We start from the raw sequence: 144,179 nt of genomic DNA, 5'->3' as shown, positions 1-144,179 counted from the left end.
CACATAACCCCCATATATTCTTTGAATTCCCAGTCAGACAATGGCACTGTATACCAGTATTAAAAATTGTGGGTGCACATAACCCCCATATATTCTTTGAATTCCCAGTGAGACAATGGCACTGTATACCAGTAGCAAAAATTGTGGGTGCACGTCACCCCAATATATTCTTTGAATTCCCAGTCAGACAATGGCACTATATACCAGTAGCAAAAATTGTGGGTGTATATAGCCCCAATTCTATTGCTAGGGGACTTGCAGGGTATTTCTGAGGTGAAGGTGGGGGGGCACACCGTTGGAACGGGGATTTGGGGTGTATATATGGGGTATACGGGAATACACTGTCAGTGTGTTCCATTCAGGATCCTGGGAAAGCTGGGTTGCGGCGATTGAGCCCGTCAGTGCCACGTTACACTGACAAGCTTCTCCCTGGAATTGAAGTTATATGTAAGCCCAATATATTCTTTGAATTCCCAGTGAGACAATGGCACTATATGGCAGTAGCAAAAATAGTGGGTGTATATAGCCCCAATCCTATTGCTAGGGGACTTGCAGGGTATTTCTGGGGTGAAGGTGGGGGGGCACACCGTTGGAACGGCTATCGGGGGTATATATCGGGTATACAGGAATCCACTGACAGTGTATTCCATTCAGGATCCTGGGAAAGCTGGGTTGCGGCGATTGAGCCCGTTAGTGCCACGTTACACTGACAAGCTTCTCCCTGGAATTTAGCTCTTATAAGAGCTGTTGGTTGTCTTCTCCTTCCTATCCTAGCCTGTCCCTGCCTACCCAGAATCTAAGCCCTAGCTAACTGGACGGAAACCTCCGTCCCCGGTGAATTGCAAGCTCAGAATGACGCGAAGCTGGGCGGCGCTGTTCTTTTAAATTAGAGGTCACATGTTTTCGGCAGCCAATGGGTTTTGCCTACTTTTTTCAACGTCACCGGTGTCGTAGTTCCTGTCCCACCTACCCTGCGCTGTTATTGGAGCAAAAAAGGCGCGAGGGAAGGTGGGAGGGGAATCGAGTAATGGCGCACTTTACCACGCGGTGTTCGATTCGATTCGAACATGCTGAACAGCCTAATATCCGATCGAACATGAGTTCGATAGAACACTGTTCGCTCATCTCTATTTTTTAACATTTCCAGCTTCAAAGCAGATTTTTGTTCCTTCCAGTTCTAGCGATTTTCTGAAGACACGTGCATGCAGGTTCAGGCCATAGTGATATTTATGAACTCTGCACATGTTGAACTTTTATTTTTAGGAGGTTTGGTGCATTTAATTTTTTGTTTGGTTTCCGCTTTTAACAACTAATTATACGTTTATTTGCATTTTTTCATAAAACATTCACTTTAAATCAAAATTGCATGAAGGTGCCTGTTCGTATACAGTATCAAGTGGCATTATGACAATGCTACAGGTGTCTACTTTAAGAAAATATATAGGTATGGGGGGGGTTGGATGCTTTTTTAATGTTGCAATTTTGTTTGATTTGTCCATCTCAAAACTGTGAAAATTGCTCTGGCTACTGGAGGTGCCAAATTTCCAGAGACACTTGGCAGCGAAAAGGTTAAAAAAGGTATCATCTACTGAAGACTCTCAAGTTTTTTGTTTTTTATATTTTTAGAACTGTCTACTTTCTCTAGTTACCTGTTTTTAGCTGAGTAAAATTGCTTTTCAGATGGCCAGTCTATGATACCTTTGAGGAAGGAGAAAATATGTTCAACAGTATAAATTTGATATTATTGTTTACAGTGTTGGCCAAAAGTATTGGCACTCCTGCAATTCTGTCAGATAATACTCAGTTTCTTCCAGAAAATGATTGCAAGCACAAACTCTTTGGTAATATCTTCATTTATTTTGCTTGCAATGAAAAAACACAACAGAGAATGGAAAAAAAAAAAAGTCAAATCATTGATCATTTTACACAAAACTCCAAAAATGGGCCGGACAAAAGTATTGGCACCCTCAGCCTAATACTTGGTAGCACAACCTTTAGACAAAATAACTGCGAACAACCGCTTCCGGTGACCATCAATGAGTTTCTTACAATGCTCTGCTGGAATTTTAGACCATTCTTCTTTGGCAAACTGCTCCAGGTCCCTGAGATGTGAAGGGGGCCTTCTCCAAACTGCCATCAAGAGATCTCTCCCCCACAGGTGTTCTATGGGATTCAGGTCTGGACTCATTGCTGGCCACTTTAGAAGTCTCCAGGGCTTTCTCTCAAACCATTTTCTAGTGCTTTTTGAAGTGTGTTTTGGGTCATTGTCCTGCTGGAAGACCCATGACCTCTGAGGGAGACCCAGCTTTCTCACACTGGGCCCTACATTATGCTGCAAAATTTGTTGGTAGTGCTCAGACTTCATAATGCCATGCACACGGTCAAGCAGTCCAGTGCCAGAGGCAGCAAAGCAACCCCAAAACATCAGGGAACCTCCGACATGTTTGACTGTAGGGACCGTGTTCTTTTCTTTGAAGGCCTCTTTTTTTCCTGTAAATTCTATGTTGATGCAAACTCCAGCCTGGCTTTCTTTTGTCTCTGGGTAAGAAGTGGGGTCTTCCTGGGTCTCCTACCATACAGTCCCTTTTTATTCAGACGCCAACAGATAGTACAGGTTGACACTGTTGTACCCTCGGACTGCAGGGCAGCTTGAACTTGTTTGGATGTTAGTCAAGGTTCTTTATCCACCATCTGCACAATCTTGCGTTGAAATCTCTCATCTATTTTTCTTTTCTTGTCCACATCTAGGGAGGTTAGCCACAGTGCCATGGGCTTTAAACTTCTTGATGACACTGCGCACGGTAGAAACAGGAACATTTAGGTCTTTGGAGATGGACTTGTAGCCTTGAGATTGCTTATACTTCCTCACAATTTTGCTTCTCAAGACCTCAGACAGTTCTTTGGTCTTCTTTCTTTTCTCCATGCTCAATGTGGTACACACAAGGACACAGGACAGAGGTTGAGTCAACTTTAATCCATTTCAACTGGCTGCAAGTGTGATTTAGTTATTGCCACCACCTGTTAGGTGCCTAGGTTACTAACAGGTGCTGTTAATTACACAAATTAGAGAAGCATCACATGATTTTTCAAACAGTGCCAATACTTTTGTCCACCCCCTTATTTATGTTTGGTGTGGAATTTTATCCAATTTGGCTTTTTGACAATTCTTTTTGTGGTTTTCCATTGAAGACAAATTAAATGAAGATAATAATACCAAAGAATTTGTGATTGCAATCAATTTCTGGAAGAAAACAAGCATTATCTGACAGAATTGCAGGGGTGCCAATACTTATGCCTCTATGCTCCCCCTAGTGGTGGCGGCAGGCAGCTTGAATTTATAGTTTTATTTTGTGGCATTTCAGGGGATTTGGACCTCTGTGGGAGATAAACTGTCTGACTGCTATAAAGCTATAATGAGAAATGAAAGGGGTAACACCCCTAGGATAGTATATCAGTGTTTCATTACAGGGGGCGACACCAAGACGTACACCCCCTATTATTACATGGGGAAAGTTGCAGTGTTTGAGACTTTATCACATCTCTGAGTTTGCTTTTGGGTTTACAGATCTTGCTACGGATTACAGTTATGGATCGCAGATTAATGGAAGTCAGTGTCTTCATTATAACCTGATCCCTTGTCCTATTGTCCTCTGCTCCATCCCTGATAAGTGACACTTATTGTATTCTCCTCTCCTTAGCACGTCTACCACCACCAGGAGCGCGTGTATGGACTTACACCGTTCTTAAGTGAGTATCTTTAGCCTACATAATCTTATTTATGAAATTTAATGATTTGTTTATATGTTTTTGATGCCCATTCTATAATTCAGCATATCTGATAATTCAGCACCTAGCAGGCTGCATTGTTGGTGGATAAATGAATTTTACTGTATTTTTTTGGATATAATGATTACTGTATATTTTGTGACTGATCCCATTATTTATTTATTTTCTTTTCAGATTATCCCTGCACCATGGAAGAAAGAAATATACAAGTCCTCATATATTCCGTGAAGTTCCTGCCGTCACCCCTCTTCAAGATGGAGGTTAGTGATCATTCTGCCCAGGGGCGCACCTTTAATGATGCGACATGAGGAAGCCGCCTTAGTCGGTGTTACTCATGGAAACTTGGGTGGCAGCATTTTGGAACTCTATTTTGTTAACCTAAACCAGCCCAGGACAGGCTGCTTTCAAAACACGCTGAGTGGGACCAGTCCTGGGGTGGTGTAGTAGTGCAGACCCCAGGGGAGGAGACTGACATGAAGGGAGCTCAGCAGTGTGTAGACAGGTATTAGCACAGCGCTGCACACTCGCTCACCAGCAGCATCGGCAGCTACTGCTCCATTAGGGCTACTCCGCCTCCTAGATGATGACTCATCCCTGCTCTCCTGGCTGTGGCCACTCTGTGCATCACTCTGTTGCTGCCGTCAGCCACGTCAACCAAGTTAATTGAGCAGTGGAGTGACCTGACAGAGCCCAAGTTTGGGTATGTTCACATGGCGGAAACCAAATTCCGCCGTGTGAACTCCATGCGGCTAGCCGCAACGGGATGCCAATGCAGAGCACTGGCATTCAGTTGCGGCAATCTGCTTCTGATTAGACTCGAACTAGCATCCTCCCTGAGCCTCTTATATTTAGCCAATTGCTGTTGTGGATGATCAGCCTGCTCTCGCGTCTCGGCTCTGCTACATCGCTGCATATGCGCAGCATACTCAGTTGTATGTACATCTCTGAATATGGAGAGCGTATTCAGCTGTGCTACAGTGCTGCCTAAGCTCTGCTACATCTGGCCATTTGGATTAGAGTAGTGTTCTTATGTCAGTGTCTGAGCAGCTTCTGTGTTGGAAATGGCTGAACGGATGTTGCAGAAATTTACCACAGTTCGATCAGCCTGCTCCCGAGTCTTGGCTCTGCTACATCGCTGCATATGCATAGGATACTCAGCTGTATGTACATGTTTGCACATGGAGAGCCTATAGAGGTGTGCTACAGCACTGCCTAAACTCTGCTACATGGGGCAATTGTGATTACAGAGGTTTGGTTATTTGACTGTCTGAGCAGCTTCTGTGTTACAAAGGGCTGAACGGATGTTGCTGAAATGTGCCAAAGTTCTCCCCCTCCCCCATCAGAGGCAGAACAACACATTGGTATATCCACAAGGAGAAATTGATTCCAGCCAGGTTTCGTGGAAAATTGAAAAAAAATCTTCTTTATTGTTAAAAAGACATCAAATTTACGACAGCACACATCTCAACAGGAGTATAGGCATCAGACTAGTCTGACACCTATACTCCTGTTGAGATGTGTGCTGTCGTAAATTTGATGTCTTTTTAACAATAAAGAAGAATTTTTTTCAATTTTCCACGAAACCTGGCTGGAATCAATTTTTCCTTGTGGATATACCAATTGTTAGCTCTGGGCCGAGGGAGTGTACTTCCAAGCCGAGCTTCAGAATTCGGGTGGAAAACTACACATTGGAGACTGATTTGACACTGCAAGTTGGCTGAGTATATGTTCCTTTTCCCCTTTCCTTCTATGCATAGAACAACACATTCCCTGTAGTACTCACTGAAACTCTACACCTGATATAGTCCTCTTGCCCACACACAGCCTGCATATTCTGTAGGCTCCTGATCTTCTATGAGACTCAGTGGCGTAACTACCACCATAGCAGCAGTAGCAGCTGCCACAGGGCCCGGGACATTAGGGGCCCGGTGACAGCTGCTACCGCTGCTATCATTATGCTCGGAGGTCTTTTCGGACCCCCGAGTATAATGATCGGGGCCCCCTGTTGGTGGAATACTTTCCACCAACAGGGGGCCCCGAAGCTGCAGCAACGGCTGAGACACAGGAGCTGCAGCTCTGGCTCCTGTCAGCTCTTCAGGACGTTCCCCCTCTCTCCCCCCTCCCTTTCTCTGCTGTCCTCTGCCCACCAATGAGAGGAGGAGGCGGGGATTATCCCTGCCGAGCTCCTGCCGTCCTGCACTGGAGGAAGAAGGAAAATGAAACTAAAGCTACACAGGTACGTACTGGGGTTACTTATTAATATCAGGCATATGGGGCGATTACTTGTGTTTTAGTAACTCCATGTGCCTCATATTAATAGCAGTTAACCCCATCATCTCCCTGACATTAACCCCTGTGTGCCTCACCATAAGAGTTACTGATGTGTGAGACATATGGGGGTAATAATAATGAAGATACTTTATTATTAGACCCATGTCTCTCACATATCAGTAACCCTTATGGTGAGGCACACAGGGGTTAATGTCAGGGAGATGATGGGGTTAACTGCTATTAATATGAGGCACACGGAGTTACTAAATTGTAATGCACATGACCAGATTTTATATCCACAATTTGTCCTTGTATAGCGGTCAGCGGGTGACGTGACAGTATTTAGTCCTGTAGGGGCCACTATGGGACATAATACTGTGTGCAGGGGCCACTATTGGGTATAATACTGTGTGCAGGGGCCACTATTGGGTATAATACTGTGTGCAGGGGCCACTATTGGGTATAATACTGTGTGCAGGGGCCACTATGGAACATAACAGAGCGCGCAGGAATGCGTAAGAGGGACTCGGTTGAGATCTTCGGTGTCGGGGGGGCCCCATGTCAAAAGTTCGCCACGGGGCCCCGCCATTCCTAGTTACGCCACTGATGAGACTCCATATTCTTCAGCTTTCACACTGTCCAGCTTCATCTTCCATAGCTCCGCCCACAAAGTAGTGTGTAGCTCTGCCCACTGCCTAGCATGATCCTATCTGAGAATGGCTCAAGGACCTGTGATGACATCATCACAGGTCCTTTAGTGTTGTGTGAACCTAAATTCCTTCACTGCAATTGTGTAGTTACATAATTTACCGGGATAAAAAGTAGCCTATGTTTTAATCTGGGTTCCTATCTATGTATGTGGCAAATTTCATACAAATCCGTTCAGCCATTTTTCTGTGATTGAGGAACAAATATCTAAACTCACAAACATCCAAACACACAAACTTTCATTAAGTAGGATAGGATTAGTAGGAAGTAGGATAGGATAGGATTAGTAGGATAGGATGAATGGGCCTAATAAGGAGGGAGTCTCGCGCCACTGAATCTGCGGGAAGAAGGGACATCTAGCTTCTTATTCCCTGCTAGCAGGAAAAAAAAGCGAGTGGCTCCTATTCAAATGTATTGAATGGCGAATTTGGAGGTGGTTTCCGCATCAAAATCTGCCTGCAAAAAACTCTGTGTGAACATACCCTTACAGAGAGCAAAACTCCTTCTGTCTGCCCAGCACCAGTTTGGCTCCTGCAGTCTCTCTCCTCTCACCCCAACTATATCTGGTCTAGTCCTACTGCCTGCCTGGAGCCCTGCCTGTGCCCCCTGGTTCACCAGCTTACACAACACGTAAGCATTAATACTATGTAAATATAGGTACTAGTAATACTATGAAGTGTATTTATCCTATATACATGGTGGTCTGACTGCTGAGACCCTCACTGATCCTGAGGACAGGGGTCTTTTTCCCTCTGCTGTGAATTCAGCCTGACTACAGCCAGCCTGAAAATAGGAGTGTCACTTGGTGGATATACAAATCCATGCTTCTATTCTCTTCAATGGGAGCGCCACAGAGGGCTGAGTACTGTAGTTTGGCTATCTTTGGCACTGCTATCCGCAAAATTACGGGCGCAAAATAACGCGGCGTATATGTTCATAACTCCCATTGAAATCAATTTTTTTTTGGGGCGCTCAAACTCTGACACGCCGTATACGTGCCAGATCACGCTCCATTTTACATTGTGTGAACGCACCCTAACAGGGAGTCTGAAACAGATTCCCTGATAGTAAGTGATCCGGGCAACAGCACACGTGCCAACAGAGAGGGCTCTGCGTGCCCTCTCTGCCATGAGTGCCATAGGTTCGCCATCACAGGGCTAGGTTCACCCCTGATTCTGTCTACTATGTTATCATTAGATTCACACATGTCCTTACAATAGATGTAAAAGTTGTATAAGAAAGTCTCAATAGACAACTGACTAATTCCTTATTTTTTAGTGCCTCATGCCAACCAACCGTGAAGTCCAGAAGAAATACTTGCCCTCTGCACTGGATGATGAAGAACCTGGGCTGTGCCAAGAGAAAGAGGAAGAGACAAAGAAGACACAAGAAAAGGCTCAAAAGTATCAAGTGAAGAGGAAGCGAGTAGAGGAAGAAGAAAAGAAGACCCCTGAGAAGAAGTCCAGTGAAGAGGAAGAAGAGGTGAAGAGGAAGAAGAAAAGGGAAGATGAAGAAACAAAGAATGAGGGAGGAACCAGCCAGAAACCTCAAGACCAGAGTCAGAAAAGAAGACCAGCGACTCGCCTATATTCCCTGATATCCTGTCCAATAATCTCCTCCATCCCTGGGCAGATAAAGTATGGGAACTCCGAGCTGCAATAACATCAGAAGCAACTATAATAGTATTAATAATAATTATATTAATAGTCATAGAATAGAAATAATAGTAATAGTATTATAATAATAATCTTAGAAAAAAATAGTATAAAATAATATTAATATTAAGGTTACTTAGCTGTAACTATAATAGGAATCAGCAGGCTTGATCCAAGGTCCTTGGACTGATCACCTTTTCCCGGGGTCAAGAAGGAATTTAACCCCCTGTGACACGAATTGGCCGAATGTGTCACCTTCTTTTGGATCAACAGCCTTAGAGATAGGACTTACTGATATTATTGCTATATTACTCTAATTAAGTTTGTGAGTTTGGATGTTTGTGTGTTTGGATGGATGTTCGGATGTTTGTTCCTCAATCACGCAAAACCCGCTCCACCGATTTGGCTGAAATTTTCCACAAACATAGTTACTACACTGGATTGCGCAATAGGCTATTTTTCGTCACAATAGCGCACATACGTTTTTCCCAGGACCCCCACAAACCCCAAACTCACATCACTATCTCTGCAATCTCACACACTTTGGACCATAGCAAGCCACAAAATTCATATTGCCCTCTACAGCCTAGCCCCTAACCCCACACAATCTCATATACATATACTTTACCACTTTGCCCCTCACCTTAACGATACTCCAGGAGGCTCTCTTTAACGCTCCGGAGCAGCCATGTTTGCCGACTCGCACCGCTCTGACAATCCGCGACACCGCCCACCCATGTCAATACCCCTAGGCGGTCTAATAAATGCAAAATAAAAGTTTAAAAAAAGTAAAAAAAAAATAAAAAAATAAAAACGATTAAAAATTCAAATCTCCCCCCCTTTCCCTAGAACACATATAAAAGTAGTTAAAAACTGTGAAACACATACATGTTAGGTATCCCCACGTCTGAAATCGCCCGCTCTACAAAGCTAGACAAATATTTTTCCTGTTCGGTGAACGCCGTAGCGGGAAAAATGGTCAAAAGTTCCAAACCGCCGTTTTTTCACTGTTTTGATTCTGATAAAAAAATTTGAATAAAAAGTGATCAAAGCAATAACATTTCCCGAAAATGGTAGAACTAAAAAGTACACCCGACTCCGCAAAAAAACGATGCCCTATGCATCCCTGTACACTGACGTATAAAAAAGTTACGGCTGTCGGAATATGGCGACTTTTCAAAGAAAAATTTTTTAACACAGTTTTGGATTTTTTTTTAAGGGGTCAAAATGTAAATAAAACCATATAAATTTGGTATCCCCGGAATCGTAACAAAAAACAGAATACAGGGGACAGGTCATTGTGGCTGCACAGTGAACGCCGTAAAACCAAAGCCCGTAAGAAAGTCGCAGAAATGCATTTTTTTCTTCAAATCCACCCCTTTCTGATTTTTTTCCCTGCTTCCCAGTACATTATATAGAATAATTAATGGTGGCATCATGAAGAAAAATTTGTCCCGCAAAAATTAAGACCTCATATGGCTCTGGGAGCGGAGCAATAAAAAAGTTATGGGGTTTAGAAGGAGGGGAGTCAAAAACGAAAAACGAAAATCAAAAAATGCCATCGGCGGGAAGGGGTTAACTTCAAATCCCTCTGTCCCAAAGACACTATGTACAGTTTATAACAACACCGTATAGCGGCTGAAATACAAATTACCTTCAACACAAAAGTCTCACGTATTCTCAGAATTACAGCAACAAGATACAAAGTTACATTTCATATCCCATACCTTATACACAGTACGAAAACCTTACCCGCGCCTGTATTTACCCACTTCTACAATCACCGCAGACGAAGTCGCGGGTACCAGCTAGTAGTAAATATAATTTTAACCACTTCAGTACCGGGCCAATTTGTGGTCCAGGACCAGACACATTTTCGGTTTATTTTGTATGTGCAGTTTTGAGGGCTGTAACATTTTTCTCGTATGTCTCATTCAACTAATTTTTGCGTCTTTTTTCGGGGACACATAGGGCTTTATTTTTATGTTGTTTTTATTTTCGAATGTGTTTTTAATTTTTTTTATATCCGGGAAAATATAAACATAATAGGAGGGAAATTGTGTCTGGTTTTCACTTTATTATTTTTATTTAATAACACAAAGTGCTACTGAAAAACTTTATAAAATAGTTTTTACGGTAATTTTTATTTTGTATGGTTTTGTCGGGGGTGGGGCTGCAACTAGAGATGAGCGAGTAGTATTCGAAACGGCAGTTTCGAATAGCACGCACCCATAGGAATGAATGGACGCAGCTGGCACCCAGGGGGTTAAGCGGCAGGATGCCGGCCCCGTCTGCGTGCCGGCCGGCTTCATTCATTCCTATGGGTGCGTGCTATTCGAAACTGCCGTTTCGAATACTACTCGCTCATCTCTAGCTATAACCTTTAATGATGGCATTTTATTAGCGTATTATTTTATTTTATTTTTTTAATTATTTTATTTTCATTTTTTAAACTTTTTTATTATTTTTTATTGTTTTATTTTTTTTCAGATTGTGTCCCCATAAAGGCTGTAATTCTGAGAATACATGTGACTTTTGTGTTGAAGGTAATTTGTATTTCAGCCGCTATACGGTGTTGTTATAAACTGTACATAGTGTCTTTGGGACAGAGGGATTTGAAGTTAACCCCTTCCCGCCGATGGCATTTTTTGATTTTCGTTTTTTTGTTTTTGATTCCCCTTCTTCTAAACCCCATAAGTTTTTTATTTCTCCACTCCCAGAGCCATATGAGGTCTTAATTTTTGCGGGACAAATTTTTCTTCATGATGCCACCATTAATTATTCTATATAATGTACTGGGAAGCAGGGAAAAAATTCAGAAAGGGGTGGATTTGAAGAAAAAATGCATTTTTGCGACTTTCTTATGGGCTTTGGTTTTACGGCGTTCACTGTGCAACCAAAATGACCTGTCCCCTGTATTCTGTGTTTCGTTATGATTCCGGGGATACCAAATTTATATGGTTTTATTTACATTTTGACCCCTTAAAAAAAATTTTTCTTTGAAAAGTCGCCATATTCCGACAGCCGTAACTTTTTTATATGTCCGTGTACAGGAATGCATAGGACGTCGTTTTTTGCGGAGTCGGGTGTACTTTTTAGTTGTACCATTTTCGGGAAATGTTATTGCTTTGATCACTTTTTATTCAAATTTTTTTATCAGAATCAAAACAGTGAAAAAACGGCGGTTTGGCACTTTTGACCATTTTTCCCACTACGGCGTTCACCAAGCAGGAAAAATATTTGTCTAGCTTTGTAGAGCGGGCGATTTCGGACGCGGGGATACCTAACATGTATGTGTTTCACAGTTTTTAACTACTTTTATATGTGTTCTAGGGAAAGGGGGGAGATTTGAATTTTTAATCGTTTTTTTTTTTTATATATTTTTTTTTACTTTTTTAAACTTTTTTTTTTGCATTTATTAGACCGCCTAGGGGTATTGACATGGGTGAGCGGTGTCACGGATTGTCAGAGCGGTGCGGGTCGGCTGCTCCGGAGCGTTAAAGAGAGCCTCCTGGAGTATCGTTAAGGTGAGGGGCAAAGTGGTAAAGTATATGTATATGAGATTGTGTGGGGTTAGGGGCTAGGCTGCAGAGGGCAATATGAATTTTGTGGCTTGCTATGGTCCAAAGTGTGTGAGATTGCAGAGATAGTGATGTGAGTTTGGGGTTTGTGGGGGTCCTGGCACAAACGTATGTGCGCTATTGTGACGAAAAGTAGCCTATTGCGCAATCCAGTGTAGTAACTATGTTTGTGAAAAATTTCAGCCAAATCGGTGGAGCGGGTTTTGCGTGATTGAGGAACAAACATCCAAACACACAAACATCCAAACTCACTATACATACCAGGAGTGACTTTGGAGGCGTAATCTATTTATTGTGGGGTGGTTAGAGATGAGCACATTATCCATATCCTCATCCAAATGTACCCCTGAAAATTTAAAAAGTGTGCTGTTTTGCCCCGCAAAAATTCGCTTGCATGTGAAAATCTCATGAGGCTTTTTTCAACATGTAAATACATTTGTGATCTCTGTTTGAGCGCCATTTTTTTACATTATTTCTAGGATCATATTGAATATTTAGGAATGATGTAAATGAAGATTTTGGATATTTTAATCACTGGAAGCATCATCATATACAATATATAAGATGCTTATTGTAGAATAACCTCTTTAAATTCAGTACTGGTAAAGTAACCAGCAGGTGGCAGCAGAGATCCATGGATTATCCTGTTATCTTTGTTAATGTAACCTACTCCAAAGACCAGGAATGTGATAAGCACATCATTATGGTGGAGTACAGGTAAGGCGAGTTGTCTTAAAGAGATTAACCCAGTCCATAGTAGTGATTATAAAGTAAGGCTCTGTTCATACCTATCTTCTAACATAAGACCCAGTCACTTTTGACACCAAGAACAGCGTAGCATGAAGCAATGACCTGATGGAAATCCTGATGACAGTAAAATACATGTATCTCTATGCACTGAGCTGATCTTAACAGATGGTGGATGGTATTCCCACTAAAGAGCTAGGTTCTTTAGAGCAGCAGTTTTACTCACTACCCATAAAGGGGAAGCGCTCGGCTGAAAATGCAACCAACCGGATCACACTTGGAATAAAGATAGATCCAAAGTAAGAAACTGCGCTGAACCTGTATGTATAATTCCAAAGCTTTATTATAGACACTATATTATTACACACAACGCTAATTGTCAGTGTTTCGGGGTTACCACCCCCTTTTTCAAGTGAAATCCTGATGAAACCTCGACAGACCCAGTAATAAGGCTTTGTTCACATCTTGATTTCATACAAGCCCGAACACTTATACCAGGGGCACACACCAAAGGAATCTATTACAGATGAGCAAAACTTCCAAGATTTATTTCATTCCAGGTTTCGGTGACTCAGGTCCCTGATTTGTTTCGGGTCAAACAAATTCAGATAGAGCTGGAAGTAAAATGATTATACTCTGAGGTCTCTTCGGATCCTAGAAAATAATAAGTGTAATCCTCCTACAGTCACCCGTACATTATATGTCTCCACATTGTAATGTCCCCCTTCTAACTGCCCCACAGTATTAAGTCCCGCTCCTGGTGCCCCAGGTTAAACATGAAACTGGATCAGCTGGAGGGGGACATTAGCAATGGGGGTAGTTGGGGGGGGGCAATAAATAAATGGCAGATGAAGTGGGACATTAAACGGTGGGCAACTAGAAGCAGACATTAAACCGTAGGGGTAGCTGGAGGGTGACATTAAAGGGGTTGTCCCGTCACAAGGATCCTATCTATAATGCTTGTAAATGTGAATGTAAGACTTTTCCTAAATACAACGCTTCAGCAAAACTGCTTTGTTTGGCCACTATCTCACTTTATTCATTTTTTTGTGGCCACAGCCCTGACCTGAGTCAAGTGATGTGTCTGCCTGCTCTCAGGGGGGAGGGGCTAAGTACACGGGAGCGAGCCTGGGGGGGGGGGGTAGTTTACCCTTTGGGGGACAGGTGAAGCCAGCAACATCGCTATGTGCCTGCCCTGCATGAAGACAGCAGCGGCAGAAGCGATGCTGCTATTCCGGGGCGGGGGGGGGCGGAGGCGTATATCTAACCTGATGAGTACCTGGATTACAATTTTTGCTGAAGTCTGGACCACTAACTACCTACCTCTCTATTAGAGAGCCGTGATCACATTTTTTGTAAGGGACGATCATATGAATAGATCCATTATTTGAGCACCCTTCAGGTACAAGATGCAGCAGATCTGCTGCCAGTGGCGTAACTAGGAATGGCGGGGCCCCGTGGCGAACTTTTGACATGGCCCCCCCCCCGACCGACACCGACGCCGAAGACCTCAACCACCCCCCTCCTACGTATTCCTGCGTGTTCTATTATGCCCCATAGTGGCCCCTTCACACAGTATTATCCCCCATAGTGGCCCCTGCACACAGTATTATCCCCCATAGTGGCCCCTGCACACAGTATGATCCCCCATAGTGGCCCCTGCACACAGTATGATCCCCCATAGTGGCCCCTGCACACAGTATGATCCCCCATAGTGGCCCCTGCACATAGTATTATCCCCCATAGTGGCCCCTGCACACAGTATTATGTCCTTTAGTGGCCCCTGCATACAGTATTATGTCCCTTAGTGGCCCCTGCACATAGTATTATCCCCCATAGTGGCCCCTGCACACAGTATTATCCCCCATAGTGGCCCCTGCACTCAGTATTATGTCCCACTGTGGACACCCATAAACAATTATTATACTCTGGGGTCTTTTCAAACCCCAGAGTATAATAATCGGAGACCCGGGGGAATAAAAACTACTGTTTCTTACCTGTCCCCCGGCTTCTACGCTGTCGGGCTCCGCTGCCGTCCTTATTCAATGACGTCGGACGTCACATGACCTGCGATGCAGGCCGGGTTCATGTGACGTCAGAGACGTCAGAAAGGACGTAAGGATGGAGGCCTGGCAGGATCGTGTAGAGGTAAGTAACAGTGTTTTTTATGTTTTTTACCTCTCCCGAGCCGCCAATCATTATACTCGGGGGTCCGAAAAGACCCCTGAGTATAATGATAGCAGCGGTAGCGGCTGTCACCGGGCCCCTAATGTCCTGGGCCCTGTGGCAGCTGCCTCCGCTGCTATGGCGGTAGTTACGCCACTGTCTGCTGCTATAGCTTCCAATATGAACAAAAGCCATAGTGCAGATGTGAACAGCACCTAAATAATACCTGAGGCCAACAACACTGAGGATGTTGAATGAAAATGTTTTCTGTTCCTGCTGTTAGTATTGATACATTGTAATATGTCTAAAACAAGCTTATAATACTCTGCTTTACACAGCAAAACATGTATATTATCAGATAATTAGACACATTACAACACAGCCTGCAATCCTTGGATTTGTACCACTAGGTGGCGCTTAGTGACCATTAAATAGAACATCATAATGGGGGGGGGGGAATTTATCAAGACGTTTATTAGGCTGGTCTTCATCCACTGAGCACAAGAGTGGATATAATAACTATTAGGCGTTTGTGCTGTAAAAACTGACATCCCTCCCAGCTATGAGCAGGCGTACACCTCAGCTACAACTTTCGCCACTTTTTATTATAGTAAATCTACCTCACACAGGTACCATGTCCCTTTCCCAACACACCCATGCCTTGATGTATGAGGCACAAAAAATTAACAACTTTTCACTCAAAATCAGTTGTGTACCAAAAACTGTGACTCTTTAACTCAGATTTTTGGCATGAAGGCTATAATAAGTTCCCACCAACGGTGATCAGGCTGAAGGATGATACCAAAGACACACTTCATCTACAAGGAGTTTGCATGTTCTCCCCATGTTGTATGGGTTTCCTTCGGGTACTCTGGTTTCCTCCCACTCTCCAAAGACTGATAAGGAATGTATATAGTGAGCCCTATATGGGACAGGGACTAACAATATCTGTAAAAGTGCTGCGGAATATGATGGCACTATATAAGGAAGCAAAAGAAATAAAGAAAATAAATTGTAACTGCAGTGGAATTTATGAAAAAAATTATATGAAAAGGCCAATAAAGAACAAGTAGTAAAGCCATATAAATGTCATGGGTAGATGTTGGCAGAAATAAATTGGCAATCTCGTTATGTATAGGCTCTGATTGGAATAGATATGGGTAAAAAATATGCAAATCTATTCTCCAGGATATAATTAGGAGAACAGTGCACTCTGTATGCCGCCCTCTAGAGGGCAGCCTCCTTAACATCATGCATGACTCAGTTAATAAGCCTACTGACATGATGCAGATTTAATTGCCAAATTAGTATTTCTATTCCAAAAGGAACGGATTCCCAGCTATGGACAGTGCTGTTTCGGTCCTTTGGACCTCCTCAGCATAGCGCAGGGATACTGATTTGGCAGAGTGAGAGACTATAGACCAGGGTCAGGGGATAATTGTACACATTAGGGAGAGTGTATGTAGGCACACACTCTCCCTAATGTGTAGGATAGATATGGCAGTGGGCTTGGCCTTGCAGCTCTACAGACATAAATAGAATATGACCCATAATCTGAGAATCCGTTACAACAGACCGTCAAAATATTGATCATGTGAATCGCCCCCATTCACATACAATGAAAGTAATGCAGCCGTGTGACAGCCAATAAACAAAACTATTAGTTTTGACTTAAACAACTGCATTTAAAAACCTGAATGTATGAACACACCCTTAGGCTATTTCTGTAAGCATGAGACCGACTGTGCATCCTGTTAAAACTGATTAAAAAAAACCCCAAGAAAAATCATAACACCAAAGTCTTGGTGAGAAGGAATCTTGTAATATAATCTGATTAGGGAAGATTTGTCTTTATGACGTGTGGCTCTTTTGCGCGGCGAATGATTTTATGACACTGGTCAGATGCATTTCTCATGTGTAAAAAGGACTTTAATGGCGAAGAGCTACTCCGATAGATGACACAATGGCTGGTTTACACCAGCTCCTAAATATCTTGTAAGACTAGCTCTTTTAGTGGTAAGAAAATGACCCCTGGCTCCTCTAAAAAGCATTTTTAGTAAGTATTTAGTTCACTGACTCCATGTTATATACAGTCCTATGAAAAAGTTTGGGCACCCCTATTAATCTTAATCATTTTTAGTTCTAAATATTTTGGTGTTTGCAGCAGCCATTTCAGTTTGATATATCTAATAACTGATGGACACAGTAATATTTCAGGATTGAAATGAGGTTTATTGTACTAACAGAAAATGTGCAATATGCATTAAACCAAAATTTGACCGGTGCAAAAGTATGGGCACCTCAACAGAAAAGTGACATTAATATTTAGTACATCCTCCTTTTGCAAAGATAACAGCCTCTAGTCACTTCCTGTAGCTTTTAATCAGTTCCTGGATCCTGGATGAAGGGATTTTGGACCATTCCTCTTTACAAAACAATTCAAGTTCAGTTAAGTTTGATGGTCGCCGAGCATGGACAGCCCGCTCTCAAATGATCTGAAAACAAAGATTGTTCAACATAGTTGTTCAGGGGAAGGATACAAAAAGTTGTCTCAGAGATTTAACTTGTCAGTTTCCACTGTGAGGAACATAGTAAGGAAATGGAAAACCACAGGGACAGTTCTTGTTAAGCCCAGAAGTGGCAGGCCAAGAAAAATATCAGAAAGGCAGAGAAGAAGAATGGTGAGAACAGTCAAGGACAATCCACAGACCACCTCCAAAGAGCTGCAGCATCATCTTGCTGCAGATGGTGTCACTGTGCATCGGTCAACAATACAGCGCACTTTGCACAAATAGAAACTGTATGGGAGAGTGATGAGAAAGAAGCCGTTTCTACAAGCACGCCACAAACAGAGTCACCTGAGGTATGCAAAAGCACATTTGGACAAGCCAGCTTCATTTTGGAAGAAGATCCTGTGGACTGATGAAACAAAGATTGAGTTGTTTGGTCATACAAAAAGGCGTTATGCATGGTGTCCAAAAAAACCAGCATTCCAAGAAAAACACTTGCTACCCACTGTAAAATTTGGTGGAGGTTCCATCATGCTTTGGGGCTGTGTGGCCAATGCCGGCACCAGGAATCTTGATACAGTTGAGGGTCGCATGGATTCCACTCAGTATCAGCAGATTCTTGAGAATAATGTTCAAGAATCAGTGACGAAGTTGAAGTTACGCCGGGGATGGATATTTCAGCAAGACAATGATCCAAAACACTGCTCCAAATCAACTCAGGCATTCATGCAGAGGAACAACTACAATGTTCTGGAATGGCCATCCCAGTCCCCAGACCTGAATATCATTGAACATCTGTGGGATGATTTGAAGCGGGCTGTCCATGCTCGGCGACCATCAAACTTAACTGAACTTGAATTGTTTTGTAAAGAGGAATGGTCCAAAATACCTTCATCCAGGATCCAGGAACTGATTAAAAGCTCCAGGAAGCGACTAGAGGCTGTTATCTATGCAAAAGGAGGATCTACTAAATATTAATGTCACTTTTCTGTTGAGGTGCCCATACTTTTGCACCGCTCAAATTTAGGTTTAATGCATATTGCACATTTTCTGTTAGTACAATAAACCTCATTTCAATCCTGAAATATTACTGTGTCCATCAGTTATTAGATATATTAAATTGAAATGGCTGCTGCAAACACCAAAATATTTAGAACTAAAAATTATTAAGATTAATAGGGGTGCCCAAACTTTTTCATAGGACTGTAGTTGGGATAATTTTGGATCTTTGATGTGTTCGCCTCTTTCCTTTCAGTAGACATGGTTCAATAAGCTATTGCAAACTTTAAAGAGTTCTTCAGGGACCTGCAGATAGGTCATGAATTGTAAAGACAGGTCATCACTCCTGGGAACAGGTCATCAATGCTAGGGATATGTCATCAGCCTTAGGGATAGGTCATCAATCCTGGGAATAGGTCATCAGTCCTGGCGATAGGTCATCAGTCCTCGGGTCATCAGTCCTCGGGATTTAAGGATCCGCAGGGGTCCAACACCCAAGCCGCTGGTACTGCAGCCTCTTCAGTACTCACCAAGCACAGCACCGTACATTTATTCAGCGGCAGTTCTTGGTATGACAGTTCAGCTCCATTCACTCGAATGGGACTGAGCTGTAATTAGGCCATGTGACCCATGAATATGACAACACATGGCCTGTTTGAAATAGCTGATCCTGGGTATCGAATCTACAAGGGTCTTCAAATGACGTCTTATCCTAATGATAGGCCACTAATTAAAAAGTCCCAGGAAACCCCTTTAGTGGGGTATGGAGTAGCCAATTGTTTTTCGGTACCAAAGGAGCTCTTAGGGACTTTTATGGCTTTGTGACCTCTAAAACAGCCCCTATTCATAAGAGGTCAGCGGCTATGAAACTACAACTCCCAGCATGCTCCATTCACTCCAGTGGGAGTTCCAAGTACAACAGAGCAAGTATGCATGCTGGGAGTTGTAGTTTCACAAGAGCTATAGTGCCTACCCCTGCATTACATGTATGACAGCTGGTGGATACTGTTGACCATCTTTCAACTGCTGAGTCCTTTTGCATACCTCCCAACTTTTGAAGAACAGAAAGTGGGACCAAATGTGCGGCGCGCGTAGCGCGCGTAAAGGGGCTCTATCACTGGGAAAAGTCATTTTTAACTAATTACATCCTTGCATAGGCTTTAGAAATGCTGCTTCACACCTACCTTTAGTATGTAGATTGCCTCAGTGGTTTCCGAATAAGTCCGTTTTTATTCATATGCTAATGAGCCTCCAGCCAGTACAGGAAGTTCCCAGCAGCCTCCTCTCTTCTATTATCTCCTATGTGTGTGAGGCAAACAGGAAGCTGAGTCATCAGCAGCAGCAGCAGCAGCAGTCTCCCATAGAAAACAATAGCAGAGGTGTGCACGATGTATCGTGCACCAGTCTAATTAGCATATGAATAAAAACGCACTTATTCAGAAACCACTGAGGCAATCTACATACTATAGGTAGGTGTGAAATAGACTTTCTAAAGGCTATGCAAGGATGTGATTAGTTAAAAATGAATTTTTCTAGTGATAGAGCCCCTTTAAGTCCCTCTCCTGGTGCCCTAATTTAAACTGGTGGAAACTAGAGGGGACATGAAACTGGATCAGCTGGAGGGGGACATTAAACAGTGGAGGTAGTTGGAGGGGGACAATAAATTAATGGCAGCTGGAGCAGGGCATGAAACTGGGGGCAACTACAGGGGGACATTAAACCGTAGGGATAGCTGGAGGGTGACATTAAACTGGGGGCAACTAGAGGCAGACAGGTCCCCCTACAACTACCTCCACGGTTTAATGCCCCCTCCAGTTGTCCCCAGCTTAATCTCCCCCCAGTTTAAGTGCCCCCCTTCATGTTTGTCCCCCCCTCCATTTCTCCCCCAGTTTCATATCCTCCTTCATCTGCCCCATTTCATGTCCACTACTCCATCTGCCCCCAGTTTCATGTCCCCCCTCCATCTTCCCCCAGTTTCATATTCCCCCCCTCCATCTGTCCCCAGTTTCATGTCCCCCCCCCCATCTGCCCCCAGTTTCATGTTTCCCCCTTCCATCTCTGCCCCTAGGTTACTGAGAGACACACACACACTGTTGGACTGGGGTGTTTAGGGCCCACCAGTGGAATTGTTTCTAGGGGCCCACCATCAGGACCACTGCAGACCAGCGATACCGATACTGAGCGGCTAAAGGTAATAACATGTCGGGAGCCATGCTGCTCACCCACCATACGATGTGCAACAACGCACTACCTAAACCTACTGCTACACACTGTATGGAAAATGAACAGCGCGGCTCCTAGAAATGTTACCATTACCATTAGCTGCTCTGTCCTGAAAGAGCTGATCTGAACATGAAAGCCGATAGTGTTCTGAATTCAGCTTTCTAGCTGTGTATTAAACCGCATGTGTCCCAAGAAGTGAAAGGTTCTCTTTAACATCTTTAACATCTCAATATACTGTACATCAAACTATAAGGATAAGGCCTAACACAGCGTCCCGCAGCAAAAAAGCGCTGCGGGAAACCCCCGGCGCCAACACATCTGTTTTTCCTGCTATGCTTTTTTGCAGACACTCCACAGAGGTTTCCTGTGAGGACTTTCTGCTTCCATTATACCTATAGGGACACTGTAAGTGATTCTGTAGGTATAAGTGACGCTGGGTTCACACCAGCATCTGATCTACGTTTTCAGGTTTACGTCTTCTGTCGGCAGAAGACGGAAACCTGGCAGACCGTGTCCGGCCGTGAGCGCCGGTGAGCGTTTTGTGCTCTCTGCGGCGAAACAGTTTTTTTTTTTAACCAGACACAAAGCCCTGCATGTCCGATTTTAAAAAAAAAATGCTTCGCCGCAGAGAGTACAAAACGCTCACCGGCGCTCACGGCCGGACACTATTCAAACTCATTCAATTTAATGGGTTTGAAAAATGCCTGCAGCTTTCCGTCTCCTGTCCAGTTTCGGCCAGGAAACAGAAACCTGCAAAACGGAGACCAGGGAGCAGATGTGAACGAGCTCTTACATGCTGCGATTTCCAAAAATTGCAATAGTTACATACACACTCATACATATACATTCATATATATATATATATATATATATATATATATATATATATATATATATATATATCACTGCTGGGAGGGGGAGGGGGAGGAAGTCCGAGCTGCACAGAGAGCTCTTCATAAGATGCGATAGCTTCTGCCCCTGATGTCCTCAGTCCTCCTGATGTATACTTTCCTTATATTAATAGGGAAAGTATGCCACTGATAGGCAGCCCCTGTGTGTCAGGGCCCTGGGAAACTGCCGGCAGCCGGCCATCTTTAACCATTATAATCAGGGCCGCCGATAGGCCAGTATTACTGCTACTGGCGTCAGGGGCCGGGCCAAATTGAAAAATGGGGGGGGCCCGGTTTTGGCTGGCGCCCGCAGCAGCAATTGTGCCCTGGGCCGGCGTCACTGTAGTATAGTCGGGCAAGTGTCGGGGCCCACAGAGCCTCTTGGGACGCCGATGGGCTGAATACACAGGCGATTAAAGCAGGAGCTCAGCTCAGCTCCTGCTTTAATGCTGCGCCCGACTTCGGTGTGTGTAGGCTTACACCTGTCAGTGGAGTGAGAAGAGCGTCAGAGAGAGGAGCGGCGAGGGAGCGATGGAAGGAAGGGTGAGTGTAAATAAGTGTTTGTTTTGTGTTTAACATAATGAAGGGGGCCCATGAAACTGGGGGGGAAATGAAGGGGAGAGGGGGAACGGCATGACACTGTGGAAGATGAAGGGGGTGGGGAGAGAATGGCATGACACTGGGGCAGATGAAGGGGAGAGAATGACATTACACTGGGACAGATGAGGGGGGGAGAATGGCATTACACTGGGGCAGATGAAGGGGGGAGAATGGCATTACACTGGGGCAGATGAGGGGGGGAGAATGGCATTACACTGGGGCAGATGAGGGGGGGAGGATGGCATTACACTGGGGCAGATGAAGTGGGAGAATGGCATGACACTGGGGCAGATGAAGGGGGGGAGAATGGCATTACACTGGGGCAAATGAAGTGGGAGAATGGCATGACACTGGGGCAGATGAAGGGGGTGGGGAGAGAATGGCATGGACACTGGGGCAGATGAAGGGGGGGAATGGCATGACACTGGGGCAGATGAGGGGGGAACGGCATGACACTGGGGCAGAGATGGGGGGACATGAAACTGTGGGCAGTTGAAAGGGGAAGAACAGCATGAAACTGGGGACAGACATGGAGGGGGGGACATGAAACTGGAGGCAGATGAAGGGTGTGTATGAAACTGGGGGAGAGATGGAGGGGAGGCATATAATTTACAGGTGACTGTAGCAGGATTATACTGTGTGGGAGCACATGAAAATGAATGAGAATGGGTGGAGTCAACAGAAAAGTGGGCAGAGCTAAATTTGTTGCGAGGTAATACATAATTGGTATGTCACAAAATAAAGTAGTGTTAAAATGGGGGGGGCAGTCACTTAGGGTGTATGGGGCCCCAAAATTCCTGGTGGCAGCCCTGATTATAATGCTGCCGGCAGCCTGGGGGTTACCGATCCCGCCCTGCACCACTATAAGTGCTCAGTTTGTCAATGCAAATGCATTGGACAGGGGCCCGAACCAGCCCCTGACATCCCGATTGGGCTCCTGGCCAATGTATCTGCATCCGCGGCTCATAGGTCACTGTTCAGTCTCCTCTCCTCTATCAGCGGGAGGTCGTGCGAGTGAGAGGTGGGGGGAGGAGATGCAGCAGAGAGCCGGAAGATCGAGGCAAAGTGACTTTTTAAAGAGAAAACACTCATAAGCGGGACAATCTCTAAGCTGTTCAGGACGGCGGGACAGGACTGCTTTCAGTTTTTTGGTCAGGAATTTGGTCAGAAAACTGACTCAAATTCCTCCTCCAAAAACACCTCACCATACAGTCCTATGGTGAAGCGTTTTTAGGAGGAGGAATTTGAGTCAGTTTCCTGACCAAATTCCTGACCAAAAAACTCTGTGTCAATGCAGCCAAGGGTATGTTCACAGAGTTTTTTGCAGATGGAAAAAGTCCTCCCATTCATTTCAATGGAAAGTTCCTCGCGCTTTTTTTCCCCCAATAGTGATTTTTTTTTTAAGCTAATGGGAAAAAGAGGCCACATGCCCTATCTTCTAGCGGATTCCGCAGCTCGAGACCTAATCAGGAGTGGGATGCCACGATGGGATGCCGATGCACGGCATAGACATTCCGTAGCGGCTAGCCATGTGGGAAAGTCACATGGCGGAAAAGGTTTCTGCCATGTGAACATACCCCAACAGTGCAGGTCACTTTGTGCTGTAGGTTTATTTTCAGACTGCTGCTATTGTACATTGCAGTGGGTTAATCACTTTCAAATTTGCAGCAGATACCCCACGGCAGAGAGTTGACATGAGTTATGCCACAAATCTACACCAGTTCCTGCGGCCAGGCTCTAGAATTACTAAGAAGCCGGAACCTCTTAGTAATTCTAGAGAGTCATGTGCTTGGCATAAGGAGCGCTAGTCTTAATAAATTCCTCCCATAGTCTAAGGCCTTATGTACATGGCCATGCTGGTGTTCTCGTAGGACACTTAATCCCATGATAGTGAATATTCTCATAGCGCTGTTACAGCCATTCAAGACAGACATAGTGCGTTGTATATTTTTTGATGGATCATCAAAAAAAATGGCCATGTGAATAGACACATTGAATTCACTGTGTTTCAGAACAGATGTATGATGGACATGGAGGAAACATCCATCACACTGACATATTTCATGGTTGTGTGAATAAGTCCTAAGAGTACGTCCACACTGGGTTGGAATGCTGCAGATTTTCAGTGCTGGATTTCAACATGGAAAATTCGTAGTACTTTTTCAGCAGCAGCAACGTGAAAAAGACACAAAAATCTCATCCACAAGCTATAGAAAAAATGGAACTTCTGCAGAAACTAACCTGTGTCACTTATGTGCTGCAGATAAAGCCAGGAGCGGATTTAGCAGGAGGGAGAAGTATAAAAGTTTCTTATATGTTTCCCAACCCTATTGTGACTTGGCACAAAAAAATCCAAGGAAATCTGTAACAAAAAAAAAATCTGCCTATGGAGTCTTAAGGCTGCATTCACATGGAGTTTTTGGTCAGGAATTTGGTCAGGAAAAATCTATTCAGGCTGTTTTTTTTAAGCATTTTCCACCTGGAAAAAAATCAAAGCAAGTCAATGGGAGGCGGAAAATCCGCCTGGAGTTTTTTGAGGCGTTTTTTGTCAAAAATGCCTCAAAAAAACACCTCACGAAACGCCTCAGAAAAAACGGTAGCGTTTTTTCTGCCTCCCATTGACTTGCATTGAATTTTTCAGGCGCCTGAAGAATGGACATGTTGCTTATTTTTTTCCGCTAGCGGAAAATCTGCTAGCGGAAAAAGAAAAGCAGGTTACATAGGACTGTATGGTGGCGCGTTTTTTGGAGGAGGATTTTGAGGCGGATTCCTGACCAAATTCCTGACCAAAAAACTCCATGTGAACGCAGATTTCCAACCCGCAGAATCTCAATTAATGATGTGGGATAACCCATAAGCCAGAGATTAGTAGTGATTCCTGCAGGGATGCGATTCTGGTGACTTTTGCGGCTGCCGTGGCTTTCTGAATTCTCCTTTTTGAGTCATGAGCAGTCTTTGTGTCCTCATACAACTTGTCTTCCGCAGCATATCTGCGTGAGCATGGCAAATGTTACAGATCCTTTATCACTAATCCACTTAGCTCTGTGATGTCTGATTTATTCAGACTTGACCTGTGAGCAGAAAACAAGCATGGTGTGCACATGTATTGTAGTCCGCCTGATGCTACCATGTGCCATGGCCATATGCTATTTACAGTCTGCACACCCACTGCCTTAATTATTTGTGGGCATCTTAAAGACTCTTGTTTATGAATCTTATCCTGATCCATCTCCTGTTAAAGAGATTGTTCCAGTAGGACAAGCCCCTATTGTTTGGTAGCCCTGTATCATCTAAGCTGAGCACTGGGGTCTGAGTATTGGAACCAGTTATGTAACCAGCGACTATCTGTATCCCCTTTACTGATACTACATTCAATGAACACCCATGTAATATACAATATGGCCATGCCAAGTCCTCCAGACCATGAGTTATTCATTGCAGTGACTAATAGAGGTTAGCCTCAAATCTGAATAGGACATGCCTTGGAGGCTAAGACCACCCATACAAAACTGCAACAATGGAAAAAAAACACAGGAAAAAACACTTACGTTTCAAACGCTTTGTTGTTGTGCTTTGTCCCCCTATATAAGTCTTTTCCACTGTGTTTTTTTTTCTGCTGTGTTTTCATGTTGCCTAAGGATTGTCTGCTGTAAAAGATGAACAAGAACTCCACGTTTTGCTTTTGCGAGACAGTGCCACTATTGTCCACAGGTGATGTTTAGTATTGCAACTCAGCCCACTAAATGGGAAAGATAGTAAGTCCTTTCACTTCAGATTTAATTAAAATTATGTTTGTTAAAATAGAGATTGTGCAATAGAATTGCATTAAAGGGGTTCTCCCATCTCAGTCTTTCTCCAGGCTACATGCAGTGTCTGCTTCTCACTTCCTGTATTTCTCCTCCCTCTCGCTAAACAGGCTGGAGAAGTCTCATAGCACTTATATAGATCAGATAATATGCAGATGCTTGTACAGAACAACTCTGTGTTATCTGTGTGTTTACATAATCAGGAGTGGGATGCCGCGGCACAATGCCGATGCTGCATAGGAAAGGGTTTCTGCTACCTTTTCATCCATTTGAACATACCCTTTTTGTGCAGCGCATCCAGGTGATCAGCCCAGTCCAGCTTATTTATTGAGGAGCACACCCAGGTACTTATAGGTCTTGACTATCTTAGTGCCTGTCCCTTGGATGTCCACTGCATTCGGAGCACTCCTCTGCTTACTAAAGTCCACCAACATCTCCTTGGTCTTCCCAGCATTAATCCTGAGGTGGTTCCACTGGCACCAGTCTACAAAATCCCGGTTTAATTCTCTGTACTCCCTGTCGTCTCCGTCTGTGATGAGGCCTTCTATTGCAGAGTCATCGGAGTACTTCTGTAAGTAACAGCTAGATGAGCTGTGCCTAAAGCCAGCAGTGTACAGTGTGAAGAGAAATGGGGCAAGAACTGTACCTTGTGAAGACCCATACTACAGATCACAGTGTCTGACACAGCTCTGGGCTCTCACATACTGAGGTCGGTTTGTGAGGTAGTCTAGGATCCAGTTGGATAGGTGATGGTCCACTCCAACAAGGTCCAGCTTGTCTCTCAGTAGTCCTGGCTGAATGGTGTTAAAAGCACTGGAGAAATCAAAGAACATTAATTCTCACAGTGTTCCCTGGTTGTACATGATAATATGACATACTCTGTTCCCTGGTTGTACATGTGTATAACAAGCTCTAATTGTACATGATGGTAGATGTGTGTATGACATATCTGGTTGTACTTGATAGAAGATGTGTTTATGACATATCTGGTTGTACATGATGGTAGATGTATGTGACATATCTGCTTGTACATGATGGTAGATGTGTATGACAGCTCTGGTTGTACATGATGGTAGATGTGTGTGACATATCTGGTTGTACATGATGGTAGATGTGTGTGACATATCTGGTTGTACATGATGGTAGATGTGTGTGACATATCTGGTTGTACATGATGGTAGATGTATGTGACATATCTGCTTGTACATGATGGTAGATGTGTATGACAGCTCTGGTTGTACATGATGGTAGATGTGTGTGACATATCTGGTTGTACATGATGGTAGATGTGTGTGACATATCTGGTTGTACATGATGGTAGATGTGTGTGACATATCTGGTTGTACATGATGGTAGATGTGTGTGACATATCTGGTTGTACATGATGGTAGATGTGTGTGACATATCTGCTTGTACATGATGGTAGATGTGTGTGACATATCTGCTTGTACATGATGGTAGATGTGTGTGACATATCTGCTTGTACATGATGGTAGATGTGTGTGACATATCTGCTTGTACATGATGGTAGATGTGTGTGACATATCTGCTTGTACATGATGGTAGATGTGTGTGACATATCTGGTTGTACATGATGGTAGATGTGTATGACAGCTCTGGTTGTACATGATGGTAGATGTGTGTGACATATCTGGTTGTACATGATGGTAGATGTGTGTGACATATCTGCTTGTACATGATGGTAGATGTGTGTGACATATCTGGTTGTACATGATGGTAGATGTATGTGACATATCTGCTTGTACATGATGGTAGATGTGTGTGACATATCTGGTTGTACACGATGGTAGATGTGTGTGACATACCTGGTTGTACATGATGGTAGATGTGTATGACATATCTGGTTGTACATGATGGTAGATGTGTATGACGTATCTGGTTGTACATGATGTTAGATGTGTATGACGTATCTGGTTGTACATGATGTTAGATGTGTGTGACGTATCGTATCTGCTTGTACATGATGGTAGATGTGTGTGACATATCTGGTTGTACATGATGGTAGATGTGTATGACATATCTGGTTGTATATGATGGTACATGTGTATGACATATCTGGATGTACATGATGGTAGATGTGTGTGACATATCTGGTTGTATATGATGGTACATGTGTATGACGTATCTGGTTGTACATGATGGTAGATGTGTGTGACGTATCTGGTTGTACACAATGGTAGATGTGTGTGACATATCTGGTTGTACATGATGGCAGATGTGTATGACATATCTGGTTGTACATTATGGTAGATGTGTCTGACATGCCCTTGGCTGGGATTCTTAGAGGTGTTCCTCTACGCTCCTCCTTTCCAGCTGAAGAGGCTGGGAGACAGTGAAAGAGAATCAGTTCCCTATCAGAGCTGAGGGAGGCAGCGCAGGGAATCTGTCCAAAGCTTCGCCCCGCCACCAGCCATCTGCTCTCACTGCCTAGTACATGACTAGTCCTGTCTATCAGCAGTGTGGACACTAAGCAGCTGCAGCCATGTGGGGATATATACAGTGTACGCTCCTCTCTCTCCTCTTCTCCACTGTAGTCACAGCAAACAACAAGGTAGGAGGATTCACACTCAAAATATTCTCTGTGAACTTTCGCCAACAATGGGGGGAAAGTTTTGCAGGAAAACTTATATGATGATAGCTGTCACCTCCTGTGTCTGCGGCTTTATCTGCGATTCCATGATGTATCCTGTTTGCTTCTGTTAGAGTCGTCTATGCTGGACAATAAGCAGACATCTCCAGTAGCTTCTCTGGTGTCTTTGAAGTTGTCAGAAAATCCTGTGACTATTTACATGTAGATATGACATTGCCTTGCACATGCCTGATGGTTCATCTGCTCCATTGGCTTTATATGACATATCGGCTTGTGAATGGGTGAAACCAGATGAATTAGACCTAAATATCTGACTTTATCATTGCTGATATGGACTGAGCTTCCTAATTCTCACCGCTATTTTACTGGATGAGCATTGCTTGTGGCTGACTACTTGGAGACTTAGGCAGGTGCACAGTCATGTAAGGGAATGCATGGGGGGTACCGACTTTCTTCTTTAAGTGGGGTGCTCTGACAAGTCATTGAAAAAGGTGGGATGTGTATTTACTGCAAGGAATCCTTATCATGTAATGTAATATTATGACATATTTTGTATACAAAAAAATCAAGGACCGATAGATTTGTTTGCAACTAAAAGTTGCCATTGCAGCACCCTCAGGGTCACAATGCCACTCCATTCACTTACATTAGTGAAGAAGTCGCAGCTCGTGCAATGGCCGAAGTTGCCCTAAATGTCAAAGATCTGACTTGAAAGTCTTGGATTCCCCATCTTGATGCTTAGTTTCCTTTGTTTCTGCATCTTGTTCTGTTGCGTTGAGATAAGGCTCTGTTCACACTTCGTTGTTGCACTATGAAAGCTCCCACCTTGTATACTGTATCCATTCACTTGGTGTATACCTAAAGAGTGTCCCTGGCTCAGAAGGTGTCAGAAAACCTTTCTGTATAGAGTAGCAAAGCATGCAGAAATATACAGAGAAAAACAACTATATGCATTGTTTTTCCTATGGGGTCTTACAGATGACTTATACCATATTGTGACCTATATCAGAACCTTCTGTTCCAGATGTCTACTGGGAAATCCTCCCAATGTGCTCCTAAGTAAAGCAATGACCAAGTGTGAACAAAGCCTGATGTAGTAGATTTGACTATACTATACATTGAAATATTAAGTCACATCAGTGAATAAAACGTTCAAAATTGAGTAAAATTTTGATAAAAGTACACGGTGACTGTGCTTATAGCGGTAGATGTGATATAGCAGTTACAGACAAATGACACACATGCAATGTTACTTCAAACTGTGTGTTGTGCCAAGTGACAAACTCAGCTTCGCTGCGCCATCCTAAACATCCATATGACGTCATTACAGAAGTGATAAATTATGTCAGATAAACTTTCCTGCTTTCTGACATTGTGGTTTCCTATAGTTAGACCCCGTAATCCAGACAAAGGGTTATGTCACATGAGCGATCCCCCACCAGGATCTCGCTCTTGTCTTCTGTTTGACATTGTAGTCAATGAGGCAGAAAATCCAAGCAGTGTTTTTGGTAAGGGGGCCAGTAAGCGAGTGACTACAGTAAGATCTACCGATAATCAGCTCGCTTCTAGGTTATTGTATAAGGGTCCATTTACACGGTCAGGTTTTCTGATGCAGTTTTTTTAAATAAAAAAAAGAGTAAGAAGAGTAAAAGTGCGATCTTTACTTTATACTTTCTATACCTGGTCTGCACGCAAAAACCTTGTGAGGATGAGGCCACACATTTCAGAAATGCAACGTTTTTCCAATGACGTTTCATTGTTTTTGTTGTCTTCAGTGATAAGATATCCCGCTGCAGCAGTTTAACCGATTGCAGAAGTTGCAACATCTGTATACGGGGAGGAGGGGGGAGGCAACAATGAAGACCACAGCAGAAAAGCAATCACAAACCCCAAATGTTTCTGCTATGTCTTCTTTCCACTGCTTTTGTGATGCAGTTTTTTTTTTTTTTTTTTTAAGGTGTATTGCACGGCCTTAGCTCTGGCATATTGCAACAGAAAAACACCCTAGGAAAAATGCATGAAAAACACTGGTGTCTTTTTTGTCTCATTTTCGTAGAGGTAGAATTATTTTTCTCATTCACTTTGCTGGGAGTGTAAAACGCAGAATTTTTCTCCGTTACATTTGTACAAAGCCAATAATTCAGAGTTTCCGCAACATTTCCGCCATTTCCCTGCCGTAGTAGAGCCTGACTACATCATGTTCAGAGATTTTCACCTATGGTCTTAGCGATTTGCTCCTTGAGACTAGAGATACTAGAATCATTCCACTTGTAGCAACATCATGTATCAGGGATATACATAAAATATACTAATTTAAGGGGACGTTCACAATGGCCGTAGAATCTGATGTGCAGGATGTTATAGAGCAGGAGGAGCTGAGCACACTCATGTATAGAAATGTAGGGAAAGACTTAGTTCCATTTGTTGATTTACATCCCTACTCATTCTATGCTTAGGAGTTCAGTGTGTAGTCCTACTTGGTGATGGACAAATAATCCCTATATATATTCTTATGGTAAAGGCTGTCAATGTGATTACTTATTTATTGTGCTTCTATAACCCTAACATATGTTGTAGTGCTTTTCAGACATTGTCATTACTCACTTTCTCCATGGCGCACAGGGGGCGCTCTTTGTGTCTTTTCATACTGCCTAATATGTAGAAATAGAGTATCCCCATTACTGAGCATTGCAGGATGGGCAGAACATTAAAGTGCTGAAAAGTAAAGCAATCTTATGAAGGTTTTTTTGAAGTCTAGATATTGATGGCTTCTCCTTAGGATTGGTGTCGATCAAGAAGGGGAGGGGGGGGGGGGGGGCGGGCATGTCAAAAGATCGCCACGGGGCCCCGCCATTCCTAGTTACGCCACTGGATAACAGTAATGTTTGTAGTCAGAATAACCCTCCATGGTGGAAGGTTCTGCACGTTTCTAATACATTTTGAGACAGATTTAAGAAGATGTCAAAAAACTTTCATGGGTTATGTATCTGTCAATTCATAGACACATTATGAAGACACCCCTGTCCCAGCCCGGCCCGCCCTGCTCTGCCCACATTTGCACAATGTGGCAAGCACGACACAGAATGTTAATGGTGTACCCTATACAACAAGCCAAAATGCATCCAACACTCCCACCTGCAGAGGGGTCTTTGGGCCAAGGTGTGACTTCTCCCTCTCCACCCCATATAACTACACTTTTGGATTTCTCCCACCCTCTAGTCTTCCCCTATAGCTCTGGTGCTGGAGATATGTCATCACATCAGCTCCTTGGCCATGACTTGTTCCTATTCTTTTCATCCAAGGGACCAGGGAAGAATTGATCCATCTTGCTGGATTTTCCGTCTCCTGTTTATAGCACAAACAGCTGTTTTGTTGGCTGAACACACTAAAGCCGGCCATACACTTTAGATCTATATCGGCACATTCGCAGATTTCCATAGGTCCAGCTGATCGTTTGATGTGTATGACGATTTTATGATTCTGTTTGCCAGATTTGCCCAACACTTCTGTTTTTGGGGAGATAAGATGACAGTGGCTTTCTCCCCTTTCCCAGTTCCAGACACATGCGCTGTTCACCCCAGCAGATTGTGCATGTGTTTGGGGAATTAGGTACGTTCCAGGTGGTGAAAATTTCTTGGCTGCAGGTTTTCGTCTAATGTCTTGTCTCCTCTTTAATCTTCCCAATTCGACCCTCTGATGATTTTTCTTAACCCTTTAATTATAAGATTATCCCCCGCTGAGCTGTGTCTAGAAGCTAAGGTACTCTTCCGTCACCACATTCCTGGCTTCTGTATAATCTGGAATCCATCCACTGATGGCGGCACTAGAAATCCATTCGATCTGGACAGCTGCATCACACAATTCTTGTGTCCCCCGGACACTTAACTCATTCAGCCCTGGACAGATTATATTGTTATATTATCATGCTGACAACAGAGATATACAAAGAACAAAGTTTTAGTTTCATCTTTTTGTCAATATTTTTGGGAAACAAGGTACAAAATACAATACCAGCATGCAATGTATCAACTAGCGGATAGAAGAGAAATGATCTCCTGATTCAGACCTCCCAGCTTATTCTATGGTCAAAAAAGGGAACACTTCTGGCTAAGGGCTCGTTCACATCTGCGCCCGGCACAAACTGTTCCGTTTCCTGCATAAAACAGAGCAGGAGACGGAAACCTGCAGGATTCTTTCTCACCCATTCATTTGAATGGGTGAGAAAGATGTCCGGCCGTGAGCGTTTTATGCTCTCTGCCGCGAAACCGGGTTTTTTAATCCGGACACAGAGTCGGACATGCAGTACTCTGTGTCCGGATTTAAAAAAACGGTTTCGCGGCGGAGAGCATAAAACGCTCACCGCCGCTCACGGCCGGACCCAGTCTTTGGTTTCCGCCTTCTTGAATGCAGAAGACGGAAACCACAGAACGGACTGCTAAACGCAGGTGTGAACCTAGCGTCAGGGGTTTATTCACATAACCATGTTCCATCCATATAATGTGTTTTGCCACATTTTCCAGACTGTTCACGTATGTTGGATTAGCGTTTGCAGAGGTGGTGGCATATGACAGTGTGATATATGTAGCTTTAAGGGGTTGTCAGGATTGCAGTCCAGGAGGGGAGGGATATAAAATAAATAAAATTAATACTTCCCTGCACCTTAGGGTTGGTTCACACTAGCGCTTGTATTCCATCCACATGGAGACCCTACCGGACGGAATGCAATCGCAATTGCAAGCAATGTACTTGCAAAGCAAATGGAGCCCATAGACTATAATGGGCTCCGTGTGCTAGCTGCGCACTGCCCGCACGAATGAACTGTGCGGGCAGTGCGCGGCAAGCACACGGAGCCCATTATAGTCTATGGGCTCCATGTGCTTTGCAAGTACATTGCTTGCAATTGCGATTGCATTCCGTCCGGTGGGGTCTCCATGCGGACTCCTTGCGGACGAAATACAAGCGCTAGTGTGAACCAACCCTAATACTCCGTTCATGTGTTGGAGTGTTGGTATACACTGTGGCTGTCTTGTGTATAGCTGCAGTGGTCCCATTGATGTGATGTCACCACTGCAGGCACTTTCTATACAAAGAGCCCAGGGACAGAGGAGATCATATAGGGAAGTATAAATGTATATGAAACTGGGGGCAGAGATGGATGAGGGACATGAAACTGGGGACAACTGGAGGGGGCATTAAACTGTGGAGGTAGCTGGAGGGGGACCTGTCTCCCTCTAGTTGCCCCCAGTTTATTGTCACCCTCCAGCTACACCTATGGTTTAATGTCTGCTTCTAGCTGCCCAAGTTTAATGTCATCCCCTAGTTGCCCCCAGTTTCATGTCCCACTTCAGTTGCCATTAATTTTAATGCCCCCCTCCAACTACCCCCACTGTTAAATGTCCCCCTCCAGCTGCTCCAGTTTAATGTCCTCCTCTAGTTTCCCCCAGTTTAAACTGGGGCACGCACCAGGAAAGGGACCTAATACTGTGGGGTAGTTGGAAGGGAACATATAATGTATGGGCGTAGGAGGATTATACTGTGTGGGAGCACACGAAAAATGACTGAGAATGGACGGAGTCAACATAATGGTGGGTGGAGCTAAATATGCAGCAGCGCGCACATTTTGGCCCTCTTTCTGTTCTTCAAAGGTTGGGAGGTAATGCATATATAATGTAGCTGTAGCCATATATCAGCTGTACATGGTATTGCATTCAGGCACAGCACTGTATATCTAATAGTGGCTGTACCTGGTACTGCAGCTCTGTCCAATTCAAGGCACTGTCATATATCATGCAGCAGCTGTACATGGTATTGCATTCAGACACAGTGTTGTATATCTGTCAGTGACATTGTCTGGTACTACTACTCAGTCCCACTCTAGTGAATGGGACTGATTTGCAAAGACATTAAAGGGGTATTCCCACGTCGCATACTCACCAGTCTTCATTGCTGTAAAATCTTCTGTCTTCCTGCTTTGTTGCGTCATTGGTGGGCGGGGTTACATATGCAAAGCCAGCGGCGAGATGCCGCTGGCCCTACGTGCATGCTCATAGATGGTGAGACCAGTCTAGCCTTCACAATGCGAATACAGACCCGGCATCCGCCTCTCTCTATTACAGCGCTGGCTTTGCATATGTGAATACAGACCTGGCATCTGCTATAATAGAAAGGCGGATGCCGGGGACGGTTAGACGCCGGCACAGATGCCTGCGACATCGCTATGCTCCTGCCCTGCATGAAGCCAGCAGCGGCGATGCTATTTGTTATTCCGCTCCTCCCTGGCTTCATGCAGGGCAGGAGCATAGCGATGTTGCAGGCATCTGTGCCGGCGTCTAACCGTCCCCGGCATCCGCCTCTATTACAGCGGATGCCGGGTCTGTATTGGCGGTCCCTTCCCCCCAAAGGGTAAACTACCCCCCCTCCAGGCTCGCCCCCGTGCACTTAGCCCCTCCTCCCTCCCCCCTCAGAGCAGCAGATACTTATGACCAGATAAGTCAAGGGATGTGTAAAAAAAAAAATGAATAAAGTAAGATAGAGGACAAACAAAGCAGTTTTGCTGAAGCAATGTATTTAAGAAAAGTCTTACATTCACATTAACAAGCAGTATAGATAGGATCCTTGTGATGGGACAACCCCTTTAAAGTCTGTATTAGTTAATTGTAGTTTCTAATAAATCTGTCTTGCAGGGCTTGTGCATATGCTCAGCAGCCAATCTGAACAGTCAGAGCTACAGTTCAGTTATTTTCCCAAACAGCTTATCCATAAACTGTGTCAATTTATTTCAGTGTAGCTGAGCTGTAATACCAGACTCAGCCTATAAGCCAGAGTGGCGCTGTTGTTGAAAAAAAAAATTTAGATTTTTTTTTTTTTTAAAATGATCCCAGACAACCCCTTCAATTTTAGAAGACAAGCTGGATCATTCACTTCAGTTTGTAATTCCTGGTTCACACTTGCTTATGTGTTCCGTTCTCAAGGAGTCTGAATGAGGACCCCCCGGCCGGAATACAAGCGCATCTGCAAGCGCTGTGCTGTTAAAGCGCACGGACCCCATAGACTATAAAAGGACCTGTTATAGTCTATGGAGTCCGTGCGCTTTAACAGCACAGCGCTTGCAGTTGCGCTTGTATTCCATCTGGGGGGCCCTCATGCGGACTCCTTGCGGACGGAACACATAAACTAGTGTGAACCGACCCTTACCTGGAAAGGTCATGTTTGTTATTAGCTTTCCGATATCCGGTAAGGACCAGTTTTATGGATAATCTACACTACAAAAACTTACTATACTTGACGATACTTGACTATAAATTTATCCAGTATCATTTACAGAATTGTCCAAGGGGCTTCTTGACATTTTCACATGCCTCGATTTTATTTATATCAAGTCTATTAAAATTCCCGTCATATTCTGGGGTGGAAGGATCATTAGTGTGGAGGCCACAAACAAAGGCTGCAGATGTCACACTTCGCAGCGTAGACAGGAAATTCTTATCATAGACTATAAACACGTTAGTCCTCCATTAATCCCGATGAAACGAAATCTGCTTCAAAAGCCTCGACTTGCTGAAACTACTCGTGCCAAGTGCTGTTACAGCATATTAGAAGACAGATCATGTTAATGGTCCTTTCCCTGAGGTTATACTAAATCACAAGAAAATTATTACTACTTACTATGTAATCACATGATGGCGAACACGGTAATTTGTGTTACTTAGGACATAGTGAAACCGCCCTTAAATCAAGGAAGTGCTCCTCCTTGCATTTGGGAGTAAGTTAATATATTTGAGCAAATTGCTCTTTAGTAAAGGTTAATATAGGTTATTCGGGACTGTGTTATTGTTTGATGTGGCTTCTTCACTACTTACCAAGAACAGCGCCATACATTGTACAGTGGCTGTGCCTGGTATCACAGATCAGTCCCATTAATTTTTTAAATGGACAGACCCTGCAGAATGTCAATATGACCAATGGACCAACAAGTCCTAAGCTGGTCATTGATCTTCCCGGCAAATTTATTTGTTTGCTAGGGGTACTGGGAGTAGGGCCTAGGCTACCGGATGGCTGCATTTTGAAAGGTGACCCCTTTAAAGGGGTCTAGAAATTTTTATTTGCTATGTAAGGGTTAATGTTCTCCTTTCTGACAGTGAAAGGCTGTGTATCATTATCTTCTCACTCCAGCTCACCAGAGGGTGGGATTCATAAATTCATAACCATTGCAGTGCCAGTCATCTGAGGAAATCAAAAAGGAGATCAAAGAACAAGATCAAAGTCCAAGCACAGCTGCAAACATTGTCGCCCCTATAGTTACGTCAATGGCGATATGCTTTAAAGGGGTCACCCCCTCTCCAGCAATTGGGCCCCCAGTAATTAGGACAATGAGGGACTAAAAGTCCCCCTAAAGTCTCCCTGTGAACGGAGCACTAGTGCGCTTGTATGACCCACGCTCCATTCACTACTATGTGGATGCTAGTACTGTAATCTTTGGTACACATACTTGAAGGGTCCCCACTTGTCAAAATAAATAATAAAACGTAACTTTTACTCAATATACTAATAAAACTCGTCCCTACTCAGTCCTTCTTACTATAAAATCATTACCCTCTTTTTGATACTAGGTAGGGTATCGTATAGATTTTCAGTTACTGAAAATCTATACGATACCCTACCTAGTATCAAAAAGAGGGTAATGTCAGTCCTTCTTACTATAAAATCATTACCCTCTTTTTGATACTAGGTAGGGTATCGTATAGATTTTCAGTTACTGAAAATCTATACGATACCCTACCTAGTATCAAAAAGAGGGTAATGATTTTATAGTAAGAAGGACTGAGTAGGGACGAGTTTTATTAGTATATTGAGTAAAATTTACGTTTTATTATTTATTTTGACAAGTGGGGACCCTTCAAGTATGTGTACCAGTTAAGTTTCTCTACACCCTTGTATACTTACTGTAATCTTTGACAACACCCGCAGCCCCATAGAAGTGAATAGAGCTCCGATCATGCAAGCGCACTGGTACTTCATTCACAAGGAAGCTTTAGGAGGACTTTAAAGGGGTATTCCCAACTCACATACTCATCAGTCTTTACTGCTGTAAAATCTTCTTTCTTCCTGGTTTCTTGCATCATTTGGTGGGCGGGGTTTCACATGCAATCTGCCGTTTAGCCCCGCCCCAAATTCGTGTGTAGCTCCGCCCACCCATATTGGATTATGAAGTACAGGCAGCAGCAACTCCATTCTGTGTTACATACAGACACTGCCTGTCTCTGCCATAATGAACACAATTGAATTAGCTAGTCTGATAACTGGGAAAACAGAAGAAATGAAAGCAGCTCCTCTCCTCTATCTGAAAGCAGGATGCTAGGTCACGTGGTGTAGACACAGGAATAGCTAGATACACAGGCTCGCTCCCGTGCACTTAGCCCCTCCTCTCCCCTCCCTCAGAGCAGGCAGATACATCACTTGACTCATGAGCAGCTAAGTCAGGGCTGTGGCCACAAAGAATTGAATAAAGTAAGATATGGACAAACAAAGCAGTTTTGCTGAAGCAATGTATTTAGGAAAAGTCTTACATCCACATTAACAAGCAGTATAGATAGGATCCTTGTGATGGGACAACCCCTTTAAGTTCCCATCCTAGTGTTTGCTTCAGGACACAGTGGGTTGGAGTCCCAGGGATTGAACACTTATCCCCTGTCCTGTGGACAAACCCTTTAAGCCAATAGGAGCTGAGATTCAGTATTGACTTCCAGCCACTATACAGGGCATGGAGCCAAATGCTTCCGACTCTAAACAGTATATAGCACGTGTCATAAGTGGCAGTGAGCAATTGACCAGGCATGGTCTGCCTATCAGGATCTGTCGGCCCCCCACTGATCCGATAATTATTGCTTATCCTAATTTATAGTACCACTTGCGCGAGTCTTTTTGTGTAGAATTGTGGCTTTTTGGGGTTTTTTATGCCCTTCATGACAGTATCCTGAAAAATGGGCATGTAAGAAGTAAGAGGGTACAGGGGGTGGCGCCTCCTGTGGCCTGGCAATTTTTTTTAGTGTTTTAAAAATTGGTTTCAAAATTATAGCTGAAATCTAACACCTTCTTGTTTCATGGATTTGAGTTTATGGGACATAAAGATTAGAAGACGTGCCTAATTTATTGACGGGCAGGTACCTCTTAATACACTAAAGTGTGCACGTCTTCCATCTGGCACAGAAGAGCTCAAGAGTAGGAAACAGCAGATTTGGTAAATCCCTCACTGTGTGTATAACTCCCTAATCTATGATTCACAGGGCAAAGTTAGTGAATATTTCCTATAGTGTTCAATGATATTCCTTAAAGAATAGTTACAGTATATATGCCAGAACCCCAGAACATGCATAAGTCACTGCTTTCGAAGTGTATTGTCTAAGATGGATTTAAGGACATCATTTTGTTTTATTAGGTCAACCTTTGATAAGAGGTTAAAAAAGGAACCTGTCACATTGAACATGCAGTCTGGTCTGCAGGCAGTATATAGAGCAGGAGGAGGTGAGGAGAGTGATATATACAATAGATGTGCAGGAGAGAATTCTGTATATATTATATTTTATTCATTTCCATCTATACACTTACATATACATGCTTGACTCAGTGGGCGTAAGTTTTCTTAATAATGAGAGGGGAACAAGCTGCTGTCAGGCACTTCTAGTAGTGGGTTATTATTAGTATCTGCCATCTTAAAACCTAACAGCCCGATCCTTCTTTCACCTGACGTCTGCCATCTTGGGGAAGTCAGGACACCCTATATATTAGATAGTCATCAGGTCCTAATATAATCTGTGGGTTTGGCTGCTGTTAGTCCACCGTGTACAGTCAGCTATAGTAGTGAACGTCTTACATGTTTTCTATGTAATGCACAGAGTAGTTATCACAAGTGAAAGGGTCCGGCGCTTGTACACGACATGTAGTGCAGCGATTCTACTTGTGTCAGCTGTTCCTGGTATATTATTGTAATAGGAAAGATGGCCTCACTCCTTTCTCCCACCCACTACAGAGGTGGGACGGTGATTAAATGTTCCAGACCAATTCTCCGGGGTGTAGGTGTTTCTCTGCTGCCTACGTAAGGGGGATTTCATTATTAGACATGCTTGCAGGGGTCAGATGACATTAACATTTCTTGTACTGGGGCATTTCCAGTTTTGCTGCAAGTAAAAACAAAAACAGTCTGTCAACGTAAGTGTAGTGGAATGAGAAGACATATTTACTACTAGACTGTATACCGGTGTGTTATATAACAAACAAATTGAGACTCCCAAAATATAATAAAATATAAATAATTTTGTTAATGAATCTATATAATCCAAATCAAAACAACACATAAGATAGGGAAGACAAACAAGGGGAACAAGACCCTCCACAAAGTGGCAGTATAATACCTTACCCTCCTACAAATGAAGACTGAGAGAAGCCCCCAAATAGCTATAGAATATCATATAGGGAAAAGATGCCTGAAGTGGTAATACAATATGGTCAGAAACATAATGCCATAATAGCTAAAATATATCAGTCTGACCAAAGAATATACATGCAGTCATAATAATAATAATAAATTTGATTTCTATAGAGCCAACATATTCCGCAGCGCTGTACAATTTGTAGGGTTCAAATACAGACAGAAAGATACATTACAAAGAAAGTCGTTTCACACAATGGGACTGAGGGCCCTGCTCACAAGAGCTTACAATCTATGATAATACTATCACCACATAATAAAGAGTGTCCCTACAGGGAATACACGTACATACCCATAGGTGCAGACATGATTCCAAATCAAATAGTAGAAAAGCAAGGGAAACTCTCAGTACATCGTCGGTGGGACAATCAGAAATGCCTGACGCACGTTTCGCCGATACCCAGCTTTGTCAGGAGGCAAAAAACTGGTGTGTTATACCTGTATTCATACTACTGAACTACTCTGTGCGGTATATGACATTGTTCAGGGGGGCACAGTTACTTTTAGTGAAGGCCCAATGACTGGGGTCTGACATCAGGTGCAGGTCTGAACTGAACAGTGACTGAACAAGACCAGTATTTATATATCTTAAGACAAAGCTGTAACCCCACAAAGGCCTGCTCAAGCCAATCCCAGCCAGTCCCTTTTTGTCCCCATGTAGTCACCCAGGCAAGTACACACTTCATTATTACCCACCGCTCTTTGCTTCACTGATAGGATAATGTGTCGGAGCAGAGAGAAGAAAGTTCTGGGAGTAAAGAATGGTGAGTAATGATGAAATCTGTACTTATTGCTAGCTTTCTGGGGTCCAGTGAACATTATGAGGGGAAAAGGGGCATAAGGAGTCTTTATTTTGCGTGGGGGCAAAAAGAGCCCATTTTACTGAGTGAGGGCAAAAGGGAGACTTTACACTGCATGGGGGTAAAAGAATCCTATTATACTGTGTGCGGCATACAGGGCCTGTTATACTGTGTAGACTAGAGCATACGGGTCCTGTTATACTGTGTGCGGCATACAGGGCCTGTTATACTGTGTAGACTAGAGCATACGGGTCCTGTTATACTGTGTGCGGCATACAGGGCCTGTTATACTGTGTGCGGCATACAGGGCCTGTTATACTGTGTGCGGCATACAGGGCCTGTTATACTGTGTGCGGCATACAGGGCCTGTTATACTGTGTAGACTAGAGCATACGGGTCCTGTTATACTGAGTGCGGCATACAGGGCCTGTTATACTGTGTAGACTAGAGCATACGGGTTCTGTTATACTGTGTGCGGCATACAGGGCCTGTTATACTGTGTAGACTAGAGCATACGGGTTCTGTTATACTGTGTGCGGCATACAGGGCCTGTTATACTGTGTGCCGCATACAGGGCCCGTTATACTGTGTGCGGCATACAGGGTCTGTTATACTGTGTGCCGCATACAGGGCCCGTTATACTGTGTGCACACACCTCCCAACCGTCCCGATTTCCGCGGGACATTCACAAATTCGTTGTATCCTGTCCCGCAGTCCCGGTCGGCGGGAGGAATGTCCTGATTTCAACTCATCGGCGTCCTAGTTGAACACATAAGCGAGTAAAGCAGGAGCTGTCACAGTTCAGCTCCTGCCTTACCGCTGTGCTTTGGCTTCTGCATGTGTAGGCGCGATGTGATAACCTGTTACACTATGTAGAGCATACAGGGCCTGTTATACTATGTAGAGCAAACGGAGCAGCAATACTGTGTGAGGGCATAAAGGGCTTATTATAGTGTATGGGAGTAATAGGCCCATTGTAGTGCATAAGGGCCACAATGAAGACACTCTACTATGTGAGGGCCACAAGGGCGGCCTACTGAGGCTCCAGGGATTGGGAGTGGTTACTACTAGAGATGAGCGAGTAGTACTCGATCGAGTAGGTGTTCGATCGAATACTACGGTATTCGAAATACTCGTACTCAATCGAGTACTACTAGTTGTTCGAAGTTAAGATTTGATGCAGAACCAGTGTTGATTGGCCGAATGTTATACATTGCCAATCAACGCTGGTTCTTCTCCTACCTTTAGAAGTGTTCTCTCTGCGCAGCGTCCCCCATCCTCTTCCGGCTCTGAATTCGCTCTGCCAGGCATCGGGCCTGGGCAGAGCCAACTGCGCATGTCAGCTTGTAGTGGTTCTGCCCAGTCGGTTCTGCCCAGGCCTGATGCCTAGAAGAGTGAATTCATGGCCGGAAGAAGACGCGGGGATGCTGCGCAGGGAGAAGAATCCAGCCCGACCGTCACTCATGGACTTGGTAAGTAGAATTTGATCGAATGTTGCCTACCCCTGAAACGAGCATTTCCCCTCATAGACTATAATGGGGTTCGAAACCCGTTCTAACAGTCAAACAGTGAGGGGCTGTTCGAATCGGATTTCAAACCCCGAACATTTTAGTGTTCGCTCATCTCTAGTTACTACCTCTGCAGCCCCTATATGCATGCCCCCAATCACAGTAATAGCTGGGACTGGTAGCTGATCCAGCTGCCTACACAGCAAGCTAGCCATAACCCCTTCACTCCAGTGTAGGCTACGGAGATGTAGTTCTGATCCTTCTTGCCACTGCTGTGATACAGTGCAAATAGGAGATCAGTCTTTTTCCGATCACTGTCATTATGAAGGATCGATGAAACAGAGCCATTGTCCACTGTGTGGATTCGGGTCTCCGTCTACTAATTGTGTATCTCTGACATAGTTCAACACTTTTCATAAATAGGAAACGTGAAAACTTCAGTGAGGTTTTGTTCACACAGCCTTTTTTGCACATTTTGATTTCCACATGAGAATCTGCCTCAGTTCACATTGACACATTGTCAATGCCTCCATTCTGCCTCCCATTGCTTTCAGTAGGTCGTCCATAGAGAACTAGAATTTCCAGTTCTCTGATATGAAATTAGGGCTGTATAAGAGGATTTTATGAGATAAATTCTATTTATACACATTTAAAAAATTCTTTTCATTTTTGCGCTATCTAGCTTATGGTAGTTTTTTACGTTTTTACTTTTTTTTGCACAATAATAGTACATCAGTTTTTTTTTTTTAATGATGTAGCCGTGTGTGGGATTCATATTTGTGGGGCTAAATGTAGATTTCATTGGTACCATTGTGGGACTCTTGGGACTTCTTAAATTAACATTTATTATTTTAAGGGGGTGGAAAGGGAAATAAGCAATCCTGTTATTTTTTTCCTATGATGTTCACAGGGTGGCTCACATGTTGACTTTATTATAGGCGTGTATGTTTTTCTAATACTTTTATGAAATAAAACAATTTTATTTTACAGTGTACTTTAAAAAAAAGAAAGAAAGCTTTATTAACATGTATTAATTATTTTTGTAGTCTGTTTAGGGGATATCACAGCAGCTACTGGAAAATTTCAAAAATTAAAATGGTCGGAGTTTTTGGGTGCAGTAGACGGTGTGTGCTGGGAAAGGGGAGGGGGTGTTTTGGTTGTCTGTCTGCCCCTTCCCTGAGCTTGAGGACTGGGTTTTTTTTCCCCCACATCGAATTCAGCCTGGCTGAATATAGGGTATCTGCAGTGCTCCTATTAACCCCTTCCCGACGGAACAGGATCAGTGCAGATACCCTATATTCAGTAGACCAGGCACTTTCAGACACAGGGATACCTAATGTGTATGTGTTTCACAGTCATTTTCTACTTTTATATGTATTCTGGGGAAAGGAGGGATTTAGAACTTTCATTTATTTTATTCTTTTATTATATATTTTTAAAGCTTCTATTTTTTCCTCCATTGTAGGGGAGATTCTATACATTACTATTGCGACTGGTCATAGCCCCCCCCCCCCCAAAAAAAAAAAAAAAAAAAAAAGTTTAATTTTTTTTTTTTTGCTTGACTCGAGTATAAGCCGAGGGGGGCTTTTGAAAAACTCCGCTTATACTCCAATATATATGGTAACAACATTGTAGAAAAATAAGGAGCTGTATCATAGATTCACATGTTATATGATCATCTATCACTGCTTCGAAAAAGAATATGAGGTTCTTAGTACAGGGTTTGATCCAGATGTATATGTCCACTAACTTGTTCATGGTGGCCTATCTTCAGTGGGTCACATCTCATCTCTGCAGCACTACACCCCTAGGCAACAGTACCTGTGGCTCTGGGCAACACCATTACCTTTAATGGGTTCTTGACCCACCTTCCATTTGTCGAAGACCTGGTTCTACAGTTGACCACTCTTTAAGAGGACTGCGTTGCCAATTTTTTTTTTATTGAACCTTCTGTCCTCCAAAAGGAAAATAAAGAGTAAAATTAAAACCTCTTGGTTCCTCCATGTCCAGTGGTATAATTAAAGTTTTGTGTGGGCCCCGGTGCAGTCTTTTGTCCGGGGCCCTCTACCTCAATCCTACAGAGAAATCTTGATAGTGTTGGAACCAGGTAATAGGGGTTTAATCAACTTTAGTGTGGTTAGGGTATTCTGTGGGTCTCCTTGGTTTATGGGTCAGATGGAAGCTGCAATATCAATAGGATGGCAGTGCTTATGGGCCCCCTAAGGCTCATGGGCCCCAGTGCGACTGCAACCCCTTAAGTTACGTCCCAATCCATGTCCCTCTATGTCTCCCTGGATGAGTGTGTATGGACCATGACCATCAGAATGGGGTACAATCTTGGTTTTTGCCCCCATTTCTGTTTATTCACCTCTGATGGTTATTTTTGATATTGTATCCATTACGATTTTCACGATGATCAAACTTCATATTTTACAAGCGTCTTTGCCTGTAGACAGTTTTGGTACCAGAGTTTAGTAGTCCTTTTGGCTTAAGGACATTTTGCTTTGCTTACAGTAGGTTAGTAAGTTTACCATTAATTATGATGGTGATGTAAACCATCTTATGAGGACTATACATAATAACGCCCATAAATACATTACACAGAAGCTTTAGTGTAAGTACATAGTAAGTACATAATAATTGACGGATGCAGAGTTTCCTGTCTTTCACACATTAACCAACATTTGGCATTTGAAGACTTCATAGGAAAATCTTAGACTCTAAGCAAATGTCTATTCTAAACGGGTTTTCCTTTTCCACCCACTTGTGAAATATCAGATGGACAGACAGGACTCTCAAGTCATAGTGGGAGTCTCCTGGGCCCACAGATCTAATGTCCCTGTGACAACAGTCATTCTACTCTATCTGGCAGATCAGGACAATTACAAGTCACTATCCCATCAATGTACAAAGACTCAGAGGACAGAACATATTAAAGGAGTCTGTCACCAGAGCCCAGTGTAACAACCCAGTCGTACAGAAAGATAGGTTAGGGTCAGTGTTTTCCCCTTGTGAATCGTTGCCTCCATTACTAAGCTATAGTTGTTTTTGTCAATATGCAAGTGAGCTGTTTGGGAGCAATGAAGGTATTGCCACCTACTTTTTTGGAGCAATGGTAATGCCCTAATTGCTCCAAAGAGCTCATTTGGATATTGACAAAAACAGTGATAGAGGCAGCAATTCGCAAAGGGAAAACACTGTTAGGTTAGAGTCACTGATGCTGGTTCTGGTGACAGACTCCCCTTAATAACGTGCAATGGAATTCACACAATGATTTTTTGAAACTAACGGCACCGATACCTTTGGCAATGGGGCACATACTGTCAAAACTAAAAGTGCACTGAATTCAATGCTTTGCAACGGTATATAACACTCCCGATTTTAGAGGACACAAAAGGTTTTCTTTAAAAACTAAGTATTATCAGGGCACATTAGCCCAACCAATAATATTCTGGAGCACTATTCTTGCTGTTGGTTACTGTGATCGTATATTTTGCACTATTGACATTATGAACAATTTTTGATCTGTCACATGTTACTTGCGAGTCCTCTAGGGATTGTTTCACACAGGGCAGTAACTAACATATGTTTTGCATTATGTCACTAGGCTCAGCCCCATCCCCAGAGAGCAGCCTATGTGTTTTAGAGGTCATGGTGAAATAACATGTATGGATAACATCTGCCCACAATGTAAATCACCTCTTATTACACTGCTGTGGTTGTCGGCCAACATTCCGTAATAGAGATGAGCGAACAGTGAAATATTTGAGATTCGATATTCGTTTCAAATAGTCCCTCAATATTCGACTGTTCGAATGCATATCGGACCGCATTATAGTCTATGGGGAAAAATGCTTCATTTCAGAGGTAGCCACATTTCGACTCTGGAGAGTCACCAAGTCCACTATGACACCCCAGGAAATGACGCCAACACCCTGGAATGCAACTGGGACAGCAGGGGAAGCATGCCTGGGGGCATCTAATATGCCCAAGTACCTGTATTACGCCACTATCTTGTTGGGATTTTTGTCAGCTTGTGGAGCTGACTTTTTCCCATAGGAATGCTTTGACCAGCGTTGATTGGCCGAATGCCATACAGAGTACAGCATTCGGCCAATCAACGCTGGTTCTGCCGGAGGAGGCGGAGTCTAAGATCAGTCCACAGCAGTCTCCATTGTGGTCCGATCTCAAATGTAGCAGTGTTGAGCGCACAGGTGTAGCAGAGCTGGCCGTGCGCTGAGCCCTGCCACACCAGAGATGTAGCAGAGCTGAGTGTGTGCACTGAGCTCTGCTACACCAGAGATGTAGCAGAGCTGAGTGTGTGCACTGAGCTCTGCTACACCAGAGATGAGCAGAGCTGAGTGCCGGAGGAGGCAGAGTCTAAGATCAGTCCACAGTCCGATCACAAACGTAGCAGTGTTGAGCACACAGCTCTGCTACACCTGAGACGTAGCAGAGCTGAGTGTGTGCTGAGCTCTGCTACACCAAAGATTCTGCGGTAGTGGCTGTCACCGGGCCCCTAATGTCCCGGGCCCTGTAGCAGCTGCTACCCTGGTAGTTACACCACTGGTGGAGGCCCAGGGGAAGTGCGGAAAAATAACAAACAGATATACTCACCTTCCGTCAACTCATCTGTACATCCTTGTTGCGATCAGCGCTGTCTCTAGGTTTGTCTTCTGGCCTTTTGGGTGAGGTCCTGTATCGGGATCATAGCTGAGGCTTGTGATTGGTCCTTAGCTGTCACATGGGGCTCAATGAACTCCCGAAGTTTTGGGTTTGGTTGAATCTGAAACTTTTGGAAAAGTTGGGTTGAGTTGGGTTTAATCTGCACAAGTTCACTCATCTCCAGTGATAACATGCTGTGGTGGGGGTCCATCAGCAAGAATGGGGACTTCTCCTGTGTGGATAGAGCAGCAAATCACATGTTGCAGCTCCATTCATTCCATGTGGGACTGCCAAAGATTGTCAAGCGTGGAACTCCTGTGGATAGGTCATATCTTGATTTGATGACACAACACCTTTAATAGCATAGATTCTTTAGGTTTTCAAGAAGTAGGGAAAAGATTAAAGCGAGTATTCTTGCAGGAAAGAACTGCAAGTATTCCTGCAAGGTAGTAAGGAGAGAACTCCAGCTGAGTTCTCTCCTCACTACCCTGACACGGCAGTATGTGTACTTCATAGAAAGCTGGAAGGATTCATTTACCCTTAGTGTACGGCACTATTTTTGTTATGGCGACAAGTCAGTGAATACAGTTACCAGGCAGGTCTTAACATCTTCGACTATCATTACAGTTAGGTGATTTTTCACTTATACACTTTGCAATGAGGTAAATAATCTTATCTCACACCTTGGTGTAAAGTTTCTAAGGAATCTAACAACACCCCCTTTATAGGTGCATTCAGAGGACCCAGCATGTGTAAGAGAATCTGTCCTGCATGCGGCCTGCATACTGATCATTCTACACCTGCCTGGTATTTATTCTATGGCCTAGAAGGACAAGGTTAACTCCAAATCCCTGACGTGTCTGCGGACTGGAGATGGACGAGGATTCCCATTCAAAAGCATTGGTTGTGGGAGGTTCTGGATGCACTGTAATGACAATGGCTGCTTATTTAGAAGTGACATCATCAGTTAAAAACTAACAAACAAATATATATATATATATATATATATATATATATATATATATATATATATATATATATAGCACTAGGCTCTAGTTTGCTCATGCTGTACATTGGGAATTGACGAAAGGGATTGCCTGCAGCAGGACCAAGAGAGGAATTATTGTATTGTACCAAATCCAGTTAGTACCAGAACAAGAAGTGGTACAATGACTCAGCAATACCAATTAAAGTGACAGATGCATACAAAATATAGTTTAGGAGTCAGCAGCATATACATTAGTTACCCTTGCAATACACAATGAATGCTATTATACAATGGAAAGATTCCAAAGAATATGAAGAAATGCACCTAACACACACAGGCCCATCATTCTTTACATGTCAAAAATAACTGTAAAATAGCAAACAAGTAGCTGAGAAAAGCCCAACAGAGCACATAGGAGATCCACGGATACTGGACTGAAAATCCAGGTTATGACGCAGCTAAAAATATCTCTGACGTGCGTATCACATTGAAAGCAATAGGTAAAAAAGCCTCCCATTGATTTCAATGGGGAGCGTGAGTATGCCGGAACCCATTCAAGTCAATGGCATCTGTTTTTTACGCCGCTCACTATGAACTAGTTTTACGTTCAGAATGAGCGAGCGTAAACTCCGTGTGCATGCTCCCCTATAATGCCTGACGCTTAGTTCACATCTGCACACTTTAAAAAAGTAGAGAGAAAAGTCCTGCAACCAGCAATTTTGTCTCTGCATTTTCTCACATTTTTCAGTCGGAAACCTGGCGGACCCCATTATAGTCTATGGGGTCCGCGGGTTTCCGCAGGTAAATGCTTTTAAAGTTAATTGGGTTTCCATTTTTCGGGTCCCAATAATAATAATAATAATAATAATAAATGAATAATTATTAAAAAGTAATTTATGTGTTACTTCCATAAAAATCTAATGTTTTCCAAAAATTTAGCTACGATTTAAAAATGTGTTTAGCATAAAAATCTGTTTTAAAAAATAAGATATTCCTTTCAAGCCCTATTAAGTAACTGAATCCCAGTAAGGGTGAGGACACAAAATGCAGCCAGCACTGTGTCGTGTTCAAAGCTCTGCCCACTAGTGGTGGCCATTGGTGGGTGAAGCCTCAGCTGGCTGTATGGTGCATCCTCACCCTAATTCTTATATTCTGAGTCTTCTACCTCACTTGACCTCCTTACTGACACGCCCTGGGGACTATGAAGGATTTGTTACAATTAGTATAATGGCTCGGTTAGATAACTGCTCTCCACTTTTCTATTTGCTGTGTTGCTGGATTCCAGTAAAGTGAAGATAAAAGTTTTTCATAAAGAGCAAATACGGTCTCTTGAGTATTGAAGCATGTTGTGTTACGTGCCTGAGATTACACAATGCCGCACAATGCATACCACAGATTTTCACAGAAAAGTCACCCTATTAAAAGCTAATATTTGTACGTGCTTTGGACTTGTCAAAACCTGCAACTGCAAAGCTGCGCATGATAAAGGAACACCATGAGCGGTTCTGCTGAGGCATCCGGTGGGCAGACAGCTGCAGCTAGGAAAAGAATATGATGGCATCACTAGCTTATCCTAGAGAGAGTACTGCAGCCAGAACCCAAGAGTTATGTCATATACCCGGCTGGTACTGCCATAGAGAGAGGGCATCTCAGGTGGCCACCCCAATTGGACTACATAAGTAGACTCAATAACAAGATACAAGGAGGATTTGGCGTTAATGAGTCCAGGCAATGCCAGGGTGAATATATAATTCTCCCTATGCATAAAGGAGGCAGGCGGCTTTTTTATTTTTTCATGTAGATTGTGAGCCCCATATAGGGATCACAATGTGCTTTCCCCCCCCCCCATCAGTATGTCTTTGTAGAATGGAAGGAAATTCACGCAAACACGGGGAGAATATACAAACTCCTTGTCGATGTTGTTCTGGGTGGAACCCAGAACTCCAGCGCTGCAAGGCTGCAGTGCAAACCACTGAGCCACTATGTTGCCCCAAGGTGGGCAGATTCTGTGCTTATAAGTGGCAATGCTATCATAAAGGTCAATTGGACATGTGCTAACTGGATTGTGCATGCTCAGGACATCAAAGCTGCAAATATGGAGGTCTATTGGAGGTCATTTCATTTTATATGGTATATTTTTTTCCAGTAGCTTCATTAAAGGGAGTCTGTCACCGGAATCCAGCACATCAACCCAGACCCACAGATAGATAGGTTACCCACCTGGATTTACAAATCAGCTCTTTGAAGCAAGGAGTCTGCAGCCATTGAGCTCATTTGCATCTTGATAAATAAACCATGATGTCACAGCAATGGATGCACTATTTCACAAGGGCGAAACACTGTTTCCAGGGCTGTTTTAACATATTGGTGAGCCCAGTGCAAAAGTTTCATAAGTGAACCCCCCTTTCCCCATCAACACCCGTTATTATGTGTGTGTGCAAACAGGAAGCTGAGTCATCATCATCATCAGCAGCCTGTGCTGTATACTCCCATAGTAAACAATAGCAAAGTGGGTGCAGGATGCATTGTGCACCAGTCTATTTAGCATATGAATAAAAACGGATTTATTCAGAAACCACTGAGGCAATTTACATACTAAAGGTAGGTGTGGAATAGCCTTTCTAAAGGTTATGCAAAGATGTGATTAGTTATAAATGACTTTTCCCAATGATAGAGCCCCTTTAATATTTCTTATGCTGTTTTAGGCCGAGGCACCACGTTGCGGAAAAGCAGCATTTTTTATTATTGATTTTGCTGCTTTTTTTTAAGCCAACGCCAAGAATGAGGAATACATAGCAAGTATTTATACTTTTACCTTCTGCTCAATCCGTTCCTTAGGCTAAGGCCCCACGGGCTGGAACCGCCACGCTGAAGCACTGCGGGAACAACCGCAACGTGAACGCATCGCGCTTCTTCCCGCAGCACTTTGAACAGAAGACTTTCTGTTACAATTATATCTATCGGAAAGCTGTCGGCGTTTCCGTAAATATAATTGACATGCTGCAATTTTCAAAACCGCAAAGGTTTTGGAAATCGCAGCGTGTCCGTGCTGTGATCTTTTCTGCAAGGTGGGCATGGGATTCGCATGAATCCCATCCGCTTTGCAAGTACTGTAAAACGCCGCAATTTATATCGCAGCGTTTCTGCCGCAGCCAAATTGCGGCGTTTCTGGCCCATGGGGCCCCGGTCTAAATCTGCTTTCACTAAAAAAAATTCATTAACTGCATATGAGAGTTCAGTGTAAGGCTAAGGCCTCACAGGCCGGAACCGCTGCGCTAAAGCGCTGCGGGAACAACCGCGGCGTGAACGCATTGTGGTCCTTCCTGCCGCTCTTTGAACAGAAAGTTCACAGAGTTTTCCTCTGCAGACTTTCAGTTACAATTATATCTATGGGAAAACTGCCGGCGTTTCCGTAGATGTAATTGACATGCTGAGATTTTCAAAACTGCAACGATTTTGGAAATCGCAGTGTGTCCGTGCAGCAAAGTGGGCATGGATTCTCATGAATCCCATCCACTTTGCAAGTACTGTAAAACGCTGCGATTTTTCCCGTGGCATTTCCGCCGCGGCCAAATCACGGCGTTTCCGGCCCTTATGGCCCTGGCCTTGGGCTGAGGCCCCACAGAAACACAGCTTTTTTGGATTGTGCAGAAGGGAGAAGTATAAGTACTTTTTATATATTTCCCATTCCTCTTGTAGCCATTCTTGGCTTTGGCTAAAAAAAAAGCAGCAAAATCTGCAACAAAAAAAGCTGCGTTTTCGCAATGTGTGGCCTCAGCCTAAATATAAGATTTTAGCCTGGATTTGTATGAGTTGTTTTAGGAGTTACAAAAATCTTTTGCGATTGGTATTATAGTATTAGGGATTAGTATTATCACATTCCCTACTTGTGTAATGATTTCTCAGAACACCAATGATTTTCCATAGCTGGTGTAGATCAGAAGCGGTCTAGCTGTATAAGGTATCTCAGGGGTTCAAGTATATCGACATTTCAGATGACTTTATATAATCTAGATATCCCTTTAAATGGACAGATTGTGATGGTTTTATTTTTACATGTGATTTGTAGGTCGGCAGGAAACGCTGAGTCACATTTTCTGAATGGGAAAAATCAGAGGTGGGAGTCATTTGTCTAAACAGAGAAAAGTAGAGAAAAAATAGACACTTGAGAACAGATTATTTTCTTATTGCCAGATTATGAATAAATTATTTTTACCACCAAGGATTTGCGGAGTAGACATCTGCTAGTGATAACCAAGTTATGACTCCGAACTCTGTGCTTGTAGCATTACATATCTATCTATCTATCTATCTATCTATCTATCTATCTATCTATCTATCTATCTATCTATCTATCCATCTATGTATCTATCTAGTGACATCTTGGGGGTCATTTTAACTCTCGGGATTACCATCTCTTGGTCAAGATGGTGGGCACATCATATTCTCACTCTAACACAGTAAATTCACTTGGAGTCTTAGGGGGTCCATTAAGTGTCTCTCCCAATATGTAGAGACCAGTACTATTAATGATACATTATAGTTGGGAGTCTGGGATTTTGCATTGTGACCAAGGAGTTTCATGTTCTTGCTCTGAATCTTAGTATTAAATAGGAAGTTCTGTTAACCCTGTACCCTCCCCATAGGTGTCAACTGGCCAAGAGTGTCCATTTGGTCCATTGGGATTTTTTTTTGCACAGTTGAGATTTCTGCATCAATTCCTCATGACTTTCAATAGCTCTGCTTGTCGACATTCATTAGAAACCTTCATTGGTTATTTCTAGGAATTTGCTGAAAATGGATACACCCTTTAAATGTAAATAGTATGGACATGTATTCACTAAACCTTTTAGTTGTATGCATTTATGAATGCTGAGCCCATGAAAAATGAAATGTCCAAGATTTTAACCAAACAGAGCGGAAAACCTGACAACCCGATGGCCATTCCTATAAGAAAAGAAGCATTGATAATTGATTGTGTCAGAATTGTGCAGCAAGTTGGCACTGCACAAATAATGCCATTGTCCAGTGTAGACAGGATCTGAGACACTCATTACTTGTCTGTCCTTCGGTATGGACGCAGCTGCCAGTCGCTTCATACTACAAACTAATTGGTCACAGAATATCAGTAAATGACTGGAATGACATAAATCAGGCACAATCGCACTTGGCAATGGGCTCTCTATAAGCTTAATGAGTTACAAAAAAATGGAACCTCCTTACCCTAAATTTGCATTGTGTTCCCAAGCAATGTTGCACTTTTTCAAGATAATGCTTCCATTGAATTGCTTATATGGGAAAATATCATTACGGCTAAAAGAGTAAAGCTCTAGACTTGTTTCAACATTTTGTTACAGTCTAAGGCTATGGTCACACTACTGTTATTAGCTGTAGAGTAACAGACACAGACGGAGATCCCTATGTCAGTGTCTGCTCCCATTGACTGTAATGTAAAAAACATCTTCTGTCTAGTTTTTACATCAGGGTGAATGCGGATGCACCCCCGACTCAGGGGGCTCCATCTATACCTGTCATTTAATGGACAATAACGGCAGTGTGAACCTACCCTAACTGCATGGGAATTTGAATAGTGTATTTCTTTTCAAGGAAATAGTATTGGTTCTCTAGACCTTTGTATGTATCGCATACATGGAGACTGGTACACAGCCATCTTTAGTACAGTCGTGGTTCTCAGTGTCAGAATTTGGGTATGTTGAGTCACGGAAATGGCTGTAGTTATCATATTCTTGGAATATATGTCATCTCTGCAGAGGATTAAAGGGGTTGTCCAGGAAATTGAAATAAAAAAAAATAAAAAATAAAAAAAAACACACACACTTCCCTGTCCCCAGTGCTCTGGTGTACCAAGCCGCTGTCCAGTCCTGGGGCTTGTTCTAGTGGAAGTCCTTGCCTCGTGTGACCACAGAGGCCGATAAGTGTCGGGGACATCACAAGTGATGTAGGTGTTTTTTTTTCACCTTCCCTGGCCTTCAGAAAAAACACGCTTAAAAACAACCAATGAGGGACAACAGAGTGTCAGTGCTGGGACTGTGGTGGATTAAACATGTTTTTTTCAATTCCATTAAAAAATAAAATCAAATCTGGGAAACCCCTTTATTATGATTTTCTGTCCCTTTTATATCACCGATGTCTTCTGCAGCACTTTTTAGAGATTGTCATCGTTCCCATCAGTCCCTTTTCCCATTCTAAAATGAACACCCTCCCTGGGGTCAATTTCTTTCTGTAACCTATCAATATATTTTCAGTAGAAGAGGATGGTATTTGGGTAAAACCCACACAAACATTTGGAGAACTTGCAAAGCACATGCAGATGTTGTCCTCAGTGGGACCTGAACCCTGCTGCTGTGAAACAACAGTGCTAACCACTAAGTATATGTAATACACATTATTAATAATAGGAGCACTACTAGTATTACAAGTGTTCTTATGAAAATGTTTCATTTGTATTATTTTTACTTTCTAGGTTTTTGGGGATATAGATCACGTGCGCATGATTTCAGAAGGTTCTGACTGTCGCTGTAAATGCATCATGAGACCCCTTAGTAAAGAGGCCTGTGCCCGAATTAAAGATGGCAATATGCGAGTGGAGGATTATTATACAGTGGAAACAGTCAGCTCAGGGTCAGACTGCAAATGTTCCTGTACTGCTCCCCCATCATCTCTAAATCCATGTGAAAATGAATGGAAAATGGAGAAAATGAAGAAACAGGCTCCGGAGCTATTTAAGGTAACATATAATATTATCCTTGTGTGCTCGGACTCACATTATATAGTATGGTAATGTGGTGGACGGAGTGTATATCTCACCTGGTTTCCTCAGCCAGGTGAGATAAAGGAAAGCCAGAGCGATAATTTATGCTCTAGTACAGGGGTAGGGAACGTACGGCTCTCCAGCTGTTGCAAAACTACAACTCCCAGCATGCATACTTGCTCTGCTGTTGTTGGAAATCCCATGGAAGAGAATGGAGCATGTTGGGAGTTGTAGTTCCACAGCAGCTGGAGAGCCGTACATTCCCTACCCCTGCTCTAGTAGAACATAGTCTGCTAGGGCTCTTTTTCCATATCATGGGCTGGTTTTTCTGGACTGGAGGGCAGGTTGGTAGTGGGAGCCTTCCAGTCCACACCCCTACTCCACTCCAGGTTTTTCCCTGAGTCCCGGGTTCCTCATGAGGCTTCCTCATGGCTATTACTGGGGAAGGAAGCCTAGTACTGAGGGTTGGTTCACACTAGCGCTTGTATTCCGTCCGCAAGGAGTCCGCATGGAGACCCCCCCTGGACGGAATGCAATCGCAATTGCAAGCGATGTGCTTGCAAAGCACATGGAGCCCATAGACTATAATGGGCTCCCTGTGCTTGCCGAGCACTGCCCGCACGAATCAATTGTGCGGGTAGTGCGCGGCAAGCACACGGAGCCCATTATAGTCAATGGGCTCCGTGTGCTTAACTGCACAGCGCTTGCATTAGCATTGGTATTCCGTTCGGGGGAGTCTTCATGCGGACTCCTTGCGGATGGAATACAAGCGCTAGTGTGAACCAACCCTGAGAGGGAAACACCCCTGGCACAGCTTGTGACATTTTGCTGCTACATCTGCTGATGTGTGTCTCGCCTGCACTAGGTTAGTCAGGTACGCCAAGTGTATAGCTAGGGCTGGATAGGACTAGATTTTCTGTTGTTTGTTTTTTGTTTTGTGAATAAAACACCCCTGGACTTTAAACCCACTGACTTTCTGAACTGTCATTGCCGTTCCCCAACCGTGTGAGCTGGACCCCCTTACAATAGATAACACCTATGTGAGTGCTCTGGGTCCCATATAGAGAGGAACTGTCTGATACCCTTCTCTAAAGGGTAGTGTGACCCTGGGCAAGGCTTCCCATCTCTCTAGGCACTGTAGTCTTTTCCATGGCTGGTGGACTAACCTGACCAGTCCAGAAATTGCATAAAATTAGTTCATTCATTGGGCTATTTATATATGTTTTGGAGAATATATGTAGGATTTAGGAGTCAGAAGGAGAGAGAGATTTCATTCCTATATGGTGGCATTGGCAGCCATAGAAAGTCTTAGGAACCTCAGGTTACCTCCCCATGTGGAAGAAGGAGTCACAATTGTCTACATTTTCATTCCCAGTTTGAGAAATGAGTCCATTATGGCCTTGTTAGTGATGTCCATGTAAACTGTAAAGACATCTTGTTTAAGACAGGACTCTAATGACCTCCATTTTTCTCCGACTTGTCTGTGAAAGAAAGAATGGTCGGCAACCTGAGTTGAGAGTCTTGGATGTAATGAAGTCATTGCTGAGCAACCATAGAATACCATCTGTTTACTGTGACTGCCCTAAGAACAGGGATACATTTAATGAACCGTGGTCTTCTGAGTGTACACAGCCTGTTGACCCCTACTACAAAACCAGGCGGACGCTTTACCATGGTCTCTGCTCATCAGATTTAGTATGTATTGCAGAGCTTACATACATGCACCAACTGTATACTCCAGTCACATCTAGAGATGCAGTCACTATTCTGCTGTACATCATGTCTTATTCTCCAGTCACATCTAGAACTACAGTCACTATTCTGCTGTTACATCATGTCTTATACTCCAGTCACATCTAGAGCTGTAGTCACTATTCTGCTGTACATCATGTCTTATACTCCAGTCACATCTAGAGCTGCAGTCACTATTTTGCTGTTACATTATGTCTTATACTCCAGTCACGTCTAGAGCTGCAGTCACTATTCTGCTGTTACATAATGTCTTATACTCCAGTCACATCTAGAGATGCAGTCACTATTCTGCTGTACATCATGTCTTATACTCCAGTCACATCTAGAGCTGCAGTCACTATTCTGCTGTACATCATGTCTTATATTCCAGTCACCTCTAGAGATGCAGTCACTATTCTGCTGTTACACTATGTCTTATACTCCAGTCACATCTAGAGCTACAGTCACTATTCTGCTGTACATCATGTCTTATACTCCAGTCACATCTAGAGCTACAGTCACTATTCTGCTGTTACATCATGTCTTATACTCCAGTCACATCTAGAGCTACAGTCACTATTCTGCTGTACATCATGTCTTATACTCCAGTCACATCTAGAGATGCAGTCACTATTCTGCTGTACATCATGTCTTATCCTCCAGTCACATCTAGAGCTGCAGTCACTATTCTGCTGTTACATTATGTCTTATACTCCAGTCACATCTAGAGATGCAGTCACTATTCTGCTGTACATCATGTCTTATACTCCAGTCACATCTAGAGCTGCAGTCACTATTCTGCTGTACATCATGTCATATTCTCCAGTCACATCTAGAGCTACAGTCACTATTCTGCTGTACATCATGTCTTATACTCCAGTCACATCTAGAGATGCAGTCACTATTCTGCTGTACATCATGTCTTATACTCCAGTCACATCTAGAGATGCAGTCACTATTCTGCTGTTACATTATGTCTTATTCTCCAGTCACATCTAGAACTACAGTCACTATTCTGCTGTACATCATGTCTTATATTCCAGTCACATCTAGAGCTACAGTCACTATTCTGCTGTACATCATGTCTTATACTCCAGTCACATCTAGAGATGCAGTCACTATTCTGCTGTACATCATGTCTTATATTCCAGTCACATCTAGAGCTACAGTCACTATTCTGCTGTTACATCAGGTCTTATACTCCAGTCACATCTAGACCTACAGTCACTATTCTGCTGTACATCATGTCTTATTCTCCAGTCACATCTAGAACTACAGTCACTATTCTGCTGTACATCATGTCTTATACTCCAGTCACATCTAGAGCTGTAGTCACTATTCTGCTGTACATCATGTCTTATACTCCAGTCACATCTAGAGCTGCAGTCACTATTTTGCTGTTACATTATGTTTTATACTCCAGTCACGTCTAGAGCTGCAGTCACTATTCTGCTGTACATCATGTCTTATACTCCAGTCACATCTAGAGATGCAGTCACTATTCTGCTGTACATCATGTCTTATACTCCAGTCACATCTAGAGCTGCAGTCACTATTCTGCTGTACATCATGTCTTATACTCCAGTCACATCTAGAACTACAGTCACTATTCTGCTGTACATCATGTCTTATATTCCAGTCACATCTAGAGCTACAGTCACTATTCTGCTGTACATCATGTCTTATACTCCAGTCACATCTAGAGATGCAGTCACTATTCTGCTGTACATCATGTCTTATATTCCAGTCACATCTAGAGCTATAGTCACTATTCTGCTGTTACATCAGGTCTTATACTCCAGTCACATCTAGACCTACAGTCACTATTCTGCTGTACATCATGTCTTATTCTCCAGTCACATCTAGAACTACAGTCACTATTCTGCTGTTACATCATGTCTTATACTCCAGTCACATCTAGAGCTGTAGTCACTATTCTGCTGTACATCATGTCTTATACTCCAGTCACATCTAGAGCTGCAGTCACTATTTTGCTGTTACATTATGTTTTATACTCCAGTCACGTCTAGAGCTGCAGTCACTATTCTGCTGTACATCATGTCTTATACTCCAGTCACCTCTAGAGATGCAGTCACTATTCTGCTGTTACACTCTGTCATATACTCCAGTCACATCTAGAGCTACAGTCACTATTCTGCTGTTACATCATGTCTTATACTCCAGTCACATCTAGAGCTACAGTCACTATTCTGCTGTACATCATGTCTTATACTCCAGTCACATCTAGAGATGCAGTCACTATTCTGCTGTACGTCATGTCTTATCCTCCAGTCACATCTAGAGCTGCAGTCACTATTCTGCTGTTACATTATGTCTTATACTCCAGTCACATCTAGAGATGCAGTCACTATTCTGCTGTACATCATGTCTTATACTCCAGTCACATCTAGAGCTGCAGTCACTATTTTGCTGTTACATTATGTCTTATACTCCAGTCACGTCTAGAGCTGCAGTCACTATTCTGCTGTACATCATGTCTTATACTCCAGTCACCTCTAGAGATGCAGTCACTATTCTGCTGTTACACTATGTCTTATACTCCAGTCACATCTAGAGCTACAGTCACTATTCTGCTGTTACATCATGTCTTATACTCCAGTCACATCTAGAGCTACAGTCACTATTCTGCTGTACATCATGTCTTATACTCCAGTCACATCTAGAGATGCAGTCACTATTCTGCTGTACGTCATGTCTTATCCTCCAGTCACATCTAGAGCTGCAGTCACTATTCTGCTGTTACATTATGTCTTATACTCCAGTCAAATCTAGAGATGCAGTCACTATTCTGCTGTACATCATGTCTTATACTCCAGTCACGTCTAGAGCTGCAGTCACTATTCTGCTGTTACATCATGTCTTATACTCCAGTCACATCTAGACCTACAGTCACTATTCTGCTGTACATCATGTCTTATATTCCAGTCACATCTAGAGCTACAGTCACTATTCTGCTGTACATCATGTCTTATACTCCAGTCACATCTAGAGATGCAGTCACTATTCTGCTGTACATCATGTCTTATTCTCCAGTCACATCTAGAACTACAGTCACTATTCTGCTGTTACATCATGTCTTATACTCCAGTCACATCTAGAGCTGTAGTCACTATTCTGCTGTACATCATGTCTTATACTCCAGTCACATCTAGAGCTGCAGTCACTATTTTGCTGTTACATTATGTCTTATACTCCAGTCACGTCTAGAGCTGCAGTCACTATTCTGCTGTACATCATGTCTTATACTCCAGTCACCTCTAGAGATGCAGTCACTATTCTGCTGTTACATTATGTCTTATACTCCAGTCACGTCTAGAGCTGCAGTCACTATTCTGCTGTACATCATGTCTTATACTCCAGTCACATCTAGAGCTACAGTCACTATTCTGCTGTTACATCATGTCTTATACTCCAGTCACATCTAGAGCTACAGTCACTATTCTGCTGTACATCATGTCTTATACTCCAGTCACATCTAGAGATGCAGTCACTATTCTGCTGTACATCATGTCTTATCCTCCAGTCACATCTAGAGCTGCAGTCACTATTCTGCTGTTACATTATGTCTTATACTCCAGTCACATCTAGAGATGCAGTCACTATTCTGCTGTACATCATGTCTTATACTCCAGTCACATCTAGAGCTGCAGTCACTATTCTGCTGTACATCATGTCTTACACTCCAGTCACACCTAGAGATGCAGTCACTATTCTGCTGTACATCATGTCTTATACTCCAGTCACATCTAGAGATGCAGTCATTATTCTGCTGTTACATTATGTCTTATTCTCCAGTCACATCTAGAACTACAGTCACTATTCTGCTGTACATCATGTCTTATATTCCAGTCACATCTAGAGCTACAGTCACTATTCTGCTGTACATCATGTCTTATACTCCAGTCACATCTAGAGATGCAGTCACTATTCTGCTGTACATCATGTCTTATATTCCAGTCACATCTAGAGCTACAGTCACTATTCTGCTGTTACATCAGGTCTTATACTCCAGTCACATCTAGACCTACAGTCACTATTCTGCTGTACATCATGTCTTATTCTCCAGTCACATCTAGAACTACAGTCACTATTCTGCTGTTACATCATGTCTTATACTCCAGTCACATCTAGAGCTGTAGTCACTATTCTGCTGTACATCATGTCTTATACTCCAGTCACATCTAGAGCTGCAGTCACTATTTTGCTGTACATCATGTCTTATACTCCAGTCACGTCTAGAGCTGCAGTCACTATTCTGCTGTACATCATGTCTTATACTCCAGTCACCTCTAGAGATGCAGTCACTATTCTGCTGTTACACTCTGTCATATACTCCAGTCACATCTAGAGCTACAGTCACTATTCTGCTGTTACATCATGTCTTATACTCCAGTCACATCTAGAGCTACAGTCACTATTCTGCTGTACATCATGTCTTATACTCCAGTCACATCTAGAGATGCAGTCACTATTCTGCTGTACGTCATGTCTTATCCTCCAGTCACATCTAGAGCTGCAGTCACTATTCTGCTGTTACATTATGTCTTATACTCCAGTCACATCTAGAGATGCAGTCACTATTCTGCTGTACATCATGTCTTATACTCCAGTCACATCTAGAGCTGCAGTCACTATTCTGCTGTACGTCATGTCTTATCCTCCAGTCACATCTAGAGCTGCAGTCACTATTTTGCTGTTACATTATGTCTTATACTCCAGTCACGTCTAGAGCTGCAGTCACTATTCTGCTGTACATCATGTCTTATACTCCAGTCACCTCTAGAGATGCAGTCACTATTCTGCTGTTACACTATGTCTTATACTCCAGTCACATCTAGAGCTACAGTCACTATTCTGCTGTTACATCATGTCTTATACTCCAGTCACATCTAGAGCTACAGTCACTATTCTGCTGTACATCATGTCTTATACTCCAGTCACATCTAGAGATGCAGTCACTATTCTGCTGTACGTCATGTCTTATCCTCCAGTCACATCTAGAGCTGCAGTCACTATTCTGCTGTACATCATGTCTTATACTCCAGTCACATCTAGAGATGCAGTCACTATTCTGCTGTACGTCATGTCTTATCCTCCAGTCACATCTAGAGCTGCAGTCACTATTCTGCTGTTACATTATGTCTTATACTCCAGTCACATCTAGAGATGCAGTCACTATTCTGCTGTACATCATGTCTTATTCTCCAGTCACATCTAGAGCTACAGTCACTATTCTGCTGTACATCATGTCTTATACTCCAGTCACGTCTAGAGCTGCAGTCACTATTCTGCTGTTACATCATGTCTTATACTCCAGTCACATCTAGACCTACAGTCACTATTCTGCTGTACATCATGTCTTATATTCCAGTCACATCTAGAGCTACAGTCACTATTCTGCTGTACATCATGTCTTATACTCCAGTCACATCTAGAGATGCAGTCACTATTCTGCTGTACATCATGTCTTATATTCCAGTCACATCTAGAGCTACAGTCACTATTCTGCTGTACATCATGTCTTATACTCCAGTCACATCTAGAGCTGTAGTCCCTATTCTGCTGTACATCATGTCTTATACTCCAGTCACATCTAGAGATGCAGTCACTATTCTGCTGTACATCATGTCTTATTCTCCAGTCACATCTAGAACTACAGTCACTATTCTGCTGTTACATCATGTCTTATACTCCAGTCACATCTAGAGCTGCAGTCACTATTTTGCTGTTACATTATGTCTTATACTCCAGTCACATCTAGAGCTGCAGTCACTATTTTGCTGTTACATTATGTCTTATACTCCAGTCATGTCTAGAGCTGCAGTCACTATTCTGCTGTACATCATGTCTTATACTCCAGTCACCTCTAGAGATGCAGTCACTATTCTGCTGTTACACTATGTCTTATACTCCAGTCACATCTAGAGCTACAGTCACTATTCTGCTGTTACATCATGTCTTATACTCCAGTCACATCTAGAGCTACAGTCACTATTCTGCTCTACATCATGTCTTATACTCCAGTCACATCTAGAGATGCAGTCACTATTCTGCTGTACATCATGTCTTATACTCCAGTCACATCTAGAGATACAGTCACTATTCTGCTGTTACATTATGTCTTATTCTCCAGTCACATCTAGAACTACAGTCACTATTCTGCTGTACATCATGTCTTATACTCCAGTCACATCTAGAGATGCAGTCACTATTCTGCTGTACATCATGTCTTATATTCCAGTCACATCTAGAGCTACAGTCACTATTCTGCTGTTACATCAGGTCTTATACTCCAGTCACATCTAGACCTACAGTCACTATTCTGCTGTACATCATGTCTTATTCTCCAGTCACATCTAGAACTACAGTCACTATTCTGCTGTACATCATGTCTTATACTCCAGTCACATCTAGAGCTGTAGTCACTATTCTGCTGTACATCATGTCTTATACTCCAGTCACATCTAGAGCTGCAGTCACTATTTTGCTGTTACATTATGTTTTATACTCCAGTCACGTCTAGAGCTGCAGTCACTATTCTGCTGTACATCATGTCTTATACTCCAGTCACATCTAGAGATGCAGTCACTATTCTGCTGTACATCATGTCTTATACTCCAGTCACATCTAGAGCTGCAGTCACTATTCTGCTGTACATCATGTCTTATACTCCAGTCACATCTAGAACTACAGTCACTATTCTGCTGTACATCATGTCTTATATTCCAGTCACATCTAGAGCTACAGTCACTATTCTGCTGTACATCATGTCTTATACTCCAGTCACATCTAGAGATGCAGTCACTATTCTGCTGTACATCATGTCTTATACTCCAGTCACATCTAGAGATGCAGTCACTATTCTGCTGTACATCATGTCTTATATTCCAGTCACATCTAGACCTACAGTCACTATTCTGCTGTACATCATGTCTTATACTCCAGTCACATCTAGAGATGCAGTCACTATTCTGCTGTACATCATGTCTTATATTCCAGTCACATCTAGACCTACAGTCACTATTCTGCTGTACATCATGTCTTATTCTCCAGTCACATCTAGAACTACAGTCACTATTCTGCTGTTACATCATGTCTTATACTCCAGTCACATCTAGAGCTGTAGTCACTATTCTGCTGTACATCATGTCTTATACTCCAGTCACATCTAGAGCTGCAGTCACTATTTTGCTGTTACATTATGTTTTATACTCCAGTCACGTCTAGAGCTGCAGTCACTATTCTGCTGTACATCATGTCTTATACTCCAGTCACCTCTAGAGATGCAGTCACTATTCTGCTGTTACACTCTGTCATATACTCCAGTCACATCTAGAGCTACAGTCACTATTCTGCTGTTACATCATGTCTTATACTCCAGTCACATCTAGAGCTACAGTCACTATTCTGCTGTACATCATGTCTTATACTCCAGTCACATCTAGAGATGCAGTCACTATTCTGCTGTACGTCATGTCTTATCCTCCAGTCACATCTAGAGCTGCAGTCACTATTCTGCTGTTACATTATGTCTTATACTCCAGTCACATCTAGAGATGCAGTCACTATTCTGCTGTACATCATGTCTTATACTCCAGTCACATCTAGAGCTGCAGTCACTATTCTGCTGTACGTCATGTCTTATCCTCCAGTCACATCTAGAGCTGCAGTCACTATTTTGCTGTTACATTATGTCTTATACTCCAGTCACGTCTAGAGCTGCAGTCACTATTCTGCTGTACATCATGTCTTATACTCCAGTCACCTCTAGAGATGCAGTCACTATTCTGCTGTTACACTATGTCTTATACTCCAGTCACATCTAGAGCTACAGTCACTATTCTGCTGTTACATCATGTCTTATACTCCAGTCACATCTAGAGCTACAGTCACTATTCTGCTGTACATCATGTCTTATACTCCAGTCACATCTAGAGATGCAGTCACTATTCTGCTGTACGTCATGTCTTATCCTCCAGTCACATCTAGAGCTGCAGTCACTATTCTGCTGTTACATTATGTCTTATACTCCAGTCAAATCTAGAGATGCAGTCACTATTCTGCTGTACATCATGTCTTATACTCCAGTCACGTCTAGAGCTGCAGTCACTATTCTGCTGTTACATCATGTCTTATACTCCAGTCACATCTAGACCTACAGTCACTATTCTGCTGTACATCATGTCTTATATTCCAGTCACATCTAGAGCTACAGTCACTATTCTGCTGTACATCATGTCTTATACTCCAGTCACATCTAGAGATGCAGTCACTATTCTGCTGTACATCATGTCTTATTCTCCAGTCACATCTAGAACTACAGTCACTATTCTGCTGTTACATCATGTCTTATACTCCAGTCACATCTAGAGCTGTAGTCACTATTCTGCTGTACATCATGTCTTATACTCCAGTCACATCTAGAGCTGCAGTCACTATTTTGCTGTTACATTATGTCTTATACTCCAGTCACGTCTAGAGCTGCAGTCACTATTCTGCTGTACATCATGTCTTATACTCCAGTCACCTCTAGAGATGCAGTCACTATTCTGCTGTTACATTATGTCTTATACTCCAGTCACGTCTAGAGCTGCAGTCACTATTCTGCTGTACATCATGTCTTATACTCCAGTCACATCTAGAGCTACAGTCACTATTCTGCTGTTACATCATGTCTTATACTCCAGTCACATCTAGAGCTACAGTCACTATTCTGCTGTACATCATGTCTTATACTCCAGTCACATCTAGAGATGCAGTCACTATTCTGCTGTACATCATGTCTTATCCTCCAGTCACATCTAGAGCTGCAGTCACTATTCTGCTGTTACATTATGTCTTATACTCCAGTCACATCTAGAGATGCAGTCACTATTCTGCTGTACATCATGTCTTATACTCCAGTCACATCTAGAGCTGCAGTCACTATTCTGCTGTACATCATGTCTTACACTCCAGTCACATCTAGAGATGCAGTCACTATTCTGCTGTACATCATGTCTTATACTCCAGTCACATCTAGAGATGCAGTCATTATTCTGCTGTTACATTATGTCTTATTCTCCAGTCACATCTAGAACTACAGTCACTATTCTGCTGTACATCATGTCTTATATTCCAGTCACATCTAGAGCTACAGTCACTATTCTGCTGTACATCATGTCTTATACTCCAGTCACATCTAGAGATGCAGTCACTATTCTGCTGTACATCATGTCTTATATTCCAGTCACATCTAGAGCTACAGTCACTATTCTGCTGTTACATCAGGTCTTATACTCCAGTCACATCTAGACCTACAGTCACTATTCTGCTGTACATCATGTCTTATTCTCCAGTCACATCTAGAACTACAGTCACTATTCTGCTGTTACATCATGTCTTATACTCCAGTCACATCTAGAGCTGTAGTCACTATTCTGCTGTACATCATGTCTTATACTCCAGTCACATCTAGAGCTGCAGTCACTATTTTGCTGTACATCATGTCTTATACTCCAGTCACGTCTAGAGCTGCAGTCACTATTCTGCTGTACATCATGTCTTATACTCCAGTCACCTCTAGAGATGCAGTCACTATTCTGCTGTTACACTCTGTCATATACTCCAGTCACATCTAGAGCTACAGTCACTATTCTGCTGTTACATCATGTCTTATACTCCAGTCACATCTAGAGCTACAGTCACTATTCTGCTGTACATCATGTCTTATACTCCAGTCACATCTAGAGATGCAGTCACTATTCTGCTGTACGTCATGTCTTATCCTCCAGTCACATCTAGAGCTGCAGTCACTATTCTGCTGTTACATTATGTCTTATACTCCAGTCACATCTAGAGATGCAGTCACTATTCTGCTGTACATCATGTCTTATACTCCAGTCACATCTAGAGCTGCAGTCACTATTCTGCTGTACGTCATGTCTTATCCTCCAGTCACATCTAGAGCTGCAGTCACTATTTTGCTGTTACATTATGTCTTATACTCCAGTCACGTCTAGAGCTGCAGTCACTATTCTGCTGTACATCATGTCTTATACTCCAGTCACCTCTAGAGATGCAGTCACTATTCTGCTGTTACACTATGTCTTATACTCCAGTCACATCTAGAGCTACAGTCACTATTCTGCTGTTACATCATGTCTTATACTCCAGTCACATCTAGAGCTACAGTCACTATTCTGCTGTACATCATGTCTTATACTCCAGTCACATCTAGAGATGCAGTCACTATTCTGCTGTACGTCATGTCTTATCCTCCAGTCACATCTAGAGCTGCAGTCACTATTCTGCTGTACATCATGTCTTATACTCCAGTCACATCTAGAGATGCAGTCACTATTCTGCTGTACGTCATGTCTTATCCTCCAGTCACATCTAGAGCTGCAGTCACTATTCTGCTGTTACATTATGTCTTATACTCCAGTCACATCTAGAGATGCAGTCACTATTCTGCTGTACATCATGTCTTATTCTCCAGTCACATCTAGAGCTACAGTCACTATTCTGCTGTACATCATGTCTTATACTCCAGTCACGTCTAGAGCTGCAGTCACTATTCTGCTGTTACATAATGTCTTATACTCCAGTCACATCTAGACCTACAGTCACTATTCTGCTGTACATCATGTCTTATATTCCAGTCACATCTAGAGCTACAGTCACTATTCTGCTGTACATCATGTCTTATACTCCAGTCACATCTAGAGATGCAGTCACTATTCTGCTGTACATCATGTCTTATATTCCAGTCACATCTAGAGCTACAGTCACTATTCTGCTGTACATCATGTCTTATACTCCAGTCACATCTAGAGCTGTAGTCCCTATGCTGCTGTACATCATGTCTTATACTCCAGTCACATCTAGAGATGCAGTCACTATTCTGCTGTACATCATGTCTTATTCTCCAGTCACATCTAGAACTACAGTCACTATTCTGCTGTTACATCATGTCTTATACTCCAGTCACATCTAGAGCTGCAGTCACTATTTTGCTGTTACATTATGTCTTATACTCCAGTCACATCTAGAGCTGCAGTCACTATTTTGCTGTTACATTATGTCTTATACTCCAGTCATGTCTAGAGCTGCAGTCACTATTCTGCTGTACATCATGTCTTATACTCCAGTCACCTCTAGAGATGCAGTCACTATTCTGCTGTTACACTATGTCTTATACTCCAGTCACATCTAGAGCTACAGTCACTATTCTGCTGTTACATCATGTCTTATACTCCAGTCACATCTAGAGCTACAGTCACTATTCTGCTCTACATCATGTCTTATACTCCAGTCACATCTAGAGATGCAGTCACTATTCTGCTGTATGTCATGTCTTATCCTCCAGTCACATCTAGAGCTGCAGTCACTATTCTGCTGTTACATTATGTCTTATACTCCAGTCACATCTAGAGATGCAGTCACTATTCTGCTGTACATCATGTCTTATACTCCAGTCACATCTAGAGCTGCAGTCACTATTCTGCTGTACATCATGTCTTATTCTCCAGTCACATCTAGAGCTACAGTCACTATTCTGCTGTACATCATGTGTTATATTCCAGTCACATCTAGAACTACAGTCACTATTCTGCTGTACATCATGTCTTATACTCCAGTCACATCTAGAGATGCAGTCACTATTCTGCTGTACATCATGTCTTATATTCCAGTCACATCTAGAGCTGCAGTCACTCTTCTGCTGTTACATTATGTGTTATACTCCAGTCACATCTAGAGCTGTAGTCACTATTCTGCTGTATATCATGTCTTATACTCCAGTCACATCTAGAGCTGCAGTCACTATTTTGCTGTTACATTATGTCTTATACTCCAATCACATCTAGAGCTGCAGTCACTATTCTGCTGTACATCATGTCTTTTACTCCAGTCACATCTAGGGATGCAGTCACTATTCTGCTGTTACACTATGTCTTATACTCCAGTCACATCTAGAGCTACAGTCACTATTCTGCTGTTACATCATGTCTTATACTCCAGTCACAGCCAGTTCTGCTACATCTCATATGTAGCAAGGTTCAGCACACACAGCTCTGCTGCATCTGAGGGTGTAGCAGATTTCAGCATGCGCTCAACTCTACTACATCTGAGATCGGACCAGAATGGAGACTGCTGTGGACCGATCTTAGACTCCTCCTCCTTTGGCAGAACCAGCGATGATTGGCCAAATGCTGTACTCTCTATGACATTTGGCCAATCAACGCTGGTCAATGCATTCCTATGGGAAAAAGTCAGCTCCTGCATATCGCAAGCTGACAGGGATCCCAACAAGATAGAGCCCCAAAGAGCTGTGTGAGTGACATTCCAACCTAAATAAAGGTTATCCTTAGCTAACCCTGCCAGTACATCTATCTCTGTCTCACAGTCACATAGTTCACAGTCTTATATGACCCGGATATTAAATCCACCATTCGTATAAATTGGAGGTCACCTGATTTCGGCAGCCAATGGCTTTTTCCGATTTTTTTTCGATGCCTCAGTTGTCGTAGTTCCTGTCCCACCTCCCCTGCGCAGTTATTGGTGCAAAAAAAGTGCCAGGGAAGGTGGGAGGGAAAACACCCCAGTTGTCATGATTGGTGGTTGCCTCAACAGTCAGACCCCACATCAATCAGTGAGTGCCCCCTCTCCTATGATGTGATTGATTCGGGTGACAAAAAGTATGGGCACCTTAGAAGTTGCTGTTAGAGGTTGTCACTTAGGGGCCATTCACATCACTGTTATCAACATCAGTTGTTCTTATCTGTCATAGGATAAGAGCAATGGACATTTCGGGTAGTAGAGTAGTAGTAGTAGACGGACACAGTGTGAGCCGCCTATATCTAGCATCTGTTAACATTTACACTTTCTTCCATCATTTTTTGTTTTCATTCGTAATGGAAGAAAAAGTCCTGCATGCAAAGATTTTTCTTCCATCAAAAAAGTAAAAAACAGAAGAAAGCTTCCATCATGTTTTTTTTACATGTGGCTGAACACAGATGAACACCAGACAGAGGGAGCTCCATCTGCATCAGTCACTCAATGCCATTGATCTCATCCTATGACGAATAAGGGAAACGGACATTAATAAGGGTAGTGTGAACATCCCCTAAGAATAAAAATGTCCTCTAACCGTGAAATAACAGAAAACTCCAGACAAGAACACAACGTATTGGTACGTTTTGGATCTTAGTGGGAAACGTTCTAAAACGTTGCTATTAGGTAGACGCAAATGCAAAATGGAAAATGCTAATAATCAATGGCAGCTCCAGGCGTTGTCTGTGGAAAACATATGTATATTTTTACCATCTAATTATATCACTATCACAGGAAGTCATGGGAAAATGCCTGAGCTGTGGGATGGTCGCTTATCCCAAGCAACTGAGAAATTTCTATTTTCTATGAAAACTCCCTAAGGCTTCGTCCGTCTCATCCTTCAAAACACTGAGCCAGGACGCTAAACACTACAGTCGCTTGTTCAAGTGAAACTGGGTCGAGTACAAACATACAGTCTCCAGTTAGCGTTCCCATCATGTATTTCCTTCTACAGGGAATCCTGGTTGCAGTATGTGCCATTCACCATACACCAGCAGCCACAAGTCACAATAATGGAAAGGTAAAGTATTGGGGGACAAAGCTTTACACCCCTTTCTTGCTTCCTTACTTTACCTTTCCATTATTGGGATAATACCCTTTTCCCACTGTTATGTAACGGTTCAACTCAAGTTTGGTTTCTCTGGACTCGCCTCTGTTTGGGGACTATGTAGATATTTTTCCACTGCAGAAAGTCCTCGCTTCATGAAGCTGGTTCTTACCTTTTCTACTGCGTGTTGGTTCACATCTACATTCAGTATTCCATTTGGGGAGTCTACTTGGGGACTCACTGAACGGAATACTGAATGCATTGACAAGCAGTAAGCACATAGACTATAATGGGGTCCGTGTTTTTTCCGCGCGGTGTCTGCACGAGTCATGCGGAGAAGAAAGTAGTTCATGAAGTGCTTTTCTCTCCACATGACTCATGTAGACAAGGCAAGGAAAACACACGGACATTATAGTCTGAGGTCCATTGATTTAATTGTTCACCACTTGTCAATGCATTCAGAATTCCGTTTGGAGTTCCCCAAGCGGTCTTCCCGAACGGCATACGAAACGCAGATGTGAACCAGGTCTTACCGGACTGTCTCAGATTGCCTTATACCAGTTTTATGGTACCGCAAAGTACCCGCCGGCTTCCTCGTAGATATAATGTTAACAGAAAGTCCGCGGAGGAAAACTCAGTGAACTTTCTGTTCAAAGCACTATGGGAAGAACAGCGATGCGTTTCCGCCATGTTTTCCCCGCAGCGTTTTAGCGCTGTGTATCGTCCCATGGGGCCTTAGCCTTAGGGGGCATTCACACGGAGTAACGCCGGGCGTGTATCACAGCCGTACACGCCGGCGTTACGGCAGACTGCCGAACACTTCCTATTCACTTCAATGGGAGCGCTCGTAAACGCCGCTGTTACGAGCGCTCCCATTGAAGTGAATGGGAAGTGTTCGGCAGTCTGCCGTAACGCCGGCGTGTACGGCTGTGATACACGCCCGGCGTTACTCCGTGTGAATGCCCCCTTACTCAGTAAATTTCTGTGGTCTCCTAAGCAGCTCAGTGCCGTTTTTCCTTTTGTTTCTGTGCTATCATAATTCGGGGTGTGTAGTCTGGAATATAAGGACCAAATTGTTGTGCCCCGTGACCCCTCACCTTTTTATCCCATCAGATAAAAGCTTTACTGTCAATAAACTAAAAATTACTAAATTTAACACAGCAATTAACATAATAGAAGGCCATAAAGGCCCCTGTATAATGCTGATGTAACTTCCAGTATTTATTGAGCTGCAACTTGCTCGCTTTCCATTAATAGATCCATATATAACACTGAATTATTACTGTGTCTGTCGGAGACACCATGTTATTTACTGCGGAGTATTTATTGATGTAGTCAGACCCGGGCAATGAAACCATTATCCAGTAAGCTCCAAACCTTGCTGCCCATTTGTATTTTTTAGGAACTGACCGCCCTATACCATTAATAATTCACTGACAGCCAATTCCTGGCGATGGCTACTCATATCTAATGCACTTATTGACATTGATGGACATTGCTTGTGCACATAATAATGGGTTAGGTAATAATTCATGTGAAAAGTGTATGCAAGAGACTAATGAAAATAGTCTCTTTTTTTTTCTTATAAACAGTGCCACCCTTGTCCACAGCCTGTGCCTGGTAATGCATCTTATTCAAGTAAATGTGGCTTAGTTGCAATACCAGAAGCAACCAATGCACAAATGTAGCGCTGTTTCTCATAAAAAAAAACTGATTTTTTTTTTTTACTCCTGCACAACTCCTTTGATATTATTATCCCAGACTTTATCCCTGCCAAAGTTCAGAGACAGTGTATATTGTATACGCCATCCCTTAGTCTTCGCACGTTGATGAATTCCTCTGCATAGTAATAACCATCTAATGTTCGGACTTTACAAAGACGGCTTTGAGATCGAAGCGTGGCAAATGTCACAAGCTCTCACTAAATGTTGTGAGCTGGAAAATACATGAGAAAGGTTCCTTTTTATTCTTCTTACATCGCTCTCATTAGATAAGTGGCAGAGCTGGAACTTGTGAGTGATAGGACTCTAAAGAAAGTGGAGTTAGTGACGACAGACCAAGAGGAGAATATTGATCAGGACGTCAAATGTTATATATTCAGCATTAGATGTATTCAAGGATACAGGGATCGATTGACTTTCTGCACACAATGGACCCTGCTGAGTCCTACAGTACATAGAGTGCAGAAAATTCCTGTCTTGCATTAAAAATTGGCAAAAAGGGTTCTGCATACTAAAATATTGGCAGATGATGGTGTATGAGCAGTCTAGGTTCTAAGAAAGTGTGGACTCATCTCTGGTACTCTCGCGATTTGGGATACTAAACCCCTGGTCTATAAGGACCTGTGGGTGGTTTAGTGTTTCCGAATCAACTGGATAGGTTCCCTTTAAGGACATGACCATAATACAGTAATAAGAATGTACTATATAAGGACTCACCTGCATTATACTTATTGGTGATACTACATGTTAAAGCCAAGCCAAGTGTGCATATGTATGGGGCAGTTGGTCAAGGTTGGCCAAACACTTGCTCAGCTGACAGATGTCTAAAGCATGTTTAGACTATTGGTCCATACAGTACATTCTGGCAGGTCACATTGTGCAGATAGTCTTCCCTGGTAGCATTGCTTCATTATATGGATCTGTAGGGGCTTCACATGTTCATGTACAGGCTCATGGTTTTGGTGTCTGCATGAGGCCCACAGATAGGAAACGTCTTGTTCATGGGGTTTGATGTCCCTTCTCTGTTCTGTCATTTTAAGCTGGGATGATGGATGAGGATGATTAAGACTGTCTTGGGTTTTGTCTTCCCTTCTCAGCTGCAGTCTATGGTCGACCTCCTGGAAGGAACCCTGTACAGCATGGACCTGATGAAAGTGCATTCCTACATCAATAAAGTGGTGGCCCAGATGAACACGCTGGAAGAGGTAGGACTACTAGCACCGTATGACGTCTAGAAGACTACTGGTCTGATGTGTAACATATGGACACACAGGATGTATAGGTTATGGTACATAAATGAGTAGTCTCCAGGTAAGAGGTTTCTGGAACAAGAAGTCAAATATTGCAAAGTACTGTTCCTCGGTGTGTACCTTTTACAGTTTACTAAGAAATAGTCTTTTTATCTTTGTTTCTAGTTACTTAGAGGGGTAGTCTCCATGTGCAAGAATGTATGTAACCCTTTCTCCACCTATTTTAAACAAAGCCTCATGTCAGGATGGGCACAGGTGGTCGCCATACTTCACTCCCCAAGCTCAAAGTTGTAATCTTCAAAAAGGGATTACCCATTACATTACATGGCAACTTTTTCAATGGACTAGCTGAAAGAAACATCACTGGAAGGTCAACGTTAATTGCCAAAATAGTAGTAACACAAGTCACCTGACATACTGGTGACGCCATGCTAGGTCTGGGCAAAAGATTTAGGCAGTTGTGGAAAAAAGAAAAGGCTATTCGTCTCCTACCTTTTGTCATCTTCTCCGCGACGCCATTCGCCTACAATCCCGGTTTCTCTCGGTATGCAAATTAGCTCTCTCACAGCACTGGGGTGGGCCCCAGCTTTCAGACAGCACTGGGGCGGCCCCAATGCTGCGAGAGAACTCTCTCCAGCGCTGCCTCCATCTTTGTCAGGAATGGCCTCTTCATTCTCTGTCTTCTTACTTCTAGGCCTCGGGCAGAGCAGAAATCGCATGCCCACAGGCCCCGAGAAAATGACCACTTACAATGCAAGTGGCCATTTTCTCGTGGCCTATGGGCATGCGCAGTCTACTCTGCCGTAGGCCTTAGAAGTTACAAGCCACCGCCGGAAGAAGAGGCTGAAGATGACTCTGCTGAAGAAGAGGAGGCAGCGCTGGATAGAGTTCTCTCGCAGCATTGGGGATGCCCCCAGTGCTGTCTGAGCGCTGGGGCCCGCCCCCAGTGCTGCGAGAGAGCTAATTTACATACTGACAAGAACCGGGATTGTAGGCGAACGGCGGCATGGAGAAGACAACGAAAGGTAGGAGAAGAATAGCCTTTCTTAAGGCTATTCTGACGTGGTACTTAGAATAAATGTCGACTGAATGATAGGATCCCTTTAAAGAAATATACCTTACCTTCATTTTTATAGTAGTGACAGTACGGTAAAAAAAAGTATTAAAAACATGCACATTTTAGTACTTTGGTATATGAATGCGCAACAGTAGTATAAACACTTATTTGTTAAGGTTTTTTTATGCAAACAAAACTTAAAGGGATTTTCAGGGATATTACCTTGATGGCCTATTTTTGAGATAGGCCATAAGTAAGATTCATTCCCAACAACCCCACCGAACAGCAGATCAAAGGGGTAACAAGTTGTCTCCGCCCCGGCACTGCCGTACCCTGCACAGTTAGGTCTATATGAATGTGACTGTTCCTGGTATCACATCACAAGCCTTAATATCGCCATGCTGAGCATTACGGTAAAGGGTTTGCTGCTATTCTTTGTTCTGCTGATGGATACAACTGGGTTTCTGTATAGAGAGAATGACGTGAGGTATGTCATATAGCATTTTGTATTTTATACAAGGTGTCATCGTTTTATAAAATGGACGTAACCCTTTAAGATACCTTTGGTTAATTTATTAAGACTGATGTTTCCTATGTCAGTATTTATAAAGTCCCCGACTGACGCGAGATACACGTGAATTATTAATAAGTTCTGGACTCTAAATAAATCAGGTCCACTCTTGTAACTCACGCCACTCAGTAACCAGCGCCGCACCTCCCATGAGGCCGACCGCTTCAGGTGGCGCTATGCCAGGGCCCCAGGGAGGGCGGCATTTTTGCTTACCTAAGCCAGTCCAGGACAAGCTGTCCTGGACTGGCTTAGCACCGAGCGGTGGATTGGGGAGGCCGCTGGAGCAGCGCTGCTCCAGCGGCCTCCCCTCACGCTCAGGCAGAGAGCAGGTCCTCTCCCTGCCTGCTCTCTGCCAGCGAACGGCGCTAAGCCCCGCCCCCTTGGCTTCACCCCGTCCCCTTTGCTCCATCACGCCCCCTCTGCTCCGCTCCGCCCCCGGGGGGCAGCCTTTCTGTCGTCCGCCTCGGGTGGTGGAAAGCGCAGGTTCACCCCTGTCAGTAACTAATGTAGAATTTCTATGTATAACTTTGTTCCTCCCAACTCTGCGAGGCGCAGATTGAACAATCTGGTGCATCTTTGCCGCGAGAAAGCCGAGGGCTGTGCACAAAAGATGCGCCACATTAACACCCATCTAATGGGAAAAAACGAATGTGGATGGATTAATAAATCGCCCCGTATTCAGTTTACCTGCATTCCTATGGAATATAACACACATAACTAAGTGTGATATCAGAATGAGGTCACAAAACTACAAACACAACCTGTACATGGGCGTCGGCTGCGATTACATACAGGTTTTCTGTATTTTGATTCATTGTAACAAAATTATTAGTTCTACAAAAAGTTCAAAGGCAAAATGTATTAAAACATGTAGTATTTGCCTAATGTAGGATGTCATTCCTGGGCACACATGGAGTCCACATGGTAAATGCAAACAGTATGGTAGATCTCCAGAGAGACTAGAGAAACTGCTGCATATCCAGTATCCATATCCTACACTGCCGTGAGAATCCTACAATTAAGCATCAAAGGAGGAGATACGGCCTAAGATGTCTACATAGGATAAAGTGTCACTTCTATAACAAACCCTCTTTCATGATTCTAGACAATCAAAACCAACTTAACCCGAGAAAATGACTTCATGAAGGAAAGTGTTGTGAACCTCTCCAACCAGATGAAGAAGTACGACAACTATTCTGACATCATGATGAGTATCAAGAAGGAGATTTCCAACCTGGGATACCAACTCCTCCAAAAGGACGCCCCAGAGAATAAAGTACAGGTAACTATAAGCAGCTGGTGCACAGCATGGTCACTCATTGGTTAGCATGGTTCCCTTATATTGCTGGGGTGTTTAGATCGAATATGATCCAAGGCAGCATCCCCATGGACTTGGTGTGTTTTCCCAATATTCCTCCAACCATCCAAATAAACTATACTGATAGGTAAAATGATGGTGTTGAATATGCATGGACCATGAACCAACCACCAAGAAGGCCAGGACAGTAAAAGGGACACATCATAAATGTTATGTTGATCAATGTTGCTTGAAACTCTAAGGACTCATATCTTCAGGACAGTGGTCTCCCTGGTGGTGAAGCAGCCACTAAGTCAAGATGGAGAATCAATTCTTATCTATGGGAGCCAAGCAGGGGTGCATGCAGGGGTGAGAGTACATAGAGAGGTGGTTGTGCATGTCCTTGACTATTGGCATTTACTTCTATGGGAGTCAGTTTTTAACTCTCATAGATGTCAATGGAGAGAGTCAGGCATGCACAACCACCTCTCCTTTCAACCGCTCTCTGAATACAGTGAGTGGCAGCCTCCTCACTAAATTCAATGGGTGTTGGTTTTCCATGATTTTGGGATAGGCGTGGGTGAGACTTTCAAGTCAAAAGTGCCAATATTCCAATAAAATTATAACATGGTTCTATATGAACCCAGTAGAAGTATAGAGGTGTCGTATGACCCTATAGATTTCTATGGGTACCAATTTACCAATCTGTCAAGCTCTGATCTTCTATGGAGATGCAACATGGCTGTGAGAGATGTAAGGAGTAGTGTTAGGTAGTATCCGACTGAGATTCGTTTGGTCCACCAGATAAAATGAAACCTAACAAACCCTAGAAAATATCCATAGTACCCTTCAAATTTGGGTTTCTTTTGCTGGATCAGTATTGATTTAACAGCCTGGACCCACCTAAGTATCATCTGGTATTTTGGAGGGCCTGTCCAACATACATTTTATCAATACATTTTTATAGTCCAGTTTTTATTCTGCAGGACACGGCTGGAGCCAAAGTAAAAGAAGATAAATACACAAACAACAAGAAGAATTCAGGGGAAAAGTCTAAGATTACAAAGGAGAAGCCACAAAAATCTGAGAAACCTAAGAAAGATAACAGTAAATCCAAATCAGCTTTGCCACAGCCTACACCAAGACCCAGATCTCCTGTACATCAACAGCCGGTGGTCATACGAGGAGTCACCTACTACAAAGCAGCCAGACACGATGAGACAGATACTCTTACAAGTAATAGAGGTATGTGGAGCCGAGATCTCCTATTACAACAAGGTCAAACAGATTATTATGTGGGAATATGAAACAAAATATTGGCACTAGGTTTAAGAGTTTAGCATGACCTCCAGCAGACATTGGCCATACACTACTGATCACTGTAGACTGAATAAGCCAAAAGCTATTCCTCCCAATATTAGATTGGCTATAAACATCCGATTAATATGAGCACAACCCTCTGATTTTGGTAGGACCATCCATCTAATGTGTGTGGAAGATCTCAGAAAAATTAGGATCGGGCAATTTTATTTCATCATGTCCAATCCTTTTGGTCTCAGGGAACAGAAGCTTCCACCATAGTAGCCTGGCAACTACGTTCTTCCTTTTGTCCATTGAAAAAACATACATGACAGCCATGCATGCATGTGAATTGGTGGAGGAATTTGGAAGGGTAATTTTGGGAAGTGGGTCCTCACCGAGCGTTTGGTGAACCTTAGATGGGTAGCTAGTTTGGCCAAAATCGGCGTGTTCTGGCAATATTAACCTACTGTGTGTTGTCAGCCGAAGACTTCTAATCGTTCAGTGACAAAGGCTTATGGTGAAGTAGTAGTAAATGATTTGAAGGGGAATAGATGATGCTTTAGGAACAACACACAAATCTCCAGTCTTCCAAGTTCTTATTAAGAAGCAAACTCAAGATGGCAGTCAAAATTTTTTAAAAAATCAGGTTTTTCTTATTTTTTTTTTTGCAGTGGTTTAGAGTGAGTTTTAGCCTCTTAGCCTACTGATTCTCAGTGTAGCTACTGGGGGTTGTCTGTAGTCATAGAGAATTTCTGAATACCGTATGTCTAGGTGATGGATAGTATAAAGGCCAAGTATGGAAATGGTGTAGTTCCAAGAAGCTACTACAAGTCATGCAGACCAAAATAATGCTCCTAGAACCTTTTTCATGTCTGGGTTGTCCCCAAAATAAGGCAGATGATACAAACAGAATAGTGTGAAGCTCCAAACATATACAGGCAAAAGGCATCCACATGCAAATGGTACCAAAGTAGTACGTCACTGAAATCCCCAATACTGCAATAGATGATACGACTGTCTTGGTGATAATCCCATTGAACCCATTATGGATCTCACTCTTGGTCATAGAGCTCATTGCCAGTTATATAACTTACCCAATTATATGTCCCTTGAATCGATCGGCTTCATTTGGCCAATGTTGTGTTGTAGGATGTTACAACATCCCGTAGATAAACAGTTTCTAGAAAGCATCAGTATATCTACTCTTTATTTAATAATTTCATCTCCAGGTTTTTTTCCACATTCAACCACTTTGACCCATTGGTTTGGGTCTTACTTAACAATTCAGGCTTCCTGTAAGCAAAAATCTAATAGAAGCAATGGGTTGATGGGTTATACAGAGATGTTCACATTAGTTCCAAGCCATTGGCAGTCACTAGATATTAGAAATGTCATGCGTAAAACAGAGGGGGTTTATGTGCATAACTCATTAAATGATAACCTCCATTGTGATTATTCTGGGGGTGGTAGTTCTTCAAATTCCCAGATGTTTTTCGCAGAACTCTGGTCCGCTGTTTCAAGCATTTTACTATGTGCCTTCTATTGTCTGTCAGTGGTTAATCTCGTGTGAGATCTTAATGGAAAATCGAGTCTGCTCGCCTCCAGTGTATGCTGACTGTGGGTGGGTGGTTGCAAGGAGATACATATGGAGAATACAGAAGGATGAGTAGGATGCGCAAGAATATTTAACCTGTTCAGGGCTTTACAGTTGAGAACTGAAGATGAACTTGAACTTCTAAGATATACGTTTTTAGGATGGCATGGAATTGTACTTGTAGTTAAAGATCAACCCCTCTGTGTTAACTTGTAGTAAATGGCAGCACTCCTGCCCCAAATTGCTTTACAAACATCCTGAAAACCACAATTGACTGCTTTACACTTGCCTTTGTCACTTCGTACTTTGAAGCTCTTTCATGTACAAGGTAACTCCAGATGCACAATGACTTCAATTTTATTACACTGTAAAATAGTGAATTTGGAGATGAGATATATACCAATTTGAATATTTTATGAAAAATAAGATCGCAAAACAGAATATATAGAAACCATTATTATACAGATGAGGAAACCCATGTGGTGACATAGATATGGAAGAAAGATAGTGGATGTATTATAAGATATGGATGAGGAAAGTGTGCACTGAATGGACAATGGCATTACAGGAGCTGATAAAAGACAATACAAACAATTCCCATATGCTCTACGCTGTTTCCATAACTCACAGCTTACCTATGCTGTTTCCATAGCTCCACCATTATGGAAACCACATAGCTAAATGTGTTAAGCTGTTTCCATAGTTCCCATTTTTTTTAATGAGAATTATTGAACTGCTTTTCTGTTTCAATAAGTCCCACTGTGGTGGTCAGAACTTGTGGACTAATATTGCCATCTCTATGGCGATTTGATGCAATGGAGATAACCCGTTACAGTTCCCTGCATACAGCAGAGCTTATATGGCAGTGCATGGGTTCCTATGTTCTCCTAAGAGCAATAGATCCATATGCTGTCACCTTAATCATTACAAGGGTAAAGTAGGGGGGGTTATTACAACTACATGATGTCAGCAAAGGACCTGGAAGCTGCACCAATTGCTGCTGATAACACTGAGGAAGGTAATGGGGTTATGGTGAACAGTGAGCAGGATGGTAGGAAACAGATTATGTAAGAGGAAAAGGAGGAGCAGGAGGTGAAATTTTAGAACGGGGGGGGGGGGGGCATTGATGAATGCAGCAGTGAGAGACCTCCTGTTTGCACAGTAACCCATGCTAGATATAATGAGGTCACGCCATGGTCATGTGTCTCATTGAAAAAGATGAAAAGCAGAATAAGGAAAGACAATGTGAGGAGACAATGATTATTATTCGGGGGATGGTCTGTCAGACAATATAATGACTTGTAGAGATGAGCGAGTAGTATTAGATATGCGTGTAAGCGGCCGAACACCAAGGGGTTAAGTGCATTGAATATTCGATGCGTGTAACCCCTTGGTGTTCGGCCGCTTACACGCATATCTATGGCGGGGAGGTATTCGATCGAATACTACTCGTTCATGTCTATGAGTAAAAAAGAAAAATCACCGGAGTATTCCTTTAATATTACAATTGAGTCCTAGAAGGGATTCCCGTGTATCGTATGTAGACACTTGAAATATGCTGCATTTTCCCTCATGTATTGAAGTTTCCCTTCAGTTTCCCTCATGTATTGAAGTAACACCAATAATAACATTTATTGTCGTCTTTATTGATGTTTTCTTGGAATTTGGGTGACCTTATCTACTTCTCACATATTTGGGCTCTTGACCTGACATAGTACTCATGCCTCAGTTTTTTTAGGTGTTTAGACTCTCCATGGTTAGCTTGTGAACCTTAGCCAAACAAAACAACTTTTTAAGGCCAAAATGGGGCATTTTTGGGATTGTACATTTTAGAATAATTTAACACAAATATCTCTGTATATTGCCAGAGTAAATAAAGACCCACAGTCTCCCCAGCAGGTGTAACCTGGTGTCCCATGGTGCTTTACAATCCTTTATGAGATGCAATGCAAAAGAAAATATCTTCAACCCTTTTTTCTGCATGTAGTAGATATATCTAACCCTTCTCTTTGTCTCCAACAAATCCACGTTCTAGTTTCCTATGCATCATCCATTCTGATCACTGACTGAGCCTAAGGGGCTATCTGGCAGTAATCTTCCTAGTGCATTCTCTTCTTTGGTTAAGCTTTATTACATATTCCACAGTTCCCTCAAGTCCTCTTTATTGCCTGAGCGGAGGGCAGCTGGGGAGACCAAAACTCTTGTTTTTCAGTCTGCCTTGCAGAAGTTCCAGCTCTCACTGATGTCTCTGACTCCCCTCTACTGAGGCTGCAGGTCCATTGAGTAGAGTGGATTCAATTATGTGACCAAGAGTCAAAGCATTAACAGAGGAACTAGAGCTTTGGCCTCCCCAACTGCCCTCCACAGAGGTACTAAACAGAACTTAACCAGGGCAGGGAATGTACTGATAATCTTTACTATCCCCAGATAACCCCTTTAAAGAGGACCTTTCACCATCTGGGGCACATGCAGTTTAATACACCGCTAGAAAGCCGACAGTGCGCTGAAGACACTGCTGTGAGGAAGGGCTTTCCTGACTGACTGTCAGAAGCACCCTTCTGACAGTGAAGAGCTCCGGTACCAGCACTGATAGCTCTTCACCGGGGGCACAGAATGGGAAAGCCGATAATGCGCAGAATTCAGCGCACTGTCGGCTTTCTAGCGGTGTATTAAACTGCATGTTACCCAAATGGTGAAAAGTCCTCTTTAAATAGGACTCTTCATGTCCTAATGAAAGTGTAGTTTAATACACCATTAGAAAACCGAAGGGGTATATCCCCGAAATGCGTTATCCTAACCATTAAAAGTTCTACATCTACTATTGTGTCCTGAGGTGTGCGCCACCAAGCTTTTTTCTACCTTTACAATAGTTCTACACCGATTCTAAGGCCGTACCAGCCAGTCGGTCAGCCAGGGTGTGCTGCGACCTTCACTTCACCATTTTTCTGCTATATTACTATACACCTTTGAACTTCTTTGAGTGGGCATCTATTTCATTTCCCTAAGTGGTACATCTGAACCCAAGGAGAGCGCATCAGCCTGGAGTTTTTTTTTCTCTCTTTGCATTCTCTATCCATATTAGGCATTTGTTTCTATGAGGTGCAAGAAGATGAAAGTTTAAGGAAAAGGGACTGACACCAAGTACCGACTTAGTACCTTAAAATTAGGCCACGATCCGACCACTATGGTTTACAAGCTTGAAGGGGCCAAGGACCTTCTCTTTTCTTCTGCTTGTACCTTTATTCATACAGTCCTATGAAAAAGTTTGGGCACCCCTATTAATCTTAATCATTTTTAGTTCTAAATATTTTGGTGTTTGCAACAGCCATTTCAGTTTGATATATCTAATAACTGATGGACACAGTAATATTTCAGGATTGAAATGAGGTTTATTGTACTAACAGAAAATGCGCAATATGCATTAAACCAAAATTTGACCGGTGCAAAAATATGGGCACCTCAACAGAAAAGTGACATTAATATTTAGTACATCCTCCTTTTGCAAAGATAACAGCCTCTAGTCGCTTCCTGTAGCTTTTAATCAGTTCCTGGATCCTGGATGAAGGTATTTTGGACCATTTCTTTCTACAAAACAATTCAAGTTCAGTTAAGTTTGATGGTCGCTGAACATGGACAGCCCGCTCTCAAATGATCTGAAAACAAAGATTGTTCAACATAGTTGTTCAGGGGAAGGATACAAAACGTTGTCTCAGAGATTTAACCTGTCAGTTTCCACTGTGAGGAACATAGTAAGGAAATGGAAGACCACAGGGACAGTTCTTGTTAAGCCCAGAAGTGGCAGGCCAAGAAAAATATCAGAAAGGCAGAGAAGAAGAATAGTGAGAACAGTCAAGGACAATCCACAGACCACCTCCAAAGAGCTGCAGCATCATCTTGCTGCAGATGGTGTCACTGTGCATCAGTCAACTATACAGCGCACTTTGCACAAATAGAAGCTGTATGGGAGAGTGATGAGAAAGAAGCCGTTTCTGCACGTACACCACAAATAGAGTTGCCTGAGGTATGCAAAAGCACATTTGGAGAAGCCAACTTCATTTTGGAAACAAAAATTGAGTTGTTTGGTTATAAAAAAAGGCGTTATGAATGGCGTCCAAAAAGAAACAGCATTCCAAGAAAAACACATGCTACCCACTGTAAAATTTGGTGGAGGTTCCATCATGCTTTGGGGCTGTGTGGCCAATGCCGGCATCGGGAATCTTGTTAAAGTTGAGAGTCGCATGGATTCCACTCAGTATCAGCAGATTCTTGAGAATAATGTTCAAGAATCAGTGACGAAGTTGAAGTTACGCCGGGGATGGATATTTCAGCAAGACAATGATCCAAAACACCGCTCCAAATCCTCAGGCATTCATGCAGAGGAACAATGACAATGTTCTGGAATGGCCATCCCAGTCCCCAGACCTGAATATCATTGAACATCTGTGGGATGATTTGAAGCGGGCTGTCCATGCTCGGCGACCATCTAACTTAACTGAACTTGAATTGTTTGTCCAAAATACCTTTATCCAGGATCCAGGAACTGATTAAAAGCTACAGGAAGCGACTAGAGGCTGTTATCTTTGCAAAAGGAGGATCTACTAAATATTAATGTCACTTTTCTGTTGAGGTGCCCATACTTTTGCACCGGTCAAATTTTGGTTTAATGCATATTGCACATTTTCTGTTAGTACAATAAACCTCATTTCAATCCTGAAATATTACTGTGTCCATCAGTTATTAGATATATCAAACTGAAATGGCTGTTGCAAATACCAAAATATTTAGAACTAAAAATGATTAAGATTAATAGGGGTGCCCAAACTTTTTCATAGGACTGTATATCACTCTTCTACTTGTCCCATCTTATTATAAACAGTAAGATTCTACAGAATTGGCTTGGAAAATATTAGATCTGCCTCCAATAAGGGACAGTGACTAATGCTCCTATTCCATCATGCCCGATTGTATCGCGATTTCAGTGACAAAAACAGAGCCAAAACTACAGTGGGTGGCCCTTTGAAAGTGGCTGATCTGTGTGTAGACCCTTGGCAGCAACTGCAGCAGAAACCTAATTCCCAGCCTCTGCTTTTTGCAATGGCTCACACAGCCAAAATGCTTGTTGTGTTTTTCCGATGAGTATATTGCTCATGTGAATATATCCTTAGGAAATAATCTTACATCTCGCAGTGCATTACACAAGGGGCTGTTAGTGGAACCCATTGGGGCCATCTTTATAAATAAGTCATCTATTTCATTTCCCATTAACACGGGCAGATGCATATGTTTCCGCATGGCTTTCTATACATTTGACTTAAAAAAGTTCAAAAGTTCAAAAATTAGTTCAACCCTACAAACAACTACACGGAACTGATGTTATATGTAGTTTCTCAACACATAGCTGAATATATATCTATAGTGTCTGTAGCCTAGAGATACCTCAGATGATCTGGTTCCTTTATGCTCAGAGGAATGTACATGAGACTCTTCAGTGCTAAAGCTGCATGGATCCAACCTGACTTAGCAGTGTTTTCTTGATAACATTCCAAAATCCAGCTGTTTCCCATAAAACTGTCTCCAGCGCTATCTGCATTAGATCAAACGGGAGGCTTGCTTATAAGCAACTTCCTATACGGGTCCAGCGCCACACAGTATAGTGTCTTCATTCATCATATAATCAAGTCAATCCATCCTAGTGAAGCTTCTGGTGCAGATACCCCACTACAGAGGTTATACAGTGACACATCAGACGACTGGCATCACTCCAACATTGATGCAGAACGCTCTTGCCAGCCATTATAAACCTTTATTGAAAACAAATTTTTCAGATGGGAATTCGTCCCCTGGTGAAAAAGCCAATTTCCAAATGTTCCTCCACAATTGTTATCATAGATTTTGCTACAATTGCAATGTTTGATGGCTCTGAACCCACCTGCAGATGGTACTGTCATCAGGAAAGCCTCAACTTCAGATCATATGTTTGGAAACAAACCTAGGGGATTAAACGCCCCCTTTATAATGCACGTAGAACTAGGACTGAAAACATGATGCATAACCAAACATGAAACAGAAGCTGAAACATCCACATTACAATGCTTCCAAAAACATAGCAGTTGGTGTAAACAATATATGAGGGATGTATTGTGCTATAACCTATAGAAAGCTGGGTGTCCCCTCTCCATTCAGAGTGGTGACAAGACATGGAGCTGAGTGGCCCCCGATTTCAAGATTGGAACACTCCTTTACTTAAATGTATGAGTACAATTACGATCTGTTATCAGAAATGTCTATCTTCAAGAGGACGTTTCACATCCTCTGACATTGGTGGTGTTAAATACCACTAGAAAGTTGACTGTGTGCTGAATTCTATTCCCTGTCAACTTTGCCGTTATGTCCTCCAGTTGCAGGGATATTGATGCTGTTAGTTTCGGCACAGATATAAGGGGGGCCTTACAGCTCAGTGTCCTCGCTGGGTGGTGAGGAACACCCTTTGATGGTATACTTCTATAGACTTATACTGTCAGGAGTAGAGATGAGCGAGTAGTTCTCGATCGAGTAGGTATTCGATCAAATACTACGGTATTCGAAATACTCGTACTCGATCGAGTACCACTCGCTGTTCGAATGTAAAAGTTCGATGCAGAACCAGCATTGATTGGCCGAATGCTATACAGTCGGACAATCAACGCTGGTTCTTCTCCTACCTTTAGAAGTCTTCTCCGTGCAGCTTCCCCGCGGCGTCTTCCGGCTCTTCATTCACTCTGCCAGGCATCGGGCCTGGGCAGAGCCGACTGCGCATGTCCGCTTGTAGTGCGGGCATGCGCAGTCGGCTCTGCCCAGGCCCGATGCCTAGCAGAGTGAAGAGCCGGAAGACGCCGTGGGGACGCTGCAAGGAGAAGACTGCTCGGAGGATTCAGCCCGACCCTCACTCATGGACTTGGTAAGTATAATTTGATCGAATGTTGCCTACCCCTGAAACGAGCATTTCCCCCCATAGACTATAATAGGGTTCGATATTCGATATGCACCACTTTCTTTCTGCACCTGCTTGTCACATTTTAGGAAAGTGGTCAAGACAGGGTGGGGATCATGGTGGGCGGTTTTACTGTAACCCACCCATGAAAAGTGGTGGGAGTTATACCTAAAATCTATGTCAATCCCTGACTGGTATAGATTTCAGTTCGGCTGTATAAGACCTCATGTGGTATACTACAATTATTAGGAGGCTTGTCCGCCCTTTAATAATTCTGCCGCACCTGACACCAGCGGGTAAATGGATTAAGGCTAGCATAGACAGTCTTAATAAATTCCCCCAATATTCTTGTGTTTCTTAGTATAGAATCCTATCACAGTTATTTTATAGTCTCTTATTGACTACAGCATAACATGAATCTCTTGGTTCTCTTGCAAAATCTGGAACAGGGCCCCCTATCTGTCATGTAATATTTATAATACTGGTGTTCTTTCAAGTGGAAGAAGAACACAGCAGAATAACATTAAAGGTTTTGCCCACATATATAACTTATCCTCAGTCCACACCTACTGAAACCACAGCAGCTATGCTAGAGATGAGGTAACTCTCATCACTCACTTCTTAGGGCGTACATAGTGAATACAGAATACAGACGGCGGCGCATGCGCAGCTGTTTTTCATTTCTTATCACTATCATTACGGGGGAGGGAAGACCCCTGTTCTCAAGATTGCAAGATTCCTGGGCCCCAGTACATAATCTGTAACAGAACTCTCTACCTACTATACTTAGTTTGTAGCAGATGGGCTTTTGGGCTTTTCAGGCATCAGGGCCTAGGTATAACTTCTACCTTGTGCTATAATTTCACCCTTGAAGGCCTCCTCAGAAACCAGACTGGTTTTAGGCAACTGCCTGGGGCGCCTGTTTCTTAAGAAATCCCTCTCAATATAGGACAGATCCTTGGTAGCAACCTGAAAAACATTTTGCTCCCTCTAGCCAAGAAAATCAATAAAAAAAAAGGTCTCGAGGAAATGGAGAGTTGGACATTATTTGCCCAGGACCTCAGTTCAAGAAAAAAAAAGTAGCAAGAAAAAAGAGCAACTTCTTCACCCGCTATAGCTACGCCTTTGCTAATATGGCTTGACCCATTGTATGTAAAAATTCATGAATTCATGTCCAATTTGTATGCAGCCTATAATATGTTGTTATAACATGCACGAGGTACACGCTAAGAGATTAAATTCTCTCCTTTTAGAGCCAAGTTTACATTGTCTAGAAGACTTCTCGGAAGGATATGAATATTAAGAGCTCAACGGAAAAATGGCCTAAGTCCACATTTTGTCATATTTCAAATTATTACCTAGAAAGCTTCTTTGTACCTCGTTCTATGCATTGGGTTTACAAGGTACCTAGGATTAATGACCTAAGTCCATATATTTCAATGCAGAAGAATTTACACTCAATGGAATAATGGCCTAAGTCCAATACAAACTTACTTACTTCACTCTCGTTGGTCATTTTTTCATTGAAATCGTGACTTCCGGTCTGTTGTTTATATTAGTGTAAAAACTTTGTCTTATTGTTTAAAAGGCTCTAAATCGACTTTTGCACATATTTAGCGCCGAAAAGGGAGGCAGGTAATTATTATTCTTCATCGTTTAATAATAGTAGTAATTAATTAATAATATTAAATAAATAATATTTATACATGAAGCTGCAATTTTTTTAATAAATAATACAATTTATGATTAGGATTAACGGTGTTCATTAGCTGATTACATTGGATAGATATATTCCACAATAATGCCCGTTTGCTTTAGGCTAAAACTTTAAATTTCGTTTTTCTCACAATATTGATTTTTGGACTTAAGGCCATTTTTCCGTTGAGCTCTTCATATGTTTTCATCGGAGTTAAGTCTTCTGAGACGTGTTGCATTGTTAGAGCCTTCAGTAACAATCAATGACATTACGGCATCCTATGGAGGAAGCTGTGAAGCCTCACCAGTTGTCTAGAGTGTTTGCTCTTGGCTGACAATGTGAACTGTCAGTTACATGCGGCATGTAGAATTAGCAGACTTTTACTGCTTCATGAGAGTCAATATTGTTACAAGCAATGCAAATGGCTATTGAAAATTCCTGAGATATGTTGGTTCTCCACCCAGCTCTCTGACAGGCAAACACTATATAGACAAATCAGACGGCATCATGACTTAGCCATTAGTGTTTGCTCAGACTCATTCACTCACAGTCCTGGTCACATCATCTATAAAGGCTTTATTGAACCAACCACTGCTGCCAGGTCCAAGTCTATAGGTACCAATATTCTAGTTTCTGGAACCTCAAGTAGTCATGGTAACCTTTTGGCATGCTATGGGCAGCAAATTTGACGTTGGACCACTCCCAAGTGTGTTATCTAAGTAGTCGCCTTGGTCTTCACCCTTTAACCCCTCCCCCCCATTGCTGATATATCGTAGTTTGTGTTAATATGCAAATTAGCTCTTTGAAACACCCAGGGTGGTGCCATTGCTCCAAAGAGGTAAGTGGCAGTGCCCTCATTGCTCCAAAGAGCTAATTTGTGTATTATTATTATTGTTTATTTATATAGCACCATTAATTCCATGATGCTTTACATTTGGGGGTTACATACAATACACAGAATATACAGGTAGATATAATACTAACAATGACTGACTGGCACAGTGGGGTAGAGGGCCCTGCCCGCGAAGGCTTACAATCTATGAGGGAAGGGGGGTAGAGACAGAAGGAGAGGGGGAGACTGTACAGATGGGGGTGCGGTGATAGTGTTACCGGAGGTTGTAGGCCTTCCTGAATAGGTGAGTCTTCAGGGCCTTCTTGAAGCCTGTGATTGTGGGGGTCAGTCTTATGTGTCGTGGTAAGGAATTCCAGAGTATGGGGGATGCACGGGAGAAATCTTGGAGATGGTTGTGTGAGGAGCGGATGAGAGCAGAGCGGAGTAGGAGGTCATTGGAGGATCTGAGGTTACAGATGGTGATCGCTGAACAAGGGAGCCAGTGAATCACAAGGGGAAAATAAGGTTTCATACAGACGACCATAACCTATCTATCTTTGGGTCTGGATTGATATGCTGGTTCTGGTGACAGACTCCTTTTAACTCATGGAAGATAACAAACATGGATTTGTGGTTTTTCCCCAACTTCTTCAAATAATTTCCTCCTCAATAAAAACTAAGAGAAACATCAGCTAAGATAAGGTTCACTTCTCATGTGCATAGCTAGACGGCGATCCCATGAAATCTGTGTTTTCTTTTAATAAAATTTAATGACAACGTCTCCATAAGACTATTCCGTGGCTCAGATCTGGCATATACACAAGTACGCAAAAGATCAACATTAATTAATGTCCTTTATTAAAACTGGATGTGCTGTCATGTCATGTAGTTAAAATGGATATGCATTCAACCCCTAGAAGACCAGGGATCATTGCTGACTCTGTGGCCAAAGTAGTGTTTTACCTTCAGAAATCGGGAATATTTTTCTGATTCTTAGTCTATTATTTCTTTTTAGCAATGAAGCTTGGATTGTAATATTAATACTAAAATGTTACCAATAGTTCCTAATAATAATAGATCTTAAGCTTATCTGATCAATTTTATCATGAAAATACTGCAGTGAATAGTGTAGAGACCCACTTTACAGCCTGGACTTGATGGTGACCATAATGACTGATAAAAGTGAATGGTAAACGTCATGTATGCTTCTATGTGAGATCTAAATCCCATCAATATGACAGTATGACCTTTGCCCTTTTGAGGAGGAGTCCTGGAAGTGATGATATAGCCCCGAAGAGCCTTGATCTCAACATCATCAAGTCTGTCTGGGATTACCTTAAGAGACAGATGGATTGGAGCAACCCTACACCCACAGCAGGTAGTTCTCCAAGATGGCGGGAACAACCTACCTGCCGGGTTCCTTCAAAAACTGTCTGCAGGCGTACCGAGAAGAACTGATGGGCAGAAACGGGCAAAGGTCACACCAACTAATGATGGGATTTAGATGTTTCTTTTCTTCATTCATTTCATTTTGTTAATAAGACATACTGATAGGAAATGTAGATTGCGTGTCCTATATGGGACAGTGACTTACAATGTCTGTAAAGTGCCGCGGAATATGATGGTGCTATACAAGTAAGCACAATAAATAAATAATGGATAAAACTAAACTATTAACCCTTCTATTTCTGAAAGCATTCTTACCATGCAGCATTTTTCCACACCTGCTTAAAACTTTTGCTCAGAATTTTATATCTGCAGAATAAAGTCTATATTATTTAATGTTTTATTCCATTTGTAGAGAACACAGGAAGGTTATCTGTCCGAGGTGAACGACAAGATATCAAAACGGCAGCAACAAACATCACAGAGTCCCACATCATCCAGGAGGAGAAACCTGTGGAGCGGGAGAGACCAGCTCCAACCACAACTACTACTACGACCACCACCACAACTCCCACCACTACTACCACCACCACCACCACAACAGAGAGCACCACTACTACCACATTGGCCACAACTACCAGCAGCCCAGAATACATTGTCACAGCTATTTCTCTTACAGGACTTGGCTCTGATGCGGAGAACAATAATAAAGGTAGGAACTGTGCAGATTATATTTTATTGTATGTAGGGGATCTTAGCGCTATAGCAGAAGTATATAGGAGTAGTAGTCCTGACCTGTGTCTGGGCTCCAATGGGCAGCTATATGACTTTAATACACATTAGCGAAGGGTTAATCCACACATACCTTTTGTATGTAAATCGCCTCAGCCATTTTTTAATTAGCCCTGTGTACACACAGCAGACAGTGCTCACTGAACTTCCGGTGCTCATTGTTGGCTATTAGCCTATCAATAAAAGAGGGCTAATTCAAAAACTGCTGGGAGGATTTACACACAAAAGGTATATGTGGAATAGGCTTTCTAAAGGCTATGCAAATATATGCTTCGTTAAAAATGCAGAGCAAAAAAGTTAGATGGAACTACTCTCATACCACGTAACACAACCTTCTTATATGAGTCAGAAACTACATGGACCGAGACTAATGACAAAAAAATGTCAGAAAAAAACGCACAGGTGGTGCTCAACTGTAGAAACGCAGAAGTACAAAATGCCAAGTATAGAAGTAGAAAACAGGGCACTCACCAACAGCGTAGATAAAACAGATAAAGTCTTTCTTTCATCTTCAATAAAAAATCAACAAGGTGTGGAGGACAGCACGCCTGGCAGAGGAGCGACTATTATTTTGTGCACACCAGCACTTCCTTAAGCTCGCTTCTACCTGCTTGATGAAGTGCCAATGTGCACGAAACAATTGTCGCTCTTCTGCCAGGCATGCCTCCCTCCACACCTTGTTGATTTGTTATTGAAGATGAAAGAAAGACTTTATCTGTTTTATCTACGCTGTTGGTGAGTGTCGCTGCCATAAATTACTTTATAACCATCTTTTTTAAATCAGATTTTTATTAACAAATTTTTCTGTACAAAATGCAAACAATCGACAAAACAACAGCAACACAACAACAATTCAAAGTAAATATGGAGACACAATCTGACATATAAAGGGGGAAGTCCATTACTAAATCTCCCAAACATCTTTTGATTCATAGCAAATAATACCACTCAGGGGATCAGGGAAACAGATAAAGTAGAAGTGAGAGCTCTATCCCTAATCAGAGAGGAAAGAACAGGTGTATCCAACCATGCCCCCTAAGTTTTTTACAATTTAGTTTGGGCCGTTCTTTGTGTATGTACTCCCCTCTCCAGCCTAATAGTATTATTAAAGGGGTGTTCCCATAACTCATGTTCTGCAGCCTGCAGGGCTCTGTGCTCTCTTCACTTCCTAGATTTCTCGGTACATTGGTGGGCGGGGTTTCACTTGCTCTGCTATCTGCTATGTTTGCAGTCAGTAATGAGGGATTGGTTGTAAATGCATTACCACAGTATAAAGCTGATGTGGAAACTGATGTAGCAGAGCTGGATTTGAGTCAGCTTGCATTACATACAGAGGTAACGGACTCCTTATCTCAGTCCTTATCAGCCAAATTTAATTAAACCAGCTGATAAGTGGAAAAGGTGAAGATAGACAGCACAGTAATCCCGGAGCTCTAACCTCCCCCCTCCCCTATATGAGGTCCACTGCTTGTCAGCCCCTCCCTTCCCACCTGAGAGCAGGCAGCTACGTCACTTGGGAAATTAGCAGATAAGCCCAGTGGCCATAGAAATGCAGTGTCAACAATGAAGTGAATAAATTAAGATAGCGTCCAAACAAAGCAGTTTTGATAAAGCAATGTATTTAGGAAAAGTCTTAAATCCACATAAACTAGCAGTATTGATAGGATGCTTTTCATGGGACAACCCCTTTAACTCTAGATATCAATTCCACCAGAGAAGGAGGGCTGTCTGCTTACCTGCACAGATCTGCTGCCTCTGCCCATTCTTCTCTGTCCTCTCCTCTCTCATTCACATGCCTTCAGAGCGCCGTGCGTGCCTCCACCTCCCTAGGCTAGTGTTACTGATTCTGGGAATAGGCAGAGTTTGTTGTGGCTTAGGAGAGTGTGGGCGGTTACAGGGAGGGGAGACGTGAGTGCATCACTCACGTCTCCCTTCCCAATACCCGCCCACACTCTCCTAAGCCACAAGCCCCGCCTTCTCCCAGCATCTGTAACACTAGCCTAGGGAGGCAGGGGTGCGCACGGCGCTCTGAAGGCATGTGAATGAGAGAGGAGAGGACCGAGAAGAACAGGGAGCGGCAGCGGATCTGTGCAGCTAAGTTGAGCGATCGGGATTGGAATTCCGTTCCGATCTTTTTTAGGTGGGATCGCAACCTGATCGCAATCGTGAAATTTACTCGATCGCCGATCGGGATCCGATCTTTTCCAATCCCAATTGCTCAACCCTAGTGAAATGTTAATAACATGTCTAATCCTGAGAAGTATAACTTTAAGTTTCTGGGACCCAATGCGAAATTTGTAAGCCCCTCCATCTTGTGCCATGTATCACCTTATGTGCCTGGCATCACCTTATGTACCACGAGGGCCACACCTCTGCCTGTGGAAAAAAAATCCTACACTGTTTGACTCAGGTGACCCTAGCCTATCTATCCAGGGGTCTGGGGTGAAATGTTCGGTTCTGGTGACACACTCCATTTAACACATCTTTTTTTAATCCTTAGTTTTTTACCTTCCTAATACTAAGCAGCAGGTACTTTACAGAGATGTAGTGGTAATGGAAAAACTGTAGTGAAAAATATCAACCAGTTCAAAACATAATAATCCCCCATTTTAGTCATTTTTAAACCATCTGACAAAACATGTACTTTTTTGTTTATTTGCATTTTACATTTTTCAATTTTTTTCCATTCTTTTTGTAAATTGTTTAAAGGACCTTTCAGGTTCCCACATTTGATAAAGCAAGTTAAGCTAAATAACATTAAATGTAAAAGGAGAAAAGTAATGATAATGGTAATATAATCTGTAACCCACCAAAATGAAAAATGTCCTTCTGGTATTAGAAGAAGTTAACCATTTGAGTCTTTGCTTGTACTATGCTACAAACCAAGCAGGAGATCTTTGTACAATGTTCACTTCCAATGTCTTGTGAAGGTCCCCAGACATCGCTCTGTAACAAATGTGTCTTCTAAAAATGTCTACATTCTTAAGGGAATTCTCAGAAGATTTAGGCCACTAAAGTACCAGCATGTCATCATGGACCAGTGGTTTATAGTCCTAAATATTCATATAGTAAGTCTGTCAGCCCTGGGATTGCATGCGCATGTGATGTCGTGGAGTTGGAGCAGTACATATCAGCATCCTGTACTCAATGTGCAGCGCATGCGCAGTAAAGGGAGAAAAAAGATAAGATCAATAAGAACATGTGACTCATTACTTGGTAAGTACTAGGGCATTTAACAACCCAGGGGCAGACAGACATACTATAAGAACATGCTAGTGGTTTAGTGTTCAAATTCCTTTTTCATCATTTCCTCCCATTGAGAAAATCAGCTACTGTCTCCCATTGAAATTATTTCAGGCAGATTTTGAGGGTCAAATTCCTACATGTGAACACCCCCTAATACTTCTTTAGGCTTAGATCCCACGTTGAGGAAACACAGCCTTGTTTATTAGGGTAAGTTCACATGGGGTTTTTTGGTCAGGATTTTGAGGCCGTATCTGCTTCAAAATCCTGACCAAAAAAGACGACTCCCATTGAAATAAATGGGAGACGGTCAGTTCTTTTTTGAGGGAGTCGTTTTGTTCCGGCATCCGGAAAAAGAAGCGAGATGCTCAGTCTTTCAGGCGGAGTTGCCTCGTGACATACGCCTGAAGACACTTCCTCCCGACTAGGCCCATTCATTTGGGCCTAATTCGGAGCGTAGTGCACGACTGCACTGCACCGTCATCCACTCGCAACTACCCATATTTTGGACCGGAATCTGAGGTGGCCTCCACCTAAGGTTCTGGTGCAAAAAACCCTGAGTGAACTTACCCTTACAGATTTTTTTGAGCCAAAGTCAAGAATGGCTACAAAACGGGTGAATATATAGGGAGTACTTAAACTTCTCCCTTCTGCTCAATCCGCACCTCGCTTTGGCTAAAAAAAAAAAAAAGCAGGAAAATCTGCTACAAAAACTCCCTGCATTTCTACAACATGGGCCTCAGCCGTCCAGGCAAAAATGCATATTAAATTTATTCTTAAAATAGGCCAAGGGCAGTAAAATAAGAAACTTTTTGAATATCTCAGTAAACCCCTTTAAGGAGCAGGTGTATTACAGTCATGTGAAATCAGCCTTTGTAAATTTTTGAGATTCGTATCATAGTTTCCAAATGTTCGAAAATCAAAACTTTTTGAAAGTTGTGGAGTGGACCCAGAAAATATGGGGGCCGGGCAGGGGCAGGAGTTCAATGTTCTTCGCTCTTATTCTTTCTTGGAAAATACAGTTTTTTTTTCATAGGGGAGTGAACGGAAATGATTGATATAGACTATGTCAGCTCTTGGATAGCGCTATATGCCTTATGATGATTTAATCCCCAATCCTTCACGATGATTAATGTTTTTCTGTAGACACATGCCAGCTGTATAGTGAAACTTCTAACAAGTATCTGACTTGTGTGACTAATTAAGAGAAAGTGACATTTCCTTTCTAAAAATCGATTGCAGGCGTTCTGTGATGGCCCGCACAGCAGCTGTATTGAGTAATCTTTTTACTCGTGAACTTTTGTCATTTCAACACTTTAATAGATTAGGAACATTTTCTTATATTGCTGGCAATCTTTTATACTGTATACATTATATATCATATATATGACATATAAGTCACCAAAATGAACATACACTTTGGTGCTTAAACGGGTTTTCCAGGATCTGAAGATCTTTGATACTGATTACCTTGCTACAGGATATGTCATTAAAATAATAATAATAATAATAATAATAATCACAGAGGGTATAATCAACCACTAATTAGCAAAAAACATCACAGATTGGCTGACACTGCTGATATCAGACGATAAACAGAATTAAAATATAACTTTTATTGGTGAGGCTAAAATCATCCCAACCCCAAAACAATGTATATGTACACACACCAACTTATCAGGGCTACAAGGTAAGTACTTCACTCCCTCAGTCTCCTAGATACGGGAGATCCCCATAAGTATACATCAGTCCTCTATGGTCAGCGTCTTAAATAAGAAGCAATTGAAAATATATATCACCAAGAGCTGGACTTGAGGCATTCCCGTGGTTTCAAAAGTCAATTATTGATCAATGTACACTATATAATCATGTGAAGAGGGAGTAATCTCAGTAAATAACCACCACCCCTACTCGTGTACTGATAACAATATTAAAACAAGACCCTGCATTAGTGACCACCTACTGAGCATAAAGGATGTTGGGATATAATATCTGATACATGGAGCTCCCCCATGAAGACGGGAATAAATAGCCCCTTAGCATCCCCCTCAATCACCCCAAACTGCGTTTACTCTGAGTAAGTGTTGATACTAAATGCAGTATATTGACTAGCTCTACTGCTCGGAGATACCTAAGACAAGATATAATATACTAGCACGTATCACCATTAGACATACACTGGGAACAGATGTGGCAAATTACTAGTGTGTGCCAAGGTGCTAAACTCATCAGGGTAGTAATGCAGCCGTATACTATTGCACTGGGACTACATTGGTTGCTCGCTTATATAAGCTGGCCGTATCACTAGGAGGCACCTATAGTACGACTAAGCTTCTGATGAAGTCAGTCAGCCCGTCCCTATTCCTCCCCTAGCAGTTACAAGCCGCTCTATTGCTATAGTAAGCCGCTCACATTAATATACAGCTGCCGCCATGCAGCTAATGGTAGTCCATGTAATGTATGGCTCTGCACTGGGACTAAATTGGTGAATCACCTGTGCATATAAAGCTTATGTCAGCTGGTTGTATCGCTAGGATATTATTTTTATACCGGGCGTTGAGGATTGCAAAAATCCAGTGGTGGTTGCTCACAAGGATTTTGACAATGCGTTTGTCAGTTGAAAAGCACCCCAACATGAATTCAGCCATGTGTGCCAGAGTGTTACTTGGCATGACTTCCCTGCCCCCACCGGAATGGTCACTCTCCCTTTCCTCCTCCTCCTCCTCCATTTCGCCCCATCCGCACTGCAGCAATGGGACACAATGAACTTCCCCGCTAGCCTCCTGTGTGACAATGACATCATCTGCCACTTCGTCGTCCTCCTCCTCCTCTTCCTCCGTCATTATACGCTCTGAAGCAGACAAGAGTGTGCACTGACTATCCTGCTGGGATGGTTCTGCTCCTATGCCCGACTCCTCAGTGTACAATGCGTTATCCCTGATGGCGATGAGGGATTCTCGCATTAAAAACACACAGGAGCGGGATTGTTACACTCACAAGTGCGTCGTCACAGCTGACTCTCTTGGTAGACTCCTCAAAGACATGCAAGATCTCGCATAAGTCTGCCATCCATGGCCACTCATGGTGCAGAAACTGCGGGAGCGAGGGGCCAAACGGTGGCTCAGTGGTTAGCACTGCAGCCTTGCAGTGCTGTGATCCTGGTGTTCAAATCCCACCAAGGGCAAAAAAAAAAAAACCATCTGCAAGGAGTTTGTATGTTCTCCCCGGGTTTGCATGGATTTCCATCCCGTATTCCAAAAAAGACATACTGATAGGGAAAAAATGTACATTGTGAGCCCTATGTGGGGCTCACAATGTACATAAAAAAAAACAAAAAAAAACTGCGGGAGCGGACTCTGAAGAACCCTTGGGTTTTGGAGATGGTACTCCATCAAGGGTCTCTGCTGCTCACACACTCTGCTGAACATGTGGTATGTCAAGTTCCAGCATGTGGGGACGTTGCACAACAGCCAGTGTTCTGGCAGATGGAGGCATTGCTGGAGTGATTTGAGGCTAGCAGCGGCTACTGTAGACTTGTGAAATTGGACGCACAAGCGCCGCACTTTCACTAGTAGCTCGGCTAAATTGGGGTACGTTTTTAAAAACCGTTGCACCACTAAATTGAAAACGTGGGCCAGGCATGGAACATGGAGGTTGGCAAGCTCCAGAGCCGCTACCAGGTTCCGGCCGTTATCAGACACGTCCATGCCTGGGGCCATGTTGACGTTTCATCGAGGACGGCATCCCTCACCTCGGAGTCAGTGTGCTGTCTGTCCCCCAAGCTAATGAGCTTCAGCACGACCTGCTGACGTCTCCCCACGCCAGTGCTGCAGCGTTTCCAGCAGGTAACTGGGGTCAATGTGATGGCGGAGGAGGGTGGTGGTTCAGAGCACAGCGGGAGAAGTAGTGATGGCTAGGGACGGCATAGCAAGGTGCCGCACTTGCCATCAGGTCACAGAAGGCCTGAGTTTCCACAAGTCGAAACAGCAACATCTCCTGGGGCAGGAGTTTGGAGATGTGTGCGTTTAAGGCTTGTGCATGTGGGTGGGTAGCGCTGTATTTTTGCCTGCGCTCAAACATCTCTGAGATGGTGGGTTGCAGGGAAGAGGCACATGATGGTTCAGGAGAAGGAGTTGAGGCAGGAAAATGGGAGGATGAGGGAGAAGTCTCCAAAGTGACGGAGGCAGATGTGGAGGTGTCCTGGCTGCTGGTCTGGACTGCAGCGCCAGCACTGGCAACAGTGGGAGAGGCAGTGGCAGCAACACCGGACGAACATTGTCCTGCGTTTGCTCTCTCTTACTCTCTCTTTGCTCTCTCTTACTACCTCGAACAGCCTGATATTTGATCGAATACTAATTCGATCGAACGGTGTTCGCTCATCTCTACTAAGGGGCTATTTATTCCCGTCTTCATGGGGGAGCTCCATGTATCAGATATTAATTCCCTTTATGCTCTGTAGGTGGTCACTAATGCAGGGTTTTCCTGTTTTAATATTGTTATCGGCACACAAGTAGGGGTGGTGGTTATTTACTGAAATTACTCCCTCTTCACATGAATATGTAGTGCTTTTATTACTGAAGGGTTGCCGCCCCTCCATTCATTTGATCTATGAGGTTGCTCATAGTCAGACCCCACCATTCAAATATTGATGGCCTATAGTTACATTAACCAGCCATTTTATCTAAAATTGTGTTATTTTGCTCTAAGCCAGTGATGCAGATGCCATGAATGTGTTCTCTTAGTAATGTAAGATGAATTCTCTTGCAGTCAGAGAAGGAGAGTGTGAAGGCACCATCGCATCGATAGAGGCACCCAAGAAACATCACAGTTATGGCCGCAATGAAGGAGCCTGGATGAAAGATCCTGCGGCAAAGGATGATAGAATCTATGTCACAAATTATTACTATGGAAATAATCTTGTAGAATTCAGAAATCTTGACAATTTCAAACAAGGTATGAATTCAGTCATTTTATAACAGGTACCCTATTTATGGCAGATTTATGAAGACTGACATTACTCACACCAGTCTTCATGGCCCCGGACCAAGCAGAGGGTACACTTTATATTGGACAAGGCATAGGCCTTTTCATAAGCGAGGCATATCCTCCACTTGGTTGTGCGTCTCAGGGTAAATGTACAACATAATTTACGCCAGATTTCCTTGGGTCTTATGTTATAGAGTAGGAGTAGCTGAGCAGATTGCTTTATAATTTTGTGTGAAAATTATTCAGTATAATATGTGGTTTATTGATTGACATCCCTGCTATTTCTATGTTTAGGAGTCCAGGGGGTGGTGCTAAACAGTGATTGACAGCTATCTTTATGTGCATTCTCATACGTGGAAGGTTACAAATAGTTGACCACCCACGGGACTCCTAGACATAAAAAGTACCGTATATACTCGAGTATAAGCCGACCCGAATATAAGCCGAGGCCCCTGATTTTACCACAAAAAACTGGGAAAACTTAATGACTCAAGTATAAGCCGGGGGGTGGGGGTGGGGGGTTGATGCAGCAGCTACTAGAAAATTTCCAAAAATAAAATGGCCAACGTTTTTGGGTGCAGTAGATGCTGTGTGCAGGGGGACAGGAGGGGGTGTTTTGGTTGCCTGTCCTGAGCTTGAGGACTATTCCCCCCCACCCCACTTGAAATTCAGCCTGGCTGAATATAGGGTATCTGCAGTGCTCCTATTAACTAGAGATGAGCAAACACTGTTCGGATCAGCCGATCCGAACAGCACACACCCATAGAAATGAATGGAAGCACCTGTGACGCTGGCCAGCCGCCGGCAAAGTCAGCATCACAGGTGCTTCCATTAATTTCTATGGGTGCGTGCTGTTCGGATCGGCTGATCCGAACAGTGTTCGCTCATCTCTACTATTAACCCCTTCCCGATGGAACAGGAGCACTGCAGATACCTTATATTCAGTAGACCGAGCACTTTCAGACACAGGGATATCTAATGTGTATGTGTTTCACAGTAATTTTCTATTTTTATATGTATTCTAGGGAAAGGAGCGATTTAGAACTTTAATTTCTTTTATTTTTTATTTTATTTTAAAGCTTCTTTTTTTTCCCACTATTTTATGGAGATTCTATACATTACTATTGCGGCTGGTCATAGACCCCCCCCCCAAAAAAAATAAATAAATAAAAAAATTATATATATATATATATATATATATATATATATATATATATATTTATTTTTTTTTTTTGCTTGACTCTAGTATAAGCACAGTATTTAGCACGAAAACTGTCCTGAAAAACTTGGATTATACTCGAGTATATACGGTATACATATTTCAATAATAAAGATTTCAGAAGTGATAGTGAATCTTTTTTTTTTTTTACACAAACTTATATATCAATCTTCTCAGCAACTCTTGCTCTATAATACACTTTTGATGGAATTCATAGCATTTTGATGTATTTCATAATACCATGTTGACTTATAGTAACTTCATCATTGCTGTCACTACTACAGTTTTGAGGCTATCTTTCATAATCTGATTGGTTTTCAGGTCGCTGGAGCAATCTGTATAAGGTTCCCTACAACTGGATTGGGACTGGACATGTTGTATTTCAAGGAGCCTTCTATTACAACAGAGCTTTTACGAAGAACATCATTAAGTATGACTTGAAGCAGCGCTTCGTAGCAGCCTGGACTCTTCTGCATGATGTGGTTTACGAAGATACCACCCCATGGAAATGGAGAGGCCACTCCGATATTGATTTTGCCGTAGATGAAAGTGGTCTCTGGGTCATCTACCCATCTGTTGACTACGACTACTCTCAACAAGAAGTCATAGTTATCAGCAAACTTGATCCTAATGACTTATCTGTAAAGAAGGAGACTACGTGGAAAACTGGTCTGAAACGTAACTCCTATGGAAATTGTTTTATAATCTGCGGCATCCTGTATGCGGTGGATGTCTACAATCAAAAAGAAGGACAGATCTCGTACGCCTACGACACTCACACAGATACTGACGCAGATCCAAAGTTGCCTTTCATTAACGAATATGCCTTCACTACGCAGATTGACTATAACCCCAAAGAAAAAGTACTATACGCCTGGGACAATGGACACCAGTTGACATACAAAGTGAATTTTGTTGACTGATTGAATTGATGGCTTGTAAGGACGTAGGTCAGTCCTTCCACAAAGAAAGCACTTTTACACATCAGTTATAACACGTTGCTTGGGGAGCAACTAAAGCATTATCCTCTGGCTGTTAGGAGGCAAAATTACTCTGGCCAAGACAAGTGTAATGGCCCAGAAATGTGGTATGTGACTAATCCATTGTTACGAAGCTGAACAAAATTGTAAAAGTGTGAATGGACCCGAGATGAATGGCTCACCACATAAAAGAAAGCCAATTTCTTTTTCGGCCTTTTGACATCCTGTATTTTTCAGTTTAACCCCAATGAAGGAGACTGAACAAACTTAACACAAAACAGTTGGGAGCAAAATTTTATTGCATGGACCACCAAAGAAAGTACTGACACCCCGCGCTTACATCTAATATTTTTGTCTTGTCGTCTTTGTAGTGTGAATATTCCAAAACTTCAGACATCTACATTTTACTGAAAGATCATATATTATAATGTTATGTGTATTCAAAGGGGGGGTAATTTTATATAAAAACATACTATTAAGGACCCTCTTCCAGTAGCGGTGGTCTGAGATTTCCCTTTTTTATGTAGTCCTATTATTCTTGAAGAATGAATGAGACTATGAGAATAGGTTCACTCAGCAGAATTGCCACAAAGCTGAACAAATCTGTTTCAGGCATTCAAAGCAAAATTTTTCTTTTTTACCAAATTTGCTATGGAATTTGTAAGTTACTTGCCGGACAGGAGGTATTTTTCCATCTGCCATTCTCAACTCAATGGGAGTTTTCAGGCTGAAGCTATAGGAAAAACCATAGTCTACCCTGCATTGAAATGTATGAAGTCTGATTTCAGGCACAATTTGGAGTTGAATTTGAGTTGAAATATGACTCCAAATCAGCTGCAAATTCCTCTGTGTGGAAATATTCTAAGCAGGCTTTGCAATATTTTTATTAAAAAAATACTTGATAACTCTCTAAGATCATCTGGGAGGCTCCGAGGAGGTGGGGAAAAGTGGCCAAGTGTCCTGGCAGTCATTTTAAATGTGATTTTGGCACTTTTTTCACTGGCCATGTCCTTTTCTCGGGACATGATCGGCTCAGAGTTTATACATCACAAAAAGGGGACATGCCTGGGCCCCAAAAGATGGTGTGTGGAAGCTTGAGTGAGCATGACCTCACCCATAACATTTTTTTGCAGCCTACAGATGTTGGCATGTGTTATACAAGAGAACGTTTCACATTGGACATGGTGTCTAATCTGTAGGAAGTATATTATAGAGCAGGAGGAGCTGAGCAGATTGGTTGCAGAGATTTGCGAATATTTTTGAGGTTTATCCACAAGACAAAAACAAATTGCTTTTATTATACTTTTAATAAGCAGAGTCCAAGGGAGGTGCAGTAAAATAAAAAACACCTATATACAACGTCCTTCACCTCTCTTGGTGTCTCGGGTCCTCTTTGGGCCTAGTGAGTTACTCGAGTCTAGCCCTTCCTATGGGGTGTAAGACCACACACTGGACTCCTAAACACAGAAAGAAGTCCAGGAGGGAGCAGGAGCACCCACCACAAAACTATATATTAATCTGCTCAGCTCCTCCTGCTCTATAACATGGTGCCCATATATAACTACACGTACATCTTGAATTTTCAAGCCAAAATAGCTCTTTTAGTACATGTCCTTCGGTATATGCCTCACGAAAGAGGCTTCTTAAATATAGGCACCCTTACTTCAAACATTAACCCCCCTCCTAGCAATATGGCATACTTCCCCTTTAACACTGACAACAAACCAGCATTTTTAGTTGACAGATTATTAGTCTGACAGTTTTTTGCTGTTTTTTTGTTTGAGAAAAAAAAAATGTAATAGGCGGAAATGCCTCTTTTCACCTGCGCATTTTCACTCAGTATATGGGTGTGAACAAGTGAGAGCAGCCAAGTCCTGAAGGAATAAAGTCCAGCGTGCCAGCCGCCTGGTGCCAGCTGGATTTTCCCACAGTTTATATGCCTGTAGAAGTATTTTGTTGCTTTTCCAGATCTCCGATAGATTAAAATGTTTCCTTTATGGTTGACGTCTTCATATATCTAGTACATGTAACAGCTGTGCGTGTTTCTCCAGTTTATTGTGGTCTACATATAGGGAGTAGATTAAGTAGTTTTAGGGTTCTACCTCTACGTTGCGGAAAAGCTGTTTTTTTTTATTGCAGATTTTGCTGTAGTTTTTTGAGTCAAAGCAGATTGACTGAAGGGAGATGTATAAGCAATTCCATTATATCTCCCATTCCTTTTTGTAGCCACTACAAGGTTTGGGTAAAAAAAACAAAAACACAGCAAAATCTACAACAAAAAAAACGCAGCAAAATCTACAACATAAAAAAAAACGCTTTTCTGTAACGTGGGGCCTTTTAGCCATAATGTACATGCAGTTCTTCAGTTGTTCGTCTGTATAAATCCTGACAATGGATATTGGAAGAGATGAATAACTCTGATCATACCAGTCATGACCATCCACATCCACTCTCTCTAGCATGACGAATAGTATAATGGTATAATTTTTTTGCAGTACTGGTATTGACTGGATATGTGACCCAAGTAGTTAAAAGGAATCTGTCACCAGGTTTGGAGTCCTAAACCATAGAGGTATAACAAGGACAGGCTGCTGGTTTAAGAGGTCCAAACCTGGTTGACTTTATGTGAATTTAGGGATTAGCCATAAATAGTCCAAGTCCAATACTCCACCATTATGTATTCTGGCATAACCCCTCCACTTGGACTATTCATGGGTAACCGCTAAATTGGCAAGTTTGGCTCTATGCAAACTACAAACTCAGATGGCTGCTTAGGTGAGAGTTAGACTACTGCTATAAGGGAAGCTCAGGACTACACACAGAGAACATTGTTATAGGGGGCAGACTGAACAGCCAGATTGGTGTTATAGGGGGTGGTCCAGACCATGTTATAGGTGGCAGTCCAGACTACACAACCAGATTGTTATAGGGGGTGGTCCAGACTACATAACCAGATTATTGTTATAGGTGGCAGTCCAGACTACACAACCAGATTATTGTTATAGGGGTGGTCCAGACTACACAACCAGATTATTGTTATAGGGGGTGGTCCAGACTGAACAGCTAGATTGGTGTTATAGGGGGCGGTCCAGACTGAACAGCCAGATTGGTGTTATAGGGGGCGGTCCATACTACACAACCAGATTATTGTTATAGTGGGTGGTCCAGACTGAACAGCCAGATTGATGTTATAGGGGGCAGTCCAGACAATGTTATAGGGGGTGGTCCAGACTACACAACCAGATTATTGTTACAGAGAAAGGTCTGAATATAGAGAAAGCTTTGAATCACGCAGCCAGGCTGCTACTATAGACAGCATTGCATCTATATATCCAAACTGACAAATCTGGGCTTGTGGGCATGAGACTTTGTCATGCACCAAGCATGCCATGTAGAAAACCATGGAAGGTGCCATTGTCTACAAAAATTTTGTGAAGGTTGTATTTTGCAGCTGCACAGAAGTTATCATAGAGCTTGGGCTTAATGTTTCCCAAATAATTATATTAAGTAATATATTTCTATACGGTATTCACATGTAACACTTGTAGGAGACAGCGACTTCTGGGCGACTATACACACTGATATTGCTCATGAGCCCATACAGTGTACATGGAATGCAAAATGGATATGTCGTGTGTCCGCAGCTCATGGAGTGCACTGTTTGAGGTCACTGCCCCATCATAGTCATTTCCTTACATATCTGGCCCGTGAGAAATCTCAAAGCCTGTTCAGAGTTTTAACATCTTCTTTATTGGTTCGCTGGAAACTTCATTATGAAAGAATGACAAGAGAATTGCTCCGGCAGAGTAGGGAGCGTGTTAAATGTTATGATCCCCATCTGAAAAGGACAACATCTGTAACCGCTTTACAGTTCTTTAGACACTTCTTAAGAACGATGACGAAGGATTTAAGGAGAAGATTGACCATACAAAAATAAACTTTCCAAAAAATTGCTGAGAAGTAGTAGTAGGACACAAGATACGGACTTCAGCAGTTCTACTGAACTAAACTTCGATCATCATACGATTCTGTAATGATCTAGGTTCAATGTTGTAGAACTGTGTTGTGTCTGTGACAGTTGTTTGGCCAATAGCCTTTCCTTCCGATACACATGCAACCTCGTTTCAGTACAACATGCATTGTTCTGAATGGGGAGAGGGCCTAAACCATGGCTGTACTCCTCTGGTGGTGACTTGCCCACTCCTTTTTCATGAAATGCATGTGAGATTGTTAGGGTAACCTTAGTCTGAGTATGACTGCATTTAGGGTTCTGGAACCCATTAAAAATTTTTATGTATCAAGATATAGTATAACATACCAATTTTTAACGGATTTCACTCATTGTTATACATAACTATGTAGCAATTTATGTAGCATGCCCTAAAATTCACACATGTAGGCCTCCTGCACACGATCATAGTTTTTCAGACCCATTAATTTTTATGACACCATACACCTGCCTGCATTTTTTGCGGCCGTGCGTCCATGCCATATATAAGGACCACAAATTATGACGAGGATCTGCATCAATGCTGTAGTATGTGAACACACCTTTAGGGATAATGGATATGGCCATGTGTACCAATCTATGATATGTCATCCATAGGCATACTCTACATTGGGCCATATAGTACCTCTGTATGCCTTTCTTCATTTATAGTTGGCTTTTCATGTGAATACTTATGTAAAATCTTCCCAAAGATCAAGAACCTGTGTTACTACGGGAGAGAATATGGCGGAACAAGTGTGTACAGAGTACAAATGTCTTATATATGGCCGAACTCTTAATCTTTCATGTGTCTCCTTTGTGCTACATTACATTGCTTCTCTAATAGTCTAGAGCTGACCACATACAGGACAGAGACGTATTACAGGACAAGCCTCTTGCTGGGATACACAAGTTGGCAACTTAAATTAGGGAAAAATTTTCAGCCCCCTCCCCTATATAAAAATCCTTTTTTCCATGTTTTGTGTTTCTTGTATGTATATGTAAAAGAAGTATATACATGTTTATATCACGCCACGCCATATGAAATATGTTGAATATATTCTTTATCTGTTGTAAATATAAAATACACCTTATTTTTTAAGAACGTTCCATGTATGTAAATTAGGATATTGCTTTACGATTTGTATATAACATGTGCATTCATCCAATGAATAATTTAATGCAAGTCATTCACATTTTTGATGCGGCCGCATCAATATGGCTTAGTTAACCTTCTTGTATGGTATAAAATGGTTACTACAAATATGGCGTATTTCATTTTTATTCTGTTAAAGTAACTTATGAGTTTTATGGAGTCGACATCCATATGTTCTGCAGAACAAAGAAAGAAAATAATAAAATATAATGATATCAGTATAAAGAATTAAAGTCTTTATCTTCTGTAGACGACACAAGGGCTTGGACAGAAAATAAGAAAAAATTATTTTATGCTAATTAAGTCTCATTGGGGGAATTTAGTAAAATAGTCATGCCAGTTTACGGACAAAAAAGTATTGCATTTTTAGTGCACAGCAATTTACTAACCATTTACTAACCTGCTAGTCGCTAAGAAAATTGGGTGGAACTGTGAGGAGATCAAAGCAGGCCCATTTTATGTCCCACTCCCCTATATCACTGGAGAGGAGAGGATGGAGCAACCCAAGGGTTGGGGGCTAGTTCCAAAGACATCACCCAGGGGTTAGAACTAGAGATGAGCGAACAGTGAAATATTCAATATTCGTTTAGAATAGCCCCTCAATATTCGACTATTCGAACAAGTATCAAATCCCATTATAGTCTATGGGGAAAAAAGCTTTGTTTCAGGGGAAACCACTATTCGACTCAGGAGGGTCACCAAGTCCACTCACACCTCAGGAAATGCTGACTGTTGTCTGGGACAGCAGGGGAAGCATATCTGAGGGCATCTACCATCCCCAAGTCACTGTATTACGCCACTAATAATGTGGGAGCTGACTTTTTGCCATAGGAATGCATTTGACCAGTGTTGATTGGCCGAATGCCATACAGTATACAGCATTCAGCCAATCAACGCTGGTTCAGCCGGAGGAGGCGGAGTCTAAGATCGGTCCACAGCAGTCTCCATTATGGTCCGATCTCAGATGTAGCAGAGTTCAGCGCACAGTTCTGCTACATCTCAGGTATAGCAGAGCTCAATGCACAGCCAGCTCTGCTACATCTGAGATGTAGCAGAGCTGTGCGCTGAACTCTGCTACATCTGAGATGTAGCAGAGCTGGCTGTGCGCTGAACTCTGCTACATGTTGGACGTAGCAGAGCTAGCTGTGCGCTGAACTCTGCTACATATGGCTTGTAGCAGAGATGGCTGTGCGCTGAACTCTGCTACATCTCAGATGTAGCAGAGCTGGCTGTACGCTGAACTCTGCTACCTGTGAGAAGTAGCAGAGCTGACTGTGCATTGAACTCTGCTACATCTGAGATGTAGCAGAGCTGGCTGTGTGCTGAACTCTGCTACATCTGAGATGTAGCAGAGCTGGCTGTGTGCTGAACTCTGCTACATCTGAGATCGGACCACAATGGAGACTGCTGTCGACCAATCTTAGATTCCGCCTCCTCCAGCAGAACCAGCATTGATTGGCCGAATGCTGTACACTGTATGGCATTCCGCCAATCAACGCCAGTCAATGCATTCCTATGAGAAAAAAATCAGCTCCCGCAAAAACGCAAGCTGCCAGAGATCCCTACTAGAATATAATGGGCTGCCACAAGATGTGCTTGCAGGTGAAGTTTGAGAGTGATGAGACCTTGCCAGCCCGAGCTAAATGCGAGAGTAAGTTCAATGCAAACACATCGTGGCAGCGCACCATATGCCAGTCGGGATTGCTGGCAGCTTGCGGTATGCGGGAGCTGACTTTTTCCCATAGCAATGCATTGGGCATACTCTTGCATGTATCTCGGGCTGGCAAGGAAGGTATATAGAGCCCCAAAGAGCTGTTTGAGTAAGATTCCTACCTAAATAAAGCTAATTCCTAGCTAACCCTGCCAGTATATCTATCCTTGTCTAGTTCACAATGTCATATGAACCGAATCTGAAATCCACTATTTGTATAAAGTGGAGGTCACCTGATTTAGCCAGCCAATTACTTTTTCCGAATTTTTTTCGATTCCTACGTTTTCCTACTTCCTATCCCACCTCGTCTGCACAGTTATTGGTGTAAAAAAAAGCGTCAGGGAAGGTGGGAGGGGATACAAATTTTTAGTGTGTTTGCCGCGTGGTATTCGATTGGAATCGAATACCTCGAACAGCCTGATATTCGATCGAGAACGCCGTTCGCTCATCTCTAGTTAGAACCAAACCGATCACTAAGAATCTGCCGGATTAAGGTAGACAACTCCTTAAAGAGGATAATATCTGATGATTTGGCAGTTTACTTATTTCCCTGGTGATGTGTCCTGTTGTTGGATGGGATGTGCTTTATAAACACTGAACCCAACTGAGGAAGCCGCCCCATTTTCTCCAACTTTTAGAAGACGCACACACTTCCTACCACAGGGATACCCTACTACAACATGTAGTAATGGCGGATACTATGATGCCACATCTAATAACAATTGACATTGAGGGTTATAAATAATTCAGCATTGGACGGCGTATAATTGATCTGAGCTGGATTCACCACTATGCACACTTGTCTTTTCTTTCACCTAACTAAACTTTGATGAACTTATCTCGATGTTTGCCGTGGATTCGGTAACTAACATTTGGGTTTTCTTAACAAGTCAGCATGACCCCAGGATTGACATTAGCGCTGCCACATTCCCAGACAGAGATTGCTGGAACGTCTTAATTCACATCTAAATTAAACTTCTCACTTTGATTCTAAATATAGGTTAATACTTCAAGGATGATCACAGCTACACTTATTAGTACATGCAGCTTTTTTATATCTATCTATACCAATTGATAAAAAAACTAAAAAACGCAACAAGAAGTTTTTGGAATGCAATGAATCTTTCTCAGTGTGAATGTAATGATGATATATGTAATTGAAAGTTGTACAATTGAGTGGAGGCTCTAGTACCCTGTTGGGCTGCCCCTAGCCTGGATACATAGTGAGATACGGTTGGGCATGGAGGCATACAGGTACCATATGGTAATCCTGTGGCACATTTTCCTACAGATCTTGAAGCTGGGCCTGTAGATCCTGCACTCTCATAGATAAATGCTTGGTTGGTCATAAATCTGAAGACCAAGGAAGGCCAAGAAAGTCTTACAATCTGGCAAAAGGATTCCTGGGAACAGGGGCGGATCCAGGGCCGGGCGAGCCGGGCAACCGCCCGGGGCCCCGCTCTTAGCGGGGCCCCGTGGCGCGGCCGGGACCTAACAAAATGGTCCCGGTCGGCAAGTCCCGACTCCAACTGAGCTCAGCGTTAAAGCAGGAGCTGACAGCTCCTGCTTTAAACGCCTATGTATTTCAGCTCATCGGCGGTAGGACGCCGATGAGCTGAATGCATAGGCGTTTAAAGCCGGAGCTGTCACAGCTCAGCTCCGGCTTTAACGCTGAGCTCCGGGCCTCCGGCATTTGTAGCCGCGATGTGATGACGTCATCACATCGCGGCTACAATATGTGTATGAGGGAGAGAGCTGCGAGGGAACGAGGAATGGTGAGTGTGTGTGTGAGTGTGTGTGTGAGTGTGTGTGAGTGAGAACGGCATGACACTGGGGCAGATGGAGGAGGGAGAACGGCATGGCACTGGGGCAGATGGAGGAGGGAGAACGGCATGGCACTGGGGCAGATGGAGGGGGAGAACGGCATGACACTGGGGCAGATGAAGGGGGGAAGAACAGCATGACACTAGGGCAGATGGAGGGGGGAGAATGGCATGGCACTGGGGCAGATGAAGGGGGGAAGAACAGCATGACACTGGGGCAGATGGAGGGGGGAGAATGGCATGACACTGGGGCAGATAGAGGGGGAGAGAACAGCATGACACTGGGGCAGATTGAGGGGGGAGAATGGCATGACACTGGGGCAGATGGAGGGGGGAGAACGGCATGACACTGGGGTAGATGGAGGGGGAGAACGGCATGACACTGGGGCAGATGGAGGGGGGAGAACAGCATGACACTGGGGCAGATGAAGGGGGGGAGAACAGCATGACACTGGGGCAGATGAAGGGGGGAGAACGGCATGACACTGGGGCAGAGACGGGGGAAATGAAACTGTGGGCAGATAAAGGGGGAGAATGGCATGAAACTGGGGACAGAGATAGAGGGGGGGGACATGAAACTAGGGGTAGATGAAGGGTGTATATGAAAATGGGGGGGGAGATATAATTTACGGGTGACTGTAGGAGGATTATACTGTGTGGAATCACATGAAAATTGAATGAGAATGGGTGGAGTCAACATAAAAGTGGGCGGGGCCTAATTTGCTGCGGCGCGCTGAGCGCGCCGCACGTTTTGTTCCCTCTTTCTAGTCTTCAACAGTTGGGAAGTACAGGTTAGAAGTGCGAGACCCCCAGTAAGTAGGGCCCCGCCAAAGTCAATTGCCCAGGGCCCCGCAAACCCTGGATCCGCCACTGCCTGGGAAACCCATGGTGTGTGTCAGTGAGCATTATCCTGCTGAAAATCCCAGTTGCAAGCTCTGCCAGGATGTCCTGTACATATTACTGAGCTGTTAGTGTCCCTTGTATCATCACTTGAGGTAACTGGCCGTCATATGTGATGGCTCCTTATATAATCACACCAGCAAAGTAAGGATAGAAGCTCTGACCATGAGGTCTCCATACACAAAACCAGCCATCAACGGATCCAGAAGAGAATCTGGATTCCTTACTAGATAGATGATATAGTTCTAATCCATAGCAGTGCAGAATGCTCAATCAAAATGTGCTGTTCTCCTCATATTTATTAGTTAAATGTCCTGTATTACTAATTCCCTTTCATGTTATTTCAATGCATTGTTGTGAGACCAACTTTCCTTTGGCTTAGCACTTTGAAATAGATGGGTAGAGACAGGGGTGTGTAAAGGAAAATGTGATCAAATGTGCAAGAGAGAGTTGCAAGACACCATACTACACCAGCTTCTGTGTGTTAGGGGGCAATCACCCCTGGATATGTTGTTGTAGTCCAAATTGATGACGTAATCACGAGCGCTCGGAGAACAGACAGACCAACACTCAAGTATCGTAATCAGAATGTTCCAAAGTTTATTACATATTACTTAGCTTTTATAGAGAAATAATGGCTGTATGCTAATTTAGGCATAACAAACTATATCATATAGAAATATGAGAAGAATATTCAAATCTGACTTCCATGATGTAATTAGGAAGCCAGTGCCTCAAGTATGCACACCAATAGAGGGCGCTGACTGAGAATGTGCAAGTCTGACTTCCATGATGTAATTAGGAAGACAGAGTCTCAGTCAAGACATCCAATAGAGGGCGCTCCCTTTAACATCATACTGACCTTCTCAGAGGCCTTTGTTTGCAATGATGTCGGGATTGTACCAGATACAGTCTTCTCAGCCAAGGACAGCCGTTTCGATGTATTTGCATCTCATCAGCTTGGCGTAGAGAGGACTAATCTGGCAGAAGTGAGAGGCTTAGACAGGGTTGAGGGGATATCGTCAGTCCATAAGGAGAGACCACCATATAGGTGTGTGGAGTCTTTTAAGCCATGAGCGCTCCACTGCAAAGGAACATGGGAAGAATATGCAAATCTGACATCCCGACATCATTGCAAACAAAGGCCTCTGAGAAGGTCAGCATGATGTTAAAAGCTTGTCCTGGACTGGCTTAGGTCAGCAAAAATGCTGCCCTTTCCCGGGGCCCTGGCATAGCGCCGCCTGAAGCGGTCGCTTCAGGTCGTCTCATGGGAGGTGCGGCGCTGGTGAGGACGTTTATGTGAATGGTGAGCAATAACAAAATGACACTGGAGGGGGCCACACGGTGGCTCAGTGGTTAGCACTGCAGCCTTGCAGCGCTGGAGTCCTGGTGCTCAAATCCCGCCAAGGGCAGAAAACCATCTACAAGGAGTTTGTATGTTCTCCCCGTGTTTGCATGGATTTCCATCCCATATTCCAAAGCCATACTGATAGGGAAAAAATGTACATTGTGAGCTCTATGTGGGGCACACAATCTACATTTAAAAAAAAAAAAAAATGACACTGGAGTAAAATCTAACAGGAAATGTTGACAATAGTCCAGTGGTGTAGCCTCATGCTTTGGGCCAGTAACTTAAAATAATAATACTTTTTAGGGCGTTTTATAATTGTCATCTGGTGGTATGGATTTCTAAAAGTTGTAATGTGGTCAAATGGTATTTACAGTCCCCCACTGAATCTCAATAATGTCACGTTCATGGCACTGATGTCCAGTGGAATGACCTCATTATAGCTGGAAAAAACAGCAGCTTCTCCGAGCTCATTTCCCTATGTGATCTACTGCAGGAAAGTGTCAATAACCTGTTATTTCCTTTACAATCCGTTATGTAATTATCCCTATATATACAGTCCTATGAAAAAGTTTGGGCACCCCTATTAATCTTAATCATTTTTAGTTCTAAATATTTTGGTGTTTGCAACAGCCATTTCAGTTTGATATATCTAATAACTGATGGACACAGTAATATTTCAGGATTGAAATGAGGTTTATTGTACTAACAGAAAATGTGCAATATGCATTAAACCAAAATTTGACCGGTGCAAAAGTATGGGCACCTCAACAGAAAAGTGACATTAATATTTAGTAGATCCTCCTTTTGCAAAGATAACAGCCTCTAGTCGCTTCCTGTAGCTTTTAATCAGTTCCTGGATCCTGGATAAAGGTATTTTGGACAAACAATTCAAGTTCAGTTAAGTTAGATGGTCGCCGAGCATGGACAGCCCGCTTCAAATCATCCCACAGATGTTCAATGATATTCAGGTCTGGGGACTGGGATGGCCATTCCAGAACATTGTAATTGTTCCTCTGCATGAATGCCTGAGGATTTGGAGCGGTGTTTTGGATCATTGTCTTGCTGAAATATCCATCCCCGGCGTAACTTCAACTTCGTCACTGATTCTTGAACATTATTCTCAAGAATCTGCTGATACTGAGTGGAATCCATGTGACTCTCAACTTTAACAAGATTCCCGATGCCGGCATTGGCCACACAGCCCCAAAGCATGATGGAACCTCCACCAAATTTTACAGTGGGTAGTATGTGTTTTTCTTGGAATGCTGTTTCTTTTTGGACGCCATGCATAACGCCTTTTTTTATAACCAAACAACTCAATTTTTGTTTCCAAAATGAAGCTGCCTTGTCCAAATGTGCTTTTTCATACCTCAGGCAACTCTATTTGTGGCGTACGTGCAGAAACGGCTTCTTTCTCATCACTCTCCCATACAGCTTCTATTTGTGCAAAGTGCGCTGTATTGCTGACTGATGCACAGTGACACCATCTGCAGCAAGATGATGCTGCAGCTCTTTGGAGGTGGTCTGTGGATTGTCCTTGACTGTTCTCGCCATTCTTCTTCTCTGCCTTTCTGATATTTTTCTTGGCCTGCCACTTCTGGGCTTAACAAGAACTGTCCCTGTGGTCTTCCATTTCCTTACTATGTTCCTCACAGTGGAAACTGACAGGTTAAATCTCTGAGACAACGTTTTGTATCCTTCCCCTGAACAACTATGTTGAACAATCTTTGTTTTCAGATCATTTGAGAGCGGGCTGTCCATGTTCGGCGACCATCAAACTTAACTGAACTTGAATTGTTTTGTAGAAAGAAATGGTCCAAAATACCTTCATCCAGGATCCAGGAACTGATTAAAAGCTACAGGAAGCGACTAGAGGCTGTTATCTTTGCAAAAGGAGGATGTACTAAATATTAATGTCACTTTTCTGTTGAGGTGCCCATACTTTTGCACCGGTCAAATTTTGGTTTAATGCATATTGCGCATTTTCTGTTAGTACAATAAACCTCATTTCAATCCTGAAATATTACTGTGTCCATCAGTTATTAGATATATCAAACTGAAATGGCTGTTGCAAACACCAAAATATTTAGAACTAAAAATGATTAAGATAGGGGTGCCCAAACTTTTTCATAGGACTGTACATATTTGCAATGCACTAAGGTCACTTCATTCTGCCATAGAAGGTTCCACATAGCCTTAAACATTCACTTTTACCCATATGATTGTGATTTCCGCCTCTTCTTCCACAAATCACGTACAGAACATATGTTGGCTTCAGATCAAGCAAGTCCTTTAGCTTAGTTAAAAATAAATTACAATGAAGAATATGTATGCATGGACATGAATTCATAGGAGAGGCGTCCACACATCCAGAAAAAGTTCTAAAAACTAGAATATAGATTCTAGTATATATTCCATGATTCTATGGTATATATTCCAGGGGGTCCCTGGAATATATACCACACTTAAACTGTACTACAGGTGAGAACAAACATAGGAGTGATGTACAACCCCAATTCCAAAAAAGTTGGGACACTGTGTAAATTGTAAAGAAAACAAGACTGCAATTATTAAGAACAATCTGGAAATCACATAGAATCCTATTCTCTTCGCAATAGAGCACAGAACACACATCAGAAGGTGAAAGCTACAAAGTAGAACACTGAAATTTATACAATAGAACATAAAAAGGTGAAAGTTACATAATAGAACATATCAGAAGGTAAGTTATACAGTAGAACATAGAAGACATATCAGAAGCTGAATGTTACACATTAAAACATGGATTAAATATCAGATCAGTGTTAGGAGTAGAGCAACGCCGTGCGGAGGTCTCCGGCACTCTCCTCCCTGTGCTCCCGAGTCCCCTGCTTCTGGGTCTGGGGAGGAAGGCTGGAACCCCTACAGCAATGTGCGGGGGTTACCGGTCTCCTCCTGAGCCGAAATGGGGACTTCCGGTTTTAGGTCTAGAGGCGGGCTGGAGCCTATTTAAGGATGGCTGTGGCTCCAGATCTTGTTTTCTATACACTTCACACAGTGTCCCAACTTTTTTGGAATTAGGGTTGTATGAGAACATTGTGAACTGCTATGAAAAATAACATTTAAATTAAATGAGTTTTTTTGGACTAAAGATATTGATAATCTAAGCGAAGGACATGTCACGAATATCAGATTGTGGTCCAACACCTGGTGTCCTCACCGATACATAGAGAATGAAGCAGAAGGCAGATAGCTCCGTTCCTTGTGTAGTGGTCAGACCAAGTATCGTAGATCAGCTCCCAATAACTTGAATAGGATAGAACCTGCAGTGACTCGATTTTCAGCTTTCTTCCTAGCCCATTCTCTGTGCACCTGTAGATTTGTATGAGTGTCTAGCTTCAGACACCCACTAATCTGATATTTATGACCTATCCTGGGTCATGAATATCTTTATCCTGGAAACCCCTTTAATAGCACGTTTTGTTGTTATACTTGTGGACCAGATTTCTTTTGTTATGATTTTTTTTAGATGAAAAATGCCTTTGATTCTTTTAGCGCTGGAGAGGACCCCTCCCCCATTCTGAGCGAACTCACAACAGACGCAGAACAAAGTCTTTGTGACTTGTAGTCATTTCCTTGATCCTTCCTCTGCATCTGGTGCGGACATTTATCAAAACTTCTTTATAGATATTACTTGCCTGCTATAACCCCAGTATTGTTCTTATTACAGCTACCAATGTTGTTCCTGCTGTTGCCTAAGTTGCCCTTTAATATTGTCTACTATAGCTTCTTGCACCTTCTTGCACTTCTGTACGTTCTTGTACTATATGTTCTGTGCCCTCTTGTGCTTGCTTATATGGTTTCTATTGTGCTGTCTGGCACTGTTTCTTTCCCCCATATGTATTGTTCCTTCTTCCCCCTTGCACTGTGACTACTGTGCTCCTTGGATTATGCATACTGTGACTTATTGCATGGTGCATCCTGGTATCATTTCTATTGTGCTCACTTGCGCTATTTGTCTCCCTTCACTCCAACTCCAACTTCACTATTGTTTGTTCTGCTGCCTTGCACTTTGCCTGCTCTGCCCCCTATGTTTTGTTCCTTCTGCTCCCTTGGACTGTGACTACTGTGTATAATGGTGGGTTATGTAGATAACCTGTTTTCCCTAAGTCCCAACAGCGGCACAATATGGGGGGCATTTTCTGCCCCTGTGTGCTGGTAGGACAGGCGGAAATTTTCATTAGCCAAGTTTAACTACCTGGCTGGTCCCTATAAGAGGGCACCACACCCCTCCCCCTGCGTGTTAGTACAAAGTAACAAGTATAGCTTTACATACAGGAGTCTGTTACAATTGAGGTGATGTTGTACTTATACATATACCCCTACATATATACACAACACACATAAGTCCATGTACTTGATAATGCACGTAAAATAAATCTGTACATATTTTGTTTTGCTCTCCTCCAGCGTATCCTAGGGAGGGAGACTTGTGCCGCTGTTGGGACTTAGGGAAAACAGGTTATCTACATAACCCACCATTCCCTTGCGTCCCACCAGCGGCACAATATGGGGAGATAGAAAGTAATTCCCCTCTTCAGGTGGGTTTTGGAGCTCAACTGAGCTCAACACCGTCAGGCCAAATGCCGAGGCCTCAGCAGTACGGCTAGCTAGCCTGTAATGCCTTACAAAGGTGGAGTCTGAGCTCCATGATGCTGCCGCCCAAATTTGCTACAGCGGCAAGGCGCACCTTTCAGCCCATGAGGTGGCCACAGCTCTCATGGAGTGCGCCCTTAGGAAGGTAGGTGGAGGTAATCTCGGGACATGAATGAAACTTTAATGGCCTCCTTCACCCACCTAGATATGGTGAATTTATTAGCCGCCAGCCCCTTCATTCTTCCTAGAAAATTAATGAGCAAATTCTCCTCTCTTCTAAAAGAGCAGGTGCGCTCTATGTATATCCTCAGACACCTTGATAGGTCCACCGAGTGCAGCTTAACCTCCTCAACTGTGGAGGGAGGTGGATGGAATACTGGTAGTGTGACCAATTGGCATCTGTTGGAGACGGAGGGTACCTTGGGTCTGAAACCCGGGAGGTACCTCAGTTGGACTCTATCTTCAAAGAAGCTGGTATAAGGTATAAGGCCGATGTTATGGCCAGGAGGAATACCACCTTATAGGTGAGGAACTTCAGTTCAGTATTTCCCAGAGGCTCAAATGGTTTCTCACATAGTGCGACAAGACCGTGCTGAGGTCCCACTTGTTGACAGGAGCAGTTACTGCTGTTCTCAATCTCCCAGCACCCTTTAGGAAGGTGCTTACTAGAGAGTCTTGAGATAAACGCCTCCCCAGACAGGCGGACAGGGCGGCCACATGTACCTTCAGGGTGGCGACCGAGAGCCCCCTGTCTAGGCCGTCCTGAAGGAAGTCCAGGATCACCTCCACTGAAGGATCCACGGAGTCCACTTCGTGCCCCCTGCACCAGGAATTGAATATGTTACCGATCCTTTTGTAATTTTATATGTAGACTCTGCACGGGCACATGAAAGCATCTTCAGGATGGCTCTTGAGAGTCCACTATTCCTTAATAGGGACTGGTCAACTTCCAGGCTGTCAAGTTGAATCTCCTCAGATCCTGGCAGAACAGCTCTCCTTCAGTTACCAGGTCTGGGAGGGGGGAAAGCCTCCAGTATATGCCTTGACTCATCCTTATGAGCTGGGCAAACCAAGTCCTTTTTGGCCAGAACGGGATTATGGCGATACCCGAGACTTGGTCCTGTCTTATCTTCATCAATATCTTGGGTTTGATGGGAATTGGAGGGAAGATGTAAATCAGCCTGAACCTCCACGGGATGGACAGGGCATCCACTTCCAAGGGATTGTCCTCCGGATATAAGGAACAGAAGGTTTCCACCTTGGCGTTGAGTCGGGTCGCCATAAGATCGACCTCTGGGAGACCCCATCTTTGGACGATCTGCTGGAACACTCCTGGATGAAGAGACCATTCTCCGGATACGGTAATACCCCGACTCAAGTGATCCGATACTATGTTCAGGGAGCCCTTGATGTGAACAGCGGATAGAAGGGACAGGTTCTTTTCTGCCCATGTGAAATCAGGTTTGTGGTTCTTAGAAGGGCCGGGGATCTGGTGCCGCCTTGCTTATTTATGTATATTACTGTCATCATATTGTCCGACCGGACCTTAACCGCCTTCCCCTTGAGGAGAGGCGTGAAATGACATAAGGCAAGGTATACTGCCTGAAGCTCTTTCAAGTTGGATGATCCCTCCTCTGGATGTGCCCAAACACCGTGTACAGTCCTGTCATTCAGGTGGGCTCCCCATCCCCAGTGGGACGCATCTGTAGTCAGCAGGATCCACTCTGGTGGAACCGTGGACCTTCCGTCTTTCAGGTGTATCCAACATCTGAGGGAAAGATGGGTACTGGGAGAAAGGCAGATCTTCTTCTGCAGTCCCCGTGGAGACCTGCTCCAGGCGCTCAAAACTTCCTTCTGGAGGGGACGCAAATGTCATAAAGCCCAAGGGACCACCCTGGCCGAGGATAACATCAGGCCTAAAACCCTCATGGCGGTCTGGATGGTCACCCGCTGAGTTCTAATGCCCCCCAGTAAGGGGGGATTGAAAACTGCTGTACGGTCGCCGCTGCGACCGGAAGTGCGGCTGCCCCATAAGTGTGCGGCTGCAAAATCTGTCCTCCTTCCCTGAGGACCCTGACGAGGGTTCCGCCTCCTCAGCCACCTGCATGCCGGAACCGAACACCATACCTCCCAACCATCCCGATTTCCGCGGGACATTCACGATTTCGGTGACGTGTCCCGCGGTTTCCGGTTGGCGGGAGGTACGTCCCGATTTCAACTCAGATCTGCGTCTGGAGGACGCAGATCTGAGTTGAATACATACACGGCTACAGCAAGGAGCTGTCACAGTTCAGCTCCTTGCTTTGCCGCGTCCTCCGGGCTACTGGCTGTGTAGACACGATGTGATGACGTCACATCGTGCCTACAACAGTATTAGCAAGAGAGAGAGATAGAGGCACGGAGAGAGTGGCGGGGGAGCGAGGAGAAGGTAAGTGTAATGTGTACACATTGAGGTGGAACATGAAACTGGGGGCAGATGAAGGAAAGGACGCATGACACTGGGGGCAGAGATGGGGGGGACATGAATCTGGGGGCAGAGATGGAGGGACATGAATCTGGGGGCAGAGATGGAGGGACATGAATCTGGGGGCAGAGATGGAGGGGACATGAATCTGAGGGCAGAGATGGAGGGGACATGAATCTGGGGGCAGAGATGGAGGGGACATGAATCTGGGGGCAGATATGGAGGGACATGAATCTCGGGGCAGAGATGTGGGGACATGGATCTGGGGGCAGAGATGGGGGACATGAATCTGGGGGCAGAGATGGAGGGACATGAATTTGGGGGCAGAGATGTGGGACATGAATCTGGGGAGAGAGATGGGAGGACATGAATCTGGGGGGAGAGATGGAGGGACATGAATTTGGGGGCAGAGATGGAGGGGAAATGAATCTGGGGGCAAAGATGGAGGAGGGACATGAATCTAGGGACAGAGATGGAGGGGGGACATGAAACTGGGGGCAGATTAAGGGTGTATATGAAACTGGGGGAGAGATAGAGGGGGGACATATAATTTACGGGTGACTGTAGGAGGATTATACTGTGTGGGAGCACATGAAAAATGAATGAGAATGGTTGGAGTCAACATAAAAGTGGGTGGAGCTAAATTTGCCACAGCGTGCTGCGCACGCCACACATTTTGTCCCTCTTTCTGCTTTTCAAAAGTTGGGAGGTATGCTATAGTGGATTTAGGGCCATCTATTACAGTGTTTGTAATATGTGCTATAACAGGAAAGAGTAAAAATATATTCAGGAAAATGGCTTGTATGGTATAGGTTTCTAAGAATATGAAGGCATACTGTGCTAAAGTTTTAGGCAGATGGGGTCAATACAAAGTCAGAATGCTTTCAGAAATAGAAGAGCAAATAAAGAAAAGAGGAATCTAAATCCCAACAATATTTGGTGTGACCTTTACCCTTTCCGTTCTATCAATTATTCTTTTTATTTGAAGACAGTTTTGAAGGAACCCGGTAGGTTCTGGAGGTTGTTCCAGACATCTTGGAGACCTAACCACAGATCTTCTGTGGATGTCGGCTTGCTCCAATCTGTCTGTCTCTTTATATAATCCCAGACAGACTGGATGATGTTGATATCTCTGAAAAATACATTCAAAGCACATAGTAATACAGAACACTTACAGTCACCAGATCCAGACCATCTGATATTTAGTTGGCCAGTGTAGGATTGGCAGAATTCAACGGCAGACTAATTTTACCAATACCTGGACCCTACATAGTGGAAACAGCCTCCGGGTGCCAGGAGTTGCTAGTGGGTGGGACTTACTTGAATAGGAATGGTGCAGCACAAGCAACTTCTGGCACATGGAAACTGCTTATCTATGCAGGATATGGGTCTGGACCCTAACAGATCATATACAATCCTGTGCATAGGTCATCAGTATGAAAAATCAATTGGGGACTGGAAGACTCCTTTAAGTACTGAAAATCTATTCATATTTCATGGTTCTATTATAGTTCTCCAATCATGTTTCTGCCCATTATACACAGTCCAGTCATATTAATGTGAGCACCGCCTACTTTTGATGTCAACGTTAAATAACAAATCGCAGATGGCATGTGTCATCAGCCATCTGGGTGCACTCATCATTGTGGAAGGCACGATGGATCAACACAAGACTTGATCAAGTCTATCCTTGCCGACCATGTTCACCCCTACATGCGAAATGGTTTTCCTCAGGATGATGGCATCTACCAGCAGGACAATGCTCGCAATGTACGTCCTTAGATCGAGGAGCACCAGGATGAGTTTACCGTATTCCCTTGGCCAGCAAATTCTCCAGACTTGAACCCAATCGAGAATCTGTGGGACCACCTCGATCGGGTTGTTCGCGCCATGGATGCTCAACCGCATAACCTAGTTCAGCTGGCCACGGCACTGGAGTCGGCATGGCTCAACATCCCAGTGAACATCATCACAAACATCCCCTCTCTTCCTGAAACGTCTCGCAGCGGTCTGCTCTGCCAAAGGGGGTTATTCTGGATTTTGACAGGTGGTCACATTAATGTGACTGGACTGTGCAGTATAGTATAATATACTTTATCTTCTTTTGTACAAACTTCTTTTATATCAACAAGTCAGGAGTGCTGTGACGTTTTGCAGTGTGTCACACAGCAGGACTACAGAGCAGAGTAAGCGGGGGCGTTAACCTCAGACTCTGTTTCCCGCCCACGTAGTTCCAAGACCCGATTGGAACAGCATTGCTTTGATCCAATAGCACGCTTACTATAGAGGTCAATTTGGTCAATAATAAAACGATGCAGAGAGAAGATTTTGCAAAGCTCCTGATCATGTGAATGTTGAGAATTTATAAATTTTCACATTGTAACCAATTATGGTGATTATTTGGTGATTAACACCCTGGCTGTAAATACACAGTAGATGTGAAATATTTGCAGGTTGCTGATATTAACCTCACACATCTGTTTTTTTTTTCCCTCGATTGTAAATGCCAGTTTTAACGCATTGTGTGCTGGAAATGTCGCACATTAACGTAAGCTGTAATAGAAATAAATATGAGCTGGCGTAAAAGCATCCGCTGAAATAATTCACAGCTGATGCGCAGTGTGAACACCGTGTTCTGTAAAGTGATTTTGGTTAGGACATCTCGCTGTCCTATTGTAAGTTTACGCTTAACCCTGAAATATTTGATATTTGTTACCAGCGGAGGGTCTTTCACTATATATGCTACCTGGTGGAAAAGGAAAAAAGGAATAGCAGTAAGGTTATAGTTCAACAGTAACCTGAAATGACAGCGTACCTTCACGTGACTGTTATGTGCATATCCGTGAAAAGTTACACTCTATCTGGCCAATATATGACTTATAATCTGCAGTTTTAACCTTGGCATGCTGTATCTAGAGTTTGCACTCCTATCTAGGCTGGTGGGTGTAGACTAGTTGTCATACACTGAACATGGTGAGTAGAGGAAAAAATTGTCATATAATTGCACCAAAAACATGCAGGACATATACAGAGACCTACTGACTTGTACTAATGCATACTTCCCAACTTTTGAAGAGTAGAAAGAGTGACAAAATGTGCAACACCGCAGCAAATTTGGCTCCGCCCACTTTTATGTAGACTCCGCCCGTTCTCATTCATTTTTCATGTGCTCCCACACAGTATAATCCTCCTACAGTCACCCGTAAATTATATGTCCCTCCATCTCTCCCCCAGTTTCATATACACCCTTCATCTGCCCCTAGTGTCATGTCCCCCCTCCATCTCTGTCCCCAGTTTCATGTCCTCCCAGTTTCATGTCCCCCCGTCTCTGCCCAGTTTCATGCCGTTCTCCCCCCCTTCATCTGCCCCAGTGTCATGCCATTCTTCCCCCCTTCATCTGATCCAGTGTCATGCCGTTCTCCCCCCCCTCATCTGCCCCAGTGTCATGCCATTCTTCCCCCTTCATCTGCTCCAGTGTCATGCCGTTCTCCCCCCCCTCATCTGCACCAGTATCATGCCATTCTTCCCCCCTTCATCTGCCCCAGTGTCATGCCATTCTTCCCCCCTTCATCTGCCCCAGTGTCATGCCGTTCTCCCCCCCCTCATATGCCCCAGTGTCATGCCATTGTTCCCCCCTTCATCTGCCCCAGTGTCATGCCGGTCTCCCCCCCCCCCCATCTGCCCCAGTGTCATGCCGTTCTCCCTCCCCTTCATCTGCCCCCAGTGTCATGGGCCCCCTACATTATGTTCCACCTTAATGTTTAACACAAACAAACACTTACACTCACCTTCCAATGCTCCCCCGCCGCTCTCTCACTCATACACATAGTTGTAGGCGCAATGTGACGACATCACATCACAGCTACAAATGCCGGAGCGCAGCATTAAAGTAGGAGCTGAGCTGAGACAGCTCCTGCTTTAAACGCCTATATATTTAGCTCATCGGTGCCCGTAGGACGCTGATGAGTTGAAATCGGGACATACTTCCCGCTGACCAGGACTGCAGGACAGGACACCGAAATCGTGACTGTCCCGCGGAAATCGAGACGGTTAGGAGGTATACTAATGTGAATAATCATAAAAAAAATTTCATGCATCAGCCTAAGTCTGTCTTTTTTTCTGTTATTTTCTGCATTTCCTGATCACTCCTTCCCCTCCCTCTCCATGGATTTCTATAGACACAAGCCATCTGGGTATTTTCAGAGTGAAAGTTAGTTTCAAGTAGGGATAGAGAATAAGAGTCTGATAAGGGTAGAAAGTGGCATTTTTCTCTGATAAGATATATTGCAAAGTTTCTCATAATTGCCTGTACTATTCATTTATACAATATTTGTTGGAATAACAGGGCTAATTTAAATACTGACTCTAAAAATTAGAGAGGAATCCTTCTTGGTATAGGAAAGTGGTCCAATATTGGGCAAGTCCCTTTTCTCACATCAATGTTATGCGGTGGATGGAGTCATTAAAGATGATGCCAAAACCTGACAATGCCTATCCATATGCATTAATAAATGATGTGTACGTCATAGAGAAAGGGTCCCCTACCCAGAACCCTCCTCTATAAGCCAAAGTGTAGAGCGTCCAACAAGCAGCAACTGTGGAACATGTAGGTCGTCCATGTATCATATTGATGGGCTTACAATTCATCTAAGAGGCGATCACGTGATTATTCATTTCTGTCTGGCCCCTGATTCCCCTGGCAAATAGAGATGCTTGCCAGGGGTCTGGCAAGTCAAACCCTTTGGGATGAGTAGACTGTCTTGATGGATTCCATATGAAAAAAGTTTTCTAAGCAGAAGTGCAATTGTAGCCCTATAAATATAATAGTCTCTACTGCTATCTACCTCCTGTCTCTTGACAACCCCAGGCTGTCTTGCTCTCATGCTTTGCACTGCATTTATTTTTTGGAGTTGGAAACTGTGTGTAAGCTCGGTGACCCTACAAATTCACCAAGGGATCAAGAAAGACAGATGATTTCCATTATAACAGGAATAACAAGTTTGTACACAAAGCGCCTGGAGCTATCAAATTAGCTACAAAGTATTGACAAGTGCACTAGTGTAAGAAAATAATGTACAAGTGGTGATTGTTTAGTACCACCGTCATCATCATGACCTAGGCCAAGTCATTACTTGTTAACAGGGGAGAACCTAGCCTTTTTTGCCGCCTGAGGTGGACGACAGAAAGCCGCCGCCCCCCCCCCCCCCCCGGCAAAGAGGCTAGGTTCACCCCTGACTCTACACAGCTTGTAGTCCACAAATGTTTTCAATTTTTGGACCCCACGCTGTGTAGTGATTAACCCCCTCCCCCCCACTGGTGTCCGCTTACCTGCAGCTCCTTGTTCTTCTTGGCCTGGTGCGGTCTTCAGAGCGCCCCCGCGTAGGACGCAGGCACACGTCGGGTGCGGGCCTGATTACATGGCCACGTCACCCGGTGTGTGGGAAGGAGGGGGAGGAGGGGGCGGAGCGGAGGGGGCGGGCGGGCGGCGTTAGCAGGCAGGAAGAGGACCTGATCTCTGTGAAGCGTGAGGGGCGCCCGCTGGAGCAGCGCTGCGTCCACAGAGCCACCCCAATCTACCGAGATGGTGACGCTAAGCCAGTCCAGGACAGCTTGTCCTGGACTGGCATAGGTCAGTAAAAATGCGGCCCCCCCGGCTTCAGGTCACCTCGTGAGAGGTGCGGCGCTGCTTGTTAAGTGACATGAAACGCCCTTCAAGGAGAAAGGAGAATTGTCCCCCTTACTGCCCTTTCACCATTGGCAGCAGAATCATTCCCCTTATTGTCGTTTCACCATTGGCAGCAGCATTGTCCCCCTTACTGCTCTTCAACCATCGGAAAGAGCATTGTTCCCCTCATCGCCTTTTCACCACTGACAGTATTATTGCCCCCCCTACTGCTCTTCCACCACTATCGGATTTGATTCTAAATCTAAATCGGATTCGGTTCTAAGCCTATTGCTGGACACCTCCTACTTGGCCTGAAGAAGACACCCACCCGGTGTCGAAACGCGTAGCCTTGTCTCCACTATCATTGTTTTTTTTTTATTGGTTTATTTCTTTTTATTTATACATCTAAGACAGGTTCACTCAGGGGCATAACAGCTGCAAGAAAAATCCTCTCTTATTAGTGTATATTGGTGTAATAGACGAGGTTGCATTTAAAGAAGCTAAAATAAAAACTGCCTCAATTGCTTCCTTATAAGACAGACACCATACCTCCCAATTGTCCTAGATTTAGCAGGACAGCCCCGGATTCCAGGTCTTGTCCCAGTCAATGGAAGGTATGTACTGGCTTCACGTCACCTGTGCCCTCTCTGGATGCAGATGAGTTGTATACAATGCTGAAGCAGGAACCGTCTGCTCCCAGCTTCACTATTTGTCCATTCCTCTCTGGTGTGATGTCATCACTCACATTAAACCTGCAGCTTCCTGAAGACTCCAGACCAGAACTTGCTGCTCATAGCTGTGGCCTATGGTCATAAGGACTAGGCCTTACATCTACCAGGTATTTTGTTCCTGTCATCTTGTCAAATATATTCCACTAATGCATTCTATTTGCTATGTATGTACATCATTTTCAGTAAAAAAACGACTTTAGTGAGGAGTGGAGTGTCCATGTGTCCGCCATCTCCAATGATCATCTTCTGGTTATTCACAGGTGTTGGTGCCAGCTTTGAAGAAAAGATGTCATGCATGGTGAATAGTTGACTGCAGAGGAGTGCAGTTCTAGCCAAAGCACGGCAGCCATATTGCCACCATCCCAGCTCTAGTGGTTGTCCACCAGTGCCTATTACACTAGGGCAAATGGTTTTATGGTTTAATTTGCTGGCCTCAGACAGCCAAACACTCATACAGGGGAAATTTACTATTATATGGCAGGCATTAAGAGTAATGGCTGTCCATATATTAACCCCTTCCCGACATCCGTCGTAATAGTACGGCGCATGTCGGGTGTGTAACTATGGCGACTGCCCGGGAGCTGGGCGGCCGCCATAGCCGCAAGGTGTTTACTTTTTAAGCAGTAGACAACCGGCTCTAATGCCTTTGATCGGTCCCCGGACCGATCAGAGGCATTAACCGCTCCGGCGCCACGGTCAAAGGCGCCGGAGGCCGAAGTCATGCTCCGGGGCCGAAGTCACGTTAGCATGACAGCCGGGAGCCTTTACAAGGCTCCCCGGCCGGTCTGCAAGCTCTTTCTTTTACAGGCTGATCTATGCAGCCTGCAAAAGAAAGGATGATTTTTTGCAATGCATTACAATGCATTAGCATTGTAATGCATTGCATTAGTGATCAGACCCCCTGTGGTTCAACACCCCTAGGGGGTCTAATAAATGCAAAAAAAAAAAAAAAAGTAAAAAAAAAATATATAAAAAAATATAAAAAGTATTAAAAATTCAAATCACCCCCCTTTCCCTAGAACACATATAAAAGTAGTTAAAAACTGTGAAACACATACATGTTAGGTATCCCCGAGTCCGAAATCGCCCGCACTACAAATCTATAAAAATATTTTTCCTGTACAGTAAATGCCGTAGCGGGAAAAATAGTCATAAGTGCCAAACCGCCGTTTTTTCACTGTTTTGATTCTGATAAAAATTTGAATAAAAAGTGATCAAAGCAATAGCATTTCCCGAAAATGGTAGAATTAAAAAGTACACCCGGCCCCGCAAAAAAAGACGCCCTATGCATCCCCGTACACTGACGTATAAAAAAGTAACGGCTGTCAGAATATGGCGACTTTTAGAAAAAAAATTTTTTTTACACAGTTTTGGAATTTTTTTAAGGGGTCTAAATATAAATAAAACCATATAAATTTGGTATCCCTGGAACCGTACCGAAACACAGAATACAGGGGACATTTCATTTTGGCTGCACAGTGAACGCTGTAAAACCAAAGCCCGTAAGAAAGTCGCAGAAATGCATTTTTTCTTCAAATCCACCCCATTCTGATTTTTTTTCCTGCTTCCAAGTACATTATACAGAATAATTAATGGTGGCATCATGAAGAAAAATTTGTCCCGCAAAAATTAAGACCTCATATGGCTCTGGGAGCGGAGAAATAAAAAAAGTTATGGGGTTTAGAAGGAGGGGAGTCAAAAACGAAAAACGAAAAATCAAAAAATGCCGTCAGCGGGAAGGGGTTAAATAGATGACTTGATTCCACCAAAACATGGTTTATAGAGGGAACCCCCATTTAGGATGTCCTTCTATGATATTGTAGATCTCAGTAAAGTGCATATTGCTATTGCAATGCTGTTTTCTGAAAAAATATTTCCAACTCCCCAAAAACCCTACCTAGTGGAAGGAATTCTTACAGTGTATGAAAACAGTGGACTTCCCTTTATATCATAAGCTATAGTAGTATTCCTCATTCCAAATATTTACTCTGCAGAAAGAAATCCTTTGGGACTCTCAGATCCCTGAGCCACTACGGCAAAGACTCCTGACTCATCGAGGCATTTACAGTAAGGTAAGGACAGTAAGGACACTAGAAAACGCTGACTATGAGCCTCTCATTAATAAATGATCAAGGCACTACTGTCTGAGTAATCCTCCTATTATAAGGAAGACTAGTTATATCTTACACGGTCAATTCATAGATGGCAGCCACCAGTGGCGTAACTAAGAATGGCAGGGCCCCATGGCGAACTTTTGACATGGGGCCCCCCCGACCAACACCGAAGACCTCAACCGCCCCCCTCCTACGCATTCCTGCGCGTTCTATTATTATCCCCAATAGTGGCCCCTGCACACAGTATTATTCCCCCGTAGTGACCCCTGCACACAGTATTATCCCCCATAGTGGCCCCTGCACACAGTATTATCTCCCATAGTGCCCCCTGCACACAGTATTATCCCCCATAGTGGCCCCTGCACACAGTATTATCCCCATAGTGGCCCCTGTACACAGTATTATCCCCCATAGTGGCCCCTGCACACAGTATTATCCCCCGTAGTGGCCACTACACACAGTATTATCCCCCATAGTGGCCCCTAAACACAGTATTATCCCCTATAGTGGCCCCTGCACACAGTATTATCCCCCATAGTGGCCCCTGCACATAGTATTTTCTCCCATAGTGGCCCCTGCAAACAGTATTATCCCCCATAGTGGCCCCTGCACACAGTATTATCCCCCATAGTGGCCCCTGCACACAGTATTATCTCCCATAGTGGCCCCTGCACACAGTATTATCCCCCATAGTGGCCCCTGCACACAGTATTATCCCCATAGTGGCACCTGCACACAGTATTATCCCCCATAGTGGCCCCTGCACACAGTATTATCCCCCATAGTGGTCCCTGCACACAGTATTATCCCCCATAGTGGCATCTGCACACAATATTATCCCCCGTAGTGGCCACTGCACACAGTATTATCCCCCATAGTGGCCCCTAAACACAGTATTATCCCCCATAGTGGCCCCTGCACACAGTATTATCCCCCATAGTGGCCCCTGCACATAGTATTTTCTCCCATAGTGGCCCCTGCAAACAGTATTATCCCCCATAGTGGCCCCTGCACACAGTATTATCCCCCGTAGTGGCCCCTGCACATAGTATTATCCCCCATAGTGGCTCCTGCACACAGTATTATCCCCCATAGTGGCCTTTGCACACAGTATTATCCCCCGTAGTGACCCCTGCACACAGTATGATCCCCCGTAGTGGCCCCTGCACACAGTATTATCCCCCATAGTGGCCCCTGCACATAGTATTATCCCCCATAGTGGCCCCTAAACACAGTATTATTCCCCATAGTGGCCCCTGCACACAGTATGATCCCCCATAGTGGCCCCTGCACACAGTATTATCCCCCATAGTGGCCCTTGCACACAGTATTATCCCCCATAGTGGCCCCTAAACACAGTATTATCCCCCATAGTTTCCCCTGCACACAGTATTATCCCCCGTAGTGGCCCCTGCACATAGTATTATTCCCCATAGTGGCCCCTGCACACAGTGTTATCCCCCATAGTGGCCCTTGCACACAGTATTATCCCCCGTAGTGACCCCTGCACACAGTATGATCCCCCGTAGTGGCCCCTGCACACAGTATTATCCCCCATAGTGGCCCCTGCACATAGTATTATCCCCCATAGTGGCCCCTGCACACAGTATTATCCCCCATAGTGGCCCCTGCACACAGTATTATCCCCCATAGTGGCCCCTGAAAAATATAAAACAAAACAAAGACACCGAGCGCACTAAGTGTAGTATTTGAGAGTACACAGATGATTAAAAACTGGGTAAGTATTAACGTGGACCAGATGGCCTCTCACCTTATGAGGTTGTGAACAGTCACAACACTTGAAATCGTATTAGGGTGAGAGTGGCAGCAGTTCAATCCATCACCGGAGAGCCGGAGGAAATACTGAAGAGGAAAAAGGGACCAAAGGTCCGTTGAGGGAGAACCGCGCACACTGGTATGTTTAGGAAGATGGTAAACCAGGGTCCAATCATATAGGGTTTATTGGGTAGTTAAAAATACAGCATATAGCACGACGCGTTTCGGCCCTTACACTGGCCCTTTCTCAAGTGCAAAAAACGAGAGCTGTAGGATGATACAATAAAACATACTAAATAAAAACATTACAATAATATAAGGGGACCATCAAGGTATAATCAAACGAACAAGAGGGCGTCTGACCCATTAGAATGCATCAACATATATTGAAAGATACGTATGTATACATTTAAAGGAAAACATAAATTGGTTTTGACATTCTGTAAAAAATTAATTAGATGACAAGTGTCAAGCTTGAAAGGTGTAACTATAATAGATGTGACATTAAGTATATAGTATAGATTAAAAATTATATTGCAAACAACAATATAGATATAACTACAAGTGTGCCATATCTTGTAATGATCAAAATAGTGATCCAACTGGTGGATAGTGCGCATCCACAGTCAGTATTATGAATGAATAGAATGTAAATAAATATAAAACAGTAGTGGTAAACATGTAAAACAGTAGCAGATTGTGCTCTGCTCAGATTGGCCCCTGAACACAGTATTATCCCCCCATAGTGGCCCCTGCACACAGTATTATCCCCAATAGTGTCCCCTGCACACAGTATTATCCCCAATAGTGGCCCCTGCACACAGTATTATGCCCATAGTGGCCCCTGCACACAGTATTATCCCCCATAGTGGCCCCTGCACACAGTATTATCCCCCATAGTGGCCCCTGCACACAGTATTATCCCCCATAGTGGCCCCTGCACACAGTATTATCCCCCATAGTGGCCCCTGCACACAGTATTATCCCCCATAGTGGTCCCTGCACACAGTATATCCCCCATAGTGGCCCCTGTACACAGTATTATCCCCCATAGTGGCCCCTGCACACAGTATTATCCCCCGTAGTGGCCCCTGCACATAGTATTATCCCCCATAGTGGCCCCTGCACACAGTATTATCCCCCATAGTGGCCCTTGCACACAGTATTATCCCCCGTAGTGACCCCTGCACACAGTATGATCCCCCGTAGTGGCCCCTGCACACAGTATTATCCCCCATAGTGGCCCCTGAAAAATATAAAACAAAACAAAGACACCAAACGCACTAAGTGTAGTATTTGAGAGTACACAGATGATTAAAAACTGGGTAAGTATTAACGTGGACCAGATGGCCTCTCACCTTATGAGGTTGTGAACAGTCACAACACTTGAAATCGTATTAGGGTGAGAGTGGCAGCAGTTCAATCCATCACCGGAGAGCCGGAGGAAATACTGAAGAGGAAAAAGGGACCAAAGGTCCGTTGAGGGAGAACCGCGCACACTGGTATGTTTAGGAAGATGGTAAACCAGGGTCCAATCATATAGGGTTTATTGGGTAGTTAAAAATACAGCATATAGCACGACGCGTTTCGGCCCTTACACTGGCTCTTTCTCAAATGCAAAAAACGAGAGCTGTAGGATGATACAATAAAACATACTAAATAAAAACATTACAATAATATAAGGGGACCATCAAGGTATAATCAAACAAACGAACAAGAGGGCGTCTGACCCATTAGAATGCATCAACATATATTGAAAGATACGTATGTATACATTTAAAAGAAAACATAAATTGGTTTTGACATTCTGTAAAAAATTAATTAGATGACAAGTGTCAAGCCTGAAAGGTGTAACTATAATAGATGTGACATTAAGTATATAGTATAGATTAAAAATTATATTGCAAACAACAATATAGATATAACTACAAGTGTGCCATATCTTGTAATGATCAAAATAGTGATCCAACTGGTGGATAGTGCGCATCCACAGTCAGTATTATGAATGAATATGTAGCGCCCCACAGAGTGGGTCACTACAAATGTCATCTTATGTGATCTATACTGTGTACTGTGAAGGTATAGTGAGATCCAGTCAACCTGTTAGCATACACAAAGTTCCACAGCCATTATCTCTTTAAGAAAAGGGGTGGAGCTACAGACTGGAAGAGGGTCTCTCTCTTTTTCAGTTCCAGTTCAGGGGGTGCAGGAGTGTGTAGGAGAGAGGAGCAGGTGTGTTGAGGTGCAGGGTATGCTGCAAGCCTCATGGTGTGATAGAACAGCACAGGAGGCCGGAGACCTGCAGAGGTGAGATGAGACCTTACAGGCACGGAGCTGCAGTTATAGGACCATCAATTCCTAACTAGTGTGAGAAACACTAAGAACATTGAGAAACTCACTGGACTGAGGCCTAGTGAATGCAAGATTCCTGGAGGCTCAGTAACATACAGAGTTGGGGTGAGTGTCTGTATCCAGCATCCCAAAGAACTCGCGTTACCTGCTGTCCAGAAGGGGGATCTACCCAGTTGTAATTAACCTTTGAGCTCCTGGAACCCAGGACCAGAGGAAATCTATTAGAGAGTTTGAGCAGCAGTGGAAGGCTGAATCATACTGGTGGTAAAAGGGAAGACTGGCATCTCACTATACTGAAGCAAGGTGAATCCTCCTGTAACATCTGTTATCTCCTGCTGACTACAGAAGTAAACTGTAAGTGTTTGGTTAACCCCTGTCTGGACCGTATTCTTTCATCAACCCTCTGTTACTCCTCCTGGAAATCATCCCTTTCTCACCTATATCATCTGGCCCTGGGACCTGCCCTGGTTGGGGAGGGTATAACATCTGGCACTGCATCACCACCTATTCCCAGAGGCCCTATCTACAGTGCCCGGCTTCACCTCAAGCCGAAACCCCAACTGGCGTCACGACAAACTTTTATTTTTCTTTATTTTTCTTTAATCCATTTTTGCTTAAAACTCCCCTTTTTCAAGGCGCTGCCGCCCCCGGTGTCGGGCCTGCTCGCACCGTGAATCTACATAGGCCGAGCTGGGGCGACTCAAATAGAATGTAAATAAATATAAAACAGTAGTGGTAAACATGTAAAACAGTAGCAGATTGTGCTCTGCTCAGATTGGCCCCTGCACACAGTATTATCCCCCATAGTGGCCCCTGCACACACTATTATGCCCATAGTGGCCCCTGCACACAGTATTATGCCCATAGTGGCCCCTGCACACAGTATTATCCCCCATAGTGGCCCCTGCACACAGTATTATCCCCCATAGTGGCCCCTGCACACAGTATTATCCCCCATAGTGGCCCCTGCACACAGTATTATCCCCCATAGTGGCCCCTGCACACAGTATTATCCCCAACAATGGCCCCTGCACACAGTATTATGTCCCTTATTGGCCCTTGCACACAGTATTATCCCCCATAGTGGCCCCTGCACACAGTATTATGCCCATAGTGGCCCCTGCACACAGTATTATCCCCCATAGTGGCCCCTGCACACAGTATTATCCCCATAGTGGCCCCTGCACACACTATTATGTCCCACTGTGGACACCCATAAACAATTATTATGCTCTGGTGTCTTTTCAGATCCCAGAGTATAATAATCGGAGACCCGGGGGAATAAAAACATAAAAAACTACTGTTTCTTACCTGTCCCCGACTCCTACGCTGTCTTCTCCGCTGCCGTCCTTCTTCAATGACGTCGGACGTCACATGACCTGGGACGCAGGCCGGGTTCATTTGATGTCAGAGACGTCAGTCAACTAGGAAGGAGGCCTGGCAGGATCGTGGAGAGGCAAGTAACAGTGTTTTTTATGTTTCTTACCTCTCCCGGTCTGCCAATCATTATACTTGGGGGTCCGAAAAGACCCCCGAGTATAATGATAGCAGTGGTAGCGGCTGTCACTGGGCCCCTAATGTCCCGGGCTCTGTGGCAGCTGCCTCTGCTGCTATGGCGATAGTTATGCCACTGCGTAAGGCCAACCTGATCAGGTGTTATTTGGTGCATGGTGTATATCAGGTACCGGACAAGTATTCACAGGCAATCTGTCCTCACTGTAATGGAAATTATTCCTATCCTCGCCTTACATATCATTAAAAGTGAGCAGGCAGTGTAAGACTGAGGTACCTTGGGCCCACCAGCTAAAATGGCCTACCCTCCACCAACCCCTAGAAAATAAACTATTGTACACTTCAAATTTCAGAATATAATATCAAACACAGTCAATCAATAGGTGTTATGTAGAATAGAAAATCATTCAGCATCAGCCTGGGATATGTCATCAATATAAAATCAGAGGGGATCCAACACCCCGGACCCACACTGATCATCTGCTTGAAGGGACTGTGGCACTCGCAACGATGAGGATAGCTCACACATACAAATCTACTGGAATACCCCTTTAAAGCAGTGATCCACTTTTTAAAAATTGATGGCCTAACATTAACATTTTAGATCAGTGGAGACCAAACTATTAGGACCCCACAAATCAGCTGTTTCCCAGCAATGTTTCCATACTGGGCACTGGCTACTCACTCCCTGTATTCTTGATAATACTGGTTGTGGGTATTATACCTGTATCCCTTTCAAGTCTATTGGATACCGCTGCAGCCCTCATAACTGCTGCTATCAAGAATATGTCTTAGGGTTGAAGTAGGGGGCCACTGGACTGAAAGATTTTACAGCTAAAACCACTCCTATAATTTCTAGATGACCACTTCCTAACATCTCATACCTAACAGGTATAGTTTATGGTTTATTCCTTCACCTGGATCATTGAATTTCTACACAACTGTACTTATTCTACAATAACAGCTGAGATCTTGGTGAACTATGGACACCACTACAGACCTAGCCATAGAGTCACATCTCCTGCCCATCTACAGATGATAGAGCACTAGAAGAACCAGCCATGATGTCCTCCATTCCTCTGGACACTAGATTATCAGCCATACTGCCCACATCACATATGGCAGAGCTGGTACATGTGGTACTGGCAGGCAGGTGACACCTGAGGATTCTGTGACCTCTGACATCATGCGACCTGCACACGGCCAACTGTCATTTAGTATCCACTGAAGATGGCGGCGACTAGACTGTACCACTGGATCTCAGCGATACTGCGGAAAGTGCCATTCATTGGACAAAGAGGAAGAAGCGATAGGAAGAGAGAAGAAGAGAAGAAGGAAAATGAGAAAAGGAAGAGAGAAGAGGATGGAGAGAGCGGATTTATGAGGATGAAGAAGATGAGAGGAGGAGGAGATGAGAAGAGAGAAGATGAAAAGAAGGAAAGAAAAGAGGATGGAGAGAGCGGATCTATGAGGATGAAGAAGATGAGAGGAGATGAGAAGAGGGAAAATGAAAAGAGGAAGAGAGAAGAAGACGGAGAGAGCGGATGTATGAAGAAGAAGAAGAGAGGAGGGGAGGCCAGTATATTGAAGGATGACAGTTCAAGACCAGGCAGCAGCCAGGACCCCGGTACATCCAGCCCCTACCCTGACTTTTACATCAACCGCTTCCTCATCCATCAGGAGTTGGGTAGGGGCGCCTTTGGCCAAGTAAGTTTTACAACTTTTTATTTTTTGTTAATAGGACAATGAAACAAATCCTTTCTTATTTCCCTTTAGAAAACTATTGTTCCCTGTTATCAGCCACTTAGGAAATCTGCATTTTCCATTAATGAAGTAAATGACAGGATGTCCAGAAAGTTCCCATCCTCCATGATAACTCCTTTATATCTCTAGTGCTGAGGACCTTTAATAACTTTCTATATATATGTGTGACTCCTTCTATAGAGCTGCAGTGTAATAAGCCGCCACATAGTCTATTCTCATAGAAAGGGATATCCCGTGTGATGGGGCGCTGGTCTCAGGGACTGAAGAGATCGGGAAATGTGCATTATTTACCGGCCCTGGTCTGTGTAGGCTGCAGTAAGAACACAATGTATATATTGATGTCTGTACACGTAGTACAACCAATGTCCACCTAGATCTGTAAATATACTTGACCACTATTTCACTGTTCCTATCTACAGTATCCTCTATTTATGCCTATGTGTATGGTACATTATATTCTTCTGATCTGTAGGGTCTGGATCCAGCTGACTGGCCGACCACTCGGTCCACCCCTCTGTCACAGGCAACAGAATAGCCAGAAACCCCTGCAGATAAAATCCCCCATGTAATAAATATGTAAGAATTTCCCTGTGGCCACTTTCAATGACTTTTCCAACTTTTTCTTCAGGTGGTCCTGGCATCAGTCCCCGGCCAAAACATCTTCATGCCTGTTAAGATCGTCAACAAAACAAGGAACAATGCAGCAATTATAATGAGAGAGCGACGGATACTCCTGCCCATTCCTCTGCCATCTAAATGCCGCACATCAGTCTCAGGACAGAACCTACTACATCATGGAGTATCTGTCTGGCGGCAGCCTGGAGGATTTACTGAGAAAGTGCGGCAGTCTGAACATCGAAACTACAAGGTACGTGAATGACGTGGGAAACGAGTGACAGTGGACTGAAGGGTGGAAAATATATGGTGACATGTCAGGTCAGATCTAGAAGAGACTGGAGGGAATACAGACGACCATACACAGCGCCTCCTGCTGCTGGTGACACTTTGATAATAGCAGGATATTAGGGGATTACTAGAGAATGATTTAATGTCATTGATACTACACTGTCCTCTCTCTCAGATTCTACACAGCAGAGATGGTATGTGGCCTCCAGTTCCTCCATGGACAGAACATCATCCACAGGTAAGCAGATGTCATTTGTAATGGTGGAATAATGTACCTGGAGTCCTGAATGACGCTTGGTTTTGCTGAGGTGTATACCATGTCTTTTATATCACTACAACCTTGGACAGATTTCCCATTTTGTTTCATTTACACTTCATGTGTCTTATTTCATTGCAGAGATATGAAGCCAGCCAACATCATGCTGGACGGGAATGGTCACATCCGCATCATAGACCTGGGGCTTGCCCGAGATGATGTCACCTCCTCCAAAAAGATCCGTGGAGCGGCGGGCACATTACGTTATACGGCCCCAGAGATCCTTCTAGGAGAGGATTACGACGCAGCAGTGGACTGGTGGAGCCTTGGGATTATTGTACCAGAATGTCATCAGGATGCTTCCCACTTACCACGGTGAAATTATCCATCAACACCGATGTACAACACCTGCTCTCAGGACTGCTGCAGAGAAATCCTAAGAAGAGGCTGGGTGTGAAAGGTAACATCAGAGACCATCCCTTCTTTACCATCATCTGCTGGGAGGATCTGGAGATGAGGAGAGCACAGCCGCCATTTATACCACCCAAGGCAGTTCTGAAGAACCAAGACCTTCTGTAGCCGGAGGAACAGACACTTCACGCTGCATCCAATTTCTCATACGTGTCACCAAGCTGGACCCGGATCAGCCGTGCCTAATGCCCAGAACGTTGTGCCTCCCGACCCATACCTCTGCTGCTGGAAGAGACCTCGGCTGCCTGCAAAATCCTCTCTAACCATCTCAATGCTGCAGATCTTCCATCAAGCTGTTGTCCTGGACCTCAACTGCATCCTCTAATATCTGGCTGGCATCGGACATCACTACCTCCTGAAGACTGCCCGCGACCCCAGGAGTGGCCTGTGCATGTGTACATCTCAGCACAGGCCAGGTAAGTTATACACAGCACTCATACATTACACATAGATTACACACACCTAGCTATAAGTATAGACACATAGATACAAGTATAGTCACATAGACTTATAGACATATAGATTGGTAGACGGATAAGTATAGATACTCACTGATACAAGTAGGCAGATGGATAGATAGATGTTAGATATTAGATGTCGGCTTTGATCCTGGGACATGATCTGATCGCCATATTTGGGGTCAGGAAGGAATTTTTCCCCTTGAGGACAATTGGCTCACTCCTCAAAAAGGTTTTCGCCTTCCCCTTGATCAACTCAGCCTTAAATAGGTTTAGTATAATAGATCCTAAGGTGATAAGTAATAATTCATATAACAGAATATAAAAATAGAAAAAAAAAGAAAAATTAGTTTTAGTTTCATATAATGTAAATCTTATATACTAATAATAAACTTTTACCCACACCAGACTGGCTTTTGATCCTGGGACTTGCTCTGATCGCCATATTTGGGGTCGGGAAGGAATTTCCCCCCTTACATGAGGACAATTGGCTCTTTCCTCAAGGGGGGTTTTCGCCTTCCTCTGGATCAACACAGTCTATAGATAGGTTTAGTTTAACATATTATATATTATACAGATAAATATCATAACTATTGTAGAGATTATAGGATTTTAAAATAGATCTCTTTTAAAAAAAAAATATATATATATTTTTTCTCACTAGGAAGGTTAGATACTGTCTTTTGATCCTGGGACTTGCTCTGATCGCCATATTTGGGGTCAGGAAGGAATTTCCCCCCTTACATGAGGACAATTAGCTCTTTCCTCAAGGGGGGTTTTCGCCTTCCTCTGGATCAACACAGTCTATAGATAGGTTTAGTTTGACGCAATTTATATTGTAGACACAAACACAATATTGTAGTACACATACAAAATAAAAAACAATATTAAAAAATCTAAATCAGATAGGTTAGATACTGACTTTTGCTAAGGACACACGTAAATAATATAGATACATAAAAAAATAGGTTTAGTTTGTACACATAAATATAGTAATTTAGTATATATTTATAAAAAAAAATATTTAAAAAATATACCAGATAGGTTAGATAGTGACATCAGCCATGTACTTACAGTCCTATGAAAACGTTTGGGCACCCCTATTAATCTTAATCATTTTTTGTTCTAAATATTTTGGTATTTGCAACAGCCATTTCAGTTTGATATATCTAATAACTGATGGACACAGTAATATTTCAGGATTGAAATGAGGTTTATTGTACTAACAGAAAATGCGCAATATGCATTAAACCAAAATTTGACCGGTGCAAAAGTATGGGCACCTCAACAGAAAAGTGACATTAATATTTAGTACATCCTCCTTTTGCAAAGATAACAGCCTCTAGTCGCTTCCTGTAGCTTTTAATCAGTTCCTGGATCCTGGATAAAGGTATTTTGGACAAACAATTCAAGTTCAGTTAAGTTAGATGGTCGCCGAGCATGGACAGCCCGCTTCAAATCATCCCACAGATGTTCAATGATATTCAGGTCTGGGGACTGGGATGGCCATTCCAGAACATTGTAATTGTTCCTCTGCATGAATGCCTGAGGATTTGGAGCGGTGTTTTGGATCATTGTCTTGCTGAAATATCCATCCCCGGCGTAACTTCAACTTCGTCACTGATTCTTGAACATTATTCTCAAGAATCTGCTGATACTGAGTGGAATCCATGCGACCCTCAACTTTAACAAGATTCCCGATGCCGGCATTGGCCACACAGCCCCAAAGCATGATGGAACCTCCACCAAATTTTACAGTGGGTAGCATGTGTTTTTCTTGGAATGCTGTTTCTTTTTGGACGCCATGCATAACGCCTTTTTTTATAACCAAACAACTCAATTTTTGTTTCCAAAATGAAGCTGCCTTGTCCAAATGTGCTTTTTCATACCTCAGGCAACTCTATTTGTGGCGTACGTGCAGAAACGGCTTCTTTCTCATCACTCTCCCATACAGCTTCTATTTGTGCAAAGTGCGCTGTATAGTTGACCGATGCACAGTGACACCATCTGCAGCAAGATGATGCTGCAGCTCTTTGGAGGTGGTCTGTGGATTGTCCTTGACTGTTCTCACCATTCTTCTTCTCTGCCTTTCTGATATTTTTCTTGGCCTGCCACTTCTGGGCTTAACAAGAACTGTCCCTGTGGTCTTCCATTTCCTTACTATGTTCCTCACAGTGGAAACTGACAGGTTAAATCTCTGAGACAACTTTTTGTATCCTTCCCCTGAACAACTATGTTGAACAATCTTTGTTTTCAGATCATTTGAGAGTTGTTTTGAGTAGCCCATGATGCCACTCTTCAGAGGAGATTCAAATAGGAGATCGACTTGCAATTGGCCACCTTAAATACCTTTTCTTATGATTGGATACATCTGGCTATGAAGTTCAAAGCTCACTGAGGTTACAAAACCAATGTTGTGCTTCAGTAAGTCAGTAAAAAGTAGTTAGGGGAATTCAAATCAATAAAATGATAAGGGTGCCCATACGTTTGCACCGGTCAAATTTTGGTTTAATGCATATTGCACATTTTCTGTTAGTACAATAAACCTCATTTCAATCCTGAAATATTACTGTGTCCATCAGTTATTAGATATATCAAACTGAAATGGCTGTTGCAAACACCAAAATATTTAGAACAAAAAATGATTAAGATTAATAGGGGTGCCCAAACTTTTTCATAGGACTGTATATAAATGCTATATACTTCTAATATAATATTAATACATTGCAAAAAAATAGGTTTAAAGTACTAAAATAAAGTCTATAGATTAGAAACAGATCTATAAATATAGTATTAGAACAGATTTATATTAATATAGAATGATAAAATAACCAGGTACATTAGGTAAATTCCCTGCGGTCCCGGTAGGCAGGAGGTATGTCCCAGTTTCAACTCATTGGTGTCCTCCAGACGCCGATGGGTTGAATAAATAGGCAATTAAAGCAGGAGCTGTCACAGCTCAGCTCCTGCTTTAATGCTACTCTCCGGCATGTGTAGGGGCGATGTGATGACGTCACATGCGCCTACAACTATGTGAGCGAGTGAGCTGTGGGGGAGCGTTGGAAGGTGAGTATAAGTATTTTTTTTTGTGTTACAAACTGAGGGGAGCATAATGTAGGGGGCCCATAGAACTGGGGGAAGATGAAGGGGGGGAAACGGCATAACACTGGGGCAGATGAACGGGGGGAGAACGGCATGAAAATGGGGGCAGAGATGGGGGGGCATGAAGCTGGGGACAGAGATGGAGGGGGGACATGAAACTGTGGGCAGAGATGGAGGGGGACATGAAACTGGGAGCAGAGATGGGGGGCATGAAGCTGGGGACAGAGATGGAGGGGGGGCATGAAACTGTGGGCAGAGATGGAGGGGGACATGAAACTGTGGGCAGAGATGGGGGGGCATGAAACTGTGGGAAGTAATGGAGGGGGGGACATAAAACTCGGGGCAGAGATGGGGGACATGAAACTGTGGGCAGAGATGGAGGGGGGACATGAAACTGGGGTCAGAGATGGAGGGGGGACATGAAACTGGGGTCGGAGATGGAGGGGGGACATGAAACTGGGGGCAGATGAAGGGGTTATATGAAACTGGAGGAGAGATGGAGGGGGGGACATATAATTTACGGGTGGCTGTAGGAGGATTATACTGTGTGTGGGCACATGAAAAATGAATGAGAATGGGTGGCATCAACATAAAAGTGGGGGGAACTAAATTTGCCGCGGCACATTTTGTCCCTCTTTATGCTCTTCAAAAATTGGGAGGTATGCCGAACACACACACGCCGGGGAGCGCAGGACCGCGCGCTCCCTGGTAGAAGTATGGTATGGTTTCTATTGTGTCCACTCGTGCTGCCCCCCCCCCCCCCCCTTCCCAAGTATTGTTTGTTCTGCTCCCTTGCTCTGTTCCCTTGGACTGTGTCTACTGTGCTCCTGGTACTATACATACTGTGACTTCTTGCATAGTACTTGCTGGTATGGTTTGTATTGTGCCCCCTTGACTTGACCTATGCTCCTCTCATCTCCTTGCACTTTTTCTGCTCAGCCTCCCATGTTATGTTCATTTTTCCCTCTTGCACTGTGTCTACTCTGCACCCCTAGTATTTTAACTTCTGCACCTTTCATGTGTGCACTCTACCTTCATGTATTGTTTCTTCTGCTCACCTGCATTATGCCTTCTGTTCTACTATACCATGCCTTCTTGTATAACGGTAACATATTGCTTCTGTTGTGCCCTTTTCCATTGTGTCTGCTGTATCACCATATAGTGTTCCCTCTTTCCCCTTGTCTTGCACTTTGTCTGCCCTGCCTAGCATGTATTCTTCTCTCTGCTGCCTTGTACTGTGCCTGTTCTGCACCCCATATATTGTTCTTTCTACCCCTTTTTCCCAGGGCTGTGGAGGCATTGACTTCTTCATAAATGACTGACACCCAGGGTCAGAGAGGCAGAAAAGATTCTCTAACTCATTAAAAAGTATATATACAGATCTATTTAGGCATATATTGTATACCCCAAATGGTGTGCAGTGGTGGATATTCACTTTAAAGAAAGAATATGTAGGCAAAGGAGCAACTGCATTGTAGGGGACAATTGGATCTGGGATTCCTCAACCTCTTTCTTTAAGTAAAAATAATAAAATCTTGAGTCTTCTGAGAATGGCTGGGCTGGATTCATTTACACAAGGCATGTGTTCCTTCTCCATTGCTTAGAGGTCACAATAACTTTCTCCAAGCTAGCTTTAAGTGGTCGACCCTTATGTACACATCCCTGTCCATTGGGGTAAGGACTTTCCCCAAAGATGTAAATCAAGTTATAGCTGTAATGGTATTTGAGCCAATACAGAGACTGACACACAGGTCTATGCACAAGGCCTACGGTTATATCAAAGGAAACAAGAAACACATCCCCAAAGAAAAACAGACCTGAGTAATCGCAGAGATTCTGCAAAGTCATTTTTTATCCTTTATTATTTAAAGGGTTTTTTTCTGTCCCAATTGAAGGCTGCTAGAACCCGATGGTCTGTGCAGAGTTCAGGTGCTGCAGTGCATGTTCACAAGTAATGGACATTAAAGGGATTCTACCATTAAAAATCTTTTTTCTGTGGCTAACATGTCGGAATAGCCTTTAGAAAGGCTATTTGTCTCTTACCTTTAGATGGGATCTCCGATGCGCCGTTCCGTAGTAATACCAGTTTTTACCGGTATGTAAATTAGTTTTCTGGCAGCGATGGTGGCGGGCCCAGCGCTGAAAATGCGATGAGGGCGTCCCCACCGCTGCCCGAGAACAGGATCCTGAGCCGCCTCTATCTTCTGCTGGATCCTCCCCTTCTTTCTTCGTCTTTCTTCTGACGCCTGCGCAGTTGGCTCTGCCACTGAGACACTAGTAGAGCCGACTGTGCATGCACACAATTGCGGCCTCGGAACTATGGCCGCGCATGCGCATTCGGCTCTACTAGTGTCAGAGCCGACAGAGGTGAAGCTGCCGAAGAAAGACGAAGAAAGAAGGGGAGGATCCAGCAGAAGATAGAGGCGGCGCAGGATCCTGTTCTCAAGCAGCAGTGGGGACGCCCTCATCGCATTTTCAGCGCTGGGGCCCGCCCCCATCGCTGCCAGAGAACTAATTTACATACCGGTAAAAACCGGTATTACTAAGGAACGGCGCGGCGGAGATCCCATCTAAAGGTAAGAGAGGAATAGCCTTTCTAAAGGCTATTCCGACGTGTTAGCCACAGAAAAAAGATTTTTAATGGTAGAATCCCTTAAAGTAATAATAGTGTGAACCTACCCTTAACCCCTTCCCGCCTCAGGCAATTTTCATTTTTGATTCCTGTCTTCCAAACTCCATGACTTTTATTTTTCCCAATGTATTGGGAAGTTGGAATTGGAGAAAACTGCATTTGTGCGACTTTCTTAGAGGTTTTGTTTTTTAACCTTATTAAGCCCTAAAATTTCTAAACTTTGCAAAAAGGAAAAATGAAAAACTTCTTCGAATCTCCTTATTCTGACACCTGTAACATTTTATATTTCCGTGTAAAGGGTTGAATAATGTGTCTTTTTTTTTTTTTTTGGGGGGGGGGGGCATATGTTCTTTTTATTTATACCAATTTGTGGAATGTCTATTGCTTTGACCACTTTTTATCCAAATTTTGATGTGAGGCAAAACACCAAAAAATCGGAAAAAACGGCAGTTCGGCTCTTTTAATTTTTTTCTGCTATGGTGTTCAAAAATATAGTTTTATAAGTTTGTAGACTGGGTGTTTTCTGGCACAAGGAGACCTAATGTGTTTGTGTTTTACTTTCATTTTTTACTTTTATATATGTTCTAGTGTTATTATTATTTTTTTATTTCTACTGTAATAATTAGATCTGATCACTAAAGCATTGCATTATGATGCAAATGCATTGCAATGTGTTGAAGAAATTTGGACAAACTTAATGCCAGACAAGCCTGAGTCTCCGTTGCCATGGAGTAACGCGCACGTAAACACGAGTCAGAGTGAGCGCTTCAAACCAGAATCCCATTGACTTCAATGGGTTCTGTCTTACGTGCGCTACACATTGAAATCAATGGGAGGCTTTTTAACCCATTGATTTCAATGTGTAGTGCGTGTAAGACGGCACCCATTGAAGTCAATGGGATCTGTTTTGAAGCGCTCACTCTGACACGTGTCAGAATGAGCGGCATGTTACTCCTTGGGAACAGAGACTGAAAGTCTTCAATAGACTGCCGGCTGTCCCAGAACTTGGTTCAGGGGCTGACAATCCTCTCCAAAACGGTGGCAACCTTACGCTTTCTGGAAGATAGCGCCTTGGTCAGCTTTGACTGATTGTGAGGCATTAGTGCCTAGCTCTCCATCGCATAATATAGTGGCTCCTGAGCAGCAGCCATATTTAAATACCTGACATCTACTGCATTGCTATGGGAAAGGGTTAAATATTTAAAAACACCGAAGCCCCGATCTTTACATAAAACCACACCTCACCAATATGTGTGTGAATCTCAAAACTTTTGGCCATGACTGTGCAATCTCTGACACAATTTAAGGTGAATTCACAAAAACAGAAATTTCCTGAATGCCGTCCTTCATC

General features: G+C 43.3%; 1 protein-coding gene across 1 annotated transcript; it reads left to right on the top strand.

The window, feature by feature from the left end:
* The first annotated feature begins 28,318 nt into the window (after positions 1-28,318).
* On the top strand, positions 28,319-106,351 carry OLFML2A (olfactomedin like 2A). The gene is made up of 8 exons (XM_075259370.1): positions 28,319-28,514; positions 54,484-54,747; positions 72,984-73,091; positions 75,870-76,046; positions 77,048-77,306; positions 90,257-90,553; positions 98,644-98,829; positions 100,403-106,351. Exons 1-8 carry the CDS (start codon positions 28,446-28,448, stop codon positions 101,002-101,004), a joined length of 1,962 nt encoding a protein of 653 aa, XP_075115471.1. The 5' UTR covers positions 28,319-28,445; the 3' UTR covers positions 101,005-106,351.
* The last annotated feature ends 37,828 nt before the right edge of the window (positions 106,352-144,179 follow it).

Source organism: Leptodactylus fuscus, chromosome 11 (genome assembly GCF_031893055.1).
Source record: "Leptodactylus fuscus isolate aLepFus1 chromosome 11, aLepFus1.hap2, whole genome shotgun sequence".
In the NCBI taxonomy this organism is placed as follows: Eukaryota; Metazoa; Chordata; class Amphibia; order Anura; family Leptodactylidae; genus Leptodactylus; species Leptodactylus fuscus.
Note: the sequence above shows the minus strand (reverse complement) of the source record. Positions and strands in the feature narration are given on the sequence as shown.

Coding starts and splice junctions, on each gene's coding strand:
- OLFML2A (XM_075259370.1), top strand. CDS start 28,446: ATGTGGGGATATATACAGTGTACGCTCCTCTCTCTCCTCTTCTCCACT. Junction 28,515..54,483: donor TAGTCACAGCAAACAACAAG/GTAGGAGGATTC, acceptor TTTACTTTCTAG/GTTTTTGGGGATATAGATCA. Junction 73,092..75,869: donor AGATGAACACGCTGGAAGAG/GTAGGACTACTA, acceptor TCATGATTCTAG/ACAATCAAAACCAACTTAAC.